This window comes from Spermophilus citellus (assembly GCF_964194105.1).
Source record: "Spermophilus citellus genome assembly, chromosome: 11".
Classification (NCBI taxonomy): domain Eukaryota; kingdom Metazoa; phylum Chordata; class Mammalia; order Rodentia; family Sciuridae; genus Spermophilus; species Spermophilus citellus.
The window spans coordinates 52,696,486-52,840,664 of record NC_138192.1 but is presented as its reverse complement, the minus strand read 5'-3'; positions in this window follow the sequence as shown (position 1 = coordinate 52,840,664).

The window sequence follows — 144,179 nt, the reverse complement described above, 5'->3', positions numbered from 1 at the left end:
TTAATAAGCTATAAAATATAAAATATGCTATTTCTATCCTGATAAATTGATTTCATGACCAACTAAAGACATTCTTTTCTATTTGGTAAACACTGGTTCAAAGAGGAAGGAGATAGAACTGGCAGAACTCGGTGAATGTTAAGCTATTCAGAAGCGTGGGATCTGGAACTCAGGAGACAGTCTGTGATGAATATTTGGCTGGCACACAGGTGTTAATGAAGTCCTGGATGTGGTGGGGTCCACCCAGAAAATGAAGAAAGGGTAAAAATTGGGGAGTAGAGGAATAAATTATGGAGTGTGTCTGACTTTGTTTTGGGTTTAATTTTGACTTGTATATCTTTAGTTATGCATTTATCAGTTTTTTTTCCTCTGTGAATGGCTTGTTTATCTCTTAGAGAAACATTTCTGTTGGTTTGTTGACCTTTTCACCAATTTGTGAGAGATATTTCTATTTTAAAGAAAATAGTTCGTTGTTAGATGTTTTGAAAAATTTCCCCCATTTTTTAGTCTTGACTTTGTCTACTATGATTTTAATTACTATAAAGAAACTTTAAATTTATATGTAGGCATTTTCACCAATGTGAATCTTTACGTCTTCTGAATTTTATAATATGCTTAGCCAGGGTTCTCCTTTCTTTGTTTAATTAATTAATTTATTTTTGTGTGTGTGGTGCTATGGATTGAACCCAGGGCCTTGTGTATGTGAGGCAAGCACCCTACCAACTGAGCTATGTCCCCAGCCTTTCTTTATTTTTTAAAATTTTTTAATTGGTTTTTTAAAAAAATAATGACAGCGGAATACATTATAATTCAAATAACACATATAGAGCACAATTTTTCATACCTCTGGTTGTATATAAAGTATGTTCACATCAATTCGTGTCTTCATATATGTACTTTGGATAATGATGTCCATCACATTCCACCATAATTGCTAACCCCCTGCCCCCTTCTTTCCCCTCCTACCCCTCTGCCCTATCTAGAGATCGTCTATTCTATAAAGAACTGTATTGTATGTTTTGCTATAGTACTTCTATTTATTTATTTACATTTTTATTTGAAAAATTGATTATCTCTTTTGATTACATGTTTTCAGAAAAAGAAACAGCAAGCAAAATAAAATATACATGACTATAAAATAGTAAGACTGCATTGAGCCAAATAAATGTGAATGGACTGAACCATATCTATTAAAAGAAAAAGATTTTCATTTTGGTTCCCCAAATAAGACCCAAATATATGCTATATGCTTGAAAACAAACAAATAAAAATAACAAAACTAAACTAAAATGAAGTGCTTCAAAAAAGCTGAAAATAAAATTGATCATAATGGATAATCAACCAGGATGTTGTGGGAATCCCAGAATGAATGTAACTGTAATACACAGGACATGCTAGGACCTCTCTGAAGATGGGAGAGGGAAGAAGAGCTGACTTGAGAAACTTTGGAGAATTGTATTTTCATGAGGAACTATAAAGCCAAAACCAAAAGCAAAACAATATAATAACACTATCCTCTGGTTGGTAAATTTGCTTCTCATGGTGCTATAGCTATAGGTTACGGATTCAGAATCTGCTTTACCTCTACACTGGAGATGGACAAGTAAATGTTAGAGTTAGATTTTACGCATGTGCCTTGTAATTCTCATAGACTTTTTGAGTAGATGCTTTAATCTCTGTACTTACTCTTTCCCCTTTATTGGATTTTTATTTATTTCACCTCTTTGTTCTGGGACTGACAGTCCAGACCCATGACTTATATCACTGGCTCAAGCCTCCATGGCATGGTGACATTGAAAGACATTGCAGAAAGTCACGGAGGCTGAAGATTGCTTGGCCCAATACTGGCTGCAAAGCTGGTCCACTTCTTGTAGCTCTGCTTGGCAGTCAGCTGCTCACAAGGCCCAGACCAAGACAGAAGACAGCTGGAACTTCTCTTAACGTCCTCTCAACCTCGATCTGGTTTCTTTTGTTCTTTTATTTTTTGTAAAGCAAGCCTGGGTTCAATCCTCAACCTGATATCAAACATATTCAGACCGATAGTTTGCTGCAGGATATGAATTCCTGGCTCTCTGCTTATTTCTGGAAGTAGGGTTCAGAAGGCCGGAGCCCTCAGAGTTGCATTGCTTTGGAGTTCTGTTTAATTTCCACTCCCTGGAGATGTGTGTGTGTGTGTGTGTGTGTGTGTGTGTGTGTGTGTGTGTGTGTGTGTTTCTTTTGAAATTTTTCAGTTTTATATTTTATCTACTTCTGTTTTATATCTGGAGTAGTTGGGAAGTCTGAAAATATGAACTACAACTTGAGTGGAAATCCCTCATTCCTTCTGTAGAATTTAAAACTTTTCTTTGATAAATCCTGTACAATTTTTGTTCAACTTATGCCTAAAATTAAAATCTTTTAAAATAATATTAATATGATCTTTCATCCACTATAATTACAAACTGGCAATAATTTATCAAAAGTTATATATCATGTATAATCGGGCATCTTACCAAATTCTCCAATTTCCCCAATGGTTTTTATACTATATTGACTAGTGTTTCTATATATTAAATTTTAGCATCTGAAAACAATGTCAATTTACCTATTATTTTATAAATATACTGTTATCCTTCTCCTGACTTTAATGGAAATAATGTAATGTTTTGCTATATTATATATCATCTTTTCATTTTATTTAAAACCAGTAGCATGTGAGTCAATTTAAAAAGCAATCATTAAAACATGATGCATTTATACCTTAAACTTCATACTTTAACTCAAACATAGGCATTCATTTGCCACACTTTATTAGAGAATTAAGGCTTTTATTTGAAATAGGCTGCTGATTGGAATGTAAATCCTCTCTTTATCATAAACCATACCCATAAAAGATTGTCTATAATTTATTTTTTTTTGTGGGTCTGGTTTAACATTATCCCAACCCTTTATTATTCTCTAAAGTATTTTTAATTGTTCACCCTTATTGAATCATTCTGAAGAATTTAACTTAACTTTCTTACAAATAATAATGGTTTTGGCATTTATATTTTATTAATTGTTGTAGCATCTAATTAAATTGTGTTGTTATATAGCACAATCTGGTTAATATAAATATTTGGGCAAGTGTAGAACTTTGAAGTGTACCTGTATCAAGTTGGAACAAAAGTGGGTGAGCCTATTCGATAGTAGTCTTCTATTGGTGATCATTCATAAAATCCATGTTCAAAGTTTTCTTTTGTGGAGAGAAAGTTAAGCAGTATTATTCCTAGAAGTCAATGAAGCAGATGTCAATTAAATGTTTTTTTCCTAAATACGTGTTTGTTACCCAAAGTAAGGTCATAGCATTCTGATGGAGCTCATTATTTTTTAAAAAGTAGGAAATCTGTAAATTTTAATATATTTATTATTTTAATTTTAGCAATGACTATATGGTTTTTCATCTAATATGAGTTATATCATTAGATTTCATTTATTAAGCCATCCTTGCATTCTTAGTCTATTATTATTTGAATTTTACTATTATGCTATATTCATTAACATTCTAATAAATTTGATGTCATTATTTTAGTGTACAATGAAATGTGCCTATTATTTTATTTAGCATTCTGACATTGAAATGCATATATGAAATTGATCTACTCTTGTGAGCTGCCTTCATCATATTTTGATGATTATAATAATCTCATGAGGACTCATAAATTTAAATGGAATTATTCTTTGAATTTTGTTATGAATGGAATTTTCAAATAGAAGTTTCCTACAATGAGAAGTAATAACGATCTGCACTGGTATCAATCATCATCACCACAAATTTTCACTCAATCTTCCTGAGGTTGTTCCAACCTCCAGTGGGGAGCTTCTGTCATTCTTTCCTTCACTAAATAAAGACAGAATACAATGAAATATTTTATATCATCTGCTGAGTAAAGGGGAAGGCTTGGAAGTGCTTTTCTTTTTTTACACACATGCACACATGCACTCACATGCACTTTATCTCGTTCTGTATTAGAAGTTAATACAAATTGAAGTGATTACTGAGGGTCTTTCTCTCCATTGGTATGAGGTACATAATTTCCATTGACAGTAATGGAGCTTTAGTGAGTTCATCTAAGGAAATGGAAAGAATGGCAAACTTTAAGTTCTTCAAAACTGTTTCATTTGACATAATTAAATTTCCTTCACGTGGAGAAGGGCTGGAGTTAATTGTATGAGAAAGGCAAATGATAAAGTTTCTATGCTGGGATGTATCTTGATCATTTTCTTCTTCTTAGATGAACGTTTTGTTAAAATTATTTACCTACTCAATCAAACTGAACTTTCTCTTTGTAGCAATTAATTGATTCTCAGAGATTAGTATGCATTTGGATCTTTTCTTACCTAACCATCCTTCTTGGACAGAGAGGAGTTATGTTGTTATCTGTTAGCCATAGTTTTAGAGGTGAGAAATAAGAGGTGATTCTAGTTATTATATCTTATTTTGAAAATCAAATATTCTATTATTGGCAGATAGATGCACTTTTCTGCATTTGGTGTTAGTGTGTAATTTCCAATTTTTGAGGTTGGGAAACATGACATGAAGGGATATCTTTAACAAATGCCTACATTAATACTATTTTATTTCAGAATCGAGCATAGTTTATTACCATGCTGAGTTCATTTTGTGTTTTTGTTAGGAGACGTTATTAAACATTTCATGTGTTATAAATTATTTATAATGCTAGAGTCAGCAGCATCTTGAACTACTCGCTGAACTATCTAGAAATTCTGTCTCTGATCATAGTCTGCATATTCATAAAGAGTAGAAAACCTAATTGTTGCCTTTAAAAAACATACAAAGAACTGAATTCACAGCTCAGAGGAATTGCGTCCTAATGCATATGTTAGGTAGTCATGGAATCCATAAAAATATTGTAGCTTAAAGTGATAACCAAGTCAAATGTAGAAGAGCCACAACAAAGTTACCCTGTTGTGAAACCAATCAGTACAAATCTGGCCAGAGGTTATTCTTCAGTTGTTAACAAAGCCATGAAAAGAAAACGTTTGGCACCTTGTGGTTTTTAACAGAAGAAAACTGTTCAACTGAAAGTGGAAATATTAAATATTCTTTATTATTAATTATTTAAACATTAAAAAGGACATTGAATAATAAAATAATCTTTTTCATTATTTATCTCCTTTCCCTTTGGGTTTATTGACATTTTCAAATTTGCCACAACTTTCTTAAGGAAATTGTCAAGCACTTTCTTTAGCTGGACTAACTTGGCTTTAATTGATCTGTTTTCTGGTTTTCCCAATTTATAATTAATAGCATGAAAAGAAAAACCCATTTGTAGTGCCCTTCCCTGAGTAGCCATGGCTATATAATGCAGAATAGGGGATAAATATATCTTTACATTTCCATCTAGCAGTGCAGCAATAATGACTTGAGTCTGTTGTCTGGCAGAACTCCCAAGTACTTATAAAGAGACCAAGATCTCTGAAAATGATAGGTCCTTTCCAACACACTGTGCTGAAAATCTTGTCAATTGTAAAATAATTGTTAGCCATTGTAGGGTTTGAGGCAATAGGGATTTACATGACTATAGTGGATCATTTATTTAGAACTGTGTAGGGTCTAGCCAACAGTTCTTGGCAGCATTTGACACAGCATTAAGTTTCCTGGCAATGCCAAGGATCAGGTCCAGGGAAGCTGACTTCGTCACTGTAATTATTTCCAAACTCATTGTGTTCCCAAACAAAGCAACTCGAGGACAGGTCTGTTGTAAATTTTCTAAGAGTGCTTCACATACAAGGCCCCTGAGGGTCTCCTCCAGACACATATGTTTGGCTCAATTCAGATATGGTTTCTTTGATATTTACTAATTTTCAGTGTTACAACATTTTTGGTCAGTGTCTGGAATTTTGAGACTTCATAGTCCATAGGGGGACTATGGTCACAAATTCATATTCCACTGCAAGAAAGATGTCAATATTTGAATCTGTCCATAGAATGGTTAAAAGAATTGCTTCATGTGAGTCCCCCAAAGTCATAAATGGTTTAATTTTTATGTGTGTCCAGGGGTGAAGAAGGAGAAGTTTAGTTTCTCATTGATGTTAATGTATATGGGAAGAGTGAATATATAATGTGCTTTTACAATATGCTGAACAACTTAATGAGTTTTGGAATGAAAGAGAGCATGTAAATCATTGTCAGTTAATTGTTCAAACTCTTGGTTCTTATCAGATAAAACTGCCTTGGCCCTGAAACAAGTGACTTTAGGGACCATATCATCTCACTTTAGTGTGCGAACTGTGTGCTGACCTCTTGTGTAGTCACTATCTTCACCCCACTCCATTCCAGACAGGGATTTGAAAAAGGATGCAAAGGTTTAACAGTACATACTAGGTGAAGGCCTGTCCTCAAAACACATTTAAAGAGGTTTTCATGTTTTACCAAAGAATGGATTGACTCAGCTTTTGTATATCAGCTCGGGCAAAATTTATACTTATGTATTTCACAATATCGCAATTTAGTTTATAGAACTTGATTTAGGCATAAGTCTTTAAAGGACAAAAGAGGCATTTATTGGAAGCCAATAGTGCCCAAGCTGGAAGCAATTTTAGATATCGTTTTGCCAATCTTTCTTTTTTTTTTTTTAATAGGTAAATAAATTGAAGTGCAAAGAAACGATGAGTTGGTTAGGTTGAGGAGCTGGTTTGAGCTGCACTGAGAGTACAGATCTCCTAACTCTTGATGATGTCTCACTAAATGGAGAAAAAAGTCAACAGGGTTAAAAGCAGCACAAAAATAAAGATCCATGTTCTTGTTCCTAGGGCATCTTTATAGAGCACTTTCTCCCTTTGAAGGTCATGACAGAGGTCATCTCTCTACAGTTATTCAGGATTAGTTCCCTGTTGAGCATGGGTCTCAGTAATTTGGGAAACATAATATTTTCAGTGAACTATATACTTTTTCCACCTTGATGGTTTCACTTTGTTTCTTTTTAGTACTTATTACAGGAGGTCATTTTCAAAACCTTTTATTTTATTTTTTTTTACAGTAGTAGAAATAACTTATCATATAGCAGACCTGAACTCCAGGACTTCAAAGGGGATGGTTTAGAATAGAATTTATACTCTTATGTATGGAAAACATTTGAACTATTTTAAATGTCTTTTTGTATCTTTCTATTAAACTTTACTATACTCATGACCCTGGTAATGGCTGCTGGGTACATGTAAATTTTGAACCACACAATCCAGCCTACATACATCTGATGAGACATCAAACGTGCACACTTTAGTAATATTGTAATAATTTTTCTCATGAATATTCAAATACTTTAGAAATGGTATTTTCCAATGCTGTAGTCACTAGCTATGTGTGGCTATTTAAATCACAACTAATTAAATTTAAATAATAATTAAAATCATTTCCTCAATCTTATGAACCACATTTTCGATATTTAATTGCCTCATGTGGCTAGCGACTACTGTCCTGGGCAGCATAGATAGAGGACATCTCATTACAGAATGTTCCACTGGACCACTCTGCTCTGAAGAATGAATACTCCCTCAAGGTCCTTGCATTCAAAATGCCTTCTGTGCCTGAAGAATCTATGCCAATATGAAAATATATCAAGTACATTATTTTCTTCTTAAATATTTCTGAATAATGTCAATAATATTAACATTTTTGTATATTTTTGTTGATCTTATCACTTTCTAGGCTATGCAAACTTTAAAAATTACTCCCTTTGACTAAATTCCCATCATTAAAAATAATGATTATAATACTTGAAAGAAATGGTGTGAGAATGAAATGATGTAATTCAAGCAAATTGTCTAGTATACTCTCTGGCATATATTAGAGAGGTGGCTAATTTATTGTTGTCTTCCCCTATAATGTCAACAAATACTAATTGTTGATTAAAATATTTGTGTTTTGTTTCCTAAGGAAATTCAGAAGCTAAGAAAAAAAGCAACAAGGGATTAATAATAATAGGTAATGGTTCTATAGAAACATTGGGATAGGCTCCCTTCAAAAGTAGATGCTGGGACCCTGCTCTGAGTCTTCATTGTTACACTCATTTCTATGATCTAAAAATGTTTTGGTTCAGTGCTGTGGATAGGTAAGAATATTTTCAGCATAACATTCTATGCTTCTAAAATCTTAAGGCTGTCTTGCAGGAAACCATTTTTAAAGATGTGTAGAAGAAAGATGTGTGGAAGAAGGGAAACTCAGGCAAATCATATACTCCCTTCAGATATTTATTACATACTACATATATAAGTATGAAAGCAGAAGGCAGTGGAAGAGTTCAACTTTGAAAATTCTACAAAATGAATTTTACCCATCAAGGAAATCCATGGTGTCCATGTGGTGGGATAATAATTTCATGTTGTCAAAAACTAAAAGATGATGTGTGCATGTTTGATGGTTTATCAGATTATGTTAATTTATTAGAATACTATTTTAAAATAATATTTGATAACTCTTTAAATATTTTTAGTGTGTTTTTACAGTCCTTATCCATTGGATTACCACAAGTGCCCTGCCAGCTAAGCAGAACAAGTTTTGTTGTTGTTAGTTGTATTATTATTATTATTATTATTATTATTATTATTATTATTTTAGAGAGAGAGAGAGAATTTTTTAATATTTATTTTTTAGTTTTCGGTGGACACAACATCTTTATTTTATTTTTATGTGGTGCTGAGGATCGAACCCAGTGCCATGCGCATACCAGGCAAGTGTGCTACCCCTTGAGCCACATCCCCAGCCCTAGTTGTATTATTTTTAATTCTTCTAGTATTTGGTAACTTCAAAGACATTATACCTATTTTTAATTTATTAATGTTAGTTTTTTATTAACTGTTTTGTTAATAAAATTAGTTATTAGTTATATTAACTGTTCAGATTGACATGTTTCTCTGTGACATTTCCACAAGGTGTATATTGTGCTTTGTTCAAATCCACCCTTCTAACTTTCTCTTACCTCCCCTCTTCTCCTCTTCTCTCCACCCTTTCCCCTGCCCTATTAGTTCCCCTTCTACTTCCAGGTCATCATTTAAGCAGAACAAATGTTATTGTCAATTTTTAGTCTGAGGCCATAGACATTGTTATTTGTCTAAAATAACACTGCCAGGAGCCAGGTATAACTGGGATTCAAACCAAGATCTTCTGACATTTTCCAAACTTTCCTGTCAGACATGGTATCATACAGGTAAGGAAGTAGAGCAAGGGCTCTTCAGAAGTTATACTTTTGTCTAACTGGAAGGACAAGCAGGAAAGTGGATTTTGGCCAAGGGAGCTTTTCTATATCGCTCAAATTGTATACCACATATCTGATAATTTTATGTCTCCCCTAGTTCCATTTTTCTATTTCATTAATGAGAACTCTTGGAAAAATGCCCATGTAGTCAATGAGATAGGAAGTGTCTCACAGAATTTTTATGCTAACAAGGTCTTTGCCTGAGGGAAATTCAGAACCATCATCTGGCCTTTTGGAGCAAGTAGCATTAAGAGCCTTGAAATTTTCTGTGTTCCTTAGAGGTGAGGCCTTGAATCTACCTTAAAGAAACCCAGGGCTCTATGGAAGCATAATATTGAAGAAGGCCAAGGAAATGCAGCTTGTGAGTCATAAATATTTACATTTTGTGGCAGCTTTGGGTAAGATTAAGAGACCTGAACAGCAAGACTTTATGTGAGGAGGAGACAGATATTCTTTGAAATAGCCAAGGTGATACTGCTCAGGATTCCAGCAATAACATAAATAAAGTTTCTGAAAGGTATTTTCTGATTTGCTCCAGACTCCATTACATTCATTTAAATCCTTACTTTTTTTTTTCCCTTTTGATTCTGCTTTTGTCATGTAAGGTCCAAGATTTGTCTGGGGAAGTTTTAACAAAGAATGCATACCACTAAATGCATGAAAATTAGAAATACCAAGTGGTATGTTCATTCAATCTATTTCTTTAACTGACAACAAACACAAATCAGGGATGTACTGGAATTTTGTATGATTTAAGAATGCTTTGGGGGCTACTTTGTTTGATTAGGGTTCAATTATAATTTTAATTTATCTTTGTTTTATTTGCATAACAAGGTTATGAATGATGAGGCAGCTAGAGCCAGACGTGTTGGCTCCAAGGTTTGCAATTTAAGTAGGGAGTATTTTGCAAGAGAGAGAGGGAGGGAGAGAGAATTCACTCTTATAATATGCATAGCTTGCTGAAACCTGAGTTTCCCAGATTGTCTTCCTTGAGCTCCCATATCTGTAAGAATAAAGGAAAAGCAGGAGGCAGCACAGCAGACTCAGAGAGTGGATTAGTTTTCTTAAGTGCAGTGAATACATCCCCAAAGCAGGAACATTCCCATGATGCCCAGCTGCTGCCTGGTGTTTTCAGGGCCTGCATGCTCTCTGCAGGGAAGAGATAGACTGATGGAAAGTAATACCACAGGCTAATATTTTCTAATATCCTATTCATTCAGAAATGGATAAGAATTGGAAATTGAGCTTTGTTACCATGACTGTCACCTCAAAAATAGAGACAAATTGTATAATGTAAGTGGGATTTCTTCTCAGAAATCCTCTCTCTCTATTAAAGTCCCCTGCCTACATTCTAACAAGGAGTCTCCTGTATCTCTGGCCCAATGGTGGCACCCTCAAGTCTGTTTTCCTGAAAGTATTAAGTCAGAATATCTGGCACTAAAGTCACTGTGTGTGTGTGTGTATGTGTGTGTGTGTGTGTGTGTGTGTGTGTATATATATATATATATATATATATGAATATATATACATATGTATATATACATATATAAATATATATATAAAGTCACTGTTTACATATTAATATATAAATTAATATTAATAATTTAATATATATATTAAAGAGGTTTTTAATTGATCTTGATATGTTCCTTTGCTTTATTTTTGTCTAAATTTACACAAAGTCTAAGATCTTAGAAAGTAAATGTCTAATCCCAAAGTTGATGTGTAGCTGTTGCAGGAAAGAGAATCTGCCCTAATAGGCTGCCTTTGCATAAATAATTGCTCTTTTTGAAAAAATTTCATTTTTAATTGATGCATTATAATTGTACATAATAATGGGATTCATTATGCCATGTTCATACCTGCATATAACATAAATTTGCTCAATCTCACTTTCCAGTACCTTCCTTTCCCTCGTCTCCTACCTCTCCCTGATTTTCTTGCTCTATCTTACTGATCTCCCTTTTATTATTATTATTATTATTATTATTATTATTATTATTATTACATTAGTGCATGATAATTACATAGTTAAGCAGGATTCATTGTAATATCTACATGTGAACATAGCATAATTCAGTAGATTTTGTTCCCCAGTACTTCCCCATGTCCTTCCCTCCTCAATGTTTTCTCTTTAACAGTGACCTTCATAACTTTGCTCCCAAAGCAATGGCAAGAGCTTCTATAGCATGCATAGACAACAAGGGGAGATTTCTGGGATGGGAAAACATTTTAGAGGTATCCTAAATATCACCCACTGTGACTACCTACTCTAAGTAAGCATAAGATTGTCTGTGCACATTAAACCTTTCAAGGCCTAATGTATTGATAAAATTATTGAAAAAGCAGAGTGAAATGTGATTGCCTTGGTTTAAACCAGCCCGAGGCTAGGGACCTAGCTGGAAATTGCCATTTGGCTTTTCAATCTATTAAGGGCCTTTGAGATTTGCCCTTGCTGCCAGTTTCACTTTCAATTTCACCTTGACACTTCCGTTAATTTTGTTTAGGAAACCCAGTTACCAAGCTGCAGATGAGATGGAGTTAGAAGTAGATAAGCTCAAGCTATATTGAACTTTAGTAAAGGAAAAGCTATTGTTTATCTGGAACTCTCTGGGGAATGACTGGTTAGAGTTTTTCTGCCGTTTCCTGATAGACAGCCACAGTGAGGAGTCCCATATTCTCAATTCTGCTCTCAGCACAGTATCTTTTCTCTGGCTGAGGCAGGCCTCATGTAAAGCATCTCAGACACTAACCTGCAATAGATCAGTTATTAGCAGGAAGGTGATACAGGAACAACTCCTTGGGCCATCAAAATACTGTTTCCTTTTTCACCTTGGTGAGCATCTAAAAGACATATTTAAGCTTTCACTCTTGGGAAAATGTTCCTCTAAGCTGATCCACTTAATGGGAGGGAAGACACTCTCCCTATCTACCTGTGTCCTCTTGTTTACTGGGAATAGTCCTATGAAACAAGGAAATGCATAGACTATGATCCATGTTTACTAAACCATGGTATGCAATCAATTGTGGCATGCAAGCTAACTTTAGGTGGTACAAAACAATCTTTTATATATTATTTAAAAACAGTTTTGCATTTATTTTTTATAGAAACCTCCAATTTCTGGCCAATGAAATCGATTTGTCATTTATAATTACAGTGGAAAATTTCCTTCTAAAATAAATTTAAGTTTTAAAGGGAACCACTTTAAAGAAAAGTTCTAAAGAAATAAAAGTACAATCCATCTGCTGACCGTACATCATCCATGAATTCTGGTATGTGAGTGACTGAAGTTCAGGAAATGTTGATTCACACAAGACATAGCAGAATGGACCGAGAGAAAAAAATTAATTGGAAACTTTTTAATTAAAACAGTTTTTGTAGATTTGTATGTCATGAATATTATGTGGAGGTTAGAAATTTGGCTTTTCATGGTCTCTCATACTGTTAGCTCCTAAAAGATGCCATTATCAGAAATAATGTTATGATCTTTGAACCCCACAATGCTGATTTTACAAAGGAGCAAGAGGCCATGCTTGGCTCTGCACTTTCAATGTTGGTTCTTGATTTGTCTGTTGAATACTTGAAACTAATTCTAAACCTTTGAGCTGTGAAAGCCCATTGGATTTCCTGATTTAGTGTCTCTAAATCTCCATGCCTACAGCTAATGTTTCCCGACATCCAACTCAACCTCCAAATACCCTGGGTGTCTTTGTGAAATTACCAATAATAAAATACATGTACAGTTATTCATGAATTAGAAAAGAAGATTTATAGAGAAGGAAATATAAATTCAAGCTTTGAGTTAATTTATTCACTTAAAAATGGCTCTGAACAATTTTGGGGAGCTGTTCATATTAAGTAGAACACTAAGGAGAATGAAGTACAGTCATCACTTTCATTGAAGAGAGTATGTTATTTACGGGATCCAACATACAGCATTATTATGGTTTGGTGAAAAGAGCATGGACTTTGATATATGACAGATGTGGATACGATTCTTGTTGTTTCCTACTTCTGGCTGTCTGATCTTGTGTCTATCCCCTCTAAGCCACAGTTTCTTAAAGTATGAAGTGGGAAGAATACTGGTTTATGGAGGCTATCATGGGATTAATTTAGAACAGGTATAAAAAAGACTCAATGTGAAAGTTGTATGTTTTTCTCTTTTCCTTTATTTAGCAGTGAAATCACCAAATTTGGCACTTAATGTTATACTTATCTATCATATTCTATCATTGAATTGCTTCTGAGTTGTCTCCCTGAATCCATTATGAGAAGGACAATGTCTTAGTGTTCCTATTACCTGCAGCACTGGAGTCAGAATCAATGCCCAATATCCACAGGCTGATTAAAGGAGGGTAAGGTGACCAGGTCAGGCAGCACTTTTTTCTTAGCCTTGCAGACTGGAGGGGACATCTGAGATCTCCAGAAGCAGTCCTCCCTCTGGCATGCTTCATGGTGGTAGGCAGTGAAACTTCTCAGGGAGATGGCCTTGTAGGGCAAAGGAATTCACCTGCATTTCTTAGTCTGGTGCCTGATGATTTGACTCTCTTGGAAACTGGTGATTTTTTTCAGGGCATCTAACTTAAAGCGTATCTCTTGCAACTTTTGAGGCTTTCTTTTCTTATTCTGCCTCCCATGAAGATAAGGGATCTGATCACTGCCTTGGTAAGATGAATCTTTCCGAATCTTGAAGGCTACTGTCATCTCATTTTGTTCTTTGATTTTCCTTATACTGTAATTCTAGAAAATCCAGGAGTATGGGATTTGTTTTATAGCAATTCAACATCTGATTCTGGATTCAGTTCTAATTGGTAATGTCTGGAATAAAATCAGCAAATTCAATGTAAGCAAACATTATCTATTGAGCTTAACTTGGGAGAAGAAGGCAATGTGACTAGGCTGTTGGAACAGTTCATTCTGTTGTAAACCTGAAGACCTAAAGTCATCTTATAATTACATCTCAATTCACTAGGATTTAAAAAATATGAAACATTTATGACATGGCTTTAGAAGGGATTTTCTAGATTTGCTAATTTCATGTGAACTATTATAGGATCTAAAAGTTCAGAGCAGTCATGTAAATGGTTCCAAAATTACCACAATCTAGAATTTATTATTTATCCAAACCATTCTATTATTTCTATACTCATTTATCTACCAAATGTATCAGGAATAGGTATAACTATCATAATTTTACAAATGCATTACTTTAGATATTTATTTTATTGTGCAAGTTGGTGTGAATACTAAAATAAGTGTTTACCAAAAAACTCGAAGTAAAATTCCATTGCCTCAGAATGATCTGTCATGTGTCTTCTAGTAGACCACCTCTCTATGAAGATGATAGAGAGTGTTTCCTGTTTTAACTTTAGTACGTTATACAATGTCTAACACTCAGTAGGTACTGATTACTGTCAAGTGAATTAATAGAGCAATGAAGTAAGGGAAGCCCCTGAAGTGATTAGCTCTGGGTAGATATTTTCCTCTGAGTTTGTCATGTATATGCCCAGAATTTGGATCTCCTGTATCTCAGGGATATGTGTTCATTTTGGGTCAGAGTGATCAGGTAAGAGTCAACACCAAAAACTTAAGATTAACACATGGTTTTCCATGCAATAAATTTTTATGAATGACTTGGACTTTTGGGAGAAACTGAAATTGATTGAACCCTTCAAATCACCAGATGCAATAATGCATGACATGCATCCAATAATCTCCGAGATGTTAGCACTAGCTGATGGATATGGACTGGCTGGGGCCCCCCTGTTCTGCATGTTTTGAAGATCACAGATGAAGTATATTTCATGGGTCTGAGATATCATGACAGAGGCTTCTAGGCAAGATCTGGTTCAAATGGATCATGCTTTATATAGCATATTTGGATGTCATATGGAAAAACTACAACAATATTGGTTCAGATCCTGGCTTTGCCACTATCCAGCTATGTGACTTTAGATAGTTTGCTATACATTTTGTGACTCATGTACCTCCTCTGAAAAGTTATGATAAATTTTAATTTTTTTAACCTCTCTTAGAGGGCTTTTGTAAAGATAGAATAAAACAATTCATATAAAACATTTATTAGTCTGCCTGGCATAAACTTATAACCCAGTTAAATATTAGAAGCAATTATCATTCTTCATATTCCTGCCTCACTGAGGTATGAAAACAATCAAGTTGTTGAATTATTTGGCAAGTAGAAAATGAAGAATTTCAACTCTTTGGAAACCAAGGCATCTCAAATTATTCCATAATCAATGAGTTTATGTTTAGTCCCTTCTATTATAATACAGTTCCCTTCCATGCTTGCCAATCAGATTTTAATTATCTTTGACTTCCCTTCATCTGGAATACTGGTAAATAGGTGTTGAATGAAAATGAGTGAAACTTATACAAAGTTGCAGAGTTAATGCACCATCAAAAATATCCTTGGTCTTGTTTAGTGTTGGGTTTGTTCTATGATAAGATTTCGGAATCTTTAAAAAAAACTTCTTTAAATTGTTTTGCTCAAATATAAGGTAAAGTAAAATAAATTTAGAGATTATGTTTATTTTTAGAAGAGAAACTATTATGCAGTTTGGTTAGGAACAATCTCTACTTTTCTATAAATGTCACATTTTTGAACTACAAGAGAAAAACAGTAGAAAGAAAAATTCAATCTCTATTGTTTCAAGTATCATCCAACGTAGAGATTTATTTTTTAACCACTCCTGTTGTCACTTGGGATTGTGGGGACAAGTGAACGAGATCATGTGTAGCTAATGTGTAGAATCCAGCAGCTGCCCATCACATTGGGCTTTGCATCCTCACCAGCTCTCCATGTGCCTGCTGGGTTAAATGTGAAAAATTCTGGAACCAAACATATCCCAGTTCTCTAGGCTGTCTACTTTTAATAGCAAGTTCACATATAGCTGCACCATTTTTTTTCCTAACCCCTCAGGCAGGGATAATAATTTCAGACACTCCTTCAGCATGCCTTTCTTAGTTTCCCTCACATTCAATCACAAGTGGAGCCACTTGATTCCAAACTTCTTTTCAGGCTTTGGATATGCTTGATCTCTTCAGTCTCATCTAATTGCTCTGCCCACTGCTGGGCTGTCTCCTTTCCTCTCCAGGTTCTTGCAGCTGTCTTCTGTATGGGTTGTTTTCTTTCTTCCTGCTCTTGCTTAGATCTTCACTTTATGGAGTTGAGGAAGTTGTTACTGTGACATCTACAGACCCCTTGTACTGGCATTTGAGATCATTTACCAACATCTGTAATATAATAGGAAAGCCACAAATAAAATTCCCATAAGCTGAGAAAGTTAAAATGAGTATAGGAGAAATGGCGCATGACTTGCAAATAGAGAAAGCAGAGGTGAGAAAAGAGAATGTCATGGTTTCTATGCATCTTGAGTCTGCACACATGCTGTCCAGATATTACCATCTATTTACCATCTATACTAGCATCTGAACACAGTTGAGTGAACGCTTTTATTCATTAAAGGAATGTCAGTTAGGAATTAGCACCCACACATAGTTGGGGTAATGCTTGCTCCCATGTCAGCACTACGGAAACATTAGTGTTGGGGTAAACCCCATAGGTTACAGTGGCCAAAGCAATAGAAGTTTGTTTCTTCAGTAATCCATCCCATGTAGGTGTTACTGGTCCCCAAGGCTTGGGATCTGGGGCTCTACTGAAAATGCCAAACTTCAAACCAGACAGACACTGCCACCTTCCATATGTGGTTTTCAGTAATTAACTAAGAGCATGGAGGAAGATGTGTGGGAAGTTTTTCTGGATCAAGTTTGTAAGTGGTGATGACATCAGTCACTTTTACTCACTTCTTATTGGGTGGAATTCACATAAGCTAAAACACTGCTAACACAGAATCTGAGACATATAAGAAAAGAAGAAACAAATAGCTGTTTGCTTCCAACTTATGTTTTAGGTGCCAGTAACCACCCCCAAAGTTTTTTCTCAAACATAAATCTCAAGTCTGATTTATTTCTTTATTGCCTAAGGTAGGCTGAGAAATAGGAAGGAAAGGAAGCACATTCTGATAAACAGCTAGCAGTTGATTCTTTCTCTCTCTTTTTTTCTATTTAAATATCATACTCAGTCTTTCCCCAAAGGAGAAAATTAATAAAGACTGTTGAGTTCCTGTCTCTGATAACTGAGTGAAAAGCAGTTCCCTCCCTCAGGTGCAGATGGGGATCCATGGATTCCAGCAACCTCTAATTAAAACAACTGAGGCCTCCTCCACAGCACTCCTCCCCCCAAAAACCCCAAACAAAACAAAACAAAAAATCCCCTCAAAAATATGCCCCCTGGCCCTGCAGATACACAATCCTGGATGAAGAGCAGGATAATTGCAAGACAAATTTTCTGTAGAAAAGAGGAGGATAGGAGGCCAGGTGTCCACTGGTCCATTTCAGGTATGGAATCTTGCTGGACAAGCATTGCAAGGATGGAGAAGTTTCGATTCACTCTCACGACAGATTTCCTTTTCATTGTTTTCTGCTGCCCTTGATTTGTCCTCAACCTGTTCTTCCTTGACTGAAGGTTCTTATTTTCCCTGTTTATATGGAATGGGAAAAATGGCAAGTTTGCCCTCTTTGGGGATGGGACAGCTTTCACAACCTGCTCTTTGCTAGTGGAAGTTTGGGGTGCTAAGACTTCTTTTAGAGCCATAGGCTATGTTTTCATTCTTCTGCTTTTTAAGCATATTCATAGATTCTTTTCTTCTTCTGTTTTGTAATACAGTTCCTTAGAAAGCTCTCTGGCCCTCATGCTACATGCTTCCAAGCTAGTTTCATGCACCAGTGACTGTCTCTCAAAGTTCTTTCTCAGGTATGACTCTCAAACCTGACTTATTTTATTGTTTCCTCATTTTAATGCTTTTTTCCCTCTCAACTGAAAGGATGCTATTCCTGAGGTCAACAATTTGAATCCTTTGTTTAATTGTTCAGAATTAATGGGGCTTTTCTATGCAAGTCCTTTGTCACTCTATAATCATACATTTTGGGGTTCAGAAGCTGTTGGCTTTTCTAACCCTGTGAAATCTCACATTTCTGAACTCAACTTAATCCTGGAATTTTACTAATACTTGTTCGTTCTTGCATAAGTTATAATCTTCCTCACAATTACTTGCTATAAGGAACACAGAGGAACTGATATGCACTAATATCTCTCTTTTTAACTATTTCCCTAGAGGCAGTCTCACTAGACACCTGGTCCACCTTCCGGATTGCTTAAGGCAGCCTTTTTTATCAGTTATTTTGCCAGAAAAACAAAAAACAAACAAAAAGGAAACACACAAGATTTTCCAACCTTCTAACTATCTACAACCTGATAACCTAATGCCAAACACTTGGTTTTGTTTTGGAAGTATCCTGCTTTAAATACGATAATGGTAGAATTTAGAATCTTAGTTATTATAACAAATTAGTCCAAGGCAGCTCAATGAGATATCTGCACTGATAGAGGCTTTGCTATAATTTGTCTTCAATATGTAGCTTATAAAGTTGCTTTAAATATTAACTCAGCTAGTAGAAGGAGGAGGAACATGTATGTGTCTACAAGCTAGGTGGACCATGTCTGGAAACATGGCTGTCCCTGTCACTACACTTCAGTCACCATGGCTATGTCTCACTGCAAGGGAGGCTGGAAAAGTAGTCTAGCTGTATTATCAGGAAGAAATAAAATTTTTTTTTTTGATGAATACGACTAGCAGTCTCTACTAAAGTGCCCACAGTTTGTTTTTCTCATTTGACAAGAAACCTCAATGTATGTGGTCCAAGATGGGGCACTGACCCTATGTTGACAATAAAGGGGCTATGTTTTTACCATATGTTTCCCTATTTTATTCAGGTAAATATTGCTATTTCCAACTCATTGGCTAGAAACAAGTTGAGTGACCATTATTACTAGCAAGGAAAGCTGACAAGCTGGTTATTTTGACTAGGCACATTTCCACTCTATTTAAAGTCAGTTCAGTGAATGAGGAGGAAGGGAAGAATGGAACACCAGAGAGGTCATTAGCAGTGTCTACCACAAAGGGTAATATGGTTTCTATATAATTATTCTAGAGAGAAAGATATTCCTGGTACAGATTTTTTTTTATCTCTAAGAAAATGATCTATATATAAACACTTTCATCTTCTAAAAACATTAAGAAATTTTATTTGAAATAAGTCTGTACCTTGCATCATGCCTAGAACATAGAAAGTGATATATTTTTTATTGAAATAGCTAAATGAATGGAAAGTGCACTAGTGTACCTGTGAGACAGGTACAATGACAAGGCTGACTAACAAATGCATGAGCAGATTGAGCTACTTACTGTTTAATATACAAATTGTTTTCCCTGGATATTCCTTACGTATGAGGTAGTGTATGTCTTTGGAAGCCATTAATGATTTGCAGTCAAGTGTCTTTCTTTTATATTCTTAGAGAAAAAAAGAGAAAAATTAAAATTCAGTAAACACAAAGAAGACTATAAAAAAATCACCCAAGAAGTGAAAAAAGTATGTTTAGTTAAGGCTTCCACACTTTTAGTAAGCAAAGATTATATCTTCCTCTTTTATTGTTTTAGAAGATAGTGAAGTGCAAAAAAAAAAAAAAAACCAACAAGTGATGCTTTTTGGCTGAAATTGATTGATTGTGCAAACACTGGTCATTAATATGCCTGAAAATATGATTTAGTTAAAAATAGGAAATGCCATGACTACATGTCCATGAGTCTTTCTCTTTTTAACTTGCTTCATCTGGTGCTTAGAACAGGGAACGACAGACATGTGGAAAACACACGTTATGTACCACTATTGCTGGTGCTGCTACTGTTGAAATGATGGGGCCAAAGCCACTTTACAGTTCTGCTTCTGAAGCCACAAAAGACTTCCTGTTATGTCAGGCAGCCTGCAATAACACGAATGGTGGCCCCCAAATTCACATCTTTGGCATAAGCTGCCATTATCAAGCAATAATTACTTCTTTCGAGGAGTCAGCTTGCCAATCACTGTGACATGCTTTCAGTTTGTTTCAGTGGTACACATTTTCCTTTTGCATTTCTACAGGAAGAGTCTTTGACAGACAAAGTTACTTTGAGTGCCAGTCACTGCCTCACTGGAAGTCTGTCTGGATGTCCCTCTGCAAAGCAGCTCAGTCCCTGCCGCATCAGAGTGGGAATAAAAACATCTCCACAAGCCCATCTCCTGAATCCCTTGGGTGCTGGTGTGCTTGGAATCCAGGACCATGCTGGGAAAGCAGCAAGTTGATGGCCATGAATGTGCCCTTGGAAGTGAAATGGCCTAAAGGTGGGGAATTTCAGTGAGGTGCTAGCATTGAAGGAGTTGCAATAAAATTCTCAGATCTGTGCACAGAGATGTTTTTCCTAGAATGAAAAACTTGCCTTGCAAAAGTTCTTGTAAGAAAACAGAAAAACATTTTGATTTCACTTGTCAGGAAACATACAACTTATTTCAGGTTATTTCTCATTGCAGACTCAGATTTTTTTAAAAGTATAACAGGAACAAAATTAAGACTGATTTTTCCCACTGGCCAAATAGGGGAGTGGAAATGCCTTTTTGAGAACTGACCTCACTAGGAGTTCTTCATTTTCTCTTGCAGTCACAGCCCTATCTACTCCAAAGTCTACTCCAAGACAATTATACATATTTAAACTATTTTCCACCATAGAAACTGGCATTTCTCGGTTAAACTTTGTGTTGTTGGGGTGCCTTGTGTATTCTCTGTTGATATAACTTATGAGCCCTGATTCCTTTTTAAAATCATGATTACAGTTGACACGGCCTGCTTGTATTCTTTAGGGGATTCTGTTGTGCTCATATTTCCTTTTGCCCGAGGAGTTTTTAAAGAAAGTAAAATTTAAAGGGCAACATGATGCCGCCAACCTGTTACTTGACCCTTCTTTCCAGCTTCCTGAGAAAATTACCTGTAGGAAAAAATGGTACCTTCATCTATGCCACAGATAACAACTGCTGACTGGGAGGGATACCTCCCTCTCTCTGTGTCTGTATCCACTTGATGGGTCAAAAATCTATGGATCTTTACCTCTCAAATGTCTTTCTAATCTGTTCACATTTTCCATCCCTGTGGCTCCATTCCTGGTCCATTCCACTCTCATCTCTTGCCTAAACCATTGCAATGACCTCATTACTGACCCATGTGCAATATTTGCCCTCTCAGTGCATTTTCTGCATTCCATCCAGAATGGTCTCTCCTCATGTAAACAAGGGATTTCATTTCCATGCCTGAAATCTCTCTATTGCTTTTTCTAAAAATAATATAGACCCAACTCTTTATCAAAGTTTAACAGTCTTTCATGACCTTATCTTTCTATTTTTCTGAATTTTAGTATTTTTTCCCAAGGACACCCTGCTCTTTCATGCCTCCTTGGGTGCTATTCTATTTTTTCTGGATCTTTCTTTTCCTTTTCCTGCCCTGAGCTGACTCCTATACCTGCTTTAGAACACTGCTCAAATATTCCTTCCTTGATGAACTCTTCCCTCATCCTCTTAACTAGATCAGGATCTCTGTTTTATGTCCTAAAGCACCATTCACATCTTTTATTGTTTACAGCACTCATCACAACTGTAATTAGATAACTAATTATATCATTTGATTAATGCCTGTCTTTATCAAGTGAATGTAGTTCTGACACGTGCAGAGCTTGGGTCCCTCTTCCTTACCTTTGTACCCTGACATGGGGCACACTGCCTTGAACACACTTTGCCCAATCAATCTGTATGGGAGGAATACACTTTCAGGAGTGCAGAGTGAACAGTTGGCTAAGTCCCCCAGTCACAATCAGAATGGATTTGGGGACATAGAAACTCTCCCAGAAATATCTCAGGAAGAGAAACTGATTAAAAAAAAATTAGTCTTCTTGAAATCAAACCAATGGGAGGCAGAGCCATTGCAGTTCTAAGGACCTTAAGAAGTAATGTGGCTCCTCCAGTGGTCAAAGAGTTGTGCGACTCTGAGTCTTTAGGTTTCCAAATCTTTTACTTTTCTTCTACGGGGTGCCCTGCAATGAAGAGGCAGTTCATTGCTTTGGACGTGTCCACAAAACTTCCTTTTATGACTTTCTCTAAGTGTTTTGTGTTGCACAAGCCCCATCTTCCCTGCCCCAAGAAGCCAAAGTTTGTTACTCCAGCTGATGATTCCTAATTGGAACAATCCTGCAAACCCGAGTGTCAGTTTGGGGACTGTGTAACGTGTCTGCTGGAGCTGAGTTTGTTTACACTTTGCCAGTGTCATCATTTACAAACTTCAAAAAACACATTGACAAATTCCCTAGCTGTTTTGGCAGCGCTTCCATCAATCACCCAACTAATAGCACCAACATTTCTCCTGGGCTATTATAGTCACTTCAATTGCGGCTGCTGCAGCTTTGGGAGAAGATAAATCAGAAGGGGTTCTTTCAGATGGTCTCAAGTACAACACCATTTTTTATTAAGCACTGCTTCCCTCCTCACTTTTCTCTCCCTGCCCTTCCTCCAACCTCCCATAAACAATTCTTTCTGCTTTGTACTGCCTTAGATAAAGTAATCTGGATCTATGGCTTTCCTTTGGAGGCCCCTTTGCCACGTCATCGGGTAATGGGTCCATTTATTATTTTGGATTTTTGCGTGCTCTCTTTAGTTGCCCAGTGCAGCCCTCTCAAATCAATAAGTGTATTGTGTTTCTGCCGACAACAGGTGCCTAGCTTCCCAGGCCCAACACACCCTCTGAGAGCGGCTCACATGTCTAATGACCACAGAGTGAAAACCTGAAACCATTTTGCCTTTCAACCAGGTTCTTTGTGCTGCAGTGTCAGGCAGCAGCTGTATCTGGAAGACTGGGGCGACTGGAGGAGCCCTGCTCTTGCACTTTTATGTTATCCTTCTCTTACAAAAACCTCACACCCTTTTTCACAAGGAATAAATACTGCAAAAACCCAGCCACTCCATTGTCTGTGCAGAGTTGATTTTTTTTCTTATGGCAACAGGCCCTCCTTATTTCCCCCCCTCAAAGCTTATCTTTCTTTTTTCCTTCCTCATTGACCTATCTTAAATAAGAGTGTGTTTAAAAACAAAACAATAAACTCCTACCTCTTCCAACTTCCTCACCATTAAGAAGCATGACCACATCTTCTCCCTTCGTGACACTTGCATTCAGAATCTGGACGGTGAAAGGGGGATTGCCTGCCAAGCTTGGCAGATCAGGTGAGGAGGGCTGGCCCGGGCTCTGCTGCCCAGCTGGAGTGTTTGCTGGCCGTGGTGCCAACTGAAGGGCCAAACAAACTCTGAGACTGCATTTCAAGTTGCTGCCTGAGTGATGCCGTTAGCGCCACCACTGAGGGCTCTATTCATCCTAAATGATCCATGGTCCTGGACAAAGCACCAACTGCAGCCCACTGCAAATCTTGGCTCTGTACCTGACCAACCTATTAATCAGAATTGTAACTGGGCCTTAGAAGGGTTTTTCTTTCATGTATAAGTCAGAGAGCTGATCGCGGTGGGGACTTCATGTAAATGATGCCATCAACTTGATGCATAGGGCCTTGGATGTCTGAATCTGTGGTTACTGGGAGTATTATTTACCCTAAAAAAGTGATCCTTCTCCTGGAGGCCGTAACTGCCGGAGGTTGTCTTGACGATCAGCAGTATCTGATTGCCTGCTCTGTTGCGGCACTGAAACTACCAATAGCAGTAATCATTTTTATGTCTGAAAAGACTTTTCTCTTCAGTTGAAAGAGAAATACTCTTCATTTTCACATCTTTCAAAAGCAGCTTTCACAAGGTGGATTTTTGTTTAAATGACAGTCAGACTAGACTTGAAGCTGTTTTTAGTTGCCCAACAATAATTAACCACTTGTATAAGTGAAGCATTCAGAAAGACAACTGGCTGATTAGAATTCACTGACCTCATAAGGAAGGAATACTTTGGATCTCTCTTTTAGCCTCAGTAATATGAGAAATCCATAGGACTGAGAAAGAATCAACATTTGTTCCTTGTGTATATTAATGATTTTATTTATATGAGACTTAAAATTGGGGTGATGAATGTAAATATTCCAACACGCTCATAGCATATTGTTTTGAATGGATATTTTTAATAGTACAATGTTTGTCAAACTTGATGATTCCATATATTCCATTTAAAGGGAACAATTGTTATGATCCTCAAATGTTGACTTAAATTTATTAAACTATCTACACCCTTCTTCTCTATGTAACTTTTTCTACCATTATAAAATGTAGAGAAATAAAAAACTAAATCAAAGCAAAACCATCAAAGCCATACAACATAAATTGACAACATTAATTGTGAAGAAAAATGTTGATTGCTAAAAGTAAATGGGCCACTCACAGTAGACCACTCACAGTAGAACCATGGTCTTGACTTTTGTATAGTGTGACATGATGGTAATGTGCTTTGTGGTCATTAGTGTACTGTAATGCTGTCTGGCCTCAACTGGTGTTGGTACATCGTTTATTTCATCGGTTTCCCTTCTTATCCTGTTGGCTCACAACAATTAATAAGGTATGGGTTGGCCTCACTTGATCATGTGGCATATAATTCTCAAATCGGGCAACAACTGGTTTGAAAGCAGTGTTCTCAATCCTCCAGCTAATTCAGAACATGTTCGTATCACTGTTAAATATAATTGCCAAACAAACACAGCAGCATTTAAAATCTCTTGTAAAGAAGTTTTCAATTCTGAAAACGTATCCCTTGGCTATAGTTTCACAAAAGTGGTTTGAAAGAAAGCATGTCTGAGAATATTCCAGTCTTCACTGATTGACACAGTCAAAACCTATGGAGCTGCTCGATTAACCTTCTCAGACATTAATTGTCGTTTTTGAAGCATAAGATCAGCCCAAAATGATACAATTTAATGCTATATATTAATGCTATGTTTAACACTATGTATTAGGTGTCTGCTGTGTGCCAGTCATGAATAGGAAGCTTATGTTATGCTTTGGATATGAGGTGTCCCCCAAAATCTCATGTGTGAGATAATGTTAAGAAAATTCAGAGGAGAAATGATTGAGTGGTGAGAGTTTTAACCCAATCAGTGATTTAATGCCCTGACAGGGATTAACTGAGTGGTAACTGAAGTGGTAGGTTGTGGCTGGAGGAGGTGGGTATTAGGTTGTGGCTTTGGTATATATATTTGTCTCTCTCTCTCTCTGCTTCTTGATCATCAAGAAGGGAGCTACTTCCCTCCCTCATACTCTCCTGCCATGATGTTCAGCCTCACCTGGAACCCTGAGGAATGGAGCTGCCCTTCTATACACTGAGACCTCTGATTCTATGAGCCCTCCAATCAACTTTTCCTCTTCTACAGTTCTACAGTTGTGCTGGTTGGGTCTTTAAGTCACAGCAGGGAAAGAGTTGACTAAAATAAAGGCCTAACTCTTTAATTTTAGCTTAACATAAACCAGGTACATGATAGCTAGGATGAAGTCACTTTTATCTTAACCCATATATATATACTTCTCTTACTGACCAGAAGTGTAGAGATGCAACTGTTATTGCTGCCACCCAGGGCCACAAAACTACTGTGACAAATTCACATGTTGCAATTGTGGCCTCTAAGGAATTGTGGCAACAGGTGAGCAAACAAGTATTTCTGAGAAATAGACTGTCTTTAAGTGAGACATGTCATGTCACAGAAAATATTGTCTTAAATGTCTTAAAAAGGTACTTATAATTTCAAAATTTGATTTTATATATCATACTCGAAGTATGGTATATAAAATTTTTGATGCCATACTCGAAGTGATTGTCTTCCAGAGGCAAGGCCATGGTTGTAAGTTCCACCTTGAGAGAAGGCAACACTGAGAATCTTATACATGAAGCAACATTTATCCATCATAAACAGGTTGGTGCAAGAAGAGGCATAAGAAACTCAGATGTTCTGGTCCTTGATTCATATTTTAAATCAGGTTTACAAAAAGCAAATATTTGGTTTTCATGTTTGCTAATTGTGCCATATTGAAATGGGGCATTGTTAAAACAGATTATCTGTCAGCTCCAAACACAGTTGCCTCAACAGTAACACTAGGTTTGCTACACTTAGTCTTTTAACAGCATTCACATTTGAGTACAGATATTCTTTTAAGAAAGCAATATGTTTCTACAAATAGTGTGCAGATACTTATTTTTTTGAATGATTTTTGACTAAAAATATGCTTGATCTAGATTTATATTAGTGAGGAATTCTAAGATGATAGGTTCTAGAATTAACTTAGGTCAGAAGTGCAAGAGTAGTTTGTATTATTTTTGTGAATATTCAAATTTGATTCAAGGCCTGGGGATGTGGCTTGGTAGTAGAGCATTTGCCTACCATGTGCAAGGCCCTCGTTTTGAACCCTAACACTTTAAAAAAAAATCTAATCCAAGACAACATTGAAGTCTTTGCTACAGGTGACTTAATTGTTTACACAGAGAATTGAAAGGAATTGATAGGAGAAGTATAAAAAAGAATTTCTTAAGATTTTCTGATGTAAGATATTCAGTAAAGATATGCTGTTGTATTTCCATGGATCTACTTTAAAGAATTGGAGAATTTTAATAGTGCTATTTATAAGTGTATTCAATGTCAGCACACTACTTACATTTGAAAGAAGAGTGTATTTCCTATTCTTTTGAGCCTGGACTACACTCTGAGGAGGCCCCTCTCCTCCTGGACAGACCATGTTTAGATGACAAGATCCTAGTTTTCAAACAGGAGTCTGATATCAGAATAGTATGACAATGTCAAGTGCTGACACGAATATGGAGCAATGGGAGTACCTACATATCAGGAGTTAAAAATTGGAACTAGGTTCAAGGTTACCCACATATAATCCCAGCAACCCTGGAGGCTGAGGCAGGAGGATTGCAAGTTTGAGGCCAGCCTTAGCAACTTAGTGGAGAACCTGTTTCAAATAAAAAATAAAAAGGACTGGGGGTATAACTAAGTGGTAAAGTGCCCCTGGATTCAATCCCCAGTACTGGGGGAAAAATTTTGGAATAACATCTTAGAAATAACGTTATATTTATTTTATAAATATGGCAATGATTATATCCCAAGATTAGCGGAATAACCCCTTAAATATACACACTATACAACACAGAGAAACTCTTGTACATTGCACCAGGAGATTTGCATGCGTATGAAAATATCCAGCCCCAGTTAAATGGATACACGATTCGTGCTATTTTTGTACAGTAACATTCTCTACTGCAGAGGAAATTAATTAACTACAATTGAACATATAAATGTGGATGAGTCTCAAAAACATAATTTTTAGAAAAAAAACTTTTGAATTATATGTGTAGAATGATTACATTTTATGAGTTTCAAACAGCCAAAAATAACATTATTGAAAAGTACATATATGTGTGTGTACACACAAACATGTATACATGATAAAACTATAAAGAAAGGCAAGGAATAAAATTAGGTGGGGGCATAGTTTGAATGAGTGGTAATTGGTTATATATTTTATTTATTATTTTAGTCAATAAAAGGTACATTATAGTCATCCTTTTGTATGTATAGTATATATTTTACACTATTTATAAAAGTGGAACAAAAGTCTCATTATTGAGAAATTCAAATTAAGAAGGAGTGTCATTGTTTATCATGTGCCTTTAAAGGATTTACTAATGATATCCAGTTAAATTTGGCAATTGTTATGTTATTACCAAGTTGAAGGTAATAGTTATATACTTAATGTAAAAATGACATTATAAACCAATCCATATACATATTGCCCTATTTTCATATATATATGTGTGTGTGTGTGTGTGTATATATATATATATATATATATATATATAGAGAGAGAGAGAGAGAGAGAGGTTCGTGTGTGTGTGTGTGTGTGTGTGTGTGTGTGTGTACTGAGGATTGAACCCAGAGGTGATTTACCACTGAGTCACATTCCCAGTCCTTTTGAGACAGGGTGTCACTGACATACTGAAGCTGTCCTGGAACTTGAAATCCTCCTGCCTCAGCCTCCCAAATCACTGGGATTACAGGCATTTGCCACCAAACCGAGAAAAACAATATTTTAATGAAGATATCTAGAATGAAAATTTCAGAAGGAGCCAAATAAAATGCTATTGGGAAAATGGTAGGAAGATAAGAAATATTTCAGGTTTCAAACTACTAAGTGTGTTATGGTTTGGGTGTGAAATGTCCCCCAAAAGCTCACGTGTGAGATAATGCAAGAAGGTTCAGAGGAGAAATAATTGGGTTATGAGAGCCTTAACCCAATCAGTGAATTATTCACCTGATGAGATATAATTGAGTGGTAACTGAAGGCAGGTGGGGTGTGGCTGGAGGAGGTGGAGCATTGGGGGTGTGGCTTTGCTGCATGGCTTTGCTGTATATATTTATATTTGGCAAGTGGAGACTTCTTTCTCTTCTTCTTTATCATCTTGTGGGCTGTTTCCCTCTGCCATACTCTTCCACCATGATATTCCTCCTCACTTCGAGCCTCAAGAAATGGAGCCTGTTGTCTAAGGACTGAGAACTCTGAAAACGTGAGCTCCCAAATAAACTTTTCCTTCTCCCTTTAGTTATTCTGGTTGGGTCCTTTAGTCTCAGTAGTGAAAAAGCTGACTAAAACAAAGTGTTAATAAAAAAAGACTTTCCTGGATTAAAACAGACAAACAACAGGAAAAAAATGAAGCAACTATGACAACATCCATCTGATTTTAAAATAGGCAAAAAAGTCACAAATATAAAAATAAGATGGCAAAAGTAAATCTGGAATTATCTGTTAGAATGACAATATCAATTTGAATATAAATAAAATAGTCACAGTTCAAGGAGAAACCAGAATACTATATACTACCATATTCGTTAAGAATGGAATTAAACAATGGAAACTCACCTGTACACAGATTGTAAGAGACCTACACTTAAAAGTGAATTAATAAGGTGATGGAAAAGACAGGAAAATGCATCCAAGCCAAGTAAAAACGAAAATTTCAAGATTAGCAAAGTTTGTGTTGCATCAGATTAAGTTTAAGGCAAACAATATTACAATGCTCAAAATAGAGATATAATTGATATAACCTTTTAGTAAAATCAACAGAATAATGTAATTTGGGGGGTATGCACGTGGGAAAATCCTTATAGTAATTCAGTCACAGTTGTACCATTTTTTAAAATTATTTGTTCTTTTTAGTTACATTTGATAGTAGAATGTATTTTGAAACATCATACATACACAGAGTATAGGTTCCCATTCTTGTAGTGGTACATGATGTGAAGTTACACTGGTCATGTATTCATATATGAACATAGAAAAGTTATGTCTGATTCTTTCTACTGTCTTTCCCCTTCCTATCCCTCCTCCCTTCCCCCCATTCCTTCTTGTTCAGCTGTTTCATCTTAAAAGATTACCAACATTAGATATGTTACAGAATTGCCCTATTTTCTGGTTTTACACGAGTGTGGATTTTCTGGGCCATTTTTTAAGGTTTATAATCTCAAAACAATCAAGATATTTTACTGTATAACTGTGAAATTAAGGGAGCAGCTTTCAAATTCAATGCAGCTATGTCTGCTATTTTGATCTTTCCCCTTAGCATTAAACTACATTTTTGTTTGTATCTTTGCATTTTTACTTTATGAGTAGGATAAGACATTATGCCATGAGTATGAGACTTCTCTGCAGAACCTGGGGTAGGAATCTAAAGTCAGTTCTCAATTTGCAGGTTGTAAAACTTACCGTTGCTTATTATGATAATAGCTTACTACCCATAAATCCTGAAGATGCTCAGGTCATCATCATTCAATGAAGAAAATTCATGTTTAGTAGCTTCCTTCAGGATTGGAGTTCCTACCTGTTCCATCCCTGCTCAGGTGATGATTATAAAGTTATTCTCCTTGCAGACTCAATTGGATACATTCCCTTAGTCAGGCATTGTGATCTATTATGTGCCAGTAGGTGGGTCCACATTTAGTTTTACTGCCCCTAAACTGTTATCAACACATGCTTGATCAGCACTGTGCTTAGTAAGCTGAATCCTTCCCCCACTAGCCCTATAATTTACTTAGCTCCTATGGCTAAGCTTCTTCAGGAATTCTGCAGAACCCCTTTCCTGGGCTCGCTCTCTCTCTCTCTCTCTCTCTCTCTCTCTCTCTCTCATCTTTCCCTGCTCCCCATACTCTGTCTTTATTGCTTCAGCAAATTTGGGTTTACTATTTCATTGCAAATTACCTGGCTCACTTCCTCTGGCAACGAAATGGTCCTGCCTACCTGAGGATGCATTATCTTTGCCAGAGCCGATTGCTCTGGGCTCAGCCACTAGTTGTGCCTTTTGGATATTTATACCAGCAAAGTCAGAGCTGAGAGAGTCAGCTTGTGAGAGTCAGATTGTGAAGTGCACACAAGCCATCAGTCTGAATTCTAGCTTCTGCCTTTTTGACCTACTGCTCTCTACTGATCTGTTGTTGAAATCTAGACATATTTTGAAGCCAGAGGATTATGATATTTGATTTCTGCTGTTTCTAATTTCAAGTTTATGCCATATATCTGTGATATCCCAACTGTGAAATTAGTAGAAGGTAAACCTGGGAAAATACTTGATAAATGCAATGTTCTTTTGACACATTAAAACTTTACTTAAAGGAGAAGAAAATTAGAATTTGCAATATCTTCTTAAGACTGAATCAACCGAGTCAAAGAAGGTGACTCTTAGCTTCCCCAAGATGTAATTTATGAAATCCATAAGACACATTTACTAAAAAATAAAGGAAGAGATTAAGCCTTCTTATTGGCTTAAATTGGAGCTATGCAATTTCTATCATATTCTGGTTGTAAGAATGGCAAGTGATATTGATTGAGGTCACCACCTCTTGAAGAAAAATCCTTTCCTTGGATTTGGAAGTTAAGTAGTGTTTGCCTCTGAGCATAGCAAAGTTTTTATGACTTTCAAAGTCTATGCTCCACTTTGTAATAAATATAAACCATTTGTAGCTCACTGCTTCTTGTTTTAATTTTGTTGGGGGTGTTTGTCCTTTCAACAATTAACCAAAAAGCCACTAAGACTCTGATGTTTTTTCTTACCCAGCATTAATTGATTATAAGGGTATAATTGATTATCAGGCACAAAGTGATTAAGGGACTGTAGTGTTATCAGGAGACTCAAGAATTCTATGGCTTAGCATTTAAAATTCATACTATTCAAAAGCTGCTTTTAACATTAAAAATAAGTCTCCACTTTTTATTATGATTCTACATACTATGTCACTAGAGTTCCTTGCCCAACATCAATTACATTATTATCCACAAGCCCAGAGAAGTTTTTTAAAATCTCTGAGGCCCACTTATTACACATTTTAATATTATCACTCCTAAAAACTTTTAGTATTGAAGGTCTTTCCTGATATGCTGCCTTGTGATGTACAAATAAATGTATGGAAAGCAACATTACCTAAGATCTTAAAGTATGTATTTTACAATTATGAATTCAGTCAGCTGTAAATAGCAACAACCCAGCATACAGTGGCTATGAACTGGGCTTATTCTTGTTACAAGAGGTCCAGGAGTAGAAGACCATTGATTTTGATTTAGTGATTTGATGGTGAAAAAGCTAGAATTGTATGACTTTTTCCTTATACTTGTGTTTTAGTCAGCTTTTTCACTGCTGTGACTAAAAGGTCCAACAAGAACAATTGTAGAAGAGAAAAAGTATATTTGAGGGCTCATGGTTTCAGAGGTCTCAGCCTATGGATATCGGTTTCTATTTCTTGTGGGTTCTAGGTGAGGCTGAACATCATGGTACAAGAGTGTGGAGGAGGTAAGCAGTTCACATGATGATCAGAAAGGTTGGGGGGAGAGAGGGGGAGGGGAGAGAAGAGGGAGGGGAGAAGAGGATATATATATATATATATATATATATATATATATATATATATATATAAATATAATAGAGAGAGAGAGAGAGAGAGAGAGAGAGAGAGAGAGAGAGAGAGAGAGACACTAAACTCAGCTTACACTCTATTCTCTTTCAGCTACCACTCAGTTAATCTCTATTAAGGGATCAATTCATCAATTGTATTAAGGTTCTCACAACCCAATCATTTCTACTCTGAACCTTCTTGCATTGTCTCATACATGAGTTTTTGGGGGACACCTCACATCCAAACCATACAACTTGACATTTTTAGACATTAATAAGAATTGTGTATGACTAGCACAACAGAGAAACTATCTAAGGAATTTCATCTGCTGTTGATTGAATCAAAAATTGTACCCCTTAAGAAATAATCATCAAATATGCAGCAGTAAAAGGGGTAGCCACTATTATCTGAGCTTACCACTAATGCCATATACTTGAAAAATCTTTACATACACACATTGTATGATCTTGAAACATCATATAATAGAAAAAGAAATGGTAAAGCTAAAAAATAAACCATATTTTCTCAAAAGAAACCATTTTTCTGTAAGAACAGACCAAAACTATCTTAGTTGATAATGCACATTTACTTTGCAAGATAATTTCAGAGGCTACACTCAAAATGTCTCAAGTACTTTTAGTTGAGATATTCTGTGTCAAACATCTGCTGCTACATTTGCAATTCTGTTACACTTTCAACAGAGACTTGCTATTCACTATAAATTTTGATGGGGTGCCTTCCTCTCATTTTAGTTTAATGAATCTGTAAAAAGAAAGTATCTTTGCCTCCACAGATAGGCAGTCTTTCCTTTCTAAACTTTCACTCACTTTGTAAGAATAATAGCTAATCTTTATTCAACACTTACTATATGCTGGGCAGAATATTAACTTGTATATTCACAACTCCATGTAGTGGCTCCTTTTAATGTTCATTTTGTAATTGAGGTAACCGAGGCATACAGAATTGAATTAACTTTTCTGATTTATACGGGTAGTGAAAGATAGAACTGTAAATCAATCCTGGGAACTCTGGTTCTAGAGCCCAATAGCTTAACCACTTTCTAAGAGGTATAGTTTTAATCATACATAATTTTGGTTTATTCTTCTTTGTGGTCTATAAGTTCCTCTTATAAACTTCTGTAAGATGGTCTGCATTGTTTATGTTAAAGCCCCACTTTTAATGAACCCAACAAAATCAACTTAACCTGTTAGACGAGACTGGCTTATACTTGGTATATCTATTTATTTAATTTATTTATCTGAAAACTTTGATATAACTTCAGACTTTGAGACAGTTCAAAAAATTTCCACACACCCTTCCCCCAGATTCTTTAAACATTAACATTTTGCTACAGTTGCTTCTTCATTGTATCTAAATCTCCATCCCATTTGTTAGAACTTAATCCTCTGATTAAACCAGGTGGGCTGGAAAATCCAGCTCCTTTCTGACTGATGAGGTACTTTGCTAATTTTTGGAGATTTTGTTACAGGAAGGAAAGAAGGGGGAACCAATGAATGGATTGCCATGATAATAATGATGATTATGATACTACTACTAATAATTGTAGGTTTGTCTTTCAGATTACATATGGAAATATATAGACAGTACTTTTCACATTTTATGTATCTAGTGCATGTTTGTTGTTGTTACTTGCAAAAAACAAATGCAATAAAGCCCTGGTCAATTGTATGCTTCTTTGTTCTACTTTAACTTACTACTTATATTCACCTATCACTTTGCATCACTCTGTTATGTTTGAGGGAAACAGAAATGTTCCTTAGAAGTTTTACACTGGGGGCTGGGGATGTGGCTCAAGCAGTAACACTCTCGCCTGGCATGCAAGGGGCACTGGGTTCGATCTGCAGTACCACATAAAAATAAAATAAAGATGTTGTGCCCACCAAAAACTGAAAAATAAATATTAAAAAATTCTCTCTTTTTCTAAAAAAAAAAAGTTCTACACTGGGATAGTCACTGTCACCTCCACATGGCTCATAGTTGAAAAGACATGATTTTTCAGTGTCATTGAACTTCACAAATAAGCAGTTTTTAAAGCATGTAAGAAAAATAAGGTCTTATGTAAATGTAGTAAATTCCCTGTTCAATTTATTCATGCATCAGATTCTATTTTCAAAGCAGGAGACACTTTTATTTAACTTATACATCTTCATTCAAAATACAAATTGCTCTGAGGTAGCCTTTTCCCTCCAAAACCAGAACCACTGGTTTGTGTAGTGCATTTGGGGTATTGCCCTCCAAATATATAAGAGTAGCATGAGAATTTGAAAACCACAAATAAACTCATGAATGCTATAATTTTGACCTTCTTCTTTATAGTAGTCAGTTCAGAACATAGGGATGAAAAATAGTGATCAAGACATATGATTACCTGAATAGAGAGGCCTCATGGTTTATAAATATGAGTTTATTAACCTGTCTACTGGGGACACCTGTTGACATCCAGGTTTCAAATTGCAACAAATTAGATTTTAGCAGGAGTTTCCAATAAGATGTTTCCAAGTGAGTTATTCACACAGGCATACATACATAGTTTTAGATATTAGAAACAGGGACTAAAATGTAAGTGTGTTTCATTTAATTATAAATGCTTTGATTTCTAGGGAATCTGATACATGTTGGGAGAGAGGGCTTTTGATATGTTGAGTATCTTTTGCTGATCATTGCCTAAGGACATAGAAGAAATGAGGCCCTTTATTTTGTATCATCAACTGCATAGTTTCTTTTAAATGTCTGGGTTTTGTTTTCATTGAAAATTTTAAAGAAGGTATGAAGATACAAAGAACTAGGGTGAAAGCAATAATTGAGAAGAAAATATGTGGACTTTGGCCTTAAGCTGACTAGGACTTAAATTTAGCTCAGGTATTTCATAACTATTAGGACTTTGACACCCTTTCCTTACACCCTCCGAATCTGTTTCCTTCTGTCAATAGAAAAAGGTTGCCACTAACTTCTTCCTTGTTAGGTTGTTTTAAGGGGGAAAAGTAGTTAAACATACATGGAGTATCTATTACAATCTACTTTTGTATAAGAAACCAGTCTAAAACTTCATAGTGTAAAGGAACAGTAACATTTATTTAGTTCATAAATTTGCAATTAGGAGGAAGGATTCAGTGGAGACAGATTTTTTTTTTTTAACTAGGCACCAAAGAGACAGTCTAGAATCATGTGCAGTGCCACTCTTTGCATATCTGGAAGTGAATGTGACCTCAGCCATGGCTTAATTGGATGCTGTTCCTCTCCATGAGGTCTGATGTCTTTTTTTTTTTTTTTTTTTGGACTGAAGATTGAATTCTGGAGCACTTAACCATTGAGCCACATCTCTAATCCCTGTTTTATAAATTTTATAAAATTATATATATATATATATATATATATATATATATATATATATACACACACATAAAATTTTGAGACAGGGTCTTGCTAGATTGCTTAGCACCTCGATCAGTTGCTGAGGCTTGTTTTGAACTTGTGATCCTCCTGTCTCAGCCTGCCAATCAGTCGAGATTATAGGCGTGAGCCACCATGCCTGGTTAAGGTCCCACTCTTTGATTGGAGAGATATCAGAAAGTTGTGGACATGTGTAAACCCACAAACAATGACACACTGCAAATGTTTATGCCCTTTCTTTCCCTTCAGGTTTCTCACTTATCCTTTAGCTTAGAATATATTATTCAACCTCCTCTAGAAGATCGACACATTTTCTGCTATCATGGAGCACAAATCCACAAGCTAAACTTTATGCTTTCATGGGGATAAACCCAGACAAGATGATATCCCTTAATTCAGATATTTCTAAACATTTATTGAGCACCTACAGGAAAGGCCCTCTGCCATATACTTTGAAAGATAAAGTTGAGAGGCTCATCTCCTAGGTTCTTTCATTTGAGTGGGAATCATAGAACAGGCACAGTAACAAATACAGTAATGAGGGCTACGATGAGCACTCTGAACAAAAAGTAGACATGGGGAGATGGGAGGTGAGGATTGTTAGAACTGGGTGGTTCTGGGAAGGACTATGTTACTACTTCATTAGAAAAGTTTGAATGTGTGAAGGATATGAAAATGTCTCCCAGACAGTCAAAATAATTCCTGACATATGTAAATTGTTTACAGTTTATGAAAAGATTTTATGTAACTTATCTTGCTTAATTTTTCTAGTAATCATATAATTCTACACACACACACACACACACACACACATACACACATAAATAATAAGTAAATAATAAAATTGAGAGTCCTGGGAGTGAAATTACTCCCTGGAGAGAGCACGGTTAGTAAATGAGATACAGAGTTAGGAATTTACTTGATGATTTGGTACAGGCTAAGTCAAACAGAGCCTTGAATGCCAAACCATGGGAGCTCAGACGTTATTTGATAGCTTAAGTAGGCTTATTGGTAGCAGAGAGACATAAATAGGACTGGGAATTGGGAAAAGTATTCTGCAATCAGTGTCAAAAGACAGATTAGAATCAGAATTATTTGAGACATGGAGTCCTGTTCTAAGAGCATTTATGTCAGAGGTAATGAACAACTGATGATGTAGTGACATCCATGAGGATGAAGAAGGGAGAAGAGAGGTGCATTCAAAAATAGTGTGGGGGTTTAGCAGGCCATATGTGGGCAAGAAATGAAAAATGTCAAAACTGAACAGAAATCAAGATTTTAAGTCTACATGACTGTGGCATTAACATTGATAATGGAGAAGTTTATGTTGCCACAAGCCAAAAATGGAAGAAGTGTGTGTGTGTGTGTGTGTGTGTGTGTGTGTGTGTGTGTGTGTCTATGAGAGAGAGAGAGAGAGAGAGAGAGAGAGAGAGAGAGAGAGAGAGAGAGAGAGAGAGAGAAAATACAAGCTGATCTAGTAGGTTTAGTTTTATACATTAGATTATTTTTTAAGTTCTGGGAAATAAGTAAGGACATCTCAGTGTGTTCTGGGGAAGATGAGATCGCAGGTCAGAAAGGCATCTCAGTATAGGAATAGAGTGAAGGTATTTCTCATTGTGGCCCTTAAGTGGCATGCAATGTCATCTATGATGCTGGTGAGCACAACCTCATATACGCACATTTTAGGCACTAGGAAAATTTGACAATGTTTGTGTAAAGTCATTAAGATTTAATATTTATTTCTTGGTTTAAAGGCAGCAATGCATTGTAAGAAAAACATGAAGGCAAGATGAACATTTAAATTCTAGGTCTGTCCTGTTTGATCTAAATTAATGTAGATGAGTTAGCTAAACTCTGAGCCTTGTGTTTGTCATCCACAAAATGAAGTTATTAATACCTTTTATGTCAGAATGAAAAAAAACTAAATAATATATGCAAAGAATAGAGCACCAGAACACAGTAAATGCTCAATAAGTTAGAATTATGTCAGCGTGGATTGAAGATGATCTTGTCTCAGAGGCTAAGAATTAGAAGATCCAAGCTGTGGAAAAGAATCATGAAACTGTGTTTACTCCTTAAAGGATCCTGACATCTGGCAACCCAGAAAACCTACAAACAGACACTATTTTTGATGAATGAAAATCAACAGTGACATGAAGAAACTCAGCAGGAATGAAAATCAAAATTATTACCATATTTTGTTATTGCAGTTACTTTAGTTGCATTCTCATGTGCATGTGTTTATGTTTGTATAGCAAGAGAATCAGATTTGTAAACCACAGTGAATATCCTGGTTTTTTTATTTAGTGGCTGCATGTCTTTATCTCTGAATTTTCTTATTTGTTAACTAAAACACTCTCATAGCATTGTTATGAACTGTGCTATAAAAATTATGTTGAGCATCCTTTGTAAACTATAATCTGCAGATAAAAAAAATGGATATGATTTGTTTAATCATAAAAACAATTTACACTTACGTCATCATGTCAAACAGGATTTTATCCCAGGTGCAAATAAAATGACCTGGAATTCTGTTGAGAGAATAGTTCTGAGGCTGAGACTGTATTTAGAAGGAAAGAATTCCATGATTTCTTAGCCATGCTTAAAGTGGTACCTTAATTTATGAATCAACGTGTTCTGGGTTTTTTCTTCTTCTACCTCCCACTAAGATAAAGGGACCCAGAGTGTGTCAGCTTCTCCACTTTAGTGAGTCCAAAGGTACATGGCACATATACTCAAGTTCCATCCTGTTTACATGACTCCCCTGAGGCAGGTCAAAGTGATGGTAATAAGAGTAACTATCTGAGGCAAAAATCTACCACACTGTATTGTACTGACAATAAATGTTTCCATGACTTCTTCATTCTATGCCTTATATATACATGAATTTTGAAAAGATGCCAGAAATGAAGTTCATGCTTTTTCTCATCCATGAATTAGGTACCAGCTATGTACTTTAATCTGGAAGACATCTTGAAGAAATTCACATTGACTGACTCTATTTTGACCAGAATTTACTTTCTATTTGATTACTGAGATTATTAGAACCACCACTGTGAACTCAGCCACATCTAGCATGGAGCCCTTCCCTCTGCTCCCCTTCCCTTCTTTCACTGCTATCCTATGGATCTGTCAGAGAGCTCTGTGTGCATGTTGCACTGAGTTCTCCATCCAGTGGCTTTGGATAGTTTTCTTACATTAGGTGCCACTTGTCATTCCCCTTATATTCCTTTTTAATTTTCAAACTCCTTTCATATCTATATAAACCATGGCATGATAAAGAGAAGTTGCTGACAGAGGTCATTTGGATATATAGAATATATAGGCCGTGTGAATATATGTGCAAATCCCACCAAAACCCCATCACCTTTGGGGGGAATAGCTGTTAATTCAAAGACTTTATGATGTTATTAGAAGTGCTGTTTATTTTGAAAAGAAGCTTCCCATGTTACTCAATATTTTGCCACAGTCAAAAATTTTAAAGATATTTAAATATAATGCCATTTAAATAATCACATATTTAAAATTGTTTTATTATTATAGTTAAATTGCTACAAGAAGAGGTACAAAAACAGGCTTTTTCATTTATGTCTTAATATGAACTTGAGCTCAACTTAAATATGTTGAAATGCATTGAACATCTGGCCTTTGAGACATCTATGTCTCTAAAATAATGTGGCTACCTATCCTAAATTATGATGGAAAAAAGAAAGATCTATAATCATTTGGAATAATTAGTGATTTTGATGAATTTACTACAATATAGAAATCCATTAATAAGAACAGTTTGATAAGGAAAGAAGAGTTATGAAAACATACTTCAAAACAGGCACAGAATTTTACTATGGAAGTAAAAGTTTCCCCAATGATTCTACAAGTTTGGAAATAAAAAAAAAGCTGATTGGGTCGAAACAGTGCTAGTATTTGACCCTACAGAGGTATAGTCATTCTAGTGTTCTCATATTAAAATACATTGTGCAAGTTCATAAATAGCCACTTCCGTGAGCCCCAGGTACCCAGAGTCCCTGAATCTCCCTGTGACTCAGCACCTGAGGAGTTAAACTTGGCACAGAGGTGGCCTTGGACCCTCCTCTTTTGATTATGAGTTTCCCTGGTGCCTGTGTTAAATATCACACCTGGTGTGGGATAATATTTAGGGACATTAAAAATGCCATTTTGAAATAGCTGCTCTCCATTTCTGGCCCTCTATTTTCTCTGGCGCACAATTTCATGATATGACTTAAAAAATTCTTCTTCTTTTTATTTTTCCCCCCAGAAAGTGAATATCCTGCATTTGGATAGCTACCAGCTTGAATATTGAGCCTGAGAAAGAAGCAGACTAGAACTTGAATTAGTTCTGGAGCTTTCTTAGTAGATGTGGAGGAAGATGGAATGAAATTTCTCAAGAGGGTATTATAATATTTGCCATTTATTTTTGCTTATTGACCGGGCTCCAGAAATTGTTCTGTAAGAGTTATGTCTATACATTTATTGATTCTGTCCAACATCCCACAGAGGAAGGTTAATATGAGTACTTCCATTGTATGGATGAGGAAACTAAGGCCAAAGAGAAGTATAGATTCTTGACAGAGGGCACAGAGCAAGTCAGTGGCTTACCTGAATCTTGCACTCTGGCTCTCCAGCCAAGCTCTGATCTGCTGCAAAGTCCTGCCTCTCAGCACACTGGAGTGCTCCATTCCCAGAAGGAGACAATGCCATTTCGGCCATTGGTAATCCTAGCTCACTGTTTCTGTTATCCACTGATATTCTGTCAATAAACTCCCTATTAGGGAAGGTAGACAGAATTGTTTTTTGTTGCCTCCTACCATCAATTGAAATCACTATGTAATATAAAAATAAATAAATAAAAGATAAAGGAGATAACATGGCAGCTCAGTGTAAGAAACAGACCTGAACAAAACAGTCAAGCAGAAAGAAGAAATTAATAAGGTAGAAATTAACAAAACAAAAACTGATTGGTAATAAAACATTGAGAATTAATATGAAGAATTAATGAAATGAAAACAGTAGAGTTGATCAATCAAAATAAAAGATGGTTTTCTGGATAGAATGTATAAAATAAACACAAGGTCCAACTAAAATGAAGCAACTACCTATATATACAGCTTATTATATAACAACTGAAAAAAACATAATTGTTGCTATAGAGAAGACTTTTTAAATGTAAATAAAACCTTGCATAGTTATACAAGAAGGAATTCTGTAATTTTTCCATATTATTTATTTTATGGAATATGTAAATGGTCAATACTGACTCAAGAAGAGGCATAAAAACTATCAATGAACAAAGAAATTAAAAATTACCTATACTTAAAAGAGTATTAGGCACAAAATATTGTACCTGAGCGTAAAAACTCATTGAAGAAAAAGCACCTTAAAGTAATACTGTTTCAGAATATTGAAAAAGACAGAAAGCATCAGAACTCATTGTATAAATTTAGCATATCTGTATTAATAAATCCATCAAGGATAATAATAAAAGATAACTATAGATTTATTTTATTTCTGAATAAATAAGAATGATAAATAAAATATAACACAATCAAATTCAGCAACATCTTAAAAATAATAAATACAACATGCTGAAGTTAAGTTTTATTGAACATAAATGCTCAATAAATATTGATCAGAAATGCAAGAATGGTTCAACATTAGAAAATCCATGAATGCACTTTACTAAAGAGTTAAACGCTATTATCACAGAAGACAACAATCATTTGGTAAAAGGTAATACTTCTTTCAGACCAAAACTCTTAAAATATCAGGGAGAGCTCTGTCAGAAAATAAAATATATATATATATTCCTGCTAGACATTTCTAACAGGAATTGAATATAGGAAATTGGCCATTTTCAAAACTGAAATATACAGTCTGCTGTATATTTTTCTAATAAATATTTTAGAAATATATTTATTGGCAGAACAAGAAAGGTGAAGGCAGTGGAAGGCCCACCATCAGGTTTCAGGACTGCCAGGGTTTCCAGGAAAACAGGAAGTTCCTCCAAGTTAGGAACTGCAGGAAACCACAGCTGCTGGTAACAGCTGGCTGCTGCACCAAGAGTTGGTTGACTCCTGGGGAAGCCAGGGGTTGCTGCAAAACTTTACATCTTCCAAAGCTCAAGAATCTGCCCAGTACTGCTGGAGGAGAAATGATGGTTTCCTTTGCCTCCCAGATCTCACAAAAGCGCTTCTTAAAGGAATCTAAATCAGAAACGGCATGCAAAAGATTTTTTAAAATGTTGCTTTCAGTCTACCAGCCCTGTAGCATGCGGAGAATATTAAAGGAAGTTAGAATTGTATTAGTATGAACACAAACTCTACAAACTCTACAGGAATCTTTATAATCAAAGATGAAATATTAATAGTATGTCTACTCAAGTTAACAAAAAAAGAATATTGTCCACTGACATGGCTACCTTTCAAAACTGAATCCTAAGGAAATGATTTGAGATGAAGAAAAATAATAGAGGAGTTACACTTCTAATAATGAATTATATTATATTTGGTAATTATACTAATTAATATAATTATAAGTAATATAATAAAATCATTAATGTAATTAGAAAAAGCCTCCATAATGAGCTTGGGGGTAAGAAGGAGGCCAACTATATTTTTAAATTGGTGGATCGCAGGAGGAAGGGAGAAATGAGGGTGTTTTCCACACCCTTGCAAATCATTTGCTATCAAGAAGTCAAAGATTTACATGAAAATGGGAAACAAATCTATGCCCTTAAGAATAACAAATACTAAATATATTGATGATACTGGAGACTTATTATGTACAAGGGAACACAAATTCTCACAGATTGTGGTGGTATTGTAAGTAAGCATAGTCCTTTTTGAAAGGAAATATGTGTCTATAAAACATATCCTTGTAGTCAGCATTTCTACTAGGTGTAATCTACAGGAAATTCACTTTTGCAAAAATATGCATGTAAAAGGATGATAATTGAAAAAGTGTTCTTAAGCATACCACATGGCAATTCTCCAAGTATCTATCAGTAGGGCAATGTTCAAATTAACAGTGACTTGTATACATTGTAAAATAGTGTTCAATCATTAAAAAGAATGAGATGGTCTTTATAAACCAACTTGGAAAGATTCCAATTATATATTGTTAAGTAAAAGTGATAGCATGCAGAGGAGCCATATAATATGAACTCCTTATGTAAAGAGCACATATTTGCATATTTGTCAATATATTAAGGAAATTATTTGAAAAAAAGTCTGTTAAATGAAATAGTTTAAACTGCTAAAATTTATTACTTCTTAGAAAGAGAGTGAGATGGGAAAGACTGTGCAGGGGGTGGAGAAAAAGACCTGCATTTCTCTGTTTTCTATTGCTTGAAATTTCACAAATGAGAATGTAATACCCATTTAATCGTTAAAAATGGAAAAGGCCAATTTTCTAATTCTCTCTGTTCATTCTGCTTTTTTTAAAAAAATATTTTATTTTATATAAATGTTTAAGGTGTATAATATATGTACATTATAAACTTATTAAAATAGTTACGCTTATTAACCATATCCACCACATCATCTACTTTTTTGACAGTGTGTGTAAACACTTAAGATCTACAAATTTTCAGTTAGGTAGAATGAATAACTTCTAGAGATGTGATAAACACCATGAATATGGGCAATAATACTATATTACATGTCTTTTACTTTTTAAGTGATGATGGCTTATCCACACTATGAAAACCTGGAGCCTAAAAGCCAGGGGAAGCTGACTTTTGCTTTGTCTTCTGCAATGGTTCTAGCCCACAGGACCCATCTTGTCTTTTTCACATTCAATCCCATCCTTCCTTCTGGTTCTGGCATTCTATGAAGACTCTTCTCATTGGCTTTTGGGCCTCTGTTTCTCATTCTTCCTAGTGTTTTTGTTGATTAGGAACAGTTCCTTCATTGTAATGTCTATACTTATATTTGCTATGCAATGCAATAAATTATCAAGCTTTTAAAGTTAACCTGGTCCTTTCATAGAATCTCCTAACATAAAGAGCAAGAATCTCAGAGAGTTCAAGTGGTAAGTACACAAGGCCTTGCATGGCCTGTGTAATCTAGGAGCCTGTTTTCTCAACTGTGAGATGAATAATTTAACAAGACAGGTGATCTTTTTTTGCTTTACCATTTCTTAGTATGTAATTGAGGATAAATATCATTTAAAATGAAAGACATATGCTAGATAGAGGTAAAAATTTTGGGGGGGTATTTTTTTTTGCCATGTGTTATTAATTACATGCCAATTATAGTAAGTAGTAGTTTGTACTAGATTATGGCCACACAATGTCCCAACCAAACCAGTCCCGAGGCCTACAGATAGGATTTAATTTTTTTACCCAAAGCACAAATAATTATTCCCCCACACATACACATACAGACACACAAAGTTATTTAAGAGACCAAACCAGATTGTATTTGGTTGCATTACAAAATTACTTTATAATAACATTTTATATTTTTAAAATATCTAATTATGAAAATATATTTGCACACAAAAGAGTAATATAGTTAGTATAATCTGTATTATATAACCTTGAATATCACTTTTATCTTAGTTTAAAAATTATAATACATTTCTTAGGGTTTTTTGAAGAGCAAAATCAATTATTATATCCTCAAATGATAAGCTAGATGAGCTAAGTGAACATGCTGGTAACAGAATGTTGAAAGCTAACCATATGAGAAATAAGAAAAAGAAATACCAAGAAAAGAAATAAAAAAGCTAGGGAAGGGAGTGAACACTGAAGGCTATAGTCCTGAAAAAATGTATTTTCCATTAACATTATTGTCATTTCCCTCAAAATACAAGATATACATAGATCGTAAGAATTTCCAGTGCAGATACATTATTTTTTCTAAGTTTCAACTCTCAGCTTCCACCATGTTGCTTAATAATGACAGTTCAACTTTAGTTGAATTGAAAGTCCCTTAACAGGTCAGGTCAAAGTAAACATGCTGCATGCTCACCAATTTTGGGGAAAGCCACAGGAAGCAGTGTATTTATTTTTATCAGGTTAATAAACAGTTATATCATCTGCTCATCTAAATTATTCAGAAACTTAATCCCATTCCTAATAAACCTGGGGTGTGAATGCATGTGTATGTGTGTGTTAATGGGAAGGACTTATGAATAATTCTCAAATTTATGTGGAAAAAGGAAGAAAAAAAATACCTGGAGAATTTTAAGAAGAATAAGAAGCAATAAACACTTATCCTGCCAGATTCTAAAGCCAATTATGAAGCTAAAATAATTGCAGTAGACTTGCACTACTTCCAAAATAAAATGGAAAAATTTAAATGAACAGAATTGAAAGCCAGGAAAAAAAAAGTAATAAATATGTTGCATCAAGTCAGTGACAAAAGATGAAATAGTTAACGGATACTAAAATACTAATATATCATAAAAATTATTTTAAAAAGCTTCAGAAGAATTAAGTTTTTAGCAGAAACATTGATTTGAAACAAATATTTTGTGATGCTGGACTATCAAATGACTTATTTTTATTTAAAGAAAAATATTTTGCAGTGTAAGGATTGAACCCAGGGGGAGCATTACCACTGAGCTGCATTCCAGCTGCCTCTCTCTTAGCCTTTTACACTTTTAAAATTTTGAGACAGGGTCTTGCTAAGTTGCTTAGTACCTCTTTAAATTGACTAGGTTGGCCTTGAATTAGCAATCCTTCTCCTTCAGCCTTCTGAGACTCTGGCATTACAGGTTTGTGCCACCATGCCCCAGTCAAAAGATTTTAAATATTTCACCAAAAAAGGAGAGACAATAACTAAAAGCAAGAAATAATTGGCTTCCCAAAGGTCTAATAAACTTTTTCTTTATTTAATAACTTCTATTTTTTAAAATTTATTTTAAAATTAACTTATGTATTTTAGTTAGGTATATATGACAGCATAATGCATTTTGAATGCATTGTATACAAATTGTATACAAATGCAACACAACTTTATGTTTCTATGGTTGTACATGTCACACCGTATGTGCAGTCATACATAAACCTAGGGTAATGATGTCCATATCATTCCATCATCTTTCCTGCCCCCATGCATCCTCCCTCCCTTCCCTTCCCTTTGCCAAATCAAAGTTCCTCCATTTTTTCCCATGCTTCTTCTCTCCCGGTTATGAATAAGCATCCACTTATCAGAGTGAACATTTGTCTTTTGGTTTTTGGGGGGATTAGCTTACTTTGCTTAACATGATTTTCTCCAACTCCATTAATTTACCTGCAAATGCCATAATTTTATTATCTTTTAATGCCAAGTAATATTCCATTGTGTATATATACTATAGTTTCTTTATCCATTCGTTTATTGAAGGGCATCTAGATTGGTTTCACAGTTTAGCTATTGTGAATTGTGCTGCTATAAACATTGATGTGTCTGCATTACTATGCATTACTATTACTATTACTGTATTCTGATTTTAAGTCCTTTGGGTGTAGACCGAGGAGTGGGATAGCTGGGTCAAATAGTGGTTCTATTCCAAGTTTTCTAAGGAATCTCCATACTGCTTTCCAGATTGGATGCAATTCCAATTAAAATCCCAATGTCATTCCTCATAGAAATAGAAAAGGCAATCATGAAATTCATTTGGAAAAATAAGAGACCAAGAATAGCCAAAGCAATCCTCAGCAAGAAGAGTGAAGCAGGAGGCACCACAATACCAGAACTTAAAGTATACTACAGATCAATAGTAACAAAAATGAGATGGTATTGGCACCAAAATAGACATGTAGACCAATGGTACAGAATAGAAGACACACAGACAAACCCACATAAATACACTTACTCATACTAGACAAAGAAGCCAAAAAAAAAAAAAAACAGTGGAGGAAAGATAGCCTGTTTAACAAATGGTGCTGGGAGAACTGGAAATCTTTATGCAGTGAAATGAAAATAAACCCTTCTTATCATGCACAAAATTCAACTCAAAGTGGATCAAGCACCTAGGAATTAGACCAGAGACCTGCACCAAACAGAGGAAAAAGTAGGCACAAATCTTCATTATATAGGATTAGGCCTCAATTTCCTTAACAAGTCTCCTAAAGCACAAAAAAATAAAATCAAGAATTAATAAATAGGATGGACTCAAACTAAAAATCTTCTTCTCAGCAAAAGAAACAATTAATGAGGTGAACAGAGAGCCTACATTTTGGGAGTAAATTTTTGCCTCACACACTTCAGAAAGAGCACTAGTCTCTAGGATAGATTAAGGACTCAAAAAACTTAAGACCATAAAAACAAGCAATCCAATCAATAAATGGGCTAAGGAGCTGAACAGACGCTTCTCGGAAGAAGATATACATTTGATCAACAAATATATGAAAAAATGTTCAACATCTATAGCAATTAGAGAAATGCAAATCAAAATTACTTTAAGATTCCATCTCACTCCAGTCAGAATGGCAGAATATAGACAAGAATATAAACAACAATAATGGTGGCGAGAATATGGGGGGAAAGGCACACTCATACATTGCTGGTGGGACTGCAAATTGGTGCAACCAATCTAATAAACTTTTCTGTAGCAAAAACCACCATAAACATTTAAAAGATAAGCAGCAAACTGAACATTTTATTCACATCAAAAGATAAATAATTATTATTCTTATTTTAAAAAATTCCTATTTCTTGTCAGTGAAAACCAACCAACCAACCAACCAACAAACAAATATAAAACTGCTCAGTAGAAATGAAGTTGAGGATGTGAATAGTAAAATTATAAATGAATAAATAAAAATGTTAAATATTTAAAACCTTTTTCCCACTGAAAGTTAAAGATGAAAAGCCACAATCAAATGTTTTATTTTCTCATTTATATTTATTTATTATATAATAAGTATATAATAAATATACTTATATTTATTATATACTTATTATATAATAAATATACTTATAATTTATAAATTATATAAATTTAAAGGTGAAACATAAAAAAAAACTGAAAATTTTGGCAAATACAAAAGTCAGTAAGAAACAACAACAATAACATAACAGAAGATACAAGATTACTGTTTTGGTCCAGCTTTTCCAGAAAACAACAACAACCACAACTAACAGAACAAAAAAACAAGTATGAAATAGGTGTGTGTGTGTGTGTGTGTGTGTGTGTGTGTGTATGAGGCTGACTCCGATCATTATGCAGTGCCGTCCAGATCTCTAGCTGGCAAGTTGAAGACCCAGAGAATTAACAGTATAACTCCAGTATAATTCTAGACACCCAAGATCCAGGATTGCTAATGGTGCAAGTTCTAGTCAAGTTCAAAGGTGGCAGAAGACCAAAGCCCCAGCTCAAAGACACAGTCAGGCAATATAAATAATTCTTTCTTATTTAACCCTTTATTCTAGTCAGGTTTTCAGTAGATTAGATTAGATGAGGCCCACAAACATGAAGGAGGGAAATTTGCATAATTTACTCTACAAATTCAAATATTAATCTCATCCTGAGATACCTGCACAGACTTGCACAGAAATAAGGTTTTTTTTTTTTTTTTTTGAACTGGGGAATGAAACCAGGGGTGCTTTACCACTAAGTTACATCCCCATCCTTTTGTTTTGTTTTGTTTTGTTTTTTTTTTTTTTTGAGACATGAGTTCACAAAGTTGCTTAGGGCCTTGCTAGTTTGCTGAGATTGGTTTCAAACTAGCAATCCTGCCTCAACCTCCCAAGTCACTGGGATTATTGGACTGACTAGAAATAATGTTTAATAAAATATTTTGTTACCTCTTTTATGTTGATACATAAAATGAACCATTATATTATCCCATTATATAATTTTGTAGCCATAAGTCATCCAATATGATTATAAACTTCTTATTAAAAATTTAAAATAACATGTTGCAAGAGTCATATCATCTATTGTATAACAATATGAATTGTTACAATCTTCCTTAAAAGTAAATTCAGTAAAATTTTAAAGTAAATTCTAGAGGCTTTATGAGTTCATCTATAAAATTCTCTCTGAAAATTATTCATAAAAGTAAAATATTAATTTCTTGGCTCTGAAGATGAGGCACATATTCAACTTACATTTGTCTTCAACATATTCTGAAAGCAGAGCTGTGCATGCACTTGGTGTCAAAAATTATTTTTAATGGTGATTAGCTGAATGCTCAATACTTGTTATAGTCTTTCATTAATAAGTTTGAAATATTTTTAAGATGTTGATTGCTGTAATTTTGACACTATTTACATTGTAATAAGGAAATTTTTAATTGATGCATTAATATTTATTAATGATATGATGTCTACATTTGTCTACATGGACAAACATGGTAAGAAATTGCTTCTTGAAAAAACTGCAAGGAAGTTAATTGTGTCTTTTCTTAATGGTGAAATGATGATTAATCTTAGTAATTTAAAACTGTGCTCTACCATTCCAGGCACAGCTATTATTACTCCTTCCTTCTGTCTCTTCATGATCATCAGGAGAAATTTAGTATCTTTAGCTGTATTTGAATCTTCCTGTCATCCTTTTCCTAAAGAATGAGTCAGAATCAATTTTGATGTGTAGGTCACTGAGCAGCCACAGGACCATCAGGAGCTCTGTGTGGAGTTATTGACTTAGGACATCCCCTCCATTTCTATATATTAGGAGCGTTGGAAGTCACTGCCAGAAAGCATTTTGGACCCTGAATTACCACATTAGTTATGTATATTTGTTTCACTTAATATGGTTATGTTAGTTATCTTTCTGTCACCATAACAAATACCTGAGATAATCAACTTATAAAGAGAAAAGGTTTATTTTGGCTCACAGTTTTAGAGGTTTCAATCCATGATTGATTGGTCTTCTTCACTTTCTTCCTGTCATGAGGCAGCACATCATGACAGAAACGTGTGGTGGAGCTAAACCGCTCATGACATGGATGGAAAGTAAAAGAGAGAAAGAAAAAGAGACCTGGACTCTACAATTCATTCCCTTCGAGAGCATGACTCTAGCAACTTAAAACCTACTTCTAGGTCCCACCTCTTAAAGGTTCTACCATCTCTGCATAGTGCCAAGCTGGGGACCAAACCTTTCACACATGGGCCTTTGGGGTACATTCCAGGTCCAAACTATAACACAACTTAGTGAGTTGTATACCACTGTGACCCATTATTATTTTTTGTTTGTCTTCTTAGTCCAGGAAGCAGTTATGGCAAACATAGAATTCCCCAGGTAATGTAAAACTGTGCTGGGTGTTTAGGATATAAATGAAGGCTCAACACCATAGAAAACATTAAAAATTTTGTGAATGTTTGAGCAACATACATGGTCCAATTTCTTCAAACTTACCTTGAAATCTTCTGTTTTTTTTCATTTTTTTAAAAATTTAATTTGTTATATATGACAGCAGATTGCATTACAAATCATATTACACATATAGAGCACAATTTTTTGTATCTCTGGTTGTACACAAAGTAGAGTCACACCATTCCTGTCTTCATACATGTCTTCATCTCATTCCACCGTCTTTCCTACCCGCATGCCCCCTTCCTTTCCCTCCCTCCCCTTTGCCCTATCTAGAGTTCATCTCATCCTCCCATGCACCCCCACCAAAACCACATTATGAATCAGCATCCTTAAATTAGAGAAAACATTCAGCATTTGTTTTTTTTGAGATTGGCTAACTTCATTTAGCATATTTTCCAACTCCATCCATTTACCTTCAAATGCCATAATTTTATTATCTTTTAATGCTGAATAATATTCTATTGTGTATATATAGCACATTTTTCTTTATCCATTCACCTATTGAAGGGTATCTAGGTTGGTTCCACAGTTTAGCTATTATGAATTGTGCTGCTATAAACATTGATGTGACTGTGTCCCTGTAGTATGTTGTTTTTAAGTCCTTTGGGTATAGACCAAGGAGTGGGATAGCTGGGTCAAATGGTGGTTTCATTCCCAGTTTTCCAAGGATTCTCCATACTGCTTTCCATATTGGCTGCACTAATTTGCAGTCCCACCAAAATGTATGAGTGTGCCTTTTCCCCTACATCCTCTTCAACACTTTTTGTTGTTTGTATTCTTAATAGCTGTCATTCTAACTGAGGTGAGATGAAAGAGTAGTTTTGATTTGCAATTGTCTAATTGCTAGAGATGTTGATAATTTTTTCATATATTTGTTGATTGATTGTATATCCTCTTCTGAGAAGTGTCTGTTCAGTTCCTTGGCCCATTTATTGATTGGGTTATTTGTTTTTTATTGTTAAGATTTTTGAGTTCTTTATATATCCTAGAAATTAGTGCCTTGTCTGATGTGCGTGTGGTAAAAATTTATTCCCAAATTGTAGGCTCTCTGCTCACCTCACTGGTTGTTTCTTTTGCTGAGAAGAATCTTTTTAGTTTGAATCCATCCCATTTATTAATTCTTGATATTCTAGTCATTCTCCTACATATCTGAGCCATTTTTGAAAATGTTTTATTTCATTGCTTTACAATAGGTGGCTCCAAACTGAGTTCTAATGATTTTTGTAATTATATAACAAACAACATATTTACCAACAGGTTCTGGAAAACAGTCTGATACCCAGAGGGTGTGGGGAAGCTTGCTTTGTGCTGATTTCTGTGGTTATTACCAAATATTATTAAATATTTCCTGTCATGGTCAATTTCAGCTACCAGCAGTTTATCCACAGGTTCATAATTTCTTCAATATTTAACAATCAGCTCTCTAATGAGAAAATACTAGTTAGTGCATCCTATTGTGTGTCTGTGTTTTTCAGTGTAAGTAGCAGAACATTTAGAAAGAGTGTTGAATTCATTTAGGAATTTGAACTGAAAACAAACAAACAACAACAACAACAACAAACTAAAGGTAGACTCAGAATCATTCAGGGATTGTTGCATTTACTTGCAGATTGTTAAAATTCATCCCTACTAATCATCCATATCCATTATGGAAAAATTTGAAAGCTATCTCATGAGGAGGGTCTGGCTTTGAAAAATGACATTACATTCTTTTGGTCTCTAGAACACCTACACATTTAAAATCATCACCATGGACTTCTCCTCCTCCCTGTTTGGCAGGCCGCTTTTCCTACAGTCTTATAGTATCTGCAGATAGTACTGTCTTGCTGCAGAATCAATTTGAATGGTGGATGACTTGAGGTGAATATCTTTCATAGTTCCAACTGCAAATGAGCTGGGAGAAATGAGAATAAAATTTTCCTTTCTTTCCTTACTGCTCGGAGACTCTTCTATGCTTGGATAGCAGAGGTTTGTATTATAGAAAGGAACCAGGTCATTCACCATCATTGAATACACAAGAATTTACAGCATTTGAAGTGAGAAAGTGTAAGAATGGGTACAAAGAGACATAGTTTTTGGCATATGGAAATTATAATATTGTCAGTTCTGCAAGATGGATGCATGTATTTCTGGATGATAACTGGTGGTTAAGGTAACTTAATGCTAAATATTGGATTTGGGGTGGAAATAAAGTTAGAACAAGTGATGACTAATGCTGATTCTTAATATGCATGGATCAATAGGGGTGTTTTAAAATTTATATTTCAGGCTGTCTTGAAGGGCTAGGGATAGAGTACACATCAGTAACACTGCTATTGACACCATCACATTTTAATAGTAGCCAGTAACGCTGACTAACACTATGTTAGGCATTCTGCTAAATACTCTCTGTTACCCCATATAATTCTCACAACAACTCCATGAAAAGGGTATATTAGCTCTGTTTTGTAATTAGAATTAGAGCTTAAAGAAGTTGAAGACTTAATTCAGCTTGAATTTCCTTTTTTCGTATTATTGATCTATTTGTCAGTTTATACATGTATGTGTTTTTAATTTAAAAATTATGGAAAGTGATAAAGAAATTAGCATTGTTTAGAAGGTGTGTGTACCAAGTTTAGAATGGCATGGTTTAAAGTGCCTCCTGAATTTTAGATATGGGATATCCTCACTGGTTTGAGGGCAATGCCTGGTGGCCAGGTTGACAGCATGTGACATCACTCTTGTAATAATGCACAATGGGGGTATACACTTCAAGTATTCAGGAATTATGCCCTATGGACTCCTGTGTGTCCATCTCAAGGGAAATAATGACTGACAAAAGCAGTGTGAACTGGGAGGCCCATACAGATGAAGAAATAAAGAAAACGCTGACAGCAGTGGAGTAAACATCCAGGCTCTCAATGCATTTGTAAAGGTGAATTAATGAGCATTATGGGCTTCATACTTCACTGTGGTGTGTAACACTTTATGTGCAAGAATTCCGAATGGTTTCATACCTTATGTCTATTGTAGATCTATTGGACAGTTTGGGGGTCTGTGTTTCTGTTCATGAATAAACATTTTTGGTATAGTCACATATTTACATAAACTGTTTATTTACAGTTCATATTGATGTGATATGGAAAAAAATGGGGGCATAAGCTAGATTTTTTTTAACCTACCAGAATATATCTCTGTTTTTATTATGCTAAATTTCAGTTTGATTTAAGTGTTTTTGAATCACTTGCCACTTTCCAGGAACCTAACCAACATGTAAATTGAGAGATGTTAATATATATGCCACTGAGTTGTTTTAAAGAATCACAGTCCTGAAAAAGCAAAAGCAAACATACAAAATAGGAGGGATTCCTCAGAATTAAAGAATCTAGGGCAAAAAGTAAAATGTAGTTAGATAATTCTTATTACCCTTAGAAGGCAATGTTATTGTTTCTAAAACAAAGTGACATTTTCTCAGATAATTCATTTTCCAAAGAATATGTAAACTGACCTTAGAAAAGGAATATTGAATAACCTGGTGCTTTCATTTACACCTTCACAACAAATGTGTATGCAGTCTTCATGTAAAATTTTATCTATCTACTTATCTATCTAGGTTGAGCCAATGAATCTGAGAAATAAAATATGTATAAAAATGAGCAAACAATATGAGACAGCATGTGATTACATATTTTACTGTAGGGATAAATTGGTTTTGTTCAAAGAAAAAGAGGATAGTGGGGCTAGACACAGGGAGAAAATAAGGCTGATACTTGGCCTTGACTTTGGGGTCAAAGAATAAATTAGTGGACACTGGCAGATAGAGAATAAAAATATATGAGCAAAGGGAGAGTAAAGAGAGCATGCTATATGAATCTGGCATGAGAGTGATGAGATCATCTGAGTGGAAGAGAGAGTTTGTACTGAAAAGGGCTGGGATGCACAATTTCTAGACTGTTAATTTCACCAGGGCACAGCTTGTATTCACATCTCTGTATGTGACACCTAATAGGGGTCTTTTAAGTATTTGTGATTGACTTTGATGATAGAAATAAGGATAGCTGGCTTCATTTGCAGTTTCAACCAACCCTTGACTGAAATTATTTGGAAGAAACATGTAGATTTTTTTTCTTGTCATTATTCCTTAAACAATATAGTACAACAGCTATTTACATAGCACTTACATTTTATGAGGCATTTAAAGTAATCTAGGAATGATCTAAAACACACAGGAACATGTGTGTAAGTTATATGCAAATACCATACCATTTTGTATAAGGGTGGATTTTTAGTATGGATTTTAGTATTCAGAGGGGTCTTGGAACCACTTGCCCCTGTAGATAGTGAGGCTGTATGTAAAGTGAATGTGTATAAGCAATTCCAGCTCCAGCCCAGTGGAGATATCATTGCAATAAGCATCAAATGCTTTGAATTAAGATTCTAATTTCAGTTATATAACCTTGACCAATTTATTAAATCTATGAGGTTTAGTTTCTTCATGTGAAATGGAGGTACAGGATATCAGATCCATTGTGAAGATGAGAAAATGTCGTTTACGGGGAAGAACTTTGCAATTTGTTTTGTATTCTCTTTAAATTTTCTTGTAGCAATGAAGGAGAGCCCTGTATGTTCAGTTCTCTGCTTATGCTTCTCTAGGTGACTAAGACTTGTGTACATTCCTGTGTCCTCTTCTTTGTGTTCACATAGCTAGACTACATGTCCAAGCCTCCTTTAAAATTAGGTGGTCCGTGTAACTGAGTTTCTGCCAATGGAATGTAGATGGAGTTCATGTATGGCACTTCCAAGCTGACCCTATAAAAATCTCTGATACAACCTTTGACATTCTCTCTTTCCCCATCACTTGGATAATGAAACAGGCTCTGAAGATTTAGATAGTAGAAGCAGAATAAAAAAGGAGTTTAAGTCCCTGAGCAACCACTCAATAGAGAGCCATCTGGAAGGAGGTATTGATAAGGACTATCCACATTGGATAGCTACATGAACTAGAACTTCTCTTGTGTTAAGTAACTTGAAGTTTTGGGATTGCTTTTTCAGTTGTAATCTCATTTGACCTAAAAATGTGTGTGTGTGTGTGTGTGTGTGTGTGTGTGTGTGTGTGTGTATCAGACAGTCATTAAAGCTTTGGATCAGACAGTGTCATGTAGAAAGTGGTATTTGGGTGGACAATTATGCAGTGATTCATAGCAGAGATTGAAAGGGAGGACAAAGCAGATAAAATTAAAGAAAGTTCTCGTGGGCATTAGGTTTCAAGTGCCTCAACTCATACAAGATCATGGAAATGATGGAAAAGAGGAGAAACCAAAAATGTGTTAAAATAAGCATTGAATTTTACACTAGCCTGTGTAAACAGGTACTGGGAGTATTAATGATAGAAGCTAGAATTAGGAAAATAAAATATCCTGGCCCTACAAGCCCTGTAGGACTAGTGTCCTTTTTATAACTAGAGGAGCTGGTTTGTACTAGATGCTGAGCAATTGTGCCCCTATGAAAGACCTATAACCCTTTTCTACATTAAGAAAAACCTCAAATCTACCCATGACCACAAGGAATCAAATAGACCTATCCAAATCCCAGTCTTTCCAATGTCTGAAGTGGGCACAATGACCGACTGTGAGTCCTTTCACATACTCTGGATACCTCTCCACAGGATGTATTTTTCTTTTACCTTTTCTTTTTAAACATTGCAATTTGTTTTGTTTTTCTAGAACTTCAGGCACAAGTTCAATCTTTGGCTCATAATACACATCCTTAACCAACAAGACAAAACAATCATAAATATATATGCCTCAAACAATGGTGCAGCTTTGTTTGTCAAACAAATTCTTCTCAAGTTCAAGAGTCAAATTCACCACAACACAATAATCTTGGGTGACTTTAACACACCTCTCTCACCACTCGATAGATCTTCAAAACAAAAGTTGAGTAAAGAAACTATAGAACTCAATAATATAATCAATAATTTAGACTTAATTGACATATAGAATATTTCAATCTTCATCAAGCGGATACACTGTCTTCTCAGCAGCACATGGATTCTTCTCTAAAATAGACCATATAATATGCCACAAAGCAACTCTTAGCAAATATAAAAAAGTAGAGATACTACCATGCATTTTATCAAATCATAATGGAATGGAATTGGAAATCAATGACAAAATAAAAAATAAAAATTTCTCCAACACCTGGAGACTAAACAATATGCTACTGAATGAACAATGGGTTGCAGAAGACATCAAGGAGGAGATTAAAAAATTTTTAAAGGTAAATGTGAACATAGACACAACATATCGAAATCTCTGGGACACTATGAAAGGAGTACTAAGAGGAAAGTTCATTGCATGGAGTTAACTTAAAAGAAGAAAAAGTCAACAAATAAATGACCTCACATTACATCTTCAAAGACTTAGAAAAAGAAGAACAAATCAGCAGCAAAAGCAGTAGAAGGCAAGAAATAATTAAAATTAGAGCTGAAATCAATGAAATCAAAACAAAAGAAACAATTGAAAAAATTGATAAAACAAAAACTTGGCTCTTTGAAAAAATAAATAAAAGACAATAGGTTCTAATAAAATATTTTATATTCACATATGAAGATGCACTAACTTCACCCTCATCTTCTGTATTCATATTACTATGCATTATGTCTGAAAAGCAGTCTATAAGGGTAAGCAAAAGTCATTTTGATCTTTAGAAAAAGTATTCAATTAATATCTATTTGAAAGCTTCTTCAGGATGGTTTTGTGGAACCCTGGTCTGGTAAAAAACAAACAAACAAGTAGTCATGCAAACAAATAATTAAAATGCACCATAAAAATGACAAAATAATTTGAAACATCTGAAAATTCTTTGAGATAAAGAATAATGTATTGGATGTGGGAAGTTCAGGAAAGCTTTCTAGAGGAGACACAATGAAAATAATGATATTAATGATATTGTGAAGACCATGATTATGAAATAGATGCTATTATCTGAAACCGATTCAGAGACATAGTTAATCTAGCAACAATTAAAAAGCTAATCAGTAAAACAGGTTTATATTCATATATATCCCATTTCCAATATTATAACCTAAGTCTCCAAATACATTTGAAAAATAGGTAACAGTACTAGACAGTGCACAAGAGCCATTGAGTACTCTGACCTATGAGCATAGAAAGATGAGAAGGAGCTGCTACTGTGGAGTCACAACCTCATGTTGTGTGAGCTTCTCACAATTCGCAGGGCCAAACTGGAGCTCTCAATAAATTATCTCAACCAGCTTACAAGGGGAAGTGGGGATTGTATATATAAATAAGCAATCTTATTTGAACAAATATTTCCACTACCTTATATGAAAATAAAATATCTCTATTAAGTAATATTCCGTGTGCAATGCTTTCCTGTGCAACACTTTTTCACATAAAAATACCAGCTCATTATTGAACTTGAATACCTTTAGTTTTAGGTACCATATGTGTGCACTCATTACAATGGATCAATTTATTTCAGGAGTGAAAGTGTAGGAATCAAAGGTCACAGGCACTTGGCTTCATTTATTTTTTGGACTTAAAATCTATTAATTACATTGCCTATGTTCAAACAACTGCAGGAAAAAAAAATGATTTCCACTTTTAGGTTTCTAAAATGTGTTTTAGAAGATAATCTCAATTTCTGTTGAGGGAACAGCATGTGTTTCATAGTTGTAATTATGTATAACTTTGTCAATTTCCATGTTTTATGCAGAATTGTGCTCTAAATATCTAATACAAGTGTAATATGAATGATTAATTAATAAATGGTTTTATGCTAGCATAAGATGCACTTTGCTTGCCTCTTGGCCATGACAGTAGATGAACCTTTATTGGAGATTTAACAGGGATTGTAAGCTACAGTCTGTGAGCCTAATCAGGCCCAAGGTCTGATTTTTGTAGCTTCCAAAGTTTCATTGGAACACAGCCATGCTCATTCCATCACAGTTTTTTTTTTTTTTTTGGTTGCTTTCATGTTATAATGACAAATTTGGGTAGACCATATTGTCCTTAAGTTTAAAATATTTACTATCTGGTCCTTTACAGTCTAAGTTTGCCAAGCTCTAGATTATATGATCATGATTCAGAAATGCTATATTTTAGTGTTTATTTGCCTATTCCTAAGTCCAAGAAAGTTTTCATAGATTTGGTAAACTGTGCCAGTCAGTGCAAAGTATTGAGGAGTTCACAACCATGAGGACCACAGGCCTTGGCCCGAGTCTTGGTTGAACGTGGTTCCACCTGTGCCACCTCAGGCAAGTTATCCCTCCTGCCAAACCTCCCCTTTCTAACTGGTGATAAATATATAATCTCTATTTCATGTTTGTGGGAAATATTTTTGATAGCATATTTAAAGTCAATACTCTATTATAGCTAAAATACAATAGCTTACTCAAATAATAACTCTTTTTTAGAATCACCTCAGCTCAAATTTGTGTTTCTCATTCTGGTTTGGAGACATCCTAAGAAATCTTTGGTCATCTCTAGGCTGATTGTGTGATTTTTGTCTTTCAAGTAATTTTAATTCAAATTGATAGCATCTCATATTATTAAGATACATATTATTAAGATAAATTAAATGATATAGTTCCAATGTAAATTAAGGGTTCATTTAAATAAGATTTTATTAAAAAATAAATTTGTATAAGGCATTATGCTTGACCTTGGTCATATATAGGCAAGTAAGATCCTGATCATTTTTTCTTGATTCTTTTTAGATATACATGACAGTAGAGTATATTTTGACATATTAGTATTCATGGAATATATCTTATAATAATTAGGATCCCGTTCTTGTGGTTGTACTTGATAAGCCAATCCCCCAAAACCAAAAGTTGAATGTTCTCTCTGATATGTAGATGATAATTCACAACAAGGGAGAGAGGGAAGAATAGAAGTTCAGTGGATTAGACAAAGGGGAATGAAGGGAAGGGAGCGTGCATAGGAATAGGAAATACAGTGGAATAAACTGGACACAACTTTTTATGCTCATATATGAAGAATTTGATCTTAAGAAGTTAAAGGCTGAAGTATAGCTCAGTGGTGGAACACTTGCCTAGCATGGTAACAGCCTAGGTTCAATTCCCAGAAAAAAAAAAATCTCTCTCTTTCACACACACACACACACACACACACACACACACACACACACACAAATGTTATAAACTTGAAGATAGAAGTTGAAACACAGACAAATGACTAATATACAGGGTTTTTGCATGGTGATACAAGAAGGTGTTAACAAAATTTTTGGATCAGGATGTACTCGAATATTATATAATCTGGGAAAAATCAAAGAAAGATTTTATAGAAGTAGAGAAATTTGAGATGAGTCACAAGGAGAAGGAAAAAAAGAACATACAATGGAAAAGGAGATTCCAGGGAACAAATAAAGAGAAATAACAAGCAGAAGTCTTGTGATAACAGGGAGTTCTGTGTTGAATGGAACATATGTACACAAATAACAGCAGTAAGAGATGATATCAAGAAGCGAACACTGGGACCAAAGTGTGTGGGTATTATTAGGCTAGAACATGATGTAAATTCCAGGTGAGTTCTAACAAAGACTGAAATTGAGTGGAAATAAAAAATAAGAAACCATTTTAATAATTAATACATCTTTCCCAAGAGCTTATAAGCACTTGTATAGTATCTTGTTCATCTAGCCCTCTGACCTGCCTGTCTGTGCTAGGTATTTTTTCCAAAGAAGAGGAGGACAGGGAGACTAGAGGCCAGTATAGAGGGAAAGTTCTGGTTCATCCTCAGCTTTATGGGTTCTAAGTCACAGTCCTTTGCTATATTACAGTTGCTGTTTTGAAAAGGAAAGCAGAGAGGGGAGATTCAACCTGACTTTCTAGGACTTTACAGAGAAACTGACCTCAGAAGGGAGGAGGAGATGTTTGATTTAGATCTTGGGCATTTGAAGGCACAAGTGATCCTGTGGAGTGTGTTTAGAAGGAAGTTGGAAATAGAGTTGAGGGGCTCAGATGGTCTAAGCAGAACCTTCCTCCTGCTCTACAAGTCTAGTGTCATTTGTGTCTTTGTCCTATCTGTCCCTTCTCCCATGTCCTTTGCGGCTGTTGTAGTTGTTTCTCTTCTCATTGACCGAGAGAACACAGAACTTTGATGTATACACATTCTAGGTCCATGTGCTTCTTTTTTATCCACTTTTGGAGTTGGGGGATGTCTTGGACTTTATGTGAACCATTCTATACTCTCTTCTCAGGCAGCCTTGGGCATGGGAATGATAGGCAGGAGTCAAGTCCAGAACCCTACTTTTTTGGTTCTTCTAGAGGATTTTTTTTTTATTCTGAAACATATAATATTAAGAAACTGGGAGTGCCTGTGGCAATTTCTGGAGCTATATATTTAAGCAATGATAGCCAGGGGCAAGGTAGCACATACCTGCAGCTACTTTGGAGGCTGAGGTGAGATACCCATTTCAGTCCACAAAATTGAAGATAGCTCAGTCAATCCCATAAGAAAGCAGTGATGATATGTGGAAAGTAAATATAGGCAGTTTTTCTCTCAAAAGAAAAAAAAATTAAAAATTGACCACACAGTGGAAATTTTGCTTTATTGTAAAGACTATGGATAGACAATGAAGAGTCTGACAGTTCTCTGAATATTTTGCTGAGCAAATCTTAGATAAGGCTCTTGTTTTATGGAGTAAAACATGATAAGACTAAGATTTGAGAGATATAGATTTTAGACCTGAAACTAAGGGAAACTAGATTAATTACTCACTGAGTTAATTTTCTGTAAAATAAAGACAATATGACCAAATTCCCTGAGTTGTTAAAGAGAAGATGTTATACTAAACACTGAAGTATACCTTGAAGAAAGTCTACAAAGAAGGACCGCTTCTTCCCTCTGTGTGACATCTCCTCACAATCCCTTTCATTTCAGTTTCCCTGTTTTGGCCTCTCACACCTGTGCTAATCTTGAACCAAGAATAAACTTAGTGAAACATATCCCTCCTTCTTTACTGCATCTCAACTGTCTGAAAAGGTCAAAAATGACATAATGACAACTTGCTTTGGAACCTGCATAGTTCTTTAACTAAAAGGCAAAATCCTAATATAATCCTATGGTATTGACATAGGGGGAAATTACTATAATTATGCAAATTAAAATAAGTCAACAAGTTTCAGAACACAATGCAAGATAAGTAATGTTTTTAAAAATAACAGTCACTGAGCCTGGTCATTTGCACTTAATAATAGGCTCAGGAGGGAGCCTAGTGTCTGGGGAGAAACAGCTGTGGTAATAGATGTATTATGGCTTTGATAGGTTCTCTCTAGTAGTTTTATTTCTGTATTTGCTTTAGATTATAGAATGCTCCCAAAGTGCCCTGCTATTGAAATTCCCATCATTCCCAGGGCTTTAATTAAGTGATTGGATTTGATAGAACTTGAATTGAGAAGGCCCACCACTATGTCAGTTTATGCCAGGATGATATTATCAGGGCTCTGGCAAGTACATGCTCAGGCTTTAATTTATGTCTTGAGCTGTCTCACTGTGCAGCCTAAGAAACACATGCCTCCAAGGGATTTTAAAAGGCACTGAGAATGGCTTCTCACAGTGGTACAGTCTTCATAAAATCCAGAAGACAAGAAGACTCAAAGCAGAAATTTTGGCATCATGGAGCATGGAGTGTATATAAGCTTTGAAATAAGACCTACCTGGGTGTAAATCTCAGACCTACCAGCCATTAATAGATCATCTGGATAAGTGATTTTCAGAGCTTTGCATTTCTTTTCTGAAAAATGAGAATAAATTTAGCTACCATAAGAGTTGTGCCAAAGTTTAATGTTATAAGGTAAATAAACCTGAGCCAACCAAGTATGTAATAGGAGTTTATTAAAAAAAGATTATTGCCTTTTTCCCCATCTAATTTGAAAAAAAACCCATCACTTGTCTATTATTCTTCCATTTCTTTTCATTTGTGAATCTATGATTTCTTTACTTGAAGACAAATTTGGCCACAAGAGTGTGAAGTTGGCTGGGGTTATAACCATTTTGATTCAGTTTTAGAAAAAAAAAAAAACATCATTTGCAGCAGTTTGGCATTGTAGCTTTCGTCTCACTACTCCATCCATCCCACATATACCTCGCTGAATGACAGGTGTCAATGTATTATCCCAGCAGAGCTGGAAGCAGCTGCAACAACATGCTATGGAATGGCAAACATTGATCGTGTACAGGGGTTTGTGGTTTTTGTCTCTTAGATGAAGCATCTTGATGTGGATCAGCTCCCACTTCCTGGGTAACAGGAAACACACCCATTTCATAATGAGTAACAGAACTTGCTATAGTTCAACCCAGACAGAAGAGCAAAGTTTGGGCATACAGAAAGCATTTTATTTAGCATATGTTATTCATCAAGCACTGAACAATCAACTTCATTTCTATCATATTTTACTTTTTTTTCTATACAAGCACTAGGTATTGTTGCGTTTTATGATTAGTAAAGGGAAAATTACATAACAAAATTTAACACATGGAGTCAATGGAAACATTTTTTTACCAAAGAGTAAAACAGGAAAGTGGAGACTAGTTTAGGCCTAGCTGAGCTATACACCCTCTAGGAAACAGGCGAAGTGGCTCCATGTCAGCCCCTGAGGAGAGAGTCCAGCAAGTTGGACATTCTGCTTCTTTTTCCCAGTGTTTATTCATCTGAACAGAGGTGAAGTAATCCTACCAATCAGTGCCCATCTGGCCCAAAGTGTAATAAAGGGAAGCTTGACCCTTCCAGGAGTTCCCCTCACACTGTGGTTTTTCATTCCCTTGCTCTGGGGTCCTGCGTGTGTCTGGTCCCCTGGTTCCCTCCACAGCATGACCCAGACTCATATTTTTCCTCTATCTTCTTCTCCTTATAAAAGTGTGATCTCTGTCATCATCATTGTAAATTGCTGCCAATCTCCAAGAGACATTTGTATATTATCTGAGACAGTTTCCCGAACACATTTCCTATAGTTGGATCTTAAATAACAGGTATACGTGAATAAAACATTCTGAGGCAGGCATCCCTTTTCCACATTATTCAAATCATATCATAGGAAATAATAAGATGCTACAGAAAAATGGAGACAGGAGTTACAGACTTCTTTTACAAATTTACACTTAAGTTTGCATTCGTTTAAGCTCTGCTGGCGGTTCAGATTAAAAACTCATCAAAAGAGATCCCAAAGTGCATGATATATTAGCTTATGGTAGAAAAAGACTCCCACTGAGAACTATAGAAAAGTTGGGCAAAATTGAAAAATGATCTGTGTGAAGAATTTGGAGAACAGCTGAGGCAACTAAAGGGCCAAGTTACTAGGAAAAAAAAAGAGATAATTATTGAGAGATGAGTTGGTATTTTGTGAACTGCTTCTCTTCCAGAAATATTTACCAATTCTTGGCCTGTGAAGTGAAGCCTAAAATCCTACAGGGGGCTGCAGCTAAGAAGCAGAGAAGCCAGCAGAACTTCTGATGATTTCACAATGCAAGGGAAAGCAAAATTGAAGTTCAGGGTTATGAGGACTGTCAGGACCTAAGGGACCCAGATTTGGGAGAGAGGGAAGGTAGAGAAAAACAACCTCAATCTTTCCAGACTCTCCCTTGAGTTTTTGTGGATTTCTGAAGCTGGGAAGAGCCAGAGTTTAAGAAATAAACTAGAAAGATTCACTCTGAAAAGCAGAGTAGGGCTTTTAGAGATCTGTGGAGCTAAAAAGAGCAGCCAAAGATTGGCGCCATGGCCTGTCAAGCAGGGAGACTCACAAATTTCTTAGTAAGGACCCTGGAAGATACACAGTCAAAAGGATGACCCAGAGTTAGATGAAGATTTACCAAAGCTACAACCAGCCTTGATTTAGTTCAGTCCTTGTTTGGATGATGGTGGTCTACACTCAACTCCTAATTAGCATCTCCAAATGCATGCAATTTTTTCTTTATGGAGAAGGACTTCACCAGTTGTTTTGATTTTTAGCAAAATAGGAAAATTTGACTTAATTAGTATGAAATATTACTTTCATGGCACATGAAGATGACTCTTTAGATTTCCGGGGTATTAAAGCTTAACCTATGGCTTCATGAGCCTTTTAGTGTTGAGTGACAATATGCATTTGTCTGAAGGCAATAGGATCAGCCTGTTCATCTTTAAGAGTCTAGAGTTCAATGAATGAATATAAATGGTCTCTTTACATCTAGGTGAATGCATTCTCTCACCACCTCATTTTCAGCACAATTTGAAAAGATATTTTAAGTGTGGAGTCTACAAACCACAAGGATCAACATCAACCTAATTCGTGTTTCAGTTTCTTCTGTGCAGAGTTCTAATGATACCTTCTCTCTCACCATTGTAGGAACTAGAGCAAAATATATGAGATAGTAGAAAGAGAGGGTTTCCCAATACTTGAAGAATGCCAGAGACTTAGTGAAGGTCAAGAGTTTCTACCACTTAACTCAGGAGTAGTGTACACTGTGACATGTATTGCATAATAGTGTTTCAGCACAGAGAGTCGGCAAAAGGGTTAAATGTAGGTGACTGGGTTTTGAAGTAGATTAGGCTACAGGAGAGAGAAATTTAATATGTGCAAAAGCAAAAGGTCACAAAGGTGGCCATTTGGGTATCTGTGTAAAACTAGAAACCAACCACTTGAGACATATGGTCTGAACAGAGCAGTGATAACTGTGAGCGTCAGATAGACACGAGATCTGGATGGAATCATTGTGTAGTTTGTCTAGACAAGAAGATTGTCCAGATCTTGTATTTTAAACACATATGTCATTGTAATGTTTGAAATAAAATTAAAACTTAATTTTAAATTAAAATGTGTAATGCACAATGTAGAAATCAGCTTAGGCAAGACACGGGCTGTGGAATTTCCTTGAGAAGTTTGAAATGCATTGCATGAATCTGCAGTAAATAATCCCATAATTCTTCAGACGCAGTTCAGATGGGGACAGGCTATCTATGTCTGTAAATTGTATAGGAGTGCGGATGTATTCCTTATGAATGACAACATTGAAGGTTGAGACAAGTCATTATGCATTGCCTAGGACACTTTAGGGACCTTAGGTAACCATGCCACCCACCCACTCATTCACTAGAAATAAGAGGGTGTTGCAATAAAAGTAAGAAATCACAAGGCTTGTAATAACACTAAATCCAGGCCTTGAGGTAGACTTTGTTTATTCCAAACTCTTTTAATTTAGTCCCTTCACATTACTTAAATGATGTAAGCAACCGTTAATGACATTTTTTAATAGAATTGATTCAGAAGCATTATAAGCCAAATGGGATGCTTTAGGGTGAGTCACAGAAATTTAATAGGCTTAGGTACTGGTCATTTATTTTCTAGAACTGTGCTGTCCATTCCAATAGGGTTGGTATCAGAGAATAACAATCTGTAAGTGCTTTTATTTATTGTGCTCCTCTCTAATTGTGTGTGTGTATATATCTGTAAAGAGGAAGAATTGTGACCTTGGAAATGAACTTTTCCTGAAGATTCCAGTCTTGTTGGTTTCAATAGCTGGGGCTCATATAAGATTTTTGAGTGTATCTTTATTCTCTGATTAGTATAATATCTAGCACATATTTGGTACTCATTGAATATTTTTCTATCTTTTGCTAATTGAAGGGGGGAAAAAAAAGAAAGATAACTGAATGATAAAGACTTAGTCAAGGTAACTAGGGCACAACCAGGCCTGACTTCGGTTGGGACAGTCCAAGAAGACAAGGGTGCAAATTGCTAACACTTGCAAACATGGCTTGGTGAACTCTTAGGTGGAAAGTAGGATCCCTTATATCCTCCCTGACAGGGACAAAAATAGTCCACATGAAGGGTAGGACTGGGCCTGGCAGTTGGGAGAGTTGGTCACCTCACCGAGGTTTGGAGCAAATGGAGGGAGAGGAGAGGTGTACCTCTACCTGAGGTCACTCTTTGGTTTACAGGGCACTCCTAAATCAAAGTTCAACATGGACAGTGACTTTTTATTGTAGTTGTTGCTGGTGCTGTTATAATTTTTTATAGTTTCCAATCAATCTCAAATTAACAGAAAGTTGTAGGTAATTTTTCTGTACCATTTGAGTATAAGTTGCTGACCTTATGCGTCATCAGCTCTGAATACTTACGTGTGTATTTCCTATTGTCCAGGCATTTCCCTACCTAGTCACAATACAATCATCAAAAATCAGGAAATTGGCATCACTACTTTATAATCCTTGAGCACCATTTTATTTTTGCAGTCATATCTCATTAGAGCACAAAGACCTCATTCCAAATTATGTCTTGCATTTACTTGTCATGCATTTTTGGTCTCCTTCAATCTGAAACAATTATTTCATTTTTTCTTAACTTTCCTGACCTTGACTCTTGTAGGATATCCCTCATTTTTTACTTTTCTGATGTTCCCTCAAGAATAGAATCAAGTTATAGATCTTTGGCTGGAATAACTCAAAAGAAGATGCTATGTCCTTCTTGTTACTTTGTATTTTGACTTGTCATGTTCCTGATGGAGCTGTGTACTTTCTTCACTGGATAAGGACAGTGTCTGCTAGCTTTCTCCACTGTAATTTATAAGCATTTGATGGAAAGATACTTTGAAATTACGTAAACATCCAATCCCTTATAAAACCTGTCATTATTCATTCATTCAAACTTATTTCCACACCGAATTTTCAATTTTTTCATTCATTTGTTTATACCGTTAAGAATTTATTTTCTATTCAACTAGTTATAATTTGTAACCATTATTATTTATTTTGATGCTTGAATTTTCCTAGATTTGTCCAGTGGGTGTCTCTTCACATCTGTGTCTTTTCAATATGTCACCATTGTTGTTGACCACTCACTTGCTTTCTGGCAAAAAAAAAAAAAAAAAGCGTTCCAGGGTAATGATGATGTACTCTTGTTTTTTGCCTTAGTACTGGAGTATATCATTTCTTCAAGGGACTTAAATTCCACTTAATGTCATTATAAAAGTAAAATTGTACTCATTGCTATTGAGGATTCCCAGGTTCTCTTATTTATATTTCTCTATGTATTCATGTTTGTATCTCAATGAACTTATTTATTTTTAAATGTCTCTCTATATGAACATAGTTATAAAATAAGTATAGGTATAATGAGTAAGTATATATAATAATCATAAACTCATATCAACATCGCCAATTTCTATGCACAAAGTTCATCCTAATTTTCTCCCTTTTCATATCTATAATTCCCTTCTTTAAAAGTGAGAGACCTTGTTCCCGTGAACCTTCAATATTTACTTATTTAATCAATCTCCCTTTATATAACCAATTTTCAAGTTCTATCCCTAGTCCCAGCTCCCACAAATGCCTCCCCACTCTGCCAGGGCTTTGGTCCTCTTTCTGCCATCCCACACGTGGACTTCTTCTTGTCCTCCTCAGCTGTAATTCCCAATAACAGGCCACTGCTGTCATGCCTCTTCAAGAATACCCTTCTACTCTGGTTGGTATTTTTTTCCCCCATCTGGGTCAATCCCCTCCATCCTGGTGAAGACATTTTCCTTGCCCAACTCTCTTTGATGGTTTTAAAACTAAATTACTTCAGAAAAAGAATTCATACCCCACTTGAATCAAATGTATGATATATCAAGATCATTGTAACGTTTAGAGCAACTAATAAAAAAAAATTTAAAAAAAACTGAATTACTTCAGAAGAAAAGGAAGAGAAAAAAAAAGAAGAAAAACTTTTTTTTAAATTTTTTATTGATTATTTAAAGCATTACATAGCTCATGATATATCATCTTTCATACATTAGACTCAAATTGTGTTTTGAACTCCCATTTTCACCCCAAATATAGATTGCAGAATCACATCTGTTACATATTCACATTTTTACATAATGCCATATTAGTGTCTGTTGTATTCTGCTACCTTTCCTATCCCCTACTATCCCCCCTCCCCTCCCCTCCCCTCCCATCTTCCCTCTCTATCTCCCCTGCTGTTGTTCAATTCTCTCCCTTTTTTTCCCTCCCCCTTGCCCCTCATAGCCTCTTATAATTTTATGTATCCTTGAAGGTCTCCTACCATTTCCATATGCTTTCCCTTCTCTCTCCGTTTCTCTCCCCCCATTCGTCTTTGTTTACTGTAGTCTTTTCCACATGCTCTTCCTTCCTGTTCTGTTCTTAGTTGTTCTCTTTATATCAAAGCAGACATTTGGCATTTGTTTTTTAGGGCTTGGCTAGCTTCACTTAGCATAATCTGCTCTAATGCCATCCATTTCCCTGCAAATTCTATGATTTTGTCATTTCTTAGTGCTGCATAATATTCCATTGTGTATAGATGCCACATTTTTTTTTATCCATTCATCTATTGAAGGGCATCTAGGTTGGTTCCACAGTCTAGCTATTGTGAATTGTGCCGCTATAATCATTGATGCAGCCGTATCCCTATAGTGCGCTCTTTTAAGGTCCTCAGGGAATAGTCCGAGAAGTGCAATAGCTGGGTCAAATGGTGGTTCCATTCCCAGCTTTCCCAGGAATCTCCATACTGCTTTCCAAATTGGCCTCACCATTTTGCAGCCCCACCAGCAGTGTACAAGTGTACCTTTTTCCCCACATCCCCGCCAACACTTGTTGTTGTTTGACTTCATAATGGCTGCCAATCTTACTGGAGTGAGATGGTATCTTAGGGTGGTTTTGATTTGCATTTCTCTGATTGCTAGAGATGGTGAGCATTTTTTCATGAACTTGTTGATTGATTGTATGTCCTCCTCTGAGAAGTGTCTGTTGAGGTCCTTGGCCCATTTGTTAATTGGGTTATTTGTTATCTTATTGTTTAATTTTTTGAGTTCTTTGTACATTCTGGATATTAGGGCTCTATCGGAGGTGTGGGGGGGTAAAGATTTGTTCCCAGGATGTAGGCTCTCTATTTACCTCTTTTATTGTTTCTCTTGCTGAGAAAAAACTTTTTAGTTTAAGTAAGTCCCATTTGTTTATTCTGGTTGTTAACTCTTGGGCTATGGGTGTCCTATTAAGGAATTTGGAGCCCGACCCCACAATTTGTAGATCGTGGCCAACTTTTTCTTCTCTCAGACGCAGTGTCTCTGATTTGATATCTAGCTCCCTGATCCATTTTGAGTTAATTTTTGTGGATGGCGAGAGAAAGGGATTCAATTTCATTTTGTTGCATATGGATTTCCAATTTTCCCAGCACCATTTGTTGAAGATGCTATCCTTCCTCCATTGCATGCTTTTAGCCCCTTTATCAAATATAAGATAGTTGTAACATTGTGGATTAGTCTCTGTGTCTTCTATTCTGTACCATTGGTCCACCCGCCTGTTTTGGTACCAGTACCATGCTGTTTTTGTTACTATTGCTTTGTAGTACAGTTTGACCTCTGGTATCGCTATACCTCCAGATTCACACTTCCTGCTTAGAATTGCTTTTGCTATTCTGGGTCTTTTGTTTTTCCATATGAATTTCATGATTGCTTTGTCTATTTCTATAAGAAATGCCGTTGGTATTTTGATTGGCATCGTATTAAACCTATAGAGAACTTTGGGTAATATCGCCATTTTGATGATGTTAGTTCTGCCTATCCATGAACAGGGTACATTTTTCCATCTTCTGAGATCTTCTTCTATCTCTCTCTTTAGGGTTCTGTAGTTTTCATTGTATAAATCTTTCACCTCTTTTGTTAGGTTGATACCCAAGTATCTTATTTTCTTTGAGGATATTGTGAATGGAGTGGTTTTCCTTATTTCCATTTCAGAAGTTTTGTTGCTGATATATAGGAATGCCTTTGATTTATGCGTGTTGATTTTATAACCTGCCACTTTGCTGAATTCATTTATTAACTCTAGCAGCTTCTTTGTAGACTCTTTTGGGTCTGTTAAGTATATTATCATGTCATCCACAAATAGCGATAGTTTAATTTCTTCTTTTCCTATTTTTATGCCTTTAATTTCTTTTGTCTGTCTAATTGCTCTGGCTAGTACTTCGAGAACTAAATTGAATAGAAGTGGTGATAGAGGGCATCCCTGTCTTGTTCCAGATTTTAGAGGGAATGCCTTCAATTTTTCTCCATTCAGAATGATGCTAGCCTGAGGCTTAGCATAGATAGCTTTTACAATGTTGAGGTAAGTTCCTGTTATCCCTAGTTTTTCTAGTGTTTTGAACATAAAGGGATGCTGTACTTTGTCAAATGCTTTTTCTGCATCCATCGAGATGATCATGTGGTTCTTGTCTTTAAGTCTATTGATGTGGTGGATAGCATTTATTGATTTCCGTATATTGAACCATCCTTGCATCCCAGGAATGAATCCTACTTGATCATGGTGCACAAGTTTTCTGATATGTTTTTGTATTCGATTCGCCAGAATTTTATTGAGAATTTTTGCATCCAAGTTCATTAGAGATATTGGTCTGTAGTTTTCTTTCTTTGAAGTATCTTTGTCTGGTTTTGGGATCAAAGTGATGTTGGCCTCATAGAATGAATTTGGAAGAGCTCCTTCTTTTTCTATTTCTTGAAATAGCTTGAAAAGTATTGGTATTAATTCTTCTTTGAAGGTTTTGTAGAACTCCGCTGTATACCCATCTGGTCCAGGGCTTTTCTTAGTTGGTAGTCTTTTGATGGCTTCTTCTATTTCTTCTTTTGTTATTGGTCTGTTTAAATTGTGTGTGTCTTCCTGTCTCAATCTGGGCAATTCATATGCCTTAAGAAATTTATCGATATCTTCGTTATCTTCTATTTTATTGGAATATAGGGTTTCAAAATACTTTCTAATTATCTTCTGTATTTCTGTAGTGTCTGTTGTGATATTGCCTTTTTCATCCCGTATGTTAGTAATTTGAGTTCTCTCTCTTCTTCTTTTCGTTACCGTGGCTAAGGGCTTGTCTATCTTATTTATTTTTTCAAAGAACCAACTTTTAGTTTTATCTATTTTTTCAATGGTTTCTTTTGTTTCAATTTCATTGATTTCTGCTCTAATTTTAATTATTTCTTGTCTTCTACTACATTTGCTGTTGTTTTGCTCTTCCTTTTCTAGATTTTTGAGGTGTTGTGTGAGTTCATTTATTTGTTGGTTTTTTCTTTTTTTGAGGTAAGAACTCCAAGAAATGAATTTCCCTCTTAAAACTGCTTTCATTGTGTCCCATAAATTCCGGTATGTTGTGTCTGTGTTATCATTTGACTCTAAGAATTTTTTCATCTCCTCCTTTATGTCTTCTATAACCCATTGATCATTCAATAACATATTGTTCATTTTCCATGTGATGTAGGATTTTTCCTTCCTTCTTTTATCATTGATTTCCAATTTCATTCCATTATGATCAGATATGGTGCATGGTATTATCTCCACGCCTTTATATTTACTAAGAGTTGTCTTATGGCATAATATATGGTCTATCTTTGAGTAGGATCCATGTGCTGCTGAGAAGAACGTGTATCCACTTGATGATGGTTGATATATTCTATATATGTCGGTTAAGTCTAGATTATTGATTGTGCTGTTGAGTTTTATAGTTTCTTTATTCAGTTTTTGTCTAGAGGATCTGTCTAATGGCGAGAGCGGTGTGTTGAAGTCACCCATAATTATTGTGTTGTGGTCTATTTGACTCTTGAACTTGAGGAGAGTTTGTTTTATGAACGTTGCAGCTCCATTGTTGGGTGCATACAAATTGATGATTGTTATGTCTTGTTGGTGGATGGTTCCTTTTAACAGTATATAGTGACCTTCTTTGTCCTTCTTGATTAACTTAGGTTTGAAGTTGATTTTATTCGATATGAGTATGGCCACTCCTGCTTGCTTCCGAGGGCCATGTGAGTGGTATGATTTTTCCCAACCTTTTACCTTCAGCCTGTGTATGTCTTTTCCTATCATATGAGTCTCCTGAAGGCAGCATATTGTTGGATTTGTTTTTTTGATCCAGTTTACTAGCCTATGTCTCTTGATTGGTGAGTTTAGGCCATTAACATTTAAGGTTACAATTGAGATATGATTTGTATTTCCAGTCATGCTTCTTTATTTATTTATTTTAGTTTGGTTAGTTTTGCTTTTTGGTTATTTTCCTCCCCCTTTACTGAGATACTTCTTGCTGTTAGTTTTGGGCACTATTTTTCACATCCTCTTCTTGTAGTGTTTTGTTCAAAATGCTTTGCAGAGCTGGTTTTCTTGCTGCAAATTCTTTTAGCTTTTGTTTATCGTGAAAGATTTTAATTTCATTGTCAATTTTGAAGCTCAATTTTGCTGGATATAGTATTCTTGGTTGGAATCCATTATTTTTCAGCGTTTGAAATACGTTATTCCAGGATCTTCTCGCTTTCAAAGTTTGTGATGAGAAATCTGTCGTTAACCTAATTGGTTTACCCCTGAAAGTAATCTGCCTCTTTTCTCTCGTAGCTTTTAATATTCTCTCCTTGTTCTGTACGTTGGCTATCTTCATAATTATATGTCTTGGGGTTGGTCTATTATGGTTTTGAATGTTTGGGGTCCTGTAGGCTTCCAGGATTTGGCAATCCATTCCATCTTTCATCTCTGGGAAGTTTTCTAGAATTATTTCATTTAATATGCTGTCCATTCCTTTGGTTTGAATCTCTGTGCCTTCTTCTATCCCTATGACTCTCAGATTTGGTTTTTTTATGACATCCCATATCTCTTGAATAGATTGCTCGTGGGAATTAAGCATCTTTTCTGTGTTGACTATATTCTTTTCAAGTTGATAAACCTTGTCTTCATTATCTGATGCTCTGACTTCTACTTGATCAAGTCTATTTGTAATATTCTCGTTTGAGTTTTTAATTTGGTTTATAGTTTCCTGTAATTCTAGGATTATTGTTTGATTTTTTTTTAATATCTCTATCTCCTGGTAGAGCTCGTTCTTTGCCATTTGAATTTGTTTGTTTAATTCATTTTCAAAATATATTTTTATTTCTTGGACTTGCTGTCTCATGTCTTCTCTAATATTCCTTTACATTCGAGTTAGGTATGCCTTGAGTTCTTTCCCTATACCTGTTTCTGAAGTTTCTATGTCCTCCTCCTGTAGAATTGAGTAGTCTTGCATTGTTTGTAATCCTTTTTTCCCTTGTTTTCTCATGTTGTCCACGTTACTTTCCAGCTCTTTTTGATTGTCGTGTTTCTGCTCTCCTCTATAGATTTGTTTTGTTTCTGTATTACTCTGATGTCTCTCCTTTGTGTTGTTGAAGTATGACTGCTAACGTGGATTCCGCTGGGAAGGAATTCCGATGTTCGAGCTCCAGTGACGACACTACTCTGCTATGACGGGCCCCAGTCTCCTTGCCGGGGTGCCCTAATGGGGGGGTGTGACTGGACTGTCTCTGTGTGGTTTCAGCTCCCAGTCGTGGCAGGCGGGTAGACTCCAGCCGCCCAGTATCACAGGCCGTAGGCAGGTGATCCGTCACCAACGGGAGGGCGTTCTCCTACCGCCCAGTTACGCGGGCAGTGGGTGAACTGTCGCCGGTGGGCCTGCAGTTTACAGCTGCCCAGTCGCGAGGGCCTTGCCTCTAGGCTCCTGGTTTCTCCTGCTAGCCTTGGTTTCTCCTGCTAGACCAGATTTCCCCTCAGTGATGATTCTCGGCAGTTCAAACTGTACTCTGTGCCTGTTTTGTTGTTGCAATCTGTCGGACAGTGGCGGTGGATACTTCAGCTGTCCAAGATGGTGGCCGCTGGTTACCTTAGTGGAGTGTCCCTTGTGGGGGGTGGGGATGTACCGCTTCCGTCCCCGTCAGCAATCCCAAACTCAGCCCGGGGGTCAGTGCGGGCTTGGGCTTGGCTGGTGGGATACCACCGTGTCGCAGCCACTTAATTCCCTGCTGACTAGTTAACCCCTTCTCTGGGGCGCCAGGCCTTCTGTAGCCTCGGGGCAGGCCGCGCGAATCAGACAGCCTGGATCTCCGTGGTCACACCGTTGGCTTTTGGGATCCCCAGCACTCTATGGTTTTGATTTTTTCTGCTTGCCCCTCCCCCAGCGCTGGCTAGACAGGTTTTGTTTTGGCCGCTGATGGGAGGGGGGGGTTGGGGGTCAGGTGCCTCTAGCTCTCCTTTAGTCTTTATGCAGGCTCACTCTGATAGTCTCTCCCCCTGAAAGTCTAGGAGAAATTTTAAGCGAAATCCCCCATGTATGGGGGCTGAGCTGGGTGACACACACCTGTTTGTTGTTGCAATCTGTCGGAGAGTGGCGGTGGTTACTTCAGCTGTCCAAGATGGTGGCCGCTGGTTACCTTAGTGGAGTGTCCCTTGTGGGGGGAGGGGCTGTACCGCTTCCGTCCCCGTCAGCAATCCCGAACTCAGCCCGGGGGTCAGTGCGGGCTTGGGCTTGGCTGGTGGGATACCACCGTGTCGCAGCCACTTAATTCCCTGCTGACTAGTTAACCCCTTCTCTGGGGCGCCACGCCTTCTGTAGCCTCGGGGCAGGCCGCGCGAATCAGACAGCCTGGATCTCCGGGGTCACACTGTTGGCTTTTGGGATCCCCGGCACTCTATGGTTTTCAAGAAAAACTTTTTAAAAAGTTACCCTTCCCGTTATTGAAAGATCATGTCTATTAGATGTTTTTGAGCCAATTTTATATTTTAAAAAATATAGGCCCACTGAGGGATTTCTGAGAAATTGTACAGAGCATAACTAAGCGTTATTCTAGTATCAGGTGAAGAAGCTGACCAACTCCTTGTGCATCATTGGTTGAAAATTATGTGGGGGTGAGGGGTGTTAGCTTTCTTTCATCTTGCCCTGTATGTAAGCCAGCTTGTTTTTGTGTCAGGAAGTTGCAAGTTGCGTTAGGTGGACTTGCAGGGACTCCCCAGTATTCAGCCTTCACTGTGTAGGTACAAAGAGGAGGGGACAGAGCACCAGCAGGCTCTGACACACCTCTTTCACTTCTTAGCCCCTAAGAGATTCGGATCATTAGATTATAGACTTTGATCACTGAGTTTTTGTTTTTCAGCACTTTATATATATCTTGCTCTTTTTCTTTTATAAATTCTATTTTATGGCTTCTTTTTAGTTTTACATGACAGTAGAATCTATTTGACATAAATATACAAGTATGGAATATATCTTATTTTAATTCAACCGCCACTACCTCTCCTTTCCTTTCTTTTCTCCCACCCCCAATTCCCTTTCCTCCACTAACCTATCCCTTTTTAAAACTCTCCAACCTAAATAAAATATTGTTTTTGCATTTTCCTCCAGTCTACCACGCGGCCTGCGCAGTGGTTTCATTAATGAGGTTCTAGGCATTAAGTTAGTTAGAAGAGATCGAAATAAAACACACAAACCAGTACCTTATTTTACATTGCTAGGTCCGAGACGGCTCGCCTCCCTGGTTCCCGCCTCCAGCCGCCCAGCAGGGCAGCGAGGATTACTCTGGGCTAGCAGGAGAGAGAGAGAGTGAACACGCCTGGGAGTAGCCTTTTATTTGGGGGACAAGAGATTCAGGGGAGAATTCCATCCAATGAAGGTTGAGGGGGGGCTGCACTCCAAGGTCAGGGCCAGTGATTGGGTCTCCGGGGTCAGTGGTCACGCACACCCCCACACGGATGGGCTCTCTCATCAGGAAAGGGTCGGGAAAGCTCCGACACAGCCAGAGCGCCTCAGGCCCTTAACGGGAGTCACCCAATCACGTGTCAGAATGGCTCTCCACACTCCAGTTATATTACTTCCTTTCACTCTTTCACATCAAATCTTTTGAGTTACATGTACCTGCAGTTTCTAGTTCATGTTCCCACCCTTTTCTCATTATTTAGTCCAAAAAGGTTTATGTCCTTATCTTGCACTGAAACTGCTCTTAAGAAGCTAAGTAATCAACTCTCTGATGCCCCAACCAAAGCTCATATATCTATCCTCATTTTATTCCATGTTTCAGCATAATTTAGCAAAGATGTGACTCCTTCAAGAATTTTTCCTTCTCTTGATTTTAGTGATGCTACATCCTGGTCTTCCTTTGTAGTTCATTTTCTGGTGTGATTGTACCTAAGTTTGATCCACCTTTGTATTCTCCCTGATTTACCTCATTCAATTCTCTTGATCACATTACTAAGCTCTAGACCAATATAGACAGCTACCTATTGGCATTTCTAGTTGCATAATTAGTAAGTATCTAAACATGTTCACAAACAAATTCTTATTTTTTTCTCTACTACCTCTTCATTTATTAAACTTTTATAACTGAGAAAATGTCTACCATCTCCTTAGTTGCTCATGCCAAAACCTATGAGTCATTCCTGATTTCTTTTCCCCTCACCTCCCATATCTCACCCCATGAGCAAATTCCCTTGTCTCCATCTCAAACATAAATCCTGGATACACCAGTTGGCTCATATCCATCTCCACTACTCCTGTACAATGTGCTATCATCTTTCTCCAATCTACTTGCAATAGCTTCCTGACTGCTTTGTGTATTCCTCCCCTCCTGTACCCCTGATAATGTATCTCATACACAGTAAACTGAGTGACATTTTAAAATCAAACATTAAATTATGTTGCTTCCTTCTTAAAATCCTCTAATGGTTTCCCTAACACTTAACAGCAACAATGACAGAACCTAGCTCCTCCCCACCTTGCTGACTCATCGGCCACTTTCCTTTATGCTGTCTGTATACTAACCACACTTGCCTTTTTTTTTTTTTTTGAAATGATTTTTAACAAGGGCAGCACCACTATCTGGAGGCATTTTGAAATTTGTGTGTTCATCTTTGGTTGTGATGGTATTTGGTGTCATTGCTAACACTATGTGGGGATCAGTGATTGCAGATGTCCTGCCACGGGCAAGACAGCCTCATATGAAAGGAAGCACTGATCTGATCCCATATGACTTTCCAGTATCCTACCAGAGTCATGTAGGTGAAAAAAAAATCTACTTATAATTATTTGGATCTAAACCTAATTTCATTTTATATATACTTACAAAGTACTTTTTCATAGTTTTAATATACACTGAAATTTCTAGGAACAAAACAACATTGTAAATTGAGGGATTTAATGTGTTTTGTTAGAAACTCTATCAAGAGTTGCTCACTGTTTCAGAAAAATTATATCACCAATGGCAACGCCATTTGTGGTATTTGAGTTGCCAATGCAACACACCTGTACCAGACTCCATTTGTCATTGTCACATTCATTCGGATTCTAAGTATAGACACAAACATCTGACTGCTTCATATGGCTCCTTGTTATGATACCTGAACATTTTCATATAGAAATGCATATCATTTTATTATAAATTGTCATTATGTTATTTTTACTTTATATCATAGTTAAGCCATTTTGTTAATATTTTGGAAATCATTTTTTAAATACCTTATATTAGATATGAATTTAACTTTAGGGTAATAAAGGGGATTTTACAAACTAGTTGTCATAAGAAGTTCTGGGCCTGAATGGGTTAAGACTGCTACTCTAACACTCTAAGTTTGATCTCGACCTAGATGGTTCACCTGCTAGTTGCTTCCACTGTAATCTTGAACAATGAACAAATTCCTTTCAATAGCAGGAAGGCAGGGTGATATGCCAGCTCCTAAGCAAATTCTAATATCCATCTAGAATTAATGAAGTAGTGGAGTTGCACTCAAGGCAGAAATTATTAGCTGTTGATCAAAACCTTTCTCTCATCTTCATTAACCAGACCATATTCCCCAGCATTGATTCGCCAGTACATATGGCTAAGTGACTGGAGGAAAAAAATTTTTTTACTTTCAGCATATATTGTTTGAGGATGTCCTTTTGTCTGTGTGTAAATCCTTTCTTCATGGAAATCAGATTTTCTAAGATATAGTGTGCATTGACATTTCCCTGTCCTTCTTTCCTGATCAGTTCCTCTGAGTTGCTTTCATGGAGTGGATTTGGAAAGGTTGCAGGATACATGAGTGTGCTGCAGAGGTAGCGCTCTGGTCCCCCAAGAAAGCGGTCCTAACAGAGAAGTGGTGGCATCAGTTACTCTTTTATTGTTCTTTCACTCTCACACTGGTTCACACTTACAGTAATCATGCAAAAAAGAAAAAAAGAAAAGGTCTAACTCACTTTCCTCCTTTTCACTTTTCTTTTTTAGAAGTTAAAACTTGAGTAGGGTTTTCTCAGGCCAAATATATATTTCTCATATTTAACTTGTTTTTCTCTTAGATGTTAGCATGAAATTGCCTGTAAGTCTTTATTTTCAGTATTGAGGACTTTTATCATTTGGAGAGGAGGTGACTTCAGAAGTATTTTAGAAATTTGAGAGAGGGTGCATGGAAACTAATGGTGTAGAAACATTTTAAATCAAGATCAACTGTATTTCTTTAGCATGTTAACAGTCTGTATGATTGTTGCAAGTTGATGGTTATCCAGGGAGGAATGCTCACAGATAGAGGAAAATAACAGAAGCCTTGATTGCAGGTAAAAACCAACTAACTTATGCTATATGGTCAAAGGAGGTGAAGAGGCATATTGCCCTTGGACACAGTGAGCATCAATGGACTTCACGCCCCCACAATGATGGCCCTTTGCCAAGGAGACCCTCTGACTGTCATGAGAATAAAGGGTTTTGAGAACTGAGTTTTTTTTTCTCCTGACCATTTTACCCTGCTCAGGATACCTGGCATACCTGCCCACCTGCCAGATGCAGAAAATTCTTCAGGATATTCATGAAATCATGTCGGTGAAAACATCAATTTCCCCAGTGAATTATCAGTCTAGGAGCATAAGATTTAGAGTTGCAAAGTCTATTGCTTCAAAGTTAAGCACCTCATTTTTCTTTGATGTTGTTCTCAATCTTTAAGCTAAGTTACCTTGTGTATTTGTTGAGTACTAGGGTTAGGACTGATTCTTTGTTCCACATTATAACTACTGCCATGACTATTTGCCTAGAAGAATCAGGGTAATGCTCTAACAGCTTCTGAGTGTGTGTGTGGGGGGCTGTTATTTAGACCTTCATATAACTAATTTTAAAAAATGCCACCTATCAGAAAACACAATTGATATTCTGGAAATCACAAAATAATATTGTAAAATCCAACTTTATTAAGTGTATGAAGAAATCAAGAGTAAGATAGAGAAAAGCATTAATTAGAGTAGTTCTATTAATAACACCTGTAGGTTGTCATTCTTCGGGGAAAATTAGGGGATGTTTATAAACATGCTTCACACCAGGGTAGTTAAAACAAGTTAACATATTCTCTTTCCATGGAGGGTGTTTGGGTAAAAAGAAATGAGGAACTAAATCGACTACCAAAAGGCAAACCCACTGCTTCCAAATAAAAAGCTACATAGCCCATAAGATTTTATTTTGGAGATAAATTCTATTTTATGAAAAAATGCAATGCATTTGTGGAAGACTAGATCAAATATATCTTCTGTAAATTTGAGATCAGTGTACTTTGGCAGAATTGGTCAATCCTTCCTCCAAAAGTAATTTGTTCATATTTTATAGCACTGATCTTCAATTATTATTATTATTATTATTATTATTATTAGTAGTAGTAGTAGTAGTAGTAGTAGCAGCAGCAGCAGTTATTTGGCAGGGCCTGTTCCTTATTATTATGTGTATGCTCCAGGCTCATTTTGGTGCCAGACATATTGTAGTTGCTCATCAAATGTTTATTGAAATAAATTTCTGCATGCATACCCACATGTATGAATCAATAAATGAACCAATTCAATGAAAACAGTGTGATTTTCTCCCCGTCAGGTGTGGAGCAGATCACAAATCCCACAGACATGGGAAGACCATGACTTTCCTACAACAATGATTTTAGACTTTGTTGATGGAAGAAATGCAGTCTGGAGGCATTTCACTAGTAACCAACTTTCTGAAAGAGAGACACATAAAGACCGGATTTTTAAATTACTAGCAAAAATGTGTTAAAGAAAAACATTATGGAATAACAGAAAATATTAAATGATCATGATCTCAAAATTAGATCTTTTTTAGACTTTATTATTTAGTTTTAAAAGCACAAGAAATTAAGAAATGATAGATTTGTTTTTCCTCCCTGGAAAACTGCTGCTTTCTGTTGGCCAAAGTGGGCTGTGGTGTAGGGAAGCCAGTATCCAAGGGTCAAGAAAGCAGGTCAAGGTGTGTATTTGCTTCCCTTTGAATTGTGAGTGCTCTCCCTAAAAGAAAGAACACATTAGGTTCTCAATAATTTTTGCCAACTAAATGGATTGATAAATAAAACATGTTAATCTGACTGTGGTTTTCTGATAAGATTTACTGGCCCAGAACCAGTTTCTTCTGAAAGTTAGTTAACTTTCAGAGCTTCACTTATAACCTTGGTAGTCCAATCTTGTTTTTCCCTCAAAGACTTAGTATTTGGAAATATGAATTCTCCTGGCACAGGCTTCTACCACGATAAATTCCTCTTTACTCCAGCTGCCTGGTGCTTAAGCCTAAAAGTTATTTCAAGTGCTTCCCTAGCATTTTGTCCCCAGCACTCCTGGAGCACTTTCTACACATAATTGCATTTACAAAAAGCCCTTACCAAATGCAATTTCCCTTTCTTGAAATTGTCCATATGTGGATTTACTTTTGTACACTTTTCCACAATCACAAAAATCTTATTTTGATTAGATGCACACCTGTTGGGGATAATTTGAAAAAGAGGGAGGGATGAGGAGTTGGGAATTTGAAAAAGCAGAAAAGGTAAAACAGGTGGCAGAACAGGAGAGAAATTTTTAAAGTGTAGCTTTAGGAGAATTTAAGGTGGCTGAGGCAAAGCTAGCCATCTTAAATTTCATCTGTTGGCTGGAAGGAGAAGTGCATGTGTTCTTGCACATAATTATAAGTAGAGTTCAAGTTACGTCAGTGGGTAGAACGTAGGCCCCAGAGGTACCTGTTGAGTATGACTAGTAGCTTAAGTAAAAGTTTCCTAGGGCTTTTCCCAAGCAAGTTACTCTGTGTCACCATGGGAAGCAAGACAGGAGTCAATGAGTCATCCACCTGCTGAGAATTTAACTGTTATGTGGAATATAACTGCTACCATGACTAGGTTCCTAAAATACATGTCACAAGTGACACTCCTTATTTTTGGCTGAGGCATTGACTCAGACTTGTGCCTTCTCTCTTTTGACTTTGGGTAAAGGGGATGAACAATAAAAATTAGTCTAAAACTTCTTTCTTAAGTGTATGTAGAACCTGTGTTGGCCCACTGTTCTTAGTTGTAGGCAACAGAATCTGACCTAACAAGTGCAGGGTAAGGCAGAGATGTATTATTGTGCCACGAAGCAAAATTAACATACAGGTGTGTTTTGAAAAGAGATTTTAGTATGCTATCTTCACTGTTTGTTTTTCAGGAAAGGAAAGATGTATTTATAATAACTTTCATAGTTATTTACAACCTTGGTGGCCCAGTCTTATATTTCTCTTAAAGACTTCTTTTTTAAAAAATGTGAATTCTCCTGGCACAGGGATTTTTGGAGCTTCATCTTTTTGTTGGAGAGGGAAAATATATGTTTATGTAGCAATGTGCAAATTGCATGAGCCACAGAGATGCAAAAATATTCCTTTATTTATATTCCCATAACTAGACTTAATTTTAATCCTGGACCCCTCTTCCAGTCTGAAGAAGAAAACTTCATTTAGCTACTATAGCTTTAGTGGTTTCTTAGTGATTTTAAATTAAAATCCAGTCAAATTCAAGATTTCTCCCCTCTGACTCCTGAAAACCCCAAGGCTGATGTTAACCATAAACACATGCAGCATATTTGGAGAGAAGGCAATCCTTCCTCCATTTTTATCTGCCATGTGCTGACTTCCATTGAGGAAAATAGAAATTTTGTCACAGGCTTTGGTTATCTGTACATCTGGAACTTAAGGACCATACAAACTGTAATTAATTTTCCATTTGAATTGATATTTGTAAGATCTACACTGTAGCAACTTATTTTCCCCATGACCACCAGAGTCTTCCCTATCTGTTAGTTTTCTGTTATATCTGGGAAATTCTTTGAGAAAATATTTGGTAGAACCTGATTTAATTTGACCCTGAGGGACTCTATGAGACTGAAGATAAACCAATTCATATTCATCCATCCTCCAACCATCCATCCATCCATCCATCCATCAGTTCATCCATTTACCTACCCAACTGTCAGCCAGCCATCAAACATTGTCATGGTGGTGCCTTCCCTTACGTGGTAGGCAACCAAGTCAACTCTGTATTATGTATTTGTTGTATCAGTAACATTGGAGCTGGCACTTGTCAATGGTACCATCCTGACTCAGCAGCAAGCCCCACATCTAAAAGAAGGAACAGTTAGTATTTAGCTCCTTTAGCTGTGTATGGTTATTTTAAATATATGTTAGTGCCTGATCAAAAGTCAGGCTTTTCATTGCTGACTCACAATATGGTTTGGATACCCAGTATAGATTGCTTCTCAATGGATATTTAAAATGTAATCTTTGTTGATGGCCATGTTAAGATATGCACAATGCACCTATTAGTTGTACCTCACATATTGAGTGTGGGCTGTCCTGAGAATGCCAGATGCTGAGTGCTCCTTACCTGTCCAGGTGCCATGCTCCATTCAGTCATCTGCTACCATGACTAGGTTCCTAAAATACATGTCACAAATGACACTCCTTGTTTTTGGCTGAGGCATTGACTCAGACTTGTGCCTTCTCTCTTTTGACTTTGGGTAAAGGGGATGAACAATAAAAATTAGTCTAAAACTTCTTTCTTAAGTATATGTAGAACCTGTGTTGGCCCACTGTTCTTAGTTGTAGGCAACAGAAATCTGACCTAACAAGTTTACTTGGAAAGAAATTTAGATAGTTCACACAATTATTGGGAGAGTTAACAGTACAGACTCTAGGCTGAGTTTCTGGGAACCATGCCCAGAACCACACAGAAAACTGGCTTGCTAAGGAAGTTGCTGCTGCCATTGGCCTCAGAACCCCAGTGCGTCTGCCATGATCAGGAGGATGTTGCACTGGGCAAGGACTGCCACCACTGCTGGCCTCAGAAGAAGCCACTGCTTCCTGCCTTTCCACACCATGCTGTTTGAGAATAATTTTCCAAGCCTGGTGCCTGAACCAGCAGCATCAGCATCACCAGGTGACTTGTTAAAAATGCAAGTTATCAGGTCCTAACCCAGACTTACGGAATCAGACACTCTGGGCATGAGGCCTAATGATTTGTGTGTCTGATTCAGACTAAAAGTTTGAAATCTGCTGCTGTATGAGATTGTTCACTTTATCATTCTAAGTTTTGTGCACATGCAGGTATGTCTTCTTGGAGGAACATTACAGGAGGAACTCAAGGCACAAAGGAGAGTGAGAAAAGGAGTCAAGCAGGATGTCTCAAAGTTTACAGTGCATCTGAATCATCTGGGCATCTTATAAAAATGTAGATTCTGATGATTAGGTCTGAGACAAGGGACATTGCCAACAGGATCACAGGGAGTGCTGATATATCTGCTCTATGTACCACAATTCAAATACAGAAAGTCTGCAGTATAGAAGTCATACAGAGAGAGGTATTAATGGACTGTGGCTAATCCATTATTCAATATCTTCTACTAACTCTCTTTTAATAAAAGCCCATGCCATGGTTTGGGAAAGTGTCTCTCAGAGGTCCATGTGTTAAAGGTTTGGTCTCCTGTGTTATGGTTTGGATGTGAGGTGGCCTCCAAAAGCTCATGGGTCAGACAATGCAAGAAGGTTCAGAGAAGAGCCTTAGGAGAGTCTTAACCCAATCAGTGAATTAATCACCTGGTGGGATTAATTGAGTGGTAACTGAAGGCAGGTGGGATGTGGCTAGAGGAAGTGGTGCATTGAGGGCGTGGCTTTGGAGTATATATTTGTATTTGGCAAGCAGAGATCCCCCTCCCCCTCTCTCTCTGCTCTCCTTCCTGTTCATCATGTGAGCCCCTTCCTTCTGCCATACTCTTCCACCATGATGTTCTGTTTCCCCCTGAGCCCTGAGCAATGGAGCCAGTCTTCTATGGCCTAAGACCTATGAAACCGTGAGCACTCAAATAAACTTTTCCTCCTCTATAGTTTTTCTGGTTGGGTCTTATAGTCAAGAGCAGTGAAAGAGCTGACTAAAACATCCTGGTGGTACTATTAGGAGGTAGTGAAAACTTTACAATGCAGGGCTACTGGGAAGTCTTTAGGTCATTGAAGGTATATCCTCAAAAGGTATTTCCCTTTCTCCTTCCTTTCTGGTCCTAAGTGTGTGATTTTCCTCTGTCATACACACACACATGCCATGATGTACTGCCTTGTTACAGTGCAAAGTAACAGGACCAATCAGTTAAGAACTGGAACCTGCAAAACTATGAGGTAAAATAAACTTTTTCTCTTTATAAGCTAATTATCTCAGGTATTTTGTCTGAGTATCACAGAAAGCTAACACAATGCATAACCTCCATGGTTTGTATGAGAAAGAGATTTTCCACACGGTGAGGGGCCTGCTGAGTCTTCTTCTTTTTAAACAATTTTTTATTTGTTCTATTTTGTTATATATGACAGTAGAATGTATTTTGACATATTACACATATATGGTGTATCACTTGCCATTCTTGTGGTTATACATTATGGGAAGTTACACTGGTGGGATATTCATATATGAACATAGGAAAGTAATGCAGAATTCATTCTACTATCTTTTCTGTTTCCATCTTCTCTCCCTTCCATTCATTCCCCTTTGTCTAATCTAAAGTATTTCTATTCTTTTCCCACCTCCACATTGGGTGTTTGCATCTGCATATCCGAGAAAACACTAGACTCTGTTTTTTTGGAACTGACTTATTTCACTAGCATGATCATCTCCAGTTCCATTCATTTACCGATGAGTCTTTGAAAGCCAGCCTTCAGTGGCCTAAGACCTTTCTGTGTACTGCCTTTATTTGAGTAAGAAATCCATCATCTCCTCTTTTGGAAGACATTGAGATGGATGAGCATTGCATTTTAAAAGGGAGAGAAGTTGGATTTCCCTAAAGCTCAAGCTGTCAGACTTCATAGAATATTATTTAACTTTCTTTAAATTTCTTTAGTCTTATAAGACCACTTCTCAATCAGAATATATACTCCAAACATTCAACAACATGCCTTCTTCAAGTCTCATCTTGTGACTGTCACTGTTTAGTGCCTTCTAGCTGAGAGAGCCTAGACTTGAGTCCAGATGTGGGAATTATTCATATGGGATTCATCTGGTTCCACTCTTTCCCTCTCATTTCCATGTCTAAGAGGATTGGCTAGAATGAGCTTCATCATCTCTCTTTCTTTCTGGTGTCTCACTCTTTGTCCAGTGAGGAGTATGATCATTTGAGTTCTGGGGGAGGACAATAATGCTAGGTGCTTATTTTCTTGGTTCCTTGTGGGTTGCAGGATACTGAATGCTTCCGTGGACCAGAGGACAAGTCTCTGTCTGATGGCTCATCCCTTCTGATGGCTCATCACTTCTCTCTCTGTCTCCAGGTTCTCCCTTTGCCTTTGCAAATTGGAGGAGGTAAAAAACAGCTATTTCTTATGCTCCCTTATATTTTCTTGTACCTTTCCTACTCCATTTGTAACTAAATTCCTTATTAAACTCTCCACAAATTACTCATTTTGTGAGAGATTCATAAGTCCTAACAAGCTCTTTCTGATTCTTGGGTGAGGTTTGACAGCTTCCCTTCTAAAAGGACCAAGATTTGAATCCTACTAAATCCCCTTGTGGCAGCAGAATAATGAACTTTGATTTTTAAATTAGTCCAGGAATATTCAATCATATAGAAAATATCCTTGCAAATGTCCTTCTATTTTGACATAAGTTGTATTCAACGAGTTTTCAATACACTGAAACAGGAGAGAGCCCCTAAGGTGGAGGACTCCATGCACACTGTCACTATACAGTGTGGTGGGTGGTTTTGCATATCTGTTGAGCAGTAGTTCTCAACTGTAGGTCAATACAGTCCATGTCCACCTGTTGGTTGTGAGGTAGGTGACATTTTCTCTATATATTTTTGGTGGACATGTTTTCCTTTTGTTTTTATTCTTAATTACAAACTTTTAATTTGATCATGAAACAATTTGTAATGCTACATTTGTTTGTGTGACTTCCTACAAAACTAAACTGAGTTTCCTCATAGGACAGAAACTATATTTATTTTGCTTATACTTAGCCACATAGAAGACACAATAAATCTTTGTTGAGCAAATGAGTCAAATCCCTCACCCCCTTTTTTTTGATATAAAGAACAACGTACAGGGGCTTTTAATTTTGTTTGTGTTACTGAGTGTGCCTGTGATATGAAGATCAATGATGTGATTGGTTTTCAGGCTATTTATGCTATTTTTGTCACAAAACCAAAGTTTGAGTACTATTGGTTTTCTCTTGGATGCCAGAATTAAAATTAGAAGAATTTATTTTTTATTTGAGAATAAAATGGCTTGTAAATTAGTTATTTGTATGTACTGACTTTAAAGTACATGAATATTAAATAAATGAGTATGTGAAGATGAATAAACAAATATTTCATCTAAGAGGAGAACAAGGGAGACAAGCTGCAGGAGTCTGGTCTGGGAAATATGGGTAGTGAGAGCACCCCCAGGGTCAGCAAGCACCTAGAGGCAGAACCCCCAAAGGGCATTTCCTAGTCCCTTATCCTCTCCCTCCCTCCCTCCCATCTGTTGCTGTGGTCAGTAAACATGGTTGTGAGTCCTCACATTCCAGACAGATTTCCAGGTAGTGGTCATACATCAGTCAACAGGACAGATATGGCCCTTCTTTCATTTAGTTTCTAGTCAGAAGAGATTCCTTTTACCTCAAGCAACATTTCCTGTGCTGCCTCTGCTTTGCTAGAACTTCAGGTTGATTGCTCATGGTTTCTTCTGAAACTGAAAGAAGCAGGAGATAGCATTTTTTTTTTTTTTGACCTGAGAAAGAGTAAAAGGAAAATGGGAGTTTTAGTTTAGGGACAAAACTTGATTCTAAGAAGTAATTGTGTCCACCTCACTTGGAAAACACTGGCAAGCTAATGAGAAAACTGGGGTGGGTGGGGCACCATGATTTCTTGCTAAGTGGAAGCACTGAGATTATTTTGGTCAAGTTGATATAGATATATTGAAGGGAAGCCATATCAAAGATAGAGATCATAAAAGAAAAAAAATTAAATCATTAAAAAAATGAATGAGATTTTTATCCCAGAATTACATATGAACTGAATGCATTAGAGCAGGGGGATTAAAGGAAGACTGTAGCTGGATTCAGCAGTTTTGCAAGTGACTTAGATATTGAGTCTAACGGAATAAAGGAGTCAAGTCTACAGAAATGCCATTTGTTCCTTATTGATAATTGCTTGTCCTGTCTTCAAGGGGCAGAGCCAAATTTTCCTCCCCTTGAGTGTTACTGGATTTAGTGATTCACATCTAATAAATTAAGGAAAGGGGAAGTGATGGTGTGCAACTTCTGATATAAGTCACAAAGACCGATGAGCTTCCTCCTGGCTTTTTTCTGGATCTTCTGTACTGGGGAAGCTAGCTGCCACTTGTGAGGCCATGTGACCAGCATCATGAGATGTCCAGGCAGAAGATGAACTCATGTTTTCAAACAATAGTTGTACATCTTGGAAATGGACCCACTGTCCCTAGTTCATCCTTCTGCTGACTGGAATCCCAGCTCCTGTCTTGACTGCCACTTCCTGTGAGCCCCTCAGCCAGAACTGGCCAGGTACAAAGCTCTTGATCTCCTGACCCACAGGAGCTGTGTGAAATAAAGCATATTTGTTTTAAGTTGCTCAATTTGGAGGATAAATGGCAATCCTGCAGTAGATGACCAAACAGGGAGCAGTACATATCTGTGGGCTTGTATTTTCTCAATACGGGTACCTTCATGTCAGACCAGTTTCAAGGTATGCTCTGCAAGACTTCCTGTCTTACCCTTGGGATAAAAGCAGAGCATGGGACTGACAATTGCTTTGGATACAGCAAGTTAGAAGGGCAAAGGTATGTGTTGGTTCAGGTACGAAACAAGGAGGAACAGGCCTGATAGATAATATTGGAGAAAAAGAGTTCCCTGCTTTATCAAGTCATCTTTTGTGGGGACCATGATGGTAACAGGAAGAGGTGGGGACAGTGCCTGACTTGACCCCTTATCTTCAGCTCTTATGCAATATCTTGAGTAAGGCCTGCAAGAGGAGGAGGCACACATGCACATTTAACTGAAAAAGTGAATGAACAAATGAAAGAAAGTGAAATAAAGAAACAGATTGGGAAGGATGGGGGAGAAGATGGGGCAAGTGTGAGGAAATGAAAGGGAGAATGAGCATGAGGAAGAGGATGGCAAGACAGGAAAAGGGCAAGTAAAGAAATCAGGGAGAAAGGGGGTACGAGACGGGGAAGAAGAAAGAAGGAGGTGGCAGGAAGTGCCATTCCGCAGGAGCCTGGGGGTGAGGGTGAGATCTGAGTAGGGAGCATATGTTCTCAGGTCCCAGAGCAGCTGGGTGGGAGGCAACTGACCTGCAAGTGACACCAGGCTCCCACATTTGTCAGGCTGAAGGCAGCTACCCGAAGCCCCTTCCTCTCGTGATGGGAAGTGTTGTTTGTAAGATGTTGGATGCTTTCCATGACTTTGCCCTTGATTGTGTGGTTCAGAATTTTGTGACATGTTCTCATGGTTCTAACAAAGGAACCACCCTCTGCATGTACGTCTTCCTTGTCCCATCTTTTCCACCTTTCTCCTCTGTTTTTGTTTCTTCATTCTTTCTTACATTGTGCTTCTTGTGATGCTCGTGATCATAAAAGGCATCAGAAGACCTTTTAAAAATGCAGATTCTTGGGCCCTGCCCAAGACTTACTGAGGCAAAATTATCTACTAGATTCTCAAAATATATTATTCTTGTTTATTGCTGTTCATGAGAATTTTCCTGAAAATTATCTTGCTGCCAAACTCAACCCTCTTACCCCAGTCCGCTTAGTCCATTTTCTACCACCATTACAGACTGTCACCGACTGGCAAATTTATAACAATTATGGTTTATTTGGCCTATGCTTCTAGAGGCTGGGAAATCTAAGATGAGGGGCTGTATCCAGTGAGGGTCTTCTTGCTGTGTCCTAACATGGCAGAAGAGTGAGTAAGCATGTGAGAGACAGAGTGGAAATCTGGCCAAATTTACTTTTTTATCAGGAGCCTGTTTCCATGATAACTGGCCCATTCTTCCAACAATGATAATAGCATTGATCCATTCATGAGGCAGAGCCTAATTACCTCTTAAAGGTCTACTTCTTAATGCTATAATGACAAATTTCAACATGAGTTTTAGGGGGAATATTCATAACATGCCCCAATCCTAATTATTAATCAAAAGATGTATCTTGAGGCCAGTGTTTCTCAAACCATATGTGGTAAAAGGCAAGTTTGTGTGTGTGTGTGTCTGTGTGTGTGTGTGTGTGTGTGTGTACGTGTAACTTGCAAACTGTCCCAGACAGTATATGTATACTCTGTGCATGTGCATGTGTGTATTAAAATATGATGAAAGTAAACTAATATAAAAAAGAAATTAAAAAGACATGTAAAAGAAAACCTCCCAATTTTTAATTATTAAGTTAAATGTATATAAGGCTACTCTGTCAAATTACATAAAGGTTTCTAAATTATTTACTTCAAATTACTGTATTTATCTCATTGGGAGCTGTGAAAAACAGCTATAGAGTTGCTTTGGGCTTCTTATTCCTAGCTGAATAACTCTGAGCATTTTGTTCCCTCCCTGAAACATTTACGACTTCAGTTCAATTTTCACAATAAGTTAAAGTTTAAACTTTCCAAAAATTTTGCATGCAACTCTCAGGGACATGCATGGGAAGACCAAAAGATTGGCCCTTGCTTTTTAGCTGCCTGCCACCAAGTCCCCTCTCTGGCTGACATTAGTTTTCTGTCCCTAAGCCAATCTGTAATCCATTCCAAGAGTTATTCCCCTAAGCTATGTTTTTGATCTTGTAAATCAATCCGTGTGTCATGCAGTTGTATCCGTGCTTCTCTGATATCCAGCTGTCCACTCTCTCACCCTGATCTTTTCATTAGACAGAATGCTCAAACGATTGAAGTCAATTAATATGGAAGGGCACATCGTTTCTCTAGTGTTCCTCACTTGTGAGCTGACACTGGGGATTCTGTAAATTATCAATTAACATGCTTTCTCCTGTTGCTTCAAGACGTGATTTTCAATATGTTTCCATGAACTTTGAAGTTCACAGAGCTGGATTTCTCTTTGTTTTCTTTTCTAAATATTGGGAATATAGAATCCATTTGTGTTCTGTTATCCAAATATGGACTACATATTTCTTTCCTTTTGGTTAAAAATTAAGGAAATCATTTTTAAAAAAAGACCTTGGTTTTTTGAACACTCTCAAAATATTGGGGAAATGGGGAAAGGAAAGATGTAATGGTGCATTGCTTGCACCTCAAAGATGACTTTCAGATTCCTTTTTCTCAAATCACCTAACTTCTTACTAATGATTCAGTCTTATTCAATACCCAGAGTCCCAAATGTCTGGTTGGCACTTTAAATTCAGCAAATGCCAAATATTTTATTCACCATTTACTCAAGTCACAATGTTGCATCATGTTAGAGTTGACTTTTTTTTTCTTCGTACCTTGACCTACATCATTCCTTTCTGCAAGGTATCGTCCTCAGTACAGGGCACACACTTATTTTTATTAAGAGTTGGATTAAATGACTGCCTCACCTTCAGTCATTCTTGATATTAACCCAATTAACAACTGTCACATCAATTTATTTTATTTTAAAACTCATACATTTATTTTAAAAACACAGCTGACCCTAGTGACTCTGTATTACCTATGGAATATAATTCACATTCCCTAATATGGTATTGGAGAACTTCTTATCCATGTTGGTATCTAAATTCCTGCAGATAAAATCAGGGACTTTCAAAAGCACATATTTCATGTGTTCTATCCAGGTGTGTTTATGTTCCATCTCTATGGAATGTACCATTTCCCAATTTATCTGCCTCTTGCCCATTATAATCCCTACTTCTTAGAAAAAGTCTTTTTTGATATACTTATTCAAAAATAATCCCTCTGGCCAGGTGTGGTAGCACATGCCTGTAATCTCACTGGCTCTGGAGGCTGAGGCAGGAATAAGTCCAAACCCAGCCTCAGCAATTTAGCGAGGTCCTGAGTAACTTAATGAGACCTTGTCTTTAAATTAAAAATTTTAAAAAATGGTCTAGGGATGTGGGCTCGGTGGTTAAGTGTCTCTCAATTCAATTCCTGGGTGGACTGGGGGACGGACTGCAAACAAAACAGAACAAGCAAAAAACCCAAACCAAACCAAAACCAAAACTATCTGAAATAATATTTCTTCTTTCACTTCTTTTAGTCTAGACAAATTTGCTTTTTTTTTAAAAAAAATCATGTGTTAGATTACAAGTAGCTCTGTCAAAGATTAAAATTTTATTTTATTTTTAGAGTATAATTTTAGAAATCAACTTGATACTATATTTTTATTATCATTTTGATGTATATAATTTTGAAGTCACACAGGCCTGGATTTGAATCTTGCCTTTATCACTTTTGTTTTGTTTTGTTTTGTTCTGATTTAATCCTCAGTTTCCCATCTGTAGAAAGGGGATCATAATAGTGCCACTGTATAGATTTGTGTTTGTGTGTAAGAGAGAGAAAGAGACTCAAATGAGATTTTGTATCAAGCGCTTAGAGAGTGCCTTAAATGGACAAAGTGCTCAATAAATTTTGGTTAATGTTATGTGATGCAAGAGATAAAAGGAGGCTAATAATTAACTGATTTGTACCCTAGATTCATTTGTATTGTAGTCTACAGCCTTGGTTATATGGGATTCCTAAAGAAGAAAATGGTAAAGCAAAAACTACAAAATCAGTAGAAACTACCTCATAGGTATTCTAATCCAAGAAAGGTCTAGAATAGACACGAAGGCCTCCTTCTCCTCATGCACAGAGTACCTGCTGCCCTCCACAGCTTTCTGTGGCTTGCCTCACAAGAGCCATGTGACTCCCAGACAAGTGAGTAAGTTATGTTCCTTAATTTGGGGGCTATATATTCTAGATGGGGAGGTAGTTCTATGCACATATAGATGTCATACAAAGTAGATTTAATTCCAAAGAGGAATGGCCTTAAAGGATAAGAATGACTTCAATGATTAGAAGAAATTGAAGGTTGTTCCTATTGGAAATAAGAGATCACAAAAGCATAGTGATGGAAAGTACATCATTTCTTTGGAGGTTATTGTTGAGATATTTTATTCTTATTCTACTCACCTCTCAGATACCCTTAGAGGTTCTAAAGTGGATAAAATGAGGGTGCATGTTATCTAAGAAGAGTGCCACTCTCAAAACCTCTCTGTCTCCACTTCCACAATGAAAGAACCAAGTGAAGAATAATCTCCCATCATTTTCTCTGTAAACATTTCTGCATGAAGTAGTTATCATGGTAGAAATCATGGAAAGAACAGATAAAATGCAATAATATAGGTTCATCATCAGTATTATATGCTTATTACTATTCATGAAAAGAGGAGTCAACCACAGTAAGTATCAATATCATTTTCAAAAATTGGAAAAGTGTACAGAAAACACATATAATAAAAAGTTTCAGGTAAGGTTTAGGTATCTTTCAGATATATTTATTGCAATGTCAGTGCATTTACTGTAACCAATAGTAGATATAATGAAATGATCATGGTAATTTGTATAGCTAGGCTCCTGTTCCTCTTAAAGTGCTTTTAATATTTCATTCTCTTTCTTGACCCAATTTCTTTGGGAGAAGGGTCTAAGGAGGCCTTTTTAAAATAAAGATTATAGAGCAAGTGGGCACTTTTCTCTTTAAAAGTCATCTAAAAAATAGGGCAAAGTACTTTTCCAGCTTTGGATATTAACATAAAACACATGGAAAGTGCTGCTGTCACAAAATAGCATAGACTTTTTTTTCCCCCCTGTGGATCCAATTTATCAGAGCCTTCTGAATTTGAGCATAACTTTTTCAGTAAAAATGACTCTTCACTCATCTATGTGAACAAATGGGACTTTAGGCATAGCAACACAGGAGGATTTCCTATGCTATGTTAAGACCCCAATATAAGGCACATTCCATTGTGAGTATAAATAACCCTCGTCTCTCTAAACATGCCTCTCCATATGCTTTTGCTTAACAATGCAGCAGATGTCGTGAATGGAAACCACCTCCTTAGCTATAGGCAGGCCGGCAAGCTTCCCTCACTGTGTTCTTGCTGGTAGGTCACCGGACTCAAATTCCACTGGGGCAATTCCCTTGGCAGTCAGCCTTGCAGGTGGCTTGCAGGCTTGGGGATGTTTTAGGACTGCTGGACCTTAGAAGCCTGCTTAAGTTTGTTCTTTTGTGATGTGAGGTCATGACGGTATGACAGTTTCTTCCCCAGGTAAATTGGTTGTCTCATTCTCTTTCCATGAATGGTAACATGTGTACCTTTCAAATAATTTAAATGTTCAATGTTCAGAAATAGTTTATTTGTTGAATTTTAACAACCCAGCAAGTTTTGGATAATTCTTTGTAATTCCACACCCTTTGTCAGTGTAAGTTTGCTCTATGTCCTTAACCAAAGTCATGGAAAAGGTCAGGAAAGTGTATTGTAGATGAGGAGGTAAAATTCAGAAAAAAAAAAATGTGTCCAAGGTCACAAATCTGTAAGTAGTGAAAAGATCCTGAACCCAGAACTTCTGACTCTTAAGTAACAATTTTTCAAGCTTTGGTGTGAATCACAATCACCAGGAAGGCTTCTTAATATATAGATTGCTGAGCTCCACTATCAGTTCATAAGATTCATGACAATTTGTGTTTCTAGTAGACTCCCAGAGACCAAAGAAGTGTTGTTAATAGATGATGGCATTGTAAGAGATAAAGGTAGCATAGCTGTGGCTTTTTTTGTGTGTGTGTGGTACAGGGTATTAAACCCTGTGGTACCCTACTATTGAGCTACATCCCCAGTCCTTTTTACTCATTTATTTTTATATTGAGAAAGTGTCTGGATAAGTTGCTTAACGTGGCCTTGAAGTTGCAGTCCTCCTGCCTCAGCCTCCTGAGTAGATGAGATTACACGCATGTGTTACCACTAACCTCCTCCTTCTTTGGATTTACCAAGCAACTTTTATTAAACACAGAAACAAAAAAATCACCAATGATCTTAGTAGTTTAGTGAGTGAGTTTCTTAATACTTCTTAAAAGATTCTGTGGTTCTATTAGAAAACAACAACAAATTAAGGAAAACTTTAATATTTTAAAGACATTATCCATAGTCATCTTTTGTTCCATCTAGAAAATTTAAAGCTGATTTTCCACACTTGAAGATGAGTCTACCTGGTTGCATTTATTTTGCATATTATATTTAACTCTAAAATCTTAGATCTGACTCTAGGTTGTTGGTCCTGGATTCTCTATACTTGTTTGCTTTTACTAAATTATCCATGAGTCATGAGGAACTAGAGAAACAAGAGTCAAATTCTGATGAAAATATCTTGTTTAGAATAGGAAAGAGAAATATGTTTATTTTCTATTAGGGAAAAGGCTAGATGCTTTATATAATTCATTTAATTTAATCAGCAAATCAAGCATTATATATATAGTATATATATATATATACTATATATATATAATTATACCATTTAGCAAATGGTAAAACAGGCTGTAAGAAGCTAAGCAAATTTACACAGTATCATTTAGCTAATTATTAATGGAGGCAGACCTTGAACATTCATATTCCAAGCCATGGTTTGTCTTCGTAAATTCTGTGGACATAAAACCATGAGTTAGACTAAATTGTTCAGTTCCCTGTCTTATTGCACCTCAGCATAAGAAGTGGTAATACAATGAATATTTCTTAGTTCTTTGTAAAATTATCATTAGAATTTTATCCGTTACTATTTAATTGTGGTTTACAGAGCAGTGAGCATAATAAATCACTTCCAAATTTGATCTGAGAAAAAAAGCTTTATCTTTAAAAGAACTAATGTTTTATTATAATAAATAAAGGTGTGTGGGATTTCTAAATTTTTAATTTATTTATTTTTAATGTTCTAGGAGACTGAAGACTCAATTTTAAGGCTTAATAATGGAAGTTATTTTTAGAGGTTGTCATATCATCTTTTTCATCACTTAAAAAAATTCTTTTCGTACTGTTTCCTTTAAGACTCTGAAATAAACTTTTGAAGAACAGGAGTTTTAAGTTATAAATGATTAATAGACATCCAAAATTGAAATCTTTACTTTTAGAATGAGATTTCTTTTCTGTCTCTCTACCTATCATCTGTCCTCTATCACGTTGTTCTCACTCTCATATTGTTTTTATTTTTAAATTTTTTTTCCCCAAAATTTGAAAGACTTAGCCAAAGTCTTACACATTACTTTTTCAAAGATTGAATTGAATATTTATTTAAGGAAAAAGCTTGCAATATTCTTTTAAAGGACAGAACTTACTAATTAGATTTTGGTTTAAAAATGATGAAATGCCAAGTCTTAGTTCACAGTTTATTTTAAATTTTATGAGAGTTTGCACTTGCCTTCTTTTCTCCTCCTGTCCTTCCCCGAAACATTCCAGTCATTATCACATCATATTTATAGCAATCTTTCCTCTGAAAATGTGTTCATGGAACACTGACCATGTTTCATATATAAAAATGAATCCAAAGTAAATTGATTGAAAATATGCATATTGTGTTTGAGTTAAGATGATGTCAAAGCAACTGGGTGACTTGGTTACCTCAGCACTTCAGATGTTCAACAAATATCGTTATTTGGCTGAGTCTGTGCAAAAATGAGTCTAGGTAGTTACTTAGCATTCTAGAAAACAAAACAGTTGACTAGAGTTTGCATCTTCCAACCAGTTCTGTTGGTGTCCCCTAGGATAATGAGCTTGGGGTGGTTGCCACAGTGCTTTAGTATGGTTGTCTGGCTCAACATGATTTACTTCTCTGATTACATAGGGTAGAGAGCATCTTATGCCCTGAATCCCAAAGTTCTGAACCGTACACGGCTAGCTTTAACAGCTCTGATCTTTTAATTGGCCTGTGTGCATTTTAGAATATGTACATTGACCCTCTAATATTAACATATGCTTTGTGTATTTAATTGGATCTATGTCTGATACACCATTTATTTTCATTGATGTCTTCTCCTTGTTGAGTTTCAGAAGGCTTTTCCTGCACTACCAGGGATAGAGTAAATACAGGGAAGAACGTCGTTTGTAATCTTGTAACTAAATAATCTAATTTGACAAATCTGAGACTATTGGGGCTGACAGATCGAACGTTACCTTTCAGGTTGAAAGTAGCCCTGAAACAGAACCTCCGGAGAGAAGCTATTAATAAATTTCCAAATTACTTGAATTGTGATAAAACAGAAAGAAATAATATTATGCCTCCCTGTTTATGGTTAAGTAGCTCATGGATTTGGAAAAAAAAGAGCAAAGAATAATTTATGTGTTCTAATTACAGCTGGTTTCAGTTTGGGTGTCACTTCTGTGCATTTTACTATTCCCGAATGTGTCGTGAGCAGTTGGATCAAGCTGATTCCCTAATATATATAGCTCCTACGGCTAAATGTCTATATCTTTAGTATTCTGATGCTTGAAAGTGGCAATATAAAATAATTATGTTCAGAATTGGGAAGTTTACTGGCTGTGCTGCCACTGTTATATTTATTAGCATAGATTACAAAGTGAAGTGGGGATTTGATGATTTTATGGCCCATCGATCAAGGTAGGTAGCACAGAAAGATAATTCAGGAATTAAAGTGAACTGATAAGCTGGACTGTAAGTAACAATCAATTATTGAGATAATTCAGAGTACGCACTTTATCTCTTTTGCCATCTACATAATCCCTGAGTATGTGACCAAAACATATAAAAAAATAACCCATTGCTGGATGTTATTTTTTTTTTATAGGACATGAACTGATTTGACTCAACCATTTCTTTGTCTTTTCTTATCTCTGTATTTGGGATATGATGGCACATTTTCATTGTGCCTTCGTGTTCCTCTTAATAGCATGATTGGTGATGGCCTCCCCTGGACAGGAGGAATGAGGATATCCCTTTGGCCAGCAGCAGGGTGGTGGCTCAGCTAAGTCCTGCATTGAGGGGAAGGACTCTTTTGTTTCACATTCTTGAAGCCTTTTCCTGGCCAGTGTTGATTTGGCAGGATAGCATACTTGGGCTCCTGGGCTGTTGCCAGTCACTTGGTCCTGAAACTGGAGTTAGTAAGATCTTGCCAAAGATTAGACTGAGAAATCTGGATGCAGGCTGGCAATCCAAGCAAGACGTCTCAGCCAAATTGGCACAGTTGGGAAAACCTTGGAGAATCACAATTATTTTAGACAAAATACGAAGTTTGTGAGCTTTCTAAACATTATGTAAATCAGCCTTGATTCTTAATTCACAGAAGCACAGAAGTCCATCACTTTGAGTAAGTATGTGAATGTCTTAGTGCCCTGATTCATGTCAAAGTTAACCTTCATTGCAAAGAAGTTGGATGGTGCTGCAGTGGGAATGCTTCAGCACCTGCAGCAGCAGACAGAAAACTCAGGTGCCTTAAAGTCTTCTTAGAATTCTGGTTCTTATCTCCACCATGCACCAGGGGCTGGCAGTCTGTGGGTGAGTGTTGTGCTGAGGAAGCTGATGTAGAATATTAACAGCACCGTTTATAGGGGCCCTACTCTTCACAGTTCTTACTCATGATCTCATTTTGTGAGATAGGCACTGGTATTTTTCCCATTTTTTTTTTTATTTCAGAGAACTGAGATTCAAACCCCATTTCCTATATGCTGGAACTTGGAATTTGGTCCTTGTGGGTATCTTATAGTGCTTTTTAAAATTTTGTGTATCTAGAAATCCCCAAGGGAGCAAAACATGCTGATTCCTGGGGGCTAGGCAAAGCAGTTTTGTTTTCACAGATCTGGGGGTGGGACCAGAGTACTACTGAGAGAGGAGAGGCACAGGTGACTGAGTCAGAGGGTTGGAAATGCTGCTCTATAACTTCTTAATTTTAACTAATTGGTGTAAACTCATGTGTTCAAATTGAACACCGTTTTCCTTCAAACTGCTTGTAAAGTGAGACCCAGAAACCTCAGCTCCGTGTATAGTATCATGCTGATAGTCTTTGAAAATATTCCACGCCCCTTTCCCCCTTCTGTATGCCCCTGGTTTACTTGTTTATTCTTGAATACTGAGGTTGGCCATATTTTAAATATCACTGATCCATAATAAGAGACTTCCAAAGCAGTCTGAAGCACAAAATATTTGGGTGAAAATCTATACACCTGATAGGCTTAAAAATCCAGTAACAAAACATATAAACTCAGTTCTTCTGATGACTTGTTTCAATATTCTTGGTGAATAATGCTTTTACTCTCAGGGAAAAGCATTTACTGCACCATAGGGAATCTATAAAAGTCATTTGGTATCTTAAATGAAAATTATATATTACTTGCATCAGAATCTACTAGTCTGAAAAATATAGAAGATTATATCTATCTATCTATCTATTTGGATTTTATATATATATATATATATATATATGCATAGATTACATACATATAAAATAGATTATATAGAGATATTACATATATTATATATAGATGTTACATAGATTTCATATATATATAAAACATGTATTTGTATTTGGGATATAATGGAGCATTTTTCTTGTGCCTCCATGTTCCTCTAATGCTATATATATATATGAAATCTGCAGAATCCCTAAGCTCATTTGTGTCTTTTTTTTTTTTTTAATTGAACACATTTGTTCTTTGCTTACCTGAGAAAAGCCTAAGAAAAGTTCAACACACTTGCTTCTAAGTCTGGGAAGAATCTGCTTTGGAAATGTGAGAATTTTAAAAATACCACCAAAAAATAAATAATTTTTTTTATGAAATTCAAGAATAGTTTCATTAAGACAAAATGAGAGTTGCTTGTTTATTTTATATTTTACCATTTATAGTTCATAAAGTTCTACTCAAAACAAAATCCAATTCTTAGAATTCTGACGTTTTAAAAAAAATTAATACTGTGATGTCAATTTCTGACCTTAAGATAAAAATTATTTCTTTTGAGTTTGAGTATCTTGTTTTATAAGCAAACCCTTCCTATAAAAAATTGAATCTACTTGAATTAATCAATGTAACTTATGGTTTTTCCATTTACATTTATTCTGAAATTATGGTGATTTCAGAGGATATTAAATTTTATTTGATTTAGCATCTAGCCTGAGTGGCCGTATTTCTTCAGTGAGTAGCAAGACAAACTGTAGCAATTCCAATGATGACTTATGATTTGTAGAATAGGGTGATCTAAATGTCACACTTGATTTTAATTTTGCCTGGGTGATGTTTTGCAAATTTTTTTCTTTTAATGTCTTTTCTACAAGTCTTGTTGAGAGAAGATATTCCCAGAGGTGCAAGGTATAAGAAGCTGCAAAACATGTTTTAGCATTTCTGTGATATTTTAGGCTTATGACTTTTTAATTTTTAATTAAATTAATCAATTTATTTTACCAAGGAGTATGTTGATGCAGAGAGACAAATGCTTTTGCTGAGTCACTTGTTTGGGGAGAAGAATGTAAAAGCATTATGGTGACTTCACATCATGCAAAAATATGATATGTATTACACATACATAAAGGAGTGACTGATTCTGTGGCATTCCTGAATGAAGGGTGGGTTGTAGTAGAGCTTTATTGTGCTTATTCCAATAACTATTCTTTATGCACCAATATTAATAATGCTTTTTATGAATTCAGAGGGTGGAAGTGATCATTTGGTAATTTTAGGCGGTGGCTTATTATTTTGAAGGCAGTGGAAGTTTAGGCTTGAGCAAAAGGAGCAAAAGAATACTTGGAATGTCTTGGAGGAACGTGATGAGAGAAGTGAATAGCTGGAGGAAAATGACACAAGATTGAATTGTAGAAACAGGGGAATGGAGAGTTTCTGCTAGGAAGACTAACACAAGTGAGGAGATGGAAATCAGCAAGTCGTGTAGCACCAAGAAGAAGGTGTATAACAAATTAGAATAAAAAATTAATTTTAAAAAAAGAAGAGGGTGTATTTGAAAAATTGAGAAATCCAAATGAGGAGTATAAATAGATGTGGTTGGATAATATGAGAGTTATTTGATGAAGGCTTTAAATTCTAGTTTGGAATTCAGATTTTTAATAAGTGACATGGTCACCAGAAATTGCTATAGAAGATTCTGGGACTTAACAAACAGCCAGAGCTCAATAGTATCTGTTCACCTTAGAAGTGGCCTTAGCTCTCTAGGTAGGCAAAACCATGACCTGAAACCAATTAGTCATTTATATTCCTGCTTGACTCCTGTTGATATAACTTGGCAACCTAGGTCTGAGGAGTTGGAGGAATAAAAGGGAAAATTTGGGACTCAACACTTATTTCTGCAGATGACAGGTGATCTTCAAATGCTGCTAATTCTCTCAACAGGTAGAAAGACCCGGAGGCTTAGTCATGCATCTATGCCAATGGACCACAAATCACCCACTGACAGGAAAATGTCAGTCATTTGCTGGACTGATTATATGGAATAATATACAACACCCACAATGAAGTTTTCACATTATTGACTGAACCTGCCATTTGCTGTGTTGGCATACCAGCGAGAGCCTGAGGCAGAGCTATGATTCAGATCAGAACTTGGGTTCATGGGTTGGAAGAGGTTTCTCCAGGACATCAGCCTAAAGGAGCTTTTCAAGGGCAGGAGTATTGCTTAGCCTTGAAAGATCTGAATTGTACTTCTGCCTGAGCAGAAACCTGGGAGACCATGGTTTAATTGCTCTGGGGCAGGGTCAAGATATCCATGTTTTCTAAATCTCCCCACAATTGTATGAACAGGTTTGAGAATGATTGATGTAAGCCCCTAACACCTGTATGCTCCACTTATGTGTCTGATGTGAATGGTGCTAGATAATTACCCAATAGGTGTTTCTAGGATAAAGGTGTCTAAGGAATGAGATAAGGAAAAGGGATGGAGTCTTGATGTCACACAGCTGGATTTAGATCGTAAGAATCCATGACTGCTGTCCAGACACATCAAGCTTGTAGCTAGAACAAGCATTACAATATGACGTGTGAAAACTGAGTTGGACAAAAGTGGAGGAAAGAAGAGTAGGTTGAGCAAACACGAAGGCAGCCATGCCTGATTCATTGCGAGAAAGTCTACAGGAGAAGCTCAGGGTGGCATCTGCATGGAACTGGGGGTAGCATCTCTTTCCTGGGGCTTCACCTACGTGTTTTGCAGGCAACCAATTCCTGGTGATGATTTGGGTTCAGAAGTCTGATTTATGGTGGAGAGGATATAGAATGATGAATGCACTTAAACTTATTGAGCTTGGAAAAGAAGTCTTAAAGCATCTAATTTAAAGCATTTAAACCCCCTCTCTTCCCTGCAAAAGTTCTTATAGATGCTGGAAATTAGTGGATCTATTTCATAAATAATCTGCTCTCCTTACCACCTCTCCCTCCCTCCCCACTCCCTTCTCTGTTACTAGGTCTCCCATTCCCCTCTCCTCTCCTTCTTATCTTTAAATGCCTTATCCTAAATCAAAACTTAAGCAACAATTTTTTCTCAGTCTACATTAGATTTCACTTTTAATTCAGTGCTTTAAAAATCTCTGTTACTGCTAAGAAATTCCTTCTTCTGAGGCGCAGCTGTTGCTTTGAAATCAGATGGTTTCAAATCCTGGTCCCATCACTCATGAATTGCATGGCCTTGCTCAGGTTACATGGCCTCTGCCAGCTTTGGTGTTCTCATCTTTAAAATGGGGACACATCACATATTTGTAAATGGCTCTTTAGGTGATTGGAGGAAGTATTTCACTCCATGCCAAGGACCAGTAACTATTCAAAAATACTAACCTTTGCTTTTGTCCTCTTGAGAGAAAGGATGAATACAAATGCCCAGTGTTGCATGGGGATTTAAATCAAAGGGAGAGAGCTAATTTCCTCAGGAGATATTCATCAGTAGCCATCAGTTCTGATTTAAACATTTCTGCATAAGTTTTTACATAGTTCCTGTGCTACAGAGAGTGAGTAAAGTTGGCACAGGGTGTGAGCTTGATGGATTATACCCAATTTTGTTTCACAATCTTTATATCCACCAGTAGTGAGATGTAGATAGCATTTTAGTTAGAGGAATACAAAACGACTGGAAAATCACAGGCTTGACACTGCATGAACGTAGACATTACTTCTTACTTCCATTTAAAATACCAATGCATGATTTTATTTTACCTGAAATTTTGACATAGCTTAAAATTTTCAAAAGGTATTAAATCAATTTTGTTTCTGAGGCCGTAGGATGTAAAAGATTTTTTCCCCTCTCTTCATTTTGATTAATGGAATTGGCTTTAGTTGGCAATAAGTGTCAGAGTTGCTACATTTTAAACAGTGTCTTTGGTTACTTTAATATATTTGTTTGTATTGAGGGTGTCCTTTTCATATTCCAATGTGCATAGGGTGTCATATTATTTATGTAGCTCAGAGTTCAGAATAGAGAGAAATAATTCATTTTTTTGATTATTCATTTGTTTATACATCCAACAGATATTTATTGAAAGGACTTTTTTTTTTTTTTCCTGGCCAGGCTTCTAGGTGACTTACATTTTGAGAAGAAAGATTCAACTATTTCTTTCAGGATTTTTTAGCACAAAAGACAAATATCATATCAACTAAAACAGTATTTATATAGAATCAGCGATTTACAGTAAAATGAACATGGCTTTAATGTTAAGTGAATCTGGCTTAAATACTGGCTGTGCTATGTTTTAGCTGTATGATCCTGGGCAAAGCCTCAATAGTTCGAAATAATTCCTGTGCAGGATGCAAATGAGGATGGTCAGCAATGCATATAAAGGGCCTATCAGAGTGCTGGCAATGGCAGAGGCAGATATAAACAAGAAAATTACTATTACATCTCATACAATGATGTCATTGGTCAGGCAAAATGGGAAGTGCTGTGATTATTCACGTATTCATATTATGATCATTTCCATTTATGATATGGATGTCAGGATTTTAGACAGTTAAGAAAATTAATCTAAAGGTACATAGTTTTCAAATGGAGCTGCCTAGAGTCAAACAAAGCCCCCTCTTCAGACTCAAAATCTCCATGCACTTTAGCTCCCTGCACATCCCATACTGCTGATTGGGTTTCTGAGTGTGTTCTATTACGGTTCATATCTACGTATGTGATTAGGAGAACAAAATAGAAAACACTTCAGGACTATTGAACTATCTGTCATCCTAAAATGAAAACAATGTAGTATTTGTAAGAAAAAGTGCTCTATATGTCCCCTGAAATGAGAATTGAGCATTTTTGACCAAGTTTAAGTTAACAGCTGCCTGATAACATTATTGACAATTAATATACATATATATGTATTTTTTTAGAAAGAGAGAGAGAGAGAGAGAGAGAGAGAGAGAGAGAGAGAGAGAGAAATTTTTAATATTTATTTTTTAGTTTTCGGTGAACACAACATCTTTATTTTATTTTTATGTGGTGCTGAGGATCGAACCCAGCGCCCCACGCATGTCAGGCCACCGCGCTACCGTTTGAGCCACATCCTCAGCCCTATATATGTATTTTTAAAAAGGCAAAAATGACCACCAAAAAAAGCCTGTTTGGATGGCTCTGAAGAACTTTTTCAGAGAACTCATCTATAAAGTAGAAAGATTCCCTGAACTGAAATTATCAACATACTAAGAAGGACTTCCCAATCTGAGATGGTTCTCAATGAATTATGGTTACAGAAGTGTCTGTTATGTGGATTTACCTCACTTGGATTAATACCTGAAAAAAGGGTACAAGTAATAAAACCTGAAATGATAATTTCAGCAAGAATCTTAAATCCTGTCATGTGCTGGGCTATGGGAAGGACAGAAAGTGAGTGGCACATCTTTGGATCCTTTGCCAGTGAGCATCTCAGCCTTCCTCTTCTTGTGGGCCACTTCTCTTCAGAATATTTGATAAAGAGAAGATCCTGACCTGCACAGGTAACTTGTTCTTATGGGTACTCATCCTCAGCATGGCATGCTTCTTATGCATTCTTCCAGGCTTGTGTTGAACCAGCAGGCTTATTAACAAAAAACATGTGGGTGCAGTTGGCATTGTGGAAATCTGGGACCTAAGAATTGGCCTCAGCACAGGAGCAAATGTGGGATTGATTCCTCTCCTCTGCATGACTTGTTCTTTTATCTTCTGCAATAGCCCCATCCCAGTGACATGTTTTGCCCACGGAAAATTACTAAAAGTTGTGATAACTAAAAATATTTCCACTTAGAAAATTGATAGGTATATATTTAATATAATTTCCCCCATAAACCACAGGGGGGAAAACCCAATAAATTAAATCTTTACAGAAAGTACTCAGTTTCTAACCATGTTCTCCTTTCTTCAGACTCATACCTCTCTGAAAACTACCTCCTTACCCTCTTTGCTGTTCAGTCTCTCACTGTGTGACAACAGACTCCTAAACATAGGAACTTACAGTAACTCTTTTGTTAGTAATTTTGCAGGTCAGGAATTTAGAAAGGACTCAACTGGAAGGTTCATCTCTAACCCGTGTAGCTTTGGCTGAGGATGGAAAATTCCCTCCAAGATGGCTTTTCCACTCAACGTTGCTGGCTCCTCCATACTCTATTCTCTCTCTTCACTTGCATCTTATTTTCCAGGACCTGTCCATGTTGCTTCCTTAGGCTTCTTCACACCATGACAGTCATTCCCCCAAAGCTGGTATCCCAAGGGAGACAACATAAAAGCTGTTAGCTCTTAAGACCTGTTCTCAGAAACAGAGGCATTATCACTTCCACCATATTCTAATGGTCCTCTAAGTCACAGGGACTTCCTAGCACCAGGGAAGGAAGTGTAGGTCTCATCTATAGATGGAAGGAGTGTCAAAGAGTTGGAGACACTCTCACTTCACAGTTATATTTTCATCTTTTGGTAATCTCAAACTGTTCCCATAGAGGCCCTAGGACTCCCTCCTCCTTCCCAGTGGCATATCTAACAATTTCTATGTTACTCATGTGAGTCAGATTATGAATCAAACTTGCCTTTTCATTCTTCTCATTGTCCAGCAGGTAAGTATTGACACAGACACATAGGCACATCTTTCCAAGGCCTATATTGATTCTCTATGACAGTGTAATTTCAATCTATAAAGAGGAAAAATATTTTCCTCATACCTTCCATAATTTATAAAGTGGTTCTTTCACAGTGGAATAATTATTTCTCACTTTTGCACGAAACAATCTTCGTTACTTTTCTTAATCCTCCATCCCCACTTTACCCATCCCTTCACATTATGTTCTCTCAGTTTAAGAATAAAAAAATTAGATCTTTGATAAACCAAATATTTTAATATCCAAGACTTTAGGTAAAAAGAAAGAGAAAGGAAAGGAAAGGAATTAGACCAAATGCTTAAAAATTTCCCTAAAAGGGTTTAGTTAGATAACCAGACAAAGATCTTCTTGTGTCCATATTTTGGGAATAGGAGATATGATTTTATCTTTTTACTTACATATGGCACTTTTTATTAATAACATCATGCATCCTAAAAGGTTAATTAATACAAGTATTGAAAATCAAATTGCATCAGAACTCAGAAAGGCCTTTCTGGTTCAGTGTTTTCAAACTCTTTTTTTAAATTGGCGTACATCTTTCCCTAGAATTATATGTGAATTCAATGAGATTCACTCCAAATAAATAAACCATAGCAGTTTTGCTTTTATATTTGAAGCTGGACATGAGAGAGGTGGTGGTATGCAAACATCATTCTGTTCTTCATTGACCCTCCTCTCTCTTACATGGTGGTCTTTGAGGAGCTTTTCAAGAAAACCTTGTGATAGTAGAAGCAAATGTGACTCCATTTTGTTTTATGACTTCATCCTGTAAAACAACCATGCCAAGTGGAAGGGTCATGACTGGGGCAAGATGTTCTTTTCCTTTTGCTATAGAAACCTTTAAGAACACGGAACTACCTAATGGGGCATTGTTTCTGTAACTAGGGTAACAGGGCTCTGTTTCTGTAACTGGGGTGACTGGGCTAACTGTGATTGGTTAGGCTTCCCACCGCTTGACTGCACTCTTCTGCTTCTTTAACCTGGCTTGCTTGCATTGGCTAGACCCCCGAACATCCCTTTTGCAATTTTCAGGCTTATAAGGAGTGCCCTTGCAATTGTTTGGGGCTGATCAGGGGAACAGCTTTATGTTCTCGTCAGCTGCCACCGGTGCTTCAATAAAGGCTTGATTCCATTATACGTGAGTGGTCTGGAAGTCAGTTTATGAAACCCTGGGACAAAGCTTTAACTGTAACACCTTAAACTCTGTGGACCACATGCTATTCCCTAATTCCACAAGTGGAAGAATATTAGGTGCATTCTGACCAAAATTTGCCCATGGCTAGAATACAATGGGGAGTACTTGTATCTGGCATTCAGTGACTTTGAGCCAGTGCCCTTCTAAGTGTGGGCAGGGTAATGCATCTCTTCTCTACGTCAGCTCTGTGATGTGCCCATTCTCACTTCCTCATGCAACAGATGAAAAGAATGAAGTCAAAGACATAACTGATCCTAAGCAACCATAAGACTTGACCTCAGTTTCTTTGACCCTTCAGCTGAGACTTTTACCACATTACAAATTCTGCCATTCCCAGAAAACACCTTCAAAACCAGCCTCTGATTAGAACTAAATGTCAGCATCAACAAAATCATACTATGCATTTTTAGTCCTAAATTCTTAGGTTCTTTCCGGGGAGATGACAAGTTATTTAAAGGCCAGAGAGACTTAAAACTTGTACATTCCCATGTGCCCTCAAGTCCTATGCTGCAGGCCGCTGTAGGCCACAGACTTTAGTACCAGACAGGCTGACTCAGACTTGGCCACCACTGGGAATATGGGGATAAAACCAATTGAGGCATGGCAAGAATAATGTGAAAAGAGGAACTGGAAAAGGACTTTCTAGTGTCCATGTGCAGAATTAGATTTGCTTACCACCCATGGTAACTGGGAAAAATGTTTTCCTTTTCTTCTTTTCTATTTCTCTAGGGTAGAGACTGTCCACAATTATATCTTGATATTCCCCTTGTGTATTCCAGAACTTGAATACATTTTTTTTTTTGGTCGAATTAGTGGGCAAATTGGCAGCATTATCTCTTTCTCTAATTAACCAAGTGACTGAGGCCAAATATCACTCACTCTTCTTCCCTCCCCAGCCTGCTTTGCTATTAATGACACAAGGGCCAGCTGCAGAGTGACAAGGACAGCCGTCCACAAATTAGCAGTTTAGGGGGAGAAAAGAGGGCCAGGATATCTGAATGACCTACCAATTGGATAATCCACTTGTGGTTAATTGAGAACAAGATTCAATTAACACATTTGTATACAGTTCATCTGAAAAAAAAAAACCCAATAAATTTAAAATCAAGAATAAATTATGCAAGGCACATGAATATGTTTTTAGGTGAGTACAGTTATTTAATTTGGGTCATAATGAGGAAGAGTGATTATCTTTCTTATCTGAGGTCAAGGCAATGGAATTTGAAAGGCTAAATTGAATAAAGCCATGAAGAGTACCCGAATTTAATTTAGAACAGAAGGCTCAGATCTTGTGAATTCTGACACATGCATGTATGGAAAGAAGGAAGTACACTTTTTAAATAGTAATATTTTAGGTGGTATGAAGTCTTTAGCTCAAACTTTAAAGCACAATTTAGTTAGATGTGTAAATGATGGTTTTATCTCCTAGGATGGCCTATACAAGTGAATATTTGCTCAACATTTTAAGATTGAAAGTGCTGGGTAAATACTGGGCCAGATTAGCTCGCCATGTGTCTCCCTGTGTGCACAGAGCTTTCACTGACTACGACGGGTGGAATGTGGTGGGAGAATCTGGCTCATTATTAGTTTTCCTATTTTGATTTGATCAACTGTTGTCAATTACAGACATTGGTAATTACCCACAGAAAAAGAGAGGAGGGAGAAAAAAAACTTGCTATCATAATATTTATCTTATCAGTTATGGTATTTTCCTATATTGAAAAAAAATATTGTGGTGAATTGTGCAACACAGCAAGCACTGATTTTTACAGTGCCCCTGACTTGAGTGTGTTTTTATGCAGATTTTAAACATTTCTCAAATAAAATCCATGTGATTATGGAACAGTGCCGCTTCACTTACCACTGTGCCCTGTTAATCCTCCTTTTATCCCTCTCCTGACTCAGATTTGCCCTTCAATTTGCTCCCCCATCAACACCATAGCCCAAACCATGCTTTTCACTTTCTGTGATGATCTAAATGTTTTGAATCTTCATGGTCAAATGTAGTGTACAATAGCCATGTGTGATTACTGAGCACTTGAAATGTGGTTAGTGTGATTGGACCATTGAATTTTTAATTTAATTCAATTTTAACTAATGTAAATATAAATAGAAATATGTGGTGAGTGGTTACTTTATTCTCATGTAGAGCAGACACATACATCTGAAACATTAGGATAACCCATTGACTGCTCTTCTTATTGGCAGAATATTCATCTTCAATTTCTTTTATACCACCAAATTGTCTATTTTAAACTTTTATTATTAAATTTCTTATGTAGAAATTTTTGGTAATTCCATGTACTCTACTACAATAATCTCTTTTTAATCTCTAAATTAAATAATTATATTTGTATGTAATAAAGGGATTCATTATGCCATATCTGTATATGCACATAACATAATTTGCTCAATATCTTTTCCAAATACCTCTCCCTCCCCTCCTCACCTTCTTCCCCATCTACTTCCTCTATTATACTGATCTCCCTTCTATTATTATTATTATTATTATTTTAATTAGTACAATATATATATATATATATATATATATATATATATATATATGATTCATTGTGATATATTTGTACATGGACATAGGATAATTTGGTAGATTTTATTCCCTAGCACTTCACATGCACTCATCCCCTTTCTCTATTCTATTGGTCTCCTTTCTACTTTTTGTACAATCACCCCACCCCCTTTCTAACTTCCATGTATGAGAGAAAGCATTTGACCCTTGACTTTCTGAGTCTGGCTTATTTCACTTAGCATGATGATCTCCAGTTTCATCCATTTACAAGCAAATGGCATAATTTTATTTTTCTTTATGACTGAGTAAACATCCATTGTATCTCTCTCTATATAAAAAATGTAATATATATATATGACTTATATACATATATATGACTTATATACATATATATATGACTTATATACATATATATGCTATGCTTTTCACTTTCTGTGATGATCTAAATATTTTGAATCTGCATGTTAATGTAGTGTATAATAGCACTCATGAGTGAACGAGTGATATATATATCTTCATTTTTCTGTTGACAGGCACCTAATATGGCTATTGTGAATTGGGGTGCTGTGAGTATTGGTATGCATATATTACTATAGTATATTGATTTTAGTTTAACCAAGAAGTGGAATATCTGGATCATATGGTGGTTTCATTCTAGTATTTTGAGGAATTCTCATAATGCTTCCATACTGTACTTTTCCCCCATACCCTTGCTAGATTTTATTGTTATTTTATTTTTTATGCTTTTAATTATAAATGGGGAGAAAAAAATTCAGTGCAGTTTTGCTTTGCATTTCCCTGATTGCTAAATATGTCAAACATTTTTTCATGTTTTTTGGCCATTTTTATTTCTTCTTTTGAGAAATGTCTGTTTAGTTCATTTGCCCATTTGTTGATTGGGTTATTTCTTTTTTGCTGTTATTTTTTATTTTTTTAATTTTTTTTTAGTATATTCTGGATATTAATCCCCTGTCAGAAGAGTAGCTGGCAAAGATTTTCTCCAATTCTGTAGGCTCCCTCTTCATGCTCTGGTTTCCTTTGTTATGTAGAAGCTTTTAAATTTGATGCTATCTTACTTACTGATTCTTGGTTTCATTTCCTCAGCTTTTTCTTGGTTTCATTTCTCTTGGTTTCATTTCCTCAGCTTTTACCAATTTGTTGGAGTGTTGACCCTCTTTTTTTTCTAGTAGTTACAGTGTTTCTGATCTAATTCCTATGTCTGATCCATTTTGAGTTTACACACACACACACACACACACACACACACACACATATATTGCCAGATCAGATGTATATTGCCAGATCATATATATATGACTTATATACATATATATGCTATGCTTTTCACTTTCTGTGATGATCTAAATATTTTGAATCTGCATGTTAATGTAGTGTATAATAGCACTCATGAGTGAACGAGTGATATATATATCTTCATTTTTCTGTTCTTTATTTTACATACAGATATGTAGTTCCCCAAATACAATTTGTTAAAAAGACTATCTTTTCCCCCAGGTGTTTTTGATACCTTTGTCAAGGATTAGATGACTTTACCTATGAGCAATGCTAGAGGCATCACAATACCTGATCTCAATTATATTACAATAATGCATTAGATATTTAGTAACAAAAATAACATGCTATTGGCGTAAAAGCAGACATGAAGACCAATGGAACAGAATAGAAGATACAAGAATCTGTCTAGCATAATATACTTCAAATCTGGCTGCCTGTTAGAATCACTTGGAGACACAACATAAGAGTATTTGATTTACTTGACCCAATATGAGCCTAGAAAGCTGATTTTAATGCACAGTCTACTTTAAGATTCCAAGTTGAATATCTTTACCTTTCTACAGTCTATTCTTTCAACTCTAAATTAATTCATGTCTTTCCTGGACTCCTGAAACATTTTACCTCTATGTCCTTTCCTACCATTTCTCCTGATTCCCCACAATCCTTTACCAAACAAATGAAGTGATCTTTCTAAAAGTTAAAACAGGTCATATTGTTTTGACAGTTCAGTCCTCCAAATGCTTCTCATTGCCTAGGGAATGCTATACAGTCTTTTCCCATGCTCATTATCTTCAAGGCCTATGGGGTATTTTTCTCATCTAGCACTTGAACCATTTCTCCTTTCTTACTACTGGTATTCTCCTTCCTTGAATGCATCAGGTTTCTTCCCATCTGAACTCCTTCCTGTTTTTTTTTTTTTTTCTGACTGTACTGTTGTTTCCCGAGAAGTTTGACCTCTTTTCTTCCTCTTCCTCGTCTCAGTTCTCATATTAACTCAGGAAAATTGTTCTTACTTCTGTATTGTCTCTGTCCATTTGTTATGCTCTGTGAACATCTTTTTATGTTTATAAGCACTTATTGTTATCATCAGAAATTAGATTCTGTTTATATATCTATTATCTATTTCTATCTTATCTCCTCTTACTAGAAAATAGGTTCAATAAGAGCAGGTATTTTATCTTTTGGTCTTAATGCTTATATAATCAGTATGAAGAATCCTTGGAAAATTGGGAATGGAACCACCATTTGACCCAGCTATCCCTCTCCTCAGTCTATACTCAGAGGACTTAAAATCAGCATACTACAGTGACACAGCCACTTCAATGTTTATAGCCCATCAATTCACAATAGCTAAACTATAGAAGCAATCTAGATGCCTTTCAATAGTTGTATATATTAAGAAACTATGGTATACATACACAATGGAATATTATTCAGCATTAAAAGAGAATAAAATTATGAACTTGCTGATAAATGGAGTTGGAGAATATCATGCTAAGTGAAGTAAGCCAATTCCAAAAAATCAAAGGCAAGTGGATAAGTGGATGCTGACTCATAATGGAGTGGGGGCCTTGGGAAGAATGGAGGAACTTTGGATAGGACAAAGGGGAGTGTGAGGAGGAGAAGGGTCAGGGAGTAGGAAAGATGGTGAAATGAGACCGACATCATCACCCTAGAAACACGTGTAATCACCTGACTGGTGTGACTCTACCACATGTACAACTAGAGAAATAAAAAGTTATGCTCTGTGTATAATGAATCAAAATTCATTCTACTGTCATGTATAACTAATTAGAAACAAAAAAATCAGACAAAAAAAGTCACTAGAGGAGATATAAATACTGATCCACTCAAAAGAAGGGAGAAAAGAGAAACAATGTGAAAAATATCAGATGACGAAAATAGAAGGTAAATATCATAATGAAAGGTATAAAAAGAGCATCAATTATTGCAAATATATTAGAATCAAACACTTCATGTGAATAAGGACTTTCTGGACTTTTAAAAGCAAGAACAACTCTATGGCATGAATAAAAAACACTTCACATATAAAGATACATTTTCATTGATAGAAGAGGATTTTAAAAAGTTATTCTATATACACACTAAAAATAGCAAAGCTCAAAGACAATTGAAATAGTGGTAGGAGGAAAAGATAAAAATTTTATCAAAAGGTCACTTATCAAGAAGACAATGATAGTAAATGTGTATGTACATAATAACAGATCTGTAATATTCAGGTAGCAGAACTTAATAAAACCAAAGGGATAAAGAGACCAAACACACAAATATAATTGGATGTATTAGCAGCTCTTTATTTTATTAGTAATTGTTGGAATGAGTAGCTTATGCACTATAAACTATTTCATCCAACTTGATTGATACAGACACAATACCCAATCACTTCAGAATTCACCCATTCTTCAAAAGTGCAAACGCAACATTCACTAAGTTAGAGTATGTTCTGAGTGATAAGATAAATTGCAGTACATGTCAAATGCTTGAACTCATGTGTGGTTATTTTTTGACCAGTATAGAATTAAGTCAGAAATAAGTAATAGTAAGTTTATTTGGAAACTCCAAATATTTTCCATTTAGAAAATATCAAATCAAATCTTCCAGGGATTAAAGACAAAATCATGATAACTTGAAAATATTAGAAAATATTTCAGACTGAACTATAATGAAAACACAATACATCAGAATATAAGGCATGCCTATATACTGCTATACCACTACTTACAGAAATATTTATAGATTTTATACTTAAAAATTTAAATATTCCTTTTCTGCAAAAAAAAGATCCAAAATCAACTGTATAAACTTCAACCTTAAGAAACTATAAAAAAGAAAAAATTAAACAAAAGCTAAGTAGAAGAAAAGAAATATTTTTATAAAGCAAAAGTACATAAAATGGAAATGGCAAACAAATCTGTTTTTGTTTTTGTAGAAATTAATAAATTTGATAAGAAAAATACAGATCAAGAAAATGAGAGAGAACAAAAAATGACCCAGATGAAAATTTTAAAAGGAGACACCACTACACATCTTCAAACTTTTCGACTGAATCAAGAAATAGAAAATCTGAGTAAGTTAAATCTAATAAATAAATTGATTTAGTAATTTAAAATATTCCCACAACCAAAATCCCTGGACCAGATGGCTTCACTGATTGATTCTATCAAACATTTAAGGAATACACACATACACACACACACACACACACACACACACAGACACACACACACCATATCTCTCAATCTTATCCAAAATCTGTAAAAAAATATAGTGGTTATAAGCACTTTCCACAATATTTTATGAGACCAGCATTATTCTGATATCAAAACCAGATAAAGCTATTATGAGAAAAGTTAAGTTCAATATGCCTCATGATTACACATGCAAATATTTGATAAAAATTAGCAAATTGGATTCAGCAATATATAAATGAATAATACTTTATGCCCAAGAGTTATTTTTAGAATCCAATGTTAGGTTAAAATTTTTTAATGTCCATCTATGTAATCTTCCACATTATTGAGATAAACCAGAAGCAGTGCTTATCCTGATACAAAAAAAAAAAAAAAACTTGACCAAAATAGCACTCTTTTATAACACAAAGCTTCAGTATGTAACGAATAAAAGGACACATTATAGTTTATAAAGAATACTTATTTTTAAAAACTTTCATATAGATTTAAATAAATTTTATTCCCTAAGATTATTATCAAAACAAGAATACATATTTTCACTACTTCTGTTTAACTTGCATTATTAGTCCTAGTTACTGCAATAAGGCAAGAAAAAGAAAAGTCATGAATTTCAAAGAAAGAAGTAAAACTGCTGTCTTTTTTTTCTTTCTTTCTTTTTTGCCCCTTTTTTTTTCAGACAAAGTGACTGTTTACATAGAAAATTTAAAGAACCTAACCCCCAAAGGACTATTTCTTATTCTTTCCCCCCAAAAGGACTATTACTAATAATGGAATTTAACACAATTTCAATGTAGAAGTTAATATTTTAAAGATTTTATTTCTATATATTAACAATGAACAATTGGAAAATTAAAATAAAAAATTTACAGTAGCATCACAAGGCACTTAATACTTGGTAATAAGCTTAGTGAAAGATATGATATCAAGTGCTCTACATGGGAAACTATAAAATATTGATGGAGAAATTAAGAAAACCAAATAAATGGAGACATATATCAAATTTATAGATTCGAAGATCTAACATTGTTAAGATGTCTATTCTTTTCAAATTGATCTCTACACTCAAAGAAAAGTCAATCAAAATTTAATAGTGTTTTTTCCTAGAAGATAGCAATAGCTAAATTTACATGGAAATGCAAAGAATCTAGATTAGACAAAACTATCCTAAAAAAGAAGAATAGCAAAAAGAAAAAAAAGCATAAAACCAGAACTATAAAGCCTATTATATTAGCTGATTGGATAAAGGAGTAGAATCCAGAGACTGATCCATGCAGAATTGATGGAGTTGTGACCAAGGTGCCAGTCACATATTCTGAATATGAGTTCTTTAAATATCTGACAAAAGACTCATATTCAGAATATTTAATTATCTTTAAATGTTGACAATAAAAAGACAAACAACATGATCAGTAAATGGAAATTATACTTGGACAATCATTTTACAAGAGAAGATACACGAATCACTAAGAATTACATGAACACGTTCTCAACCATTACTCATCACAGAAATGCAAATTTAAGCCATATGATACCCACTAGAATGATGAAAATCAAATTGACTGACACCACCAAATGTTGGTTGGGATGCAGGGCAAACAGAAATCTAATACATAGATGGTTAAAATGTCAAATGATACAGATGCTTTTGAAAACTTGTTGGCATTTTTTAAATAGGGTAAAACTTCCATCTACCCTGTGGCCAATGATCCCATTCTTACCCCAAAAATATTTGCTTAGGAGTATTTATAGGAGATCTATTCATAATATCCTCAAATTGGAATCAAGTCAAATGTCTTTTTCATATGAGAAGGGATCAACTATATGGATTATAATTATCCAATGTAATGTATGTTATTATGTGTAAGCTTATTATGTACACAATGTAGATGAACGTCAAAAACATCAGGTTGATTGAAAAAAATATATTTTAGGATTTCATTTATGTGAAATCAAGAAATAATAAAAATATTGTATGGTATTTGAAATTGAAAATTTGTTGCCTCTACCCAATAGATACACAAATCAAAACATCACATTATACCTCATAAATATGAAGAAACATTGTGTCCATATAACATAAGTAACTATTTACATAAGAATAAAAATTGTTGAATGAAAATGGCAAAATGGAACTCTCTGGAGTGATATAAATACTTTACAATATGTTTTAGAGAATTAGTGGCCCAAGTGTACACAGTTATCAAAACTTATCATACTGAATTAGGCATTTGTTTATGTAAATGATATCTGAACTTAATAAAATGTTCTTTTGATACATATACCCAAATAAAATATTACTTAGTCTTAAAGAAGAATGAAATTATGGCATTTGAAGGTAAATGGATGGAGCTGGAGAATATCATGCTAAGTAAAATAAGCCAATCCCCAAAAACCAAAGGCCAAATGTTTTCTCTGATAAGCTGATGCTAATCCAAAATGGAGATGAGGGCTGGTGATGGGCAAGAGTGAAGGAACTTTGGATTGTGCAGAGGGATGTGAGGGAAAGGGAAGGGGTGTGGGAATAGGAAGAACAGTGGAATAAGATGGACATTATTACCCTATATACATGAATATGACACTACCAGCGTGACTCTGCACCATGTTCAGCCAGCAGAAGGAGAACTTGTTCTCCATTAGTGTACAATGTGTCAAAATGCATTCTACTGTCATGTATAACTAATTAGAACAAATTAAACAAAAAGAATTCTTTTGATATCTCCTATTTGCTGTTTTTTTTCCTCAAGTGTTAATTCTTCTCATTCTTAATTTGGTTTCATTTGGCTTTTTAAAAATGTTTCATGATTCTAGACTGGATGTGTCATCTTTGCCTGTCTATAGATGCAGTTCTGCTTGGTGTAACCTGCCTAATGAATGGGAAAGCAGTGATAACAACATGCTGTTGACAAATATCAGGAGCTTATTTTCTAGCATTGAGACTCCCTTTTCCTCCTGACTCTGGAGATTCTGCATTGTCTCTGTAGTCCAATTCACACCATTAAAGTTGCTATCGTTCAAAGATCTCTGTTGTTGCTTCTGTGTGTGCATGTTGCAGAGGGTAGAGAGCAATTATTTAAAATGCTAACCTCTTCACATGTATTTACACAATCTACCTAATGGGTATGCAGCTAGCTCTCTGGGTATGCAGCAACTTTGAAGTCCTTCCTACCTTTTGTGACAGTCTTCTTCTGTGCATAGTTATCCCACCTGCTTTCCATTTGGAGATTTCTTTAAATCTTCTGGTCCAAACCTGATTGCCTTATAAATTTCCACTGCTATAATGAACGTACCACTTAAGAAAATGTGTGTGTTTTCTGTCATTTGTGGAGATTTGAATAGGGACTTAGAGACAAACATGTTTGTTGTATTTGCCATCTTAATCCAATTTCTCAAGTTACTTTTAATTAGCAGCTTGCTTGCTGCTTTACACACTGATGTGCCTCGTAACTCTCATTATCACTTTCAAGTAGCCCTGTCTAATGGTCTGTGCGCTTGCCAGGCAATGATCTAGACTCTTGCTATTTGTAAGGTAGATATTTCACAAGGCCATAAATGTAAAATGAATAAGGCATGGATTGATCTCTAAGGTACAGGCATTTTTAAAGAAGGAGAAAATTAGTGCAACCATGCTTGTGTTGGCAAGAAATGAGACTAATGTTTCAGAATCTTCACCTAGAGATTCAACTTTATAGACAAGCAGCCCCAGACTGGGAAAATGTGGGGAAGCCCTATTCCACATTGCCCCGAATCTCCCTAAGCACATGGCCCCTGACTATTTATCATTCTAATGTTGACCTAACACTTTAGGAGGCTGTGTCTATAAATGAAGGATGTGTTTGTGCACCAAAGTCAAGTGCTATTTGCTGAGGATACTGTGACTTCCGTTTGATTTTCTTTCTGATAAAAGCAGATGGAAAGGTTTTCTTTCGTTGTTTGCTTTCACATTAAAAACAAATACTTACTGCCAAAAACAAGGATTGAAGTACTGCAGTTCCCCCTCACAGCTGTTATTTAGAGGTAGTCCAAAACTGTTCAAAGAACATTAGACACTAGGAATCCATAGGAAGCCAATAGTGAAAATAGCATTTCTTATTTTTGCCTACTGTTAGAGGTCATTTCTAACATTGAGGGCTGAATGTGTGAATTTGTGAATTCATGAAGAGTACAATTTTATTGACCTTTTCATGTTATAAGGTAGGAAAGTGAGTGAAGCACGGAATAATTAGGCCACTTAGACTTATTTATTTTTCAAACATAGAAAAGATTTTATGAAAATATAAAGCCTCTACAATATCCTTTGAAGGAAGAGTGTACTTTGATTATTGTGATAAATTGGCATTAAATCATTTTTATCAAATAGAATTTTGGTGCTGTATTTAGAATTTCCAAAACATTCTTTAACCAAACCTGACTGGCTTCATCAAAAACACATATTCATATAAGAAAAATTTCTAAAAAGCCTTAATTCTACAATTCAGAGGTCAACATCATATGCATTATATTTTTCTGCTTATACATACAGTTATATTGTAAAGATCATTTGCTTTTATCAATTCAACTTTATTCTTAGCATGCTATTTTTTAAAAATGTGTTTTAATAGACAATGTATACTAATATTGGTAGAAATTTGTTCTTTCTTGGACTTTTTTTCTCCTACTATAAATTACAGTAACTTATGAATTTCTTATTATAATGAAGATCTTTTAAAATAAAACTGTAAGTGCATAATATGATTATTTTCCAGAAGCTGATTCTGAGGAGGAAAATGAAGAGCCCAAAAAAGGGTTGCATGACTGATCTAGTTGTAGCTTCCATCTCCTAAGCTAGTTCCTGTACTGAATTCTCTGAACACACTCCCAAGATCTATGTGTATGACTTGACTCTTCTTTCAAGTTTCTTATAACTGTAATTAAATTCTCTTTAGAAATGCTGCTCCAATTTATATTCTCACCAATGTTATTAAAACTATTATTGAATATTATTTATTTAGAAATTCTAATAATTTAACATATAAAAAATGACATATTCTCATTTTAATTTGCATATATTTGTTGCTAGAAAACTTTGCCAGCCATTTGTTCTTCTTTTGTGGCATATACATTTATGTCTTTTATTCAAGTCAATATTTTGCCGGCATGTAATATACATAACTTAAAAGCATGTACAGACTGATATATGATCATTGCCATGTTTCTTTAAAATATTCTAATTTGAAGTATTTCTAAAATTTATACTCTTTTGTGGAATAAAAATGTTAACAAATTTTGTAATCAAGTGTATTAATCTTTTTTTTTATTTCAGCATTTCAAGTCGTGAAATTTTAACTCTATTCCTTTTCATGATATAAATATTACTAATGGCACAATATTGTGTTTGGGAGACCAAGTAGGTGCAAATGCAGATTTAATTTGTATTTTGAGCTTCTTTCTTCAAAGGGTGCCTTATTAAACATTCTCCATTATTTACCATTAACTGTCTTTAAAATTTAAAATATTTCACACACAATTATCATTAAGCAATGATTAATGGCTCACATGCTGTTTTAAAAGACTTGATAAGACTGTTTTCCTACTATCGCTCCCAATCCCAGAGTTGTGTAATGTTCAAGGACAGGCTACCCAGGTCCGTTTTGTCTTAGAACTCCTAAAACCCTAGGTCACTTGGTTTGAAGTTACCAGACTAAGTCCCGCAAACAGGTTTGAAGGGTAGAATCTGATGACCTGGAATTCTAGGTGCTGAGTTGGTTTTTGGCCCACAGTTGATGTGACACCATCCATTCTGCATTTCAAGCAAACGGTAGCCCAGTTGTGCCCAGGGATCTGTCATCAAACACAGTTCAGATTTCAACTTTAACTTATCTAAATATAGGCTTACTGTGAGTGACAAGATCCTGGTAAATGGCATCCTCTGTCATCCTTTTGATATTGTTTCTAGTAGATGACTCATGGCTTTGCCCTGGAAAATGTTTAATTACACTAGGGGCTTTTCATTGAGTCCAAGCCTTATTGACGGATCAGCTGCCATTCTGACAGCTTGGATTGTTATTCTGCTTTCTGGAAATCACAGAGTATTTACTTTTCTAACACTGACCATCTGAAGGGAATTTCAACTGGATTTCTACAGAGTCTGAGGCTGTCAGGTGGAAAGACAGTTGAAAGTTCAGAAATAGAGACACCTCTGAGTTTTGTGGTGGGATTCTATAAAGCTCTTGATGTTAAATAGCTTGGCTATTTTGCTGTGCCATAAACTTTTCAGAGGGAATGAAAAAAAAATAAACTTTACTTCTTTTGACTATAAGCTTTATTCAGCTAAAAAAAAAGCATATCCAAACATAGCTTTGATGTGAAACCTACTTGATGGATTGTATGTGATAATATAATTAGGATACATTGAGACATAAGTCTTAGTAGGAAACAGTTTCCTTTGATTCCACTGATGACTGTTTCTTTGCATGACACATGCCATCAAATCATTAAATTTGGGTATCTGGGTCTCTTCAAAAGGCTACCCAGTGGCAAGGAATGGTCATGAAATCTCCATTCTAGCCTTTAGTGCAGGTGCCTGTCATAAAGTGATCCTTCTTTGGCTTGAGTGACTGTCACAACCTCATTTCCCACACAGGACCTCATGCCTTCTGAGTGTACGCTGAGCTGAAAAGTGATTCCTGCCAGGAGGATTGTATTTCTCCTTAGCATGTTTTCAGAGCAGTCAGGAAGCTTTTCTTCCCGCAGATGGAGAACACGGGAGGCTTCTTGTTGATAGGTCATATGATTGATAAGGCCACTACTGCCAAGCTCCCTCCCTCTTGTATTTTCATGGATGGGAACAGGTTCAGGGAGCAAGTTAAAAAAATATCACATAAATCTTTCAGCAAGAACATCGTCCTCTCCTTTCATCTTTCTTGATTGTTACTTCTCGATGAGCTCCTCATTTCCTGTCCCAGAGTTCTTGGAGGATAAGCTGCTCTTACTTAAAGAAAGTAGGCCTGTGGGAGAAATCACGTTTCAGATTTTACTATTAACTTTGACGCTTGAAAATCAGTTCAACTGTGTAGAGACAGAGGTGAAGATCAATATTTGGTTTGCAAATTTGGTCAAAGGTTGGTGGTCACTCAGACTTGTGTCTTGTGGGCTCCATGTGTTCATTACAGAGCTGGGAGCCTTTGAGAAACTTAGGCCATGTGAAGACCTGCCCTTCAAAGCTCAGTGCTGCCATCACGTTATAAAGATTTCACACATGTCATTCATGGTAAATGGTATGAGTTTATTGAAGGGATAGGAAAAGGGGAAGAGGACACTTAAGGAAAGAGTAGATCCGCTCAGAAAGGAGAGAATATCATGCCTCTCCTGCACTCTAGTTTTATTGGGGATCCCAGAGAAATTTCTAGAAAGTCCCACCCAGGTCTACCACTTGACATGACTGACAGGAGGGTGACATGAGACTTTCAAGTCCCCTTTGTCCCATGCCGAGTGGTTCTAATTGGATTCTTTTTTTTTTTTTTTTTTTGAGAGAGAGAGAGAGAGAGAGAGAGAGAGAGAATTTTAATATTTATTTTTTAGTTTTTGGCAGACACAACATCTTTGTTTGTATGTGGTGCTGAGGATCGAACCCGGGCCGCACGCATGCCAGGCGAGCGAGCCACCGCTTCAGCCACATCCCCAGCCCTAATTGGATTCTTAATCATTTCTACAGGTTTTATGGTTAGGAGGAATTATCCTTATCTTCCAGAATTTGGTCAGTTAAGAAGGGACACAAAAGTCTCTCCCTTCAAAGTAACTTGGGTTCCTCTTACCAACGTTGTTCCATGCCTGCATTTCCTTCCAGATAACAGGTAGTTTGCTGAGCAATGTGACATATCCTGTGTACTTAGAGCAGGCAGGGCTGCAGGTAAATTGCTTTTTTGTCAAAGAAAGCATGTGGGGGTCAGCACAGTGAACCCATTTTATAAAATCATTATCTTAACCTTGTGTTATCACCATCGTCATCTGTCTGTTCCCTAACATATTTAAATATCTGTCCTTGGATGTCTCTTTGGACCAATAGCCTTTGCTTCCTCAAGTCCTGAATGCTGATGGTTTTCATATCTCCTTCTGGAGACAATTTCAAGGTTGAAAGGCAATCAACTGAGAGTTTGCTCTTACTAAAATCTGGGTACCAGTGTTCTTGAGTGAGCCCCAGAAATCCACATGGCCACTGACTTCCTATCTTCTCTCTCTAGTCTCACTCTGAGGCATTTAGGACTTTTATGGACCCTAGGCATGTTTTACTCTTTGGGTTTCTTCATGTATATACACACACACACACACACACAAACACATAGATAGATAGATAGATAGATAGATATAAAAACAATTATAGCCAGGTACAATGATGTATGCCTATAATCCCCATGGCTCAGGAGGCTGAGGCAGGAGTATAGAGAGTTCAAAGCCAGCCTCAGCAAAAGTGAGATCCTATCTCTAAATAAAATACAAAATGGGGCTGGGGTTGTGGCTCAGTGGTTGAGTGTTCCTGAGTTTAATCCTTGGTACCCCAATAAACAAACAAACAAACAAAATCTCAAGTATAACCAAGGCTTGATTTATTATGATATATTTATTACTATTATGTTCTGATTTTCAGAGCAAATAAACATGGGGAAAAAACATCATGGATCTCTAAAAGCATCTCAGGCCTTAGGCTCTGTACTTCATGGGTAAGGAGGCCCTGTCTTTATTTACTTGACTGAGTACATTGTTCTGTTATTAAGACATAGGCGTTCTCTAGTTTCCGGCCAGGGCTTTCTGCTCTAATCCGGGATGCCATTCCATGTGGGAAGCTCCCATGACAATTAGCTGACAAATAGTGATGCACTGTAACTGGAAGAGACCACCCAGTACCTTGGTTTTGCTACCGAACTCCAAGTATTTCTATTGGCTGAGAACTGCCAAGGCCTCACTGAGCCATTAAATATGATCCCCGTGGATAGTGACACAGGCCTGGAGTACACTGGAGTTATAACAGCTCTGCTATTTGTGCAGCTAAATTATTTCCCAAAGGGGCCAATCCTACAAACCACCGGCCTTTCTTCTATCTTGTATTAGCATCACAATATGCCTTACTGAGGGGTCTCCTAGTCACTCACTGACTGCTGTCAAAAAGATGCTGGTAAAACAAATAGGCTATTAGGAACAAAGTTACTAATTTAGAAAACAGTTTTATTCTTTGTGGAAATTTAAGCCCAGATTAGACTTCTTGGTCCTTCTATGCTCTTTCTCTTATTTTTCTCTTGGCTAGTTAACCGCCCTCTCCGGGAGTTGTTTGCTCACCTGTGGCCACTGTGATTCATTCAGTGAACTCAGGAAACCCTTACTGATGCTGCACTTTGTGGCACACATTTTGCCATGTGCTCTTTCATTGCCCACAGATGCTAAGATTGAGGGATTTAAATTACAGTTGAATACTTTTTGTCCTTGTTGGTTTTGGTCCTTTTTTAAATTATGAAAACAGTACATACATTTTTGGGGGGAGGGTGGCACAGTCAAATAATAGCTAAATATATGGATCCAAAGAATGAGAGTTTAGAACTGTCTCCCTAATTCTAAAAACATATTTCTCCAAAGGCAATGGCCTTCAATTTTCTTGTTCTTCGTTGCTTTCAAAAATTTGGACTCCTTCCTCTGAAACACTGTTCTTCATCTTTTGTGACACTACTGTCAAATTTTCTTGATGTTTCTACTTCCCTTCTGAAGAGTTTTTCTTACTGAAATTTCTAAGCCTCAGATTTTGTCCTCAAGATTTCTCTGTGGTTTGCCTCTTCTGATTTGGTTCTATAAATATTCCTTTGAGTTTAAAGACAAGAAGATTTGAACTTATGCTATCCTAAGTTCTCTACGTGTATCTTGTATTTCAATATAAGTGTTTATCAACTCTTATCCAAATATATGAAATATTTTACATCTTTATGCCATGTAATTTCAGAAATTTTTTCATTTGGCAGTTGGGAAATCATTTGATTATACATTCAGTAGATGTGGACATCTTTCATTTGCCTCGGCAAATACATCCTTCCTTCATCCTTTCCTGTACAGCCCTTCCCCTGGGAGGCTGACCTGAGACAAGGTCAACCTATTGGTGTCAAATTGGGTTTCCCTAATGGAGAACTCCAGGAGAATGGAGAGAAGGAAGAATGTGAGGTTGGTATTTCCCAGAGTCCTTCCTGCCAGGGTGTTATGTATTGGTCATAACCTTCTATGGAAGGCCTCAGCCAGCCAACCATGCCATGAAATTCTCTTTAGAGTTTATTACCTGGTCCCTTACCCTGATCCTTCCTTCTGACCTGGGGCTTATAAGAGTGGATGTGAAACGGAGATATTTCACTTCTCTTGTTGCTTTGCCTAAGTGTTAGAGTCTGTAAACAAGTCAGGATGGCGCCTGGCAAAATGCCAGAGGGAGTGGTTTGTGAAGTAACGCCAGGGAGCCATTAAGTGTGGAGATTTCTTATTGGTTGACTGATGTATCTAGTTTATGTTAATTAAGATAAGCTGTGTGGAATGTATAAATACCTCTGTTGTCCTACAATAAACGGCTCCTACTCCTGCTGTATCAATGTACACAAGTTCCTCGTCACCCCCTGGTTATTTTGCTGCAGCCGGACTGCGGCACCTAAGCTCTTCCCACACTGCAATAAATAGTTCCTTTTATTAAATTTTCCTCAGTTACCCAGTTTGGGTATGTCTTCATTTTCTTTCCATGGCCCTAACGAGTATGCCTAAAATTTATTCAAAGTACTTGGGAGACATTCTTTAGGACGTCTTTTCTCTCATATCACAGATTTTTCCCTGCAATTTCCTTGTTTATTTTAAAATCTTCAACTATAATTGCTGTCATGCTCTGCCTGCTGAATTCTCTGCCTTGTTGAGCATTCTGTGGACTATGGTGGTGGTGGTGATGAAAGGAAGATTCTGTCCTCTGTTTACATCAAAATGTCTTCTCCTCGCTGAGTCTAAGGTGAAAAAACTCCATTATATGATGCAAGAACATATTATGTATAACTATATTAGTCAGGGTTCTCCAGAGAAACACAACATATTAAATAAATTATGTATTATAAATATAACACATATTCATGCAATATATATTACATTATGCAACATAATACATAATTTATATATTATATATAACATATATAACTTATTATATACATATTATTTATAATATAGTAATTCTATTTCTCTGGAAGACCCTAATATGCTAACATAGGGAATATTCAGAAAGATCTGTTTTCACTTCAGATTCCAACAAGAAAAAGATATTCTTTTTTTTTTTTTTTTGTGTGTGTGTGTGTGTGTGTGTGTGGCAGGGGTGTGTTGGTTCTGGTGATCAAAACCAGGGGTGCTTCACCACGGAGCTACTGAGCTACATTCACAGTTCTTTTAATATTTTATTTTGGGACTAGGTCTTGCTAAAATGCTGAATGGTAACGTAAATTGCTGAGAGTGTCCTTAAATTTGTGATTCTCCTGACTCAGTCTCCCAAGTCACTTCAATTACAGGCATGTCCCATTGTGCCCTGCTCAGGAAATAGATGTTCTGATATAAACAAAGGACAAAATACCCCTTTCACCATTATCACCATAGACCATGGAATGACAAACATGGTGTGAATTCAGGCAGACCTTAACAGAGTAATATATATCTGACCTAATTTTATCTGTTTTACAAATGTGTGTGTATGTATAGATATAGAAATTAGATATTGGTCCTACCATAGAGAAACTTATATTTTTTATATATGTGTGTTTGTGTGTGTGTAAACACCTTATACTTTCATATATATATATATATATGTGTGTGTGTGTGTGTGTGTGTGTGTGTGTGTATGTGTATACATATATAGTATATTTAATTTTATATTGTACAAATAAAGGTATCTTTGCTAGAAATCTTTAACATGTAAAGTTGTCTCTGCTATTAAGAGATATATGCATCTGTTATGTATATATATATAGTTTATATATTATATATAGTATATATATTGTAAAGTTGTCCCTGCTATCAACAGATATATGTATCTGTTATGTGTATATATAGTATATATATATACCTTATATACATATATAGAAATACTTCTTATATATGTATATATACATGTATATATACTATATATGTATTATTATATATGTATATACATATATAGGAAAGTAATATATACATGTATATATAGTATATATATATAAGAATATATATATAGTATACATATATACATATAAGTGTGTGTATGTGTGTGTGTGTGTGTGTGTGTGTGTGTGTGTATAATAGAAAGTAAAGTATAAGGTATTGCCTCACATGACTGTTGAAGCTGAGAAGTCCCATCATCTTCCATCTGCAGGCTGGAGGCTAGGAGACCTGTAAAAGCTGGTGTGTGTTGCACAAGGTCTGTGAGCTAGAGCATCTATGGTGTAGGGTCTAGTCTGAATCTTATAGAATCCAGATCCCCATGGGAAGGAGATCAATGTACTAGCTCAGCAGTGAGATAAGGGAAGAAAAAAATCTCCTTTGCTTTTATATTTTCTTCAGGCCGTCATTGGATTAGATGATGCCCACCCACAATGGGGAGGGTAGTTGGCTTTACACAGTCTACAGATTCAAATGCTAGTCACCCAAACAGATGTATAGAAATAATATTTAATTAGATATCTGGGCAATCTGTAACCCAAACTGATAAATTAACCATCACAAAAATGTTACTAAATATCATCTGTAACTGTTCAACCACCTCTATTAAGGACAGAGTCAGCTAAAATAATACCTAGACCAGACCAGTGTTCCATAATGTGGACACTGGCAGTTGAACCCGGTTCAACTACTGTAATGAGAGCAATTTTCTCTCTTTCCCATAACATTGTATCCTCCCATTTAAGAGGAAAACTACATCACATTTTGGATCTGTTAATAGCAGAGACAACTTTACACATAAAAGATTTCTAGCAAAAATACTTTCATTTATACAATATTAAATGCTTCTTCTGACATGTCCCATGATTTTTAAAATAGCTTTTAATTTTTTTCCACCTTAAATAAGATTAAATCATAAAAATAACTTTTTCCTTTCAATGAATATCAGAAACTGCTTGTTTGTGAACTACTTGTTTGGAGAGAGATTTAAAACATTTTCTTTATGTATTTATATTACATATTATGTTTATTTTAAAAATTATATATTTTTGTTATTCATTAAGTATTTATTTTTTTTGCTTATTTATTTATTTTTTTATTGGTTGTTCACAACATTACAAAGCTCTTGACATATCATATTTCATACGTTAGATTGAAGTGGGTTATGAACTCCCAATTTTACCCCAAATGCAGATTGCAGAATCACGTCGGTTACACATCCACAATTTTACATAATGCCCTATTAGTAATTGTTGTATTCTGCTACCTTTCCTATCCCCTACTATCCCCCCTCCCCTTCCCTCACATCTTCTCACTCTACCCCATCTACTGTAATTCATTTCTCTCCTTGTTTATTATCACATTCCCCTCACAACCTCTTATATGTAATTTTGTATAGCAATGAGGGTCTCCCTTCATTTCCATGCAATTTCCCTTTTCTCTCCCTTTCCCTCCCATCTCATGTCTCTGTATAAAGTTAATCTTTTCTTCCTGCTCTTCCTCCCTAATCTGTTCATAGTTGCTCTCATTATATCAAAGAAGACATTTGGTATTTGTTTTTTAGGGATTGGCTAGCTTCACTAAGCATAATCTGCTCTAGTGCCATCCATTTCCCTGCAAATTCCATGATCTTGTCATTTTTTAGTGCTGTGTAATATTCCATGGTGTATAAATGCCACATTTTTTTTATCCATTCATCTATTGAAGGGCATCTGGGTTGGTTCCACAGTCTAGCTACTGTGAATTGTGCAGCTATGAACATCGATGTGGCAGTGTCCCTGTAGCATGCTCTTTTAAGGTCTTCAGGGAATAGTCCGAGAAGGGCAATAGCAGGGTCAAATGGTGGTTCCATTCCCAGCTTTCCCAGGAATCTCCAAACTGCTTTCCAAATTGGCCGTACCAATTTGCAGTCCCACCAGCAATGTACAAGTGTACCCTTTTCCCCACCTCCTCGCCAGCACTTGTTGTTGTTTGACTTCATAGTGGCTGCCAATCTTACTGGAGTGAGATGGTATCTTAGGGTGGTTTTGATTTGCAATTCTCTGACTGCTAGAGATGGTGAGCATTTTTTCATGTACTTGTTGATTGATTGTATATCCTCCTCTGAGAAGTGTCTGTTCAGGTCCTTGGCCCATTTGTTGATTGGGTTATTTGTTATCTTATTGTCTAAATTTTTGAGTTCTTTGTATACTCTGGATATTAGGACTCTATCTGAAGTGTGAGGAGTAAAGATTTGTTCCCAGGATGTAGGCTCCCTATTTACCTCTCTTATTGTTTCTCTTGCTGAGAAAAAACTTTTTAGTTTAAGTAAGTCCCATTTGTTGATTCTTGTTATTAACTCTTGTGCTATGGGTGTCCTATTAAGGAATTTGGAGCCCGACCCCACAATATGTAGATCAGAGCCAACTTTTTCTTCTATCAGACGCAGAGTCTCTGATTTGATATCAAGCTCCTTGATCCATTTTGAGTTAACTTTTGTGCATGGCGAGAGAAAGGGATTCAGTTTCATTTTGTTGCATATGGATTTCTAGTTTTCCCAACACCATTTGTTGAAGATGCTATCCTTCCTGCATTGCATGCTTTTAGCCCCTTTATCAAATATAAGATAGTTGTAAATTTGTGGATTAGTCTCTGTGTCCTCTATTCTATACCATTGGTCCACCCGCCTGTTTTGGTACCAGTACCATGCTGTTTTTGTCACTATTGCTCTGTAATATAGTTTCAAATCTTGTATCGCTATACTGCCTGATTCACACTTCCTGTTTAGAATTGCTTTTGCTATTCTGGGTCTTTTATTTTTCCATATGAATTTCATGATTGCTTTATCTATTTCTACAAGAAATGCCGTTGGGATTTTGATTGGCATTGCATTAAACCTATAGAGAACTTTTGGTAATATCGCCATTTTGATAATGTTAGTTCTGCCTATCCATGAACAGGGTATATTTTTCCATCTTCTAAGATCTTCTTCTACTTCTCTCTTTAGGGTTCTGTAGTTTTCATTGTATAAATCTTTCACCTCTTTTGTTAGGTTGATTCCCAAGTATTTTATTTTATTTTTTTGAGGATATTGTGAATGGAGTGTTTTTCCTCATTTCCGTTTCAGAAGTTTTGTCGCTGATATACAGAAATGCCTTTGATTTATGCGTGTTGATTTTATATCCTGCCACTTTGCTGAATTCATTTATTAGTTCTAGTAGTTTCTTTGTAGACCCTTTTGGGTCTTCTAGGTATAGAATCATGTCATCCGCAAATAGTGATAATTTAAGTTCTTCTTTTCCTAGTTTTATGCCTTTAATTTCTTTCGTCTGTCTAATTGCTCTGGCCAGTGTTTCGAGAACTATATTGAATAGAAGTGGTGAGAGAGGGCATCCCTGTCTTGTTCCAGATTTTAGAGGGAATGCCTTTAACTTTTGTCCATTCAGAATGATGCTAGCCTGAGGCTTAGCATAGATAGCTTTTACAATGTCAAGGTAAGTTCCTGTTATCCCTAGTTTTTCTAATGTTTTGAACATAAAGGGATGCTGTACTTTGTGAAATGCTTTCTCTGCGTCTATCGAGATGATCATATGGTTCTTATCTTTAAGTCTATTGATGTGGTGAATAACATTTATTGATTTCCGTATATTGAACCATCCTTGCATCCCAGGGATGAATCCTACTTGATCATGGTGCACAATTTTTTTGATGTGTTTTTGTATTCGATTCGCCAGAATTTTATTGAGGATTTTTGCATCTAGGTTCATTAGAGATATTGGTCTGTAGTTTTCTTTCTTTGAGGTGTCTTTGTCTGGTTTCGGAATCAGGGTGATGTTGGCCTCATATAATGAATTTGGAAGAGCTCCCTCTTTTTCTATTTCCTGAAATAACTTGAAAAATATTGGTATTAATTCTTCTTTAAAGGTTTTGTAAAACTCCGCTGTATACCCATCCGATCCTGGGCTTTTCTTGGTTGGTAGTCTTTTGATTGCTTCTTCAATTTCATCCATTGATATTGGTCTGTTCAGATTGTGTGTATCCTCCTGACTCAGTCTGGGCAAATCATATGACTTAAGAAATTTATCAATGTCTTCACTATCTTCTATTTTATTGGAATATAGGTTTTCAAAATAATTTCTAATTGTCTTCTGTATTTCTGTAGCATCTGTTGTGATATTGCCTTTTTCATCCCTTATGTTAGTAATTTGAGTTCTCTCTCTTCTTCTCTTTGTTAGCATGGCTAAACGTCTGTCAATCTTATTTATTTTTTCGAAGAACCAACTTTTAGTTTTGTTAATTTTTTCAATGGTTTCTTTTGTTTCAATTTCATTGATTTCTGCTCTGATTTTAATTATTTCTTGCCTTCTGCTACATTTGCTGTTGTTTTGCTCTTCCTTTTCTAGGGCTTTGAGATGAAGTGTGAGCTCATTTATTTGTTGGTTTTTTCTTTTTTTGAGGAATGACCACCAGGTGATGAATATCCCTCTTAAAACTGCTTTCATTGTGTCCCATAGGTTCTGATATGTTGTGTCTATATTTTCATTTATCTCTAAGAATTTTTTGATTTCCTCCTTTATGTCTTCTGTAACCCATTGATCATTCAGTAACATATTGTTCATTTTCCATGTGATGTAGGATTTTTCCTTCCTTCTTTTATCATTGATTTCCAGTTTCATTCCATTATGATCAGATAAAATGCATGGTATTATCTCTACCCCTTTATATTCACTGAGGGTTGCCCTATGGCATAATATATGGTCTATTTTTGAGAAGGATCCATGTGCTGCTGAGAAAAAAGTATATCCATTTGATGATGGTTGATATATTCTATATATGTCAGTTAAGTCTAGGTTATTGATTGTGGTATTGAGTTCTATAGTTTCTATAGTTTCTTTATTCAACTTTTGTTTGGAGGAACTGTCCAATGGTGAGAGAGGTGTGTTGAAGTCACCCATAATTATTGTGTTGTGGTCTATTTGATTCTTGAACTTGAGGAGAATTTGTTTTATGAATGTCGCAGCACCATTATTTGGTGCATAAATATTGATAATTGTTATGTCTTGTTGGTGAATGGTTCCTTTTAACAGTATATAATGTCCATCCTTATCCCTTTTGATTAACTTAGTCTTTTTTTTTTATTGGTTGTTCACAACATTACAAAGCTCTTGACATATTATATTTCATACATTAGATTGAAGTGGGTTATGAACCCCCAATTTTACCCCAAATGCAGATTGCAGAATCACGTCAGTTACACATCCACAATTTTACATAATGCCCTAATAGTAATTTTTGTATTCTGCTACCTTTCCTATCACCTACTATCCCCCCTCCCCTCCCTCCCCTCCCAACTTCTCTCTCTACCCCATCTACTGTAATTCATTTCTCTCTTTGTTTATTTTCCCATTCCCCTCACACCTCTTATAGGTAATTTTGTTTAGCAATGAGGGTCTCCCTTCATTTCCATGCAATTTCCCTTTTCTCTCCCTTTCCCTCCCATCTCAAGTCTCTGTTTAATGTTAATTTTTCTTCCTACTCTTCCTCCCTGCTCTGTTTATAGTTGCTCTCATTATATCAAAGAAGACATTTGGTATTTGTTTTTTAGGGATTGGCTAGCTTCACTAAGCATAATCTGCTCTAGTGCCATCCATTTCCCTGCAAATTCCATGATCTTGTCATTTTTTAGTGCTGTGTAATATTCCATGGTGTATAAATGCCACATTTTTTTTATCCATTCATCTATTGAAGGGCATCTGGGTTGGTTCCACAGTCTAGCTATTGTGAATTGTGCTGCTATGAACATCGATGTGGCAGTGTCCCTGTAGCATGCTCTTTTAAGGTCTTCAGGGAATAGTCCGAGAAGGGCAATAGCAGGGTCAAATGGTGGTTCCATTCCCAGCTTTCCCAGGAATCTCCAAACTGCTTTCCAAATTGGCCGCACCAATTTGCAGTCCCACCAGCAATGTACAAGTGTACCCTTTTCCCCACCTCCTCGCCAGCACTTGTTGTTGTTTGACTTCATAGTGGCTGCCAATCTTACTGGAGTGAGATGGTATCTTAGGGTGGTTTTGATTTGCAATTCTCTGACTGCTAGAGATGGTGAGCATTTTTTCATGTACTTGTTGATTGATTGTATATCCTCCTCTGAGAAGTGTCTGTTCAGGTCCTTGGCCCATTTGTTGATTGGGTTATTTGTTATCTTATTGTCTAATTTTTTGAGTTCTTTGTATACTCTGGATATTAGGGCTCTATCTGAAGTGTGAGGCGTAAAAATTTGTTCCCAGGATGTAGGCTCCCTATTTACCTCTCTTATTGTTTCTTTTGCTGAGAAAAAACTTTTAAGTTTAATTAAGTCCCATTTGTTGATTCTAGTTGTTAACTCTTGTGCTATGGGTGTCCTATTAAGGAATTTGGAGCCCGACCCCACAATCTGTAGATCGGAGCCAACTTTATCTTCTATCAGGCGCAGAGTTTCTGATTTGATATCAAGCTCCTTGATCCATTTTGAGTTAACTTTTGTGCATGGCGAGAGAAAGGGATTCAGTTTCATTTTGTTGCATATGGATTTCTAGTTTTCCCAACACCATTTGTTGAAGATGCTATCCTTCCTCCATTGCATGCTTATAGCCCCTTTATCAAATATAAGATAGTTGTAGCTTTGTGGATTAGTCTCTGTGTCCTCTATTTTATACCATTGGTCCACCCACCTGTTTTGGTACCAGTACCATGCTGTTTTTGTCACTATTGCTCTGTAATATTGTTTGAAATCTGGTATCGCTATACCGCCTGATTCACACTTTCTGCTTAGAATTGCTTTTGCTATTCTGGGTCTTTTATTTTTCCATATGAATTTCATGATTGCTTTATCTATTTCTACAAGAAATGCCGTTGGGATTTTGATTGGCATTGCATTAAATCTATAGAGAACTTTTGGTAATATCGCCATTTTGATGATGTTAGTTCTGCCTATCCATGAACAGGGTATATTTTTCCATCTTCTAAGATCTTCTTCTACTTCTCTCTTTAGGGTTCTGTAGTTTTCATTGTATAAATCTTTCACCTCTTTTGTTAGGTTGATTCCCAAGTATTTTATTTTATTTTTTTGAGGATATTGTGAATGGAGTGTTTTTCCTCATTTCCGTTTCAGAAGTTTTGTCGCTGATATACAGAAATGCCTTTGATTTATGCGTGTTGATTTTATATCCTGCCACTTTGCTGAATTCATTTATTAGTTCTAGTAGTTTCTTTGTAGACCCTTTTGGGTCTTCTAGGTATAGAATCATGTCATCCGCAAATAGTGATAATTTAAGTTCTTCTTTTCCTAGTTTTATGCCTTTAATTTCTTTCGTCTGTCTAATTGCTCTGGCCAGTGTTTCGAGAACTATATTGAATAGAAGTGGTGAGAGAGGGCATCCCTGTCTTGTTCCAGATTTTAGAGGTAATGCCTTCAACTTTTGTCCATTCAGAATGATGCTAGCCTGAGGCTTGGCATAGATAGCTTTTACAATGTCAAGGTAAGATCCTGTTATCCCTAGTTTTTCTAATGTTTTGAACATAAAGGCATGCTGTACTTTATCGAATGCTTTCTCTGCATCTATCGAGATGATCATATGGTTCTTATCTTTAAGTCTATTGATGTGGTGAATAACATTTATTGATTTCCGTATATTGAACCATCCTTGCACCCCAGGGATGAATCCTACTTGATCATGGTGCACAATTTTTTTGATGTGTTTTTGTATTCGATTCGCCAGAATTTTATTGAGGATTTTTGCATCTAGGTTCATTAGAGATATTGGTCTGTAGTTTTCTTTCTTTGAGGTGTCTTTGTCTGGTTTCGGGATCAGGGTGATGTTGGCCTCATAGAATGAATTTGGAAGAGTTCCCTCTTTTAACTTAGTCTTGAAGTCGATTTTATTCGTTATGAGGATGGCCACCCCTGCTTACTTACGAGGACCATGTGCGTGGTATATTTTTTCCCATCCTTTCACCTGCAGCCTGTGTATGTCTTTTCCAATCAGATATGTCTCCTGGAGGCAGCATATTGTTGGATTTGTTTTTTAAATCCATGATACCAGCCTATGTCGCTTTATTGGAGAGTTTAAGCCATTAACATTCAGAGTTACTATTGATATATGGTTTGTACTTCCAGCCATGTTTGATTATTTATCCTTTTTTTTAAAAAAAATTAGTTTGTTTCTCCATGATTATCTTTCCCCTCACCCTCTGTCTTTACCGAGGCACTTCCCACTGATGGTTTTGGTTATTGTTTTTCATTTCTTCTTTGTGTAGTGTTTTGCTCAAAATGCTTTGCAATGCTGGTTTTCTGGCTGCAAATTCTTTTAACTTTTGTTTATCTTGAAAGATTTTTATTTCGTTGTCATACCTGAAGCTTAATTTTGCTGGATACAGAATTCTTGGTTGGCATCCATTTTCTTTCAGTGTTTGAAATACATTTTTCCATGACCTTCTTGCTTTCAGTGTCTGTGATGAAAAATCTGTTGTTAACCTTATTGGTTTACCCCTGAATGTAATCTGTCTCCTTTCTCTTGTAGCTTTTAATATTTTCTCTTTGTTCTGTACATTGGATATCTTCATAACAATATGTCTTGGCGTTGGTCTACTGTGATTTTGTGTGCTCGGTGTCCTGTATGCATCTTCAATTTGTATATCTGTTTCCTTTTTTATCTCTGGAAAGTTTTCTGTAATTATTTCATTCAGCAGGTTACTCATTCCCTTGGTTTGAATCTCTGTACCTTCTTCTATCCCGATGACTCATAAGTTTGGTTTTTTTATGTTATCCTATAACTCCTGGATGTTGTTCTTGTGATTTTTTACCAGCCTTTCTGAGTTGGCTAGACTCTTTTCAAGATGATATATTTTGTCTTCATTATCTGATGTTCTGGCTTCTACTTGCTCCACTCTGTTAGTGATACTCTCAATTGAGTTTTTAATTTGGTTTATCATTTCCTTCATTTCTAGAATTATTGTTTGATTATTTTTTATAATCTCTATCTCCTGATAAAGATGCTTAACTTCTTCTTTTATCTGTTTATGTAATTCATTCTCAATGTGTTCTTTCGCTGCTTGAATTTTCTGTCTTGTATCCTCTTTAAGGTTCCATTCCATCTGTCTAAGGTGTTCCTTGAGTTCTTTATATGACCATTTTTTCTGATGACTCTAGGTCCTCCTGCATTGTTTGTACTCCTTTTCTTCCTTGCTTTTTCAAGCTGCTCATGTTACTTCTTGTTCTGTTTGACTGCTGAGTTACTGTTTACTCCTATAAATTTATTTGATTCTTGGGAGGAAAGGTATTAGAAGGGAAGGGAAGAAGTCATTAAAGAGAATGAGAGTAAGCAGGTAGAATTCAAGGAAGGGGGAATAAGAAAATTGAAAAGAAATGAAAAGACAAAAGAAGAAAAAAATAGAAAAGAAAAAAAGAAAAAAAAATTTTAAAAAATAATAATAAAAAATTAAAATTAAAATTAGAAGAAAAAAATTTTAAAAAAATTGTAAAAAAAATTTAAAAAACAGCAAGAAAGAAAAATGAAAATGAAAGAAAAAACCCAAATCAAAAAAAAGAGAAAAAAAACAAACTAATAAATGCAGTCTTAGAGTTTGATTAACTTCTCTTCCAGTAGGTGGCGCTGTGCGCCCCAGGCCAAGCTTCTCCTGTCAATACGCGGGAACCAATCACTATGCAGTAGCTCCTCCTCCCATACTGGGCGAGTCTCCAATCCTGAGTGCCTAGGGCCTCCTCTTGTGTCTAGTCACTTCCCCACTTTTCCTCTAGCCAGGCCCCTCTCACGGGTGCCGCTCACTACAATACTGGCTACACGCCAGGTCTGCTGCTCCCGGGAGCCCTGTTTTCATGAACTACTGGGCACACTCTCCCAGTTTGCCATTCCCTCAGACCCTAATTTTGTAGAGCTTGGGGCTGAGAATCCTCAGCGAATTTTACTTGCCCTCCGGTAGCCACGTCCCCTGTAGCTGGTGCAAGAGACCTCAGCTGTCAGCACTGGTGGGAGCGGTAGCCGGGAGTTCCACGCCGCGGGTCCCGGGCCACGTCTGATTCCCTTGGTCTGGCTATCGTGCTCACGGGATAGCTGGGAGGGGCCCTTAAGGTTTCCCCGATGTGTGGAGTGGGAAGGCTAGGGAATTACACACCAGGTTTCAATGAAGTTATCTCCTCTGCCGCAGTCTGGTGACGTCAGTTCTCTGCCATGGTGGTATCTCTTGCAAATGGCGACAGTTCGTTTCCCTTTGCCGGGTGACCAATGTAACGGGTGGGTCCTGGCTGTCTCTCCCAAGCCCCGTTTCAAACCTGTGGCCACTACCTATGAAGGCTTGGTTGGCATTTACCTCCGTAGGATCAGAAGGGCTGACCAGTTGTTTCAGCTGGATGGATTAGTGCTGAGTCACAGCTGTTTGTCTGTGGTAAGCAGGCGAAGGGGAGCTTGAATTCAGCCGATCCGGGCTCAGTGTGTGTTCTGAGAGGCCCAGACTGTTCGCCCCAGATCCACGTCAGCTCAGCATTGCCTAGTGATCCTCAACATTCTTGCCATATTAGATGGGAGCAGCTCCCAGATCAGATCTCCAGCAGCAAGGTAACAGCTTTTCAACCTCCCCTGCTTCTCAGCGGCAGTAACCCAACACAGTAGCTGCCCAACACAGGTGTGCAGTGTGACTAGGGAGCCCTGGTGTGAGAGGTTCATCAATTGGGAACTGCTAAGGGAGAGGAAAACGGGCTAAAGTTTGGAGCCTAACAGAGAAACCAGCAGCTGGGCAATCACTGGGCAAGATAAGGAGAAAGTACCAGTGCTCAAGTCATATGAGCGGTCCCAAAAGAGAAACGTGAGGTGCAGTATTCCTGCAGGGACTGGCGGGTGTCACTCCCTGCTTCCAGGCAACCTGCACCAGGACCAGACTTCCTACCCTGGTTACCTCCACCATCTTGAGGAAAAGAAAATTATATATTTATACAGAATATATTCTATGTGTTTTCTCTAGGTTTAGCATTCCTAGTTACTAATTTGAGTATTTTTATAAAGTGTGTTAATAAAATATTCCATAACTAGATTTGTGGATGGAAGTGTTGTGACTGGTGAAATAGTTGGTCTTTTCAGGAGACTTCCACATGTCCCTGCATCCCAAATAGTAAATTCATACATATATGACATAACCTTTAGTTGATCGGAATATTTCATTAGTCTGAACATATCTCTCTTTAAGCTTTTCAAATAATTCTTTATATCTTTTAGTCATGGGGCAGGGGTTAATCAATAAATTGATTTGGAATAATGCAGAGAAGGGGATTTTTAATATTATCTGGTGTATAAAACAGTGTTATGTTTCTAACTGCTATGGCCTTTTATTCCTATGAAACATAGCACTGAGCTTTAGGCAAAATAGGGTAGTAAAATAGGGACTGGTAAACTGCAGACCACAAATCAAATCCTGCCTATATTTTTAAAATCTATGGGGGAAAAATGAATTTTACATCTTTTTTTTAATCAAAAGAAAAGCAATAGTTAAGTACATGTGAAAAGGACATGAAGTCCAAATTTTAGTGTCCATCAATAAAATTTCATTGGAACATAATCACATTTATCCATCACATCTCCAGGTACTTTATGATACAATGACAACTTAGTTTCAACAGAGACCATAAAGTTTCTGGTCCTTACAGAAAAGTTTTCTGATGTCTGCTTTAGATAACTAAGTTTAGCTTTTCTTTACTTAAAGTAATAACCTAACTGAAAAATTTAACTCTCGGTCACCACTGAATTAACCATGTGTAGGTTTTTCCTTATAGATTGAACATCCCTAATCTGAAAATCCCAAATCTGAAATGCTCCAAAACTCAAAACTTTTTGAACACTGACCAGACACTACAAGTAAAATTTCTACACCTGATACCTTGTGGTGTAGTGGGACACAATCAAAACTAAGGTATTGAATAAAATTACCTTTAGGCTGTGTGCTTAAGGTGAATATAAACATAAATTAATTTTGTCTTTAGATTTTGGGTCCCATCCCCAAGATATCCCATGTATATGCAAATGTTCCCAAATCAGAAAAAAAAATCCCCAATCCTAATCACTTCTTGTTCCAAGTCTTCCAGATAAGTGAGGATCATCCTATATTAGTTTTATAAGAGAATAAGAGGCATGAAAGCATTATTTCCTCAGCAAGATATCACTGAAAAGCTAATAAAATCATAGGACATTGTTTAGATGTCATTCTCTTACTTGGTTATCAAATATAGCATATGGTGCATTATCTTATATTTGACGGTGCTCCTGGATATCTTCAAAACCCCACACAGGAGCTTTTATTCACTTCAAAGTAGAGCAACAGTAAAAAGGGAAGCCCAGGCCATTGCTGGTTCAGATTAAATCAGTCTCACCACCTGTCTCATAAAGTAATGACCGCTGTGACATAAACCACACTGGCAGCTGGGGATGTAGCCCAGTGGTAGAGTGCTTGCCTAGCATGCTGAAGGTTGTGGGTTTGATCCCCAGCACTGCAAACAAAACACCACTACCACCTGAGCTTGTTTTCTGTGCAAGAAGCAAAGAAATCTATAGATATCCTAAGACAAAAGCAAACTTTTTATATACCTGCAACATATCTGACATCAAATATATAGATTTTTTCCCCCACACTAATGATTTCTCCAGCTCTCCTGACACCAACTGTATCCTTCAATTCAGTTATGATACTAACTACCTGTAGTTATCACAGACCCCACAGGTATAGCACACCTGCCTCCACCTCAGGTACTGATCAGAAGTCCCAGCGCATCACTTGTCCTTGGACCATTCAGCTAAACACTTGGTATTCCCCAAGCTCCTTCTCAGGTTTAATAATTTTCTATAATGGCTCATAAAATACAAAGAAATATTTACTTACATTACTGGTTTATTATCAGGGACTGGATTCAGGCAAAGGGCTAGATGAAGAGGTATTTTTGGTAAGGTCTGTGAGGGTCCTGAGCAGAGGAGCTTCTGTCTTTTTGGAATTGGGGTGTGCCACCCTCTTGGCAAATAGATGTGTTCACCAAATCCTGTGGTTTATATGTCTTGCGGCAGTTTCATGAGGATGATTGACTCAATTATTGCCTATTGATGATTAGTCAGTGACTAGCCCCTCTTCTCTTCCTAGAATGGAGTTTGGGCAGAAAGTTCCAACCTTCATGCCTTAGTCTTTCTGGTGATCAGTTCATCTCATTAACAGATAAAAATACAGTCATCACCACAGAGATTCCAAGGGTCTTAGAAGATTTTGTGTTAGGAATTTGAGACTAATACCAAATATCCAAAACAGAGATGCTTCTAAAACTCTTAGCACTCTGAAAATTACAAGGATTTTAGGAACTCTGCATCAGAAATGGGGGCAGATACCAACTGTGTGTTTTGTATGATGCCACAGATATAGTATAGAAATATTTTCCTCATGTTTGGACTCAAAATGGGACCTAGCAAGTATGAGAACAGGTGTTTCAATTATGGTATCATCCAGAATTCTTGATTCTTGATGGACAATTGCACATAATATCTTTATTTGTTTTTTTTTCTCTTGCAATCTAGTTCCCAGCAGGAAATTTACTGAGCTGCCAACTTGTGATCATCTAATTGACTCAGAAAGAATCTGAATGAGTTTCTAAATATCCAACTGAAATCAATTGTGACTCTCTTTATTTCAGGCCCCAGGCAGATTGAAATTGAGACAATAAATGGAAGCACCTCATTCTGAAAGAATGAGAGTTGGCAGCTTTGGAGCATGCATCATATACATACACTCACATACATCCATGTGCATGTGCACACACACACACACACAATGACACACATGCACTCTTCTGCAAAGTTTTATATTCAGGAAGAATGCATGGTTGGATGTGTTTGGCATCTTGAAAATCAAGCTTGGCATGTTAAAAGCTCTTGCTTTCTAAGATCCTTGATTTCAGCAACCTAGAAAAAAACATGTTGCTAAATAAAGGCAATATTGAGGCCTATTGGGCAGTAGTGGAGAAGTATGACTAAGACTTTTGTTCTGTTCCTATTAAAGGTCTTGAGTCTCTAATGTTCATTTTACTATATTTTGCATTTTACTTATGGAAAAGTTTTGCCCACGGTTCATCTATCTGTACACATTTTATGTTTAAATGTTTTGCTTCAATTTCATTTTGTGTGAAATAGAAACAACAAGAATTTCTAACAGCATTGTTATGGTTTTAGTAGCCCATCTGCCATCCTATCCTCTTTTCCTGAAGGACTGTGAGAATAAACAAAGTGTTCAACACTGCACCTCAGTGTTAAGAGTCTAAGAATCTGAACCCTTGGAAAGGAGCGAGTGAGCATTCAGTTGTCATTGAGTCATCTGATCATGACAGGCACTGTTAGAAACCGGTTAGAGACAAAGCACTTGTAGTATCCATTCCAGTAGGCACTAAGTGATTGAATAACTACACACCATGAATGAGTGTCTTCAAGAGGATGTGTAGTGGTGGAGCAGCAATGCCTTCCAGCCTGTGCAGGGTAAGATCTGTTCAGATTCTTACAAAGAAGGCTCTCCTGATTCACAGTATTCCACAAGCCCTATCCCCATCCTTATCAAAGGGTGAGAGGATGCAGAGGAGCCATGAGAACAAAGACAAACACATCAGTCTTGTTCCATACAAAGAAAAGCCATTTCTGATTCAGCTCAGAAAGCAGAAGCCAGAATGTTGCAAACCACATTAAAAGAAACATTACATTATATCACGTGGATAGGGAACAATTGAAGACAAAAGGAGTTTAATATTAAGCCTAGCTTACATCCTTAAACAGATAAGAGCCAGATGAAGTATAGAGCTATGAGAATTAAGAGGATTAACAAAATTTGGACCATGCATGTAAGAGGACCAAGGCAACACACTGACTAAGAGGTTTTTTTTGCAGTTGCTTCTCACTGGATATTGACAGCAGAGTCTTCATAGCTCTGGGTGATGAGGCTAGGCTAAAATATCTTCAAAACTGAAATAGTTCTTTTTAAGAATATAGAGAGGTTAATAATAATGATAAATAATACATAATATTATATAATAAGAACATTTAGTTTCATATTAAGAATATGAGAATATTCTCAGTATTCTCTTCTGTCACCAAAAATTTACAGTACAAGGAATCTGTCTGTAGTCCCACACTAGGTATTGTAGGTGGTAAACAAAACAAAAAAAATGGAAATTTGAAGGTGGGCCTGTTAACCTGAACATGTAAGTAGAACCCCAGGAAAAGGCAATGTTGGGGGTGGAGTGGGCTGGACGGAGGTGGAGCTGGACCTTAGAGTCAAGCAGTCCTGGATTCCAAATCTTCTCCTTCCATTATCTGTGACTGTACTTAAGGTACTTGGCTTTTCTAGGTATCATTTTCTTACTTGTTGAAGGGAATGTATTACTTTTCTGTGGCTGCTGTAATAAAGTACCACAAATCCCATGGCTTAAAACAACATAAATTTACGTGTTACAGTTCTGGAGCCTAAAAGTCTAAAATCAGGGTGTAGTGACAGTGGGTTCTTTTTGAGGGCTCTTGTGGATAATCATTGCATGCCTCAGTTTTTGATGACAGTGTTCCTTGGTATGCAGATGCATCACTACAATGCCAGCTTCTGTCTTCTCATAGCACCTTCCCCAGGTGTGTCCAAATCTCCCTCTTTCAATAAGGACACTATAAAAATTAATGCTCATCCTAATGACCTTCTCTTAACTTTTGCAAATAAGGTCACATTCACAGGCAGTAGGGGTTAAGATTTCAACATGTGTGGAGGGAACACAATTTAACCTATAAATGGGAACAAGATTTAAATAGTTTTAAAATTTTTTTTCAGAAAAGATTAGCTAGTAATTTAAAGACCACTATGAGTAGGGGAGTACGGTTTTGCCCTTAGAAAACTTTTTTTTTTTTTTTTTTTGGTTTCCCAATGTTCAGTGTATCTGGCTTTGTAATATAGTCAGGCTCTGGGTCTTGTTCACACCATTGGCTTGACAACCATTCCCTCTCTTACCTCGGAAGTTCTTATTGTCAATATCACAGTTATTACTATTATGTTGCCCTAACATTGCTTCCTTTGTGCGGGGTGTGCTGAACTCTGTAAAGCTCAATGCTGTCCGTGAACTTTCTCTCTGTTCTAACTGTTCCAAGTTCTACTTGGAAGTGGCATCGAGCTGGTATGAACTGGAAATCTGAATGACTGTATGAACACAAAGACAGATGGCAGGATCCCCATTGGAATGTGTGGCCAGCACATGGCTGCTATTTGTTTTCACTCTCGAATAGTCAGCAGACACACTGTGACTGCACTGCAGCTGCGGTGAGATTCACTTCCAGAACTTTTGGGAACTGTGGGGCAGTGCATGGCAGGGGTTACCTGGACAGGTGAAGTCCCAAAAAGGAGGCAAAGAATCTATTCTTTTCTTTGGAACAGGATATGGGAGGCAAGAACCCTACTAAATGAATAGACATATTCTAATTTTCAAGAGTCTTGGAAGTCAAACTTCTGCATCAGTGTAATTTTGATTCTTTAACTTCTTCTGTATTATTTTTTGGTCATCTTCATGCTAATGGTCAAGTTTCTTTGCATTTATTGTAAAGTAGTTCACAATTGGCCGATGACATTTTTTCAAGGTATCTTGCTATTTCTTATCTCTCATGTTCCCAGAATTCTTGCATTCCTGGTGCATGTACATTTTTTTTTTTTTTCTGGAATGAAATTCCTATTCACTTCACTTAGTTTACTTTTATCTTCTTAAAATTTCAGTTGAGGTTATTTCTTTACCAGTTGGCTTTTTCATACCCTAGCCCTCTTTATTTCTGGCATTCTATCCATCTATCTTATTATTTACAAAACTACATTAAACTTTTTCATTTTCAGTCTGGACCTGATCTTTTTCATTTTGAGACATTTAGGTCTAGGAAGTACTTAGTATTCAATAAATGTTAGTTGAATTGAATTATACAGAACTTCTTCAGAATGACTTTTTAAAATCCTTTTTTTCTCTTATGCTCCTTCTCTGTTAGTATAAACAAAGATGTGAAACCCTTCTTAGTCCTCTTTAAGAAGAGTAACTTCTTTCTTTAAATTGGGTGAACATAAAAATCTTCTAGAGAACCAGATGCAGACTAGGGCTCCTGAAATTTTTGCACAACTGACCCCTGAAATTTTTTAAATCTGAAAGGCATTCATTCTTTCAACAAATATTTACTCAGATCGTCTTTTTGGTAGACATTGAAAATATAAGATGAAAATTACTTGTCCCTAATCACAAGGAGCTATTAGTTCAAAGGCAGTAAAACCCATGAAGAGATAATTTTATCATGGTAGATGAGAACACCAAGAAATTATGCCCATGTGGGCATAATCAAAGGTTTCTAGATATAGGAAAGAAATGTGGTTTAAAAATAGATGAATAAATTTCTGTTTACTGTCTCATCATCCACAGACTCCATAACTTTATCTAGTTTTGTTTTCAACCATACTTTCCTACTAATGGTTCTGCCAAAGTGAACAAAAACCCATATGTTGTCAAATCTAGTGACTGTTTTTCTTTTTGTGTTGGTCAACCTATCAGCAAAATCTGACATAATTTCTTACCCTTTTGAAAAACCCTCTTCCCTAGGTTGCTAGGATACCCCACTTTCTTGATTTTTCTCCCTTATCTCTGACTACTTTCTTCTTCCATCACCTTTGTAAATTCCTCTAACCAACCCACAGGGAGATTTACTGTGAAGCTTATGAAGTTGAGGCCTTAAGATCTATCCATTACATGGATCTCTTCCAAGATCTTAGGCAAAGGATTGACATAGTTGTAAATCTTTGAAAAATTTGCAAAAGTAAAATATTTTGAGCTAAGGATTAAGGCAATAGTATCTTTTTATTTCAATTCCCAACACCATCCTTGCCATTGTGTTCAGTGTTGGATCTCCATATATGTTTTTTATTGTTATATATAATTATATATATTATTATATATATCATTTTTATATTATTAAAGAGAATTTGGATTAAGGAAATGTTGTTTCCTTTGATTTTAGTGGGTGACATGTAATTCATATACATGTGAGGCTAGTGAGGTTCCTAAAGACATTCTACTGGCCAAGTCTCCTGCCCTTGTGACATAAAAGTACAAGGCCAAAGGTAGCATCATGATACAAATGTGTCCTATGGTCCTGTTTTAGTCAACTTTTTCAACTCTGTGACCAAAAGATCTGACAAGAAGAGCATAGAAAAGGAAAAGTTTATTTTGGCTCATGTTTAAGAGATTTAGTTGATGTGTAACTGGCCCCATAGTTCTGGACCAAGAGGAGGCTGAACATCACGGCAGAGGGCATGGCAGAGGAGATCAGCTTCGTCATGGCAACCAGAAAACAAACAGAGAGCTCAGAACACCAAGGACAAAATATAAACATCAAAGGCATCCTCCAGTGACCAGTTTCCTCTAGTCACAACCTAAATTCCTACAGGTCCTGTCCAGTTAATATATACCAGTAGATTAATCCACTGATTTGGTTATATGTCATATTTTAATCATTTCACTTCTGAAAATTCTTAAATTGACTTACATATGAGCTTTTGGGGAATACCTCATATCTAAACTACAACATTCTGTTCTTGGCTCCCAGAAGCTTGTGCCTGTATCACAATAAAAATTACATTTAGTCCTTTTCCAAGAGTCCACATAATATAGTCTTAACAGTTGCAGCATTGCCCAAAACTTCAAGTCCAAAATCTGATCTGAGGCTCTAAACTCTCAGTTTATATATATATTATATATAAGCTTTCGGAGAGGACTCTATTAGAAATTGGACTAGAGGCCATTCATGTTACATCTACATTTTGCCCATGTCCTGAGATTTTTTGTGAGGC